The sequence below is a fragment of the Eulemur rufifrons genome, chromosome 11, assembly GCF_041146395.1.
Source record: "Eulemur rufifrons isolate Redbay chromosome 11, OSU_ERuf_1, whole genome shotgun sequence".
Classification (NCBI taxonomy): Eukaryota; Metazoa; Chordata; class Mammalia; order Primates; family Lemuridae; genus Eulemur; species Eulemur rufifrons.
The window spans coordinates 13,697,054-13,823,839 of NC_090993.1; the positions used below are offsets into that span (position 1 = coordinate 13,697,054).

Here is a 126,786-nt window from a genome sequence, read left to right on the forward strand (position 1 = left end):
GCTCACTAACAGCCTCAAACTCCTGGGCTCAAGTGATCCTCCTGCCTCAGCCTCCCAAGTAGCTAGGACTACAGGTACACACCACCACACCCAGCTAATTTTTAAAATTTTTTGTAGAGATTGGGTCTCACTATGTTGCCCAGGCTGGTCTCAAACTCCTGGCCTCAAGCAATCTCTCCATCTCTGTCTCCCAAAGTGCTGGGATTACAGGTACAAGCCATTACACTTGATCTGCCTGTATATATTTGGAATAGAGTTCCAAAATAGGGATTGATGGATTAAAGAGGAAATATATACGTAATTTTTGCTAGGTGTTGCCGAATTCTCCCCTATAAGGGTTGTATGCTTTTACAATCCCACCAGCAATATAGGACAGTGCCTATTTCCAACGTACCATGTTGCCAACCTTTTAGGTTTGTTCCAATATGGCAGGTAAAAAATAACACTAAACACTAATCCTAAGTGGAGTGTTGGTTTATTTCTGTCTCACTATGACTATTTCTCCTTTTTTTCTTCTGTATTTTTTTAAGTTTTCATTTGAGCTAATTTCAGACTTACCAAAAAGTTACAAAAAATACTGCAGAAAATTTTCATATACCTTTTCCCCAGTTCCCCAAATGTTAACATCTTACATACCCACGCTACAGTGATCCAAATCAAGGCATTGATATTTACACAACGCTACTTTCTAACACGTTTCGCCAATTGTCCCACTCACGTTCTTTTCCTCGTCTGGTGTCCGATCCAGGATCCCATGTTGTACGCAGTCACTATGCCTTCCAGTCGCCTCTAATCGGGAATATTTCTTCCATCTCTTTCTTTCACTTTGGGGTTAAGATATTGAGTATCTTCTTATTCTAACGACTGCTTTGTATTTAATTATTAGAACATTGAATAAATTACCTCTGTGATTTTATATTGATGGACACCTAGATTCTTTTCTTCTCTCTCTCTTCTTTTTTTGTTTGCTATTACAAACTGATAAAATGAACAAATATTTACATGAATCTTTAGGTACTTAGAGAAACTAATCTGGAGGGTAAATTCTTAGAAGTGGAATTACCGGGTGAAAATGCTCTTACTTAGATAAATATTGCCAACACAGTCATCTTTTTATTTTAATTTTTTAAACTTACACAGAGCAAAATTTAGGTTTTTGAAGTTTGGAGTTTTACACATGCATAGATTCCTTTTTATTTTTTATTTTTAGTTATTATGGGTATATAACAGTTGTATATCTTTATAGGGTACATGTGCTGTTTTGATACAGGCATACAATGTATATTAATCAAATCAGGGTAACTGGAGTATCTACCACCTCAGGCATTTATCATTTCCTCACATTAGGAACATTCTAATTTAACTATTTTAGTTAAAGTTTTTCCTAACTTATTGTTGATTATAGTGATTTTGTTGTGCTATCAAATATTGCTCATTCTATCCAACTATCTTAACTCTTATTTTGGCACCCGTTATCCATCCTCCTTTTAGCCCCCCTTTCCCGCCACCCTTCCCAGCCTCTGGTAACCATCACGCCACTCTGTCTCCATGAGATCAATTGTTGTAATATTTAGCTCCCACGTATGAGCAAGAACACGTGAGATTTGACTTTCTGTGTTTGGCCTTATGTCACTTAACATAACGTTCTCCCGTTCCATCCATGTTGTCACAAATGGTAGGATTTCATTTTTTATGGCTGTATAATATTCCATTACACATGCATATATTCTTGCAGCTGCCACTACAGGCAAGATACAGAACAATTTCAACACCCTCAAGAATTCCCTTGTGCTTTCCCTGTGTATTTGAAAGGATGGCTTTGCTAATGAAATAACAGAAAAAAATTACCTAACCCACAGTTTTCTCAGTAAGGGCTAAGATCAAACATATGAGCTCTCTCGCTAATAGGCACCCTGTGGGATTCTGTTTTCACAACATCTGAAAAGAGCTGAGCAGACAGAAAGGAAACATAAATCTTTCTCTTTTGTATTCTACAGATTATAAATTAAAAGGCCTTTGAGAATTTGCTTTAGCAGCCTTGAAGAGTTCCTGAGCGAACAACAGGGCTACGAAATTCAGGCCCCGGCTCCTGCCCAGAACTGTATCTCCAGGGCACGATCACAGACAAGATCACACCTCCAGTGATGAGCCTGTCTCCACAGGAAAGGCAGCCACTTCTGTTATCAGCCTGGCACTAAGAAAAAGAGAAACAGCGTGTGTAGCAGTTCCCAGCTGTGTCCTGCTAATCACTCCACAGCTGCTTCTGTTATCAACTGACGACAATCGCTATTTTTCCTTCTCTTTGTCCCCATAAAAACAGCAAGCTGCTTGGCCCCTGTGTGGAGCCTCCTTCTCTTTTTTGGATGCCACACCAAGGCATCTCCCCTCTCTCTTTTTTTCCTCCATCGCTTTCCCTTCTCTTTCTCTCACTCTTTCACTATCTCCCTCTCCTTCTAAGAAAATAAACTTTTTTTAACTTTTATGTATCCTAATCTCTGTGTGACGAATCTTTCTCCACCATGGCATGAGCGCCTTGTGAGCTTTCCACCCTAACACCTACCTGGTCAGACCCTCTCTCCACCTCCCTGGAAATCACTACTCTGTTCTCTGTTCCTGTATTTTTGCCTTTTCCAGAATGTTATATAAGTGGAGTCATACCATATGCAACTTTTTGGACTGGATTTTTTCACCTAGCGTAATACATTTGAGATTCATCCATGTTGTATGTATCAATAGTTTGTTCTCTTTTATTGATTAGTAGTATTGTGCAGATGTATAGCAGCTTGTTTACCCATCCACCCACCGAATGACATTTGGATTGTTCCAAGTTCATGGCAATTATAAGCAAAGCTACTAAAAACATTTATTTATAAGTCTTTGTGTAAGTTTTCACTTTTGTAGCAAAAATAATATCCTCACTACCCTGATTTGATCATGACACATCATAGGCATGTATCCAAATATCACATGTACCCTATAAACATATGCAAATTATGTATCAAATTTTAAAAAGTATTTTGAAGGAGATTTGCTGGGTGATACAGTAATGTGTATCTACGCCACCAAACTGTTTCCAGAGTGGTGATACCGTTTTGCTTTCTCACCAGCAATGTCCAAGAGTTATTATTGCTCTGCATGTTTTACCACACTTGGTATTATCAATATTTTTTTATTTTAGCCATCTTAATAGGTGTGTAATGGTATCTCACTGTGATAGTCAATCTTTGATGACATTCTGATCAACTGTTAATGAACCCAAGCCTTCTGTTGTTGGTGGTATTTACGAACAGTTCTCAAGAGTGCTTCAGAGCCCGCTGGCTCTGCAGGCCACCATTAGGTATGATTTGAAAAAGGGATTCCATTTTCAATTAATTTTAGGACACAAGAAGTTATTCTTTTTAAAGTTAAGTAAGTTTCTATACTATGAGCCTTCTTAGTATCTTTAACATACCTATGTGCAGAACGGCTGTTCACAAGAAAGATATACGGTAGGTAGTGCTCCCCTAAAATTTGACCATAAAACTCTTTTCCTGTGGAACATTCCAGAGGGGGAATACTGGGCAAAACTCATATGAGAAACAATGCTGACGATTCAGAGAGAAAAAATAATCAATGGATGCTCAGTAACTGAAAACAGCTTTTCTTCTCTACAAAGTGAACTGCCTCTTTGTTTTTTATTTAACAAAGTCTCCTCCTTAACTTGCCACCCCTCTTTAAGAATAAGGTTTCTGTGACTCTTCTGAGAATATCCCACCGCGGAACAGTGACTGACTTAGAAGGTCCTGCGACATTGAGGTTCCGTGGCTCCCGGCACAGCAGGTTGGTTGGCCACTGAAATGATACTTTCTTTCCTCATTGCCTGTCCCCGCTGAACAGTGTCACTTCCTGGTACTGTGTCCTCAATCAGCAAAGACCACAAAGTAAGCCAGGAAGACATTTCCCCGCTGTTTCACTTCTGCTCTAGTCCTCCTTAGTGACATTAATTAACATCAAAGTCCCATGTCCTCTGCTTTCTTACAGATCCGAGTGCACATCCTGCTCTGAAGAGGTGAAGCAGGGGGACTCTCCAAGGACCCTCTGGTGAGGTCCCCATGTCTGTAGTTGAAAGGCTTCTCTCGGGCTCCCGGCACTAGTGGAGGTTAGTGGCTTGGACAGAGACAGGAAGATTTCATTCCTCACTGACGCTACATCAAGAGAAAATTATTAAAGCATTCTGAGCAGTACTCGGTCGACCTGAATCTTGAATTCTTGCTGAGATCAGGCTTTTAGGAACCCCGATGAAGAGATAAACCAGCTCTCTCTGTTTCCACTGAGCTCGTGCGCTAAGGCAGTTTGGCCAACGTAACAACCCACCACGAATGACTACAAAGCCGAAATCGCGTCCCCAGAGAGCTCACCGAGATGGAGAGGAGTGTTTCATGAAAAAGGCCAGATTGCTGCAGAGGCAAAGGGTTCGCCTAAATCAGTGTTTGCAGGTGCTGGTGTGTCAGCCGGCGAAGTGAGGCTTTCGCGCTGCTGTGACTCCAACTGCTTCCCTGGGGGCTGCCCTTGTCACATGCTTGAGCTCTCCCTGCAGGAGGCTGTCAGCCAGGTGACCTTGAGCTGCACCTTCCATAGGTAGCATATGCAGCTGGCCAAGGGAAAGGAATTCTTGTGCCCAGCATTTTATCACCTCCTGCTCATAGCCTCCTTGCCCCCGAACTTCCACCTGACCCTGAAGGCCAGCTGCCTCCCCTGTGACATCTCCCTTGTCAGCCCATTCTTATTGCCCTTCTAGTCTTTTGCCCCCGTGGAGGGTCCTGCCCGTGTGCCGGAGATACAATTGTACAGGTTCACATCAAAATTCCCTAGCTAGGATCCTTAGCTGGTGTTTCTCCAAGAATAGCCCACAGACCACCTGCATCAGCATCACCCTAGGGTGCTATTAAAAACACAAAGTACGAGGTCCCCCCCTAGATCTGCTAAATCAGGACCTCTTGTAGGAGGCATAGAATCCGCCCTTTTAACAAGAACCCAGATGCTTCTCTTTGCATTAGGCTTTTAGAACAACTGACCCAGGCCCTCCTCCCCATAGATCTGGCTGCTGGGCATCAGCTCAGCTCATTTCTGCTTCTCTTTCTAAGAAAGCCTTTTATATATTTGCAGACTAGCCCCACCTGCCTCAAGCCTGCACGCTCATAGCATTGAACACATTGTTGTAATTTTCTTTACCCCACCCCCTAATAAAGTCCAATGAATAGAGTATATATCTACAGTCTCATCTAGTTCTCATCAAAAGGAATGGCTGCTTACAGGCATGAGAAAAATAAAAGAGTACAAAGCTACCTAGAAAACTAGAAAAGTGAACAAAATATGTGAAACAGCTGCTTTCAGACCATGGGCCCAGGCAGTACAGGACTGACCCCTGAGAGGGGGGCAGCGGGTAAAGTGAGTCATACAATCCTCCAGCTTTCTGTCCGGAGGCAATTTCTGAACTGCAGTTCAGGGAAGGGAATTGCAACAGGTTCTGGAAGTCTCACCAAATTGAGTTAACAGATATCAGAGTTCACGGAGGTCCAGGCAGCTAGAGTTTAGAGTGGGGCACAGATAGGAGGGGACTACACAGAGAAAGAAGTCCAGAAATCTCAACAGGGTCCCTTGCGTCTTGGATTGAGAGAACAACGCGCACATGCTTAGGATAAAACTCCGCAAGGCAGGGCAACGAACAACTTCCAAAAAAAGAACAATTACCAGAAAGCTTAAAACCAAAAAGTTTCTAGAGCTTACACAGAAGAGGAAATCATTTGCGTGCTCACCAGCCATAGGTGGAAAGACCTCACTGAATTAGGTGGGGTGTCTGGCATAGACCCCAGAAGGGTCACGCTTTAGGAATGGGAATAAATTAGCCCCGGAGTAAAGGCTACTGGACCAACTTTATAAGAGCTTAAAAACAAGCTTTGAGAGGCCCAAATCGATCTGCAAGAAATTTAATTACCTATCAGAACAAACCCCAATACGCTTCAATGGAATGGAATAATATCTAGCATTCAACAATGAAAGGCATGCCCTACCTCCATTAAAAAATTACTAGACTTACAGGGAACAGAAAAATGTGACACATAACCAGCAGAAAAATCAGTCAATAGAAAAAGACCTCAAAATAATAAAGAATATGGAATTATCAGAAAAAAACATTAAAACAGATATTATAAATGTGCTTGATATGCTCAAAATTTAAAGGAAAACATGAGTATAATTAGGAGGAAAATGGAAACTATAAAAAAGAAGCAAATGGGAAGTACAACATCTGAAAATTAGATTTCACTGAGTGAAATTAACAGATCAAATACCCTAGAAGAAAAGAGCAGTGAGCTTGAGAGAGAGAGAGAGAGAAAGCACAGGAAAAAATACTTGAAATTTTTCCAAAATTCGTGAAAACTATCAACCCAGAGATCCAGGAAGCCTAACAAAGCCCAATTAGCAGAATAAACATAATGAAAAATATACCAAGGCACATTTTAATCAAATTACTGAAAACCTGTGATAAAGAAAAAAAATCTTAAAAGTAAGTTTAAAAAAAAGGTACATTACATTACAAAGAAATAAAGATAAGAGTTACTACAAACTTCTTGTCAGAAATTATGCAAACTTTAAGACAATGAAGCAATATCTTTTAAATGCTGAAATGAAACAAAAGCTCAACCTAGAATTCTATACCAAGTGCAAAAATAAAGGTGAAACAAAGACTTTCAGATGAGCAAAAGCTGAAAGAATTGCTCAACAGTAGACCTTCAGTATGAGAAATGTAATTCATCAAGTTTAGGAAACCAGATGTAAATTAGATCTATACAAAGATATCAAAAATGCCATATATGGTAAGTATGTAGGTAAATGAGATGTTTTTTTATTATTTTTAATCTCCTTAAACATGCATCACTTAACAATGGGGATACAATCTGCGAAGTGCATCATTACATGCTTCTGTGATTGCACGAACATCAAAGAGTGCACTTTCACAAACCTCGATGGTACAGCCTAGGCTATACGCTATAGCCCATTGCTCCTCGGCTACAAACGTGTACAGTATTTTAACTGTACTAAAACCTGTAGGCAATTGTAACACAGCGTTAAATGTTTATGTACCTAAACATACAAAAGATACAGTAAAAATATGGTACTTAATATTGCACTTCCACGAATGGAGCTTGCAGGACTGGGAGTTGCTCTGGGTGAGTCAGTGAGTGGGTGGTGAGTGAGTGTGAAGGTCTAGGACATTACTATACACTGTAGACTTTAGAAACACTGTACACTTAGGCTACACTAAGTTTATAAAAAAAAATTTTTTTCTTCAATAATAAATTAACCTTAGCTTACTGTAACGTTTTTACTTTATAAACTTTTACGTTTGTTTTAACTTTTTGACTCTTTTGTATTAACACTTAGCTTAAAATACAAACACGTTGTAGAGTTGTACAAAAGTATTAATACTTTCTTGATATCCTTATTCTATAAGCTTTTTTCTTTAAAATTTTTTTTATTTTATCTCCTGAAGGACCTGGCTGAGGAAGTTTTACAACTAACCTCTTTTTAGATAAGTAGAAAGGAAAATAATGATAAAATAATTTTATTACTTTGTAAAATAATAATAAAAAGTATAGTATAGTAAAAACATAAACCAAAAATAGTTATTTATTGTCATTATTAAAGACTGTGTACTGTACAGAATTGTATGTGCGAGACTTTTATACAGCTGGACACGTGCGTGATGTGCCGTGCGGTGACGCTACGGTGGCTATGAAATCACTAGGTGATAGGGATGTGTCAGCCCCATTATAATCTTATGGGACCACTGTCATATATGTGGCTCATTGTAATCAAAATGTCGTTATGTGCCACATGATTGTAATAACAATGTATTATGGGATTTACAACATATGTAAAGATAAAAATCTTTTAAAACAATAGCATGAAGCTAGAAAGGCGGAAATGGAAGAATCGCGTTGTAAGTTTCTTAACCATACCTGAATTAGTATAACATCATTCAAAAGTAAACTGTGATAAGTTAAAAATTCCTATCTTTTTAGAGATGGGGGTCTCGTTTGTTGCCCAGGCCAGAGTGCAGTGTCTATTCATAGGCACAAACATAGCACACTGCAGCCTCGAACTCCTGGGCTCAAGCAACACTCCAGCCTCAGCTCCCAGCTAACTGGGGGTAGACGTGAGCCACCACATCCAGCTAAAAATCCATAATTTAAGTCTTAAAACAACAATTGAAAATAAAACAGAGAAATAACTAAGAAGCCAATAATGAAGATAAAATGGAATCCTAAAAATATAACCAATTAATCCAAAGAAGGCAGGAAAAGTGGGATAGCAACAGAGAAATAGGAGGATAAGAAAAAACAAATAGCAACATTGCAGACTTAATTCCATTCATATTAATAATGAAAGAATCTAAACATCACTATCAAAAGTCAGATATTGCCAGACTAGATATAAAAATCAAAACCAAGTTATACCCAGTTAAAAATGGCTCTTACCAAAAAGGCAATAACGAATACTGGCGAAAGGAAAGGGGAGCTCTTGTACACCGTGGGTGGGAATGTAAATTAGCGTGACCACCATGGAGAACAGCACGGAGGTTCCTCAGAAAACTGAAAGCAGAACTGGCATGTGACCCAGCCATCCTGCTGCTGGGTACACATCCAACGGATGAGAATTCAGTGTATCAGAAACGTATATGCACTCCCATGTTTATTGCAGCGCCATTTATAGTAGCCAAGATATGGAATCAACCAAAGTGCCCATAACAAAAAATACCCCACAAATTATATGGAGTCTACCTTATATTCACATTCAATATAAAAAACAGAGGTAGAATTAAAAGAATGAGGAAAATATACCATTTAAGCACTACCCATAAAAAAAGATAAAAAGCTAAAGTGGCTATATTCATATCAGAAAAATAGATCTTAGAACAAGAAATGTTACCGGGAATAAAGAGGGACATTTTATATTGACAAAGGGATCAATGCATCAGGAGAATGTAAAGATTCTAAATATGTAAGCACCTGAAAACAAAGCTCCAAAAAATATAAACCAACCCTGAAAGAACTGAAAAGAGAAATAGACAGATGTGCAATTAGATGTGGAGATTCTGTCACTCTTCTCTCAGTACTTGACAGAACACGTAGACAGAAAATCAGTAGAAATATATGAGGCTTGAACAGTACATGAGATCGGATGTTTAGTAGGACTGTTTTGCTGGAATGGGCACTGGGGGATACAGCTAAGAACAACAGGCTCTAAGTCCTCCATATTCTAAAAAAAAAGCTACCAAAAATGAGGCCATCAACCCCTTAGTAAAAGAGAGACAATTTACAGGAGTGGATTAATGGCATGTGGTATATGTACACCATGGAGTTCTACTCAGCCACAAAAAACTATGGTGATCTAGCACCTCTTGCATCATCCTGGATAGGGCTGGGGCCCATTCTACGAAGTGAAATATCACTAGGATGGAAAAAGAAGCACCACATGGACTCACCGTCAAATTGGTATTAAGTGATCCACACTTATGCCCACACATAGTAGTAACATTCATCGGGTGTCGGGCTGGTGGGAGGGGGGAGGGGGATGGGTACACACACATCCAATGGCTGCCACGCGCACCATCTGGGGGAGGGACACGCTTCAAGCTCTGACTCTGGTAAGGCAAAGACAATATATGTAACCTAAACATTTTACCCCCAAAATATGCTGAAATTTAAAAAAAAAAAAAAAGACAGACAGACCCTCCCTGCTGTCATTCCCATAACCGCTGGCCTCGCCACCCACCCACACAGGGAACAACGGGGAGAAAGGAAGTTGGAGTCTTTGACCTCAGGATGCATCCCAGGTGCCCAGTAAACAAGCTCATCCGAGCACGAAGCCCCATGTGGAAGGGGCCGGAGAAACTCCCTGCGGAGCCCGAGGGTACCTGCCTGAAGGGAGAGGCGCTGTCTGGAGATTCAAATGACCAGAATCAGAAATAAAAGGCACATTATTATTGCCTTTAGAGAAAATTAAATATTATAAGAGAATACTATGAATGGTTATACACCAATACGTTGAATAATTTAGACGAAATAAACAAATTCCTAGAAACACACAATCTACCAAAACTGACCCAGGCAGAAATAGAAAATCTGAATAGATCTATAGTTGGTAAGGACATTGAATCAGTAACAAAAAACCTGCAAACAAAGCAATCCCTGGACCCAATGTCTTCACTGGTGAATTCTATCAAACACTTAAAAGAACAACTTACACCAATCTTTCTCAAATTCTTCCAATAAAATGAAGACAAGGAAACACTTTCTGACTCATTCTGAGGCCAGCATTGCCCTGATATCAAAGCCAGACAAAGATACTACAGGAAAATAAGAGACTGATATCTCTTATGAATACTGATACTAAAATTCTCAACAAAATACTAGCAAACTGAATTCAGCTGCAAATAGTAAAAGGAGTAGACACCATGATCAAGGTGGACTTATTCCTGGAATACAAGTATGGTTCAACATATGAAAATCAATCAATGTAGTATACCACATCAACAAAATGAAGAAAAAAAACACATGATCTTCCCAATGCAGAAAAGGCATTTGACAAAATGCAACACCTCTTCATGATAAAAATACTCAATCAACTAGGAATAGAAGGAAACTTCCACAATATAATAAAAGCCATATATGAAAAACCACAGCTAACAGGACATCAATGGGGAAAGACTAAAAGTCTTTCCCCCAAGGTCAGAAATACTTTCCCCACCTCTACTCAGCATCATAGCAGAAGTTCTAGCCAGAGCAAGAAGGCCAGAAAAAGAAATCAAAGGTCTCCAAATTAGAAAGGAAGAAGTAAAATTATCTTTGTTCGCAGATAACTTGACCTTATATGTAAAAAAACCTGAAGAATCCTCAAAAAAAAAAAAAAAAAAAAACCAGTCAGAGTTAACTAATGAAGTCTGCAAAATTGCAGGATACCAAATCAACACTCAAAAAAATCAGTTGCATTTCTATAAACATCAGTGAAAAATCTGACAAGAAAATTTCATGAATGGGATTAGTGCCCTTATAGAAGAGGTTTAAGGGAGCTCATTTGGCCTTTCCACTGTGTAAGGACATAGCAAGAAAACACCATCTATGAGGAAACAGGCCTTCACCAGACACTAAATCTGCCTTGATCTTGTTAGCCTCCAGAGCTGTGAGACATAAATTCCTGTTGTTTATAAGCTACCCAGTTTATGGCATTTTGTCATAGCAGCCCAAATGAACTAGGACAACATCCTATATTCATGGATTGGATAACTTTATATTGTTAATATGACAATACTAACCAAAGTGATCTACAGATTCAATGAAATCCCTAGCAAAGTTCCATGGCATTCTTTGCAGAAATAGAAAAAGCCATCCTAAAATTCATGTAGAATCTCAAAGAACCCCCAATAGCCAAAACAATCTTGAGAAAGAACAAAGTTTCAGGTCTCATGTTTTCTGAGTTTAAAACTTGCTACAAACCTACGGTGATCAAAACAGTATGTACTGGCATAAAGACACATACAGACATGCAGAATAGAATAGGGAGACCAGGAATAAACTCTCACATTTATGGTCAATTGATTTTTGACAAGTTTTTCAAAACCATTCAATGGAGAAAAGTCATTTTTTCAACAAATGATGCTGGAAAAGACTAGATATCCACATGCAAAAGAATGAGTTGGGGCCAGGTGCAGTGGCTCATGCCTTTAATCCTGACACTTTCCAGGGCTGAGTCAGGGGGATCATTTGAAGCCAGGAGTTCAAGATCAGCCTGAGCAACATAGTGAGACCCTGTTTCTACAAAAAAATTTAAAAAATGTAGCTGGGCATGGTAACGAGCACCCGTAGTCCCAGCTACTCAGAAACTGAGGCAGGAGGATCACTGGAGCCCAGGAGTTTGAGGTTGCTGTGAGCCATGATGATGCCACTGCACTCTAGCTGGAGCAACAGAGTGAGACTCTATCTCAAAAAAAAAAAAAAAAAGCAGAGGGGAATGAGTTGAACCCATACCTTACATCATATAAAAAAATTAACTCAAAATGGATCAAAAGTCTAAATTCAATAGCTAAGACTATAAAACTCAGAAGCAAATATAAGGGGGAAGCCTCATGACATTGTGTTTGGCAATGATTTCTTGAATATAACAACAAAAGAAAAAATAGATAAATTGTACTTCATCAAAATTAAAAACTTCTGTGCATCAAAGAATACTATCAAGAGAGTGTAAAGACAACACACAGAATGGGATAAAATGTTTACAAATCCAATATCTGAAAAGGGAATAATATTCAGAATATATAAAGAACATCTAAAACTTAACAAAAAAACAAACACCCCAATTCAAAAATGGACACCAACGTTTATAGTAGCGTTATTCACAATAGCCAAAGGTGCAAATACCCAAGTGACTGTCAACAGATGGATAAACTATGGTATCCATACAATGGAATATTATTTAGCCATATAAAAGGAATAAAATTCTCATACACATGGATGAACCTTGAGGACATTATACTACGTGGTTTATTACCAGTGACAAAAGAACAAATACTGTGTGATTCCACTTACACGAAGTACCTAGAGACACAAAGCAGAAGGGCAGTTGCCTGGGGCAGAGGGGAGGAGGGAATGGGAATTATTGTTTAATGGGTACAGAGTTTTTATTCATTCTGATGGAAATATCTAGAAATGGATTGTGGTGATGGTTATATAACATTGCGAACGTACTGTTTCACTTAAAAGTAGTTAAAATGGTAAATTTTATGTTATGCATATTTTTTCACAATGTAAATAAAACTAAAGGGATCGGCCAGGCGTGGTGGCTCATGCCTGTAATCCTAGCACTCTGGGAGGCTGAGGCGGGAGGATTGCTTGAGCTCAGGAATTTGAGACCAGCCTGAGCAAGAGCGAGACCCTGTCTCTACTAAAAATAGAAAGAAATTAGCTGGACAACTAAAAATACATAGAAAAAATTAGCCAGGCAGGGTGGCGCATGCCTGTAGTCCCAGCCACTCGGGAGGCTGAGGCAGGAGGATTGCTTGAGCCCAGGAGTTTGAGGTTGTTGTGCGCTAGACTGACGCCACGGCACTCACTCTGTCTCAGAAAAAAATTAAAAAAATAAAGGGATCCACCCAAGCAAAGGAATGGAAGCTGATGCTGCTTACCAGGATTGGCCAGGGCACAGCTTGTCCGGGTGCCCCCACGAGCAGGAGGTGCAGTGCCCTGCTAGGCGATGCAGGAAGAGCTCTGGGGCTGTGGAAGGGGCTACAGGCTGGGCCTGCCTGGAGCATCAGGACCTGGGCCATGGCAGAGAACCGGGCACATCACAGAATTTAAGCTCCGGGGGTGCGTGTCCCCTCTGCATTCGTCACCAGCCCCCGACACGTAGCAGGCTCTCTGTAGGTGTTTGTCAAATGAACGAATGAGTCCTACAGAGCACTGGTTCCCAAACTATACGATAACACGTAACATCAGACTGTGTCTCCATGTATCAGAATTTCTGGAGGACCTGTGCAGACACAGCTTGCTGGGCCCAGAGCTTCCGATGCAATACATAGGGGGAGGGGCCTGAGAATTCGCCTTTCTAGTGAGTTCCCAGGTGCTGCTGCTGTTCTGGGGAGCACACACTGGGGGGCACAGATTTAGTGCAAGGAACAATCACCACAGTTGAAAGAAGAGGCTTCTGCTCAAATTTTCAAGTAAATATGTAAACCCCTATATTATTTCAAAATGTTAGGCTGGGGAGCCCTAAATCGTAACTGAGATTGAATTTCTCACCACCCTGAGGAGGGGATGCTCAAGACTGGATTTGATGTGATTTTAAAAAAAAAAGAAAACAATATGGTTTTTCTTATATGTGATTGTCAACATTTTACTCAAAGACACAGAGGAAGAAATCACTCCCTAAAATAAAGTCAGTCCTCAGTGAGCCCGGATATGGGCAAAAATAGAACTGGATTAAAATTCCAAATTGGGCAGCTCACAGGCTGTGTGACTTTGGGTGAAATATGCAACCTCTCTGGACTTCAAATACTATACCTGTGACAGAGATGACAGTAGCAAACTCACAGGGTTGCGGTAGGGATTCAATGAGGCAGCGTAAGTAACATAGGGAGAAGCTACCTTACTGTTAGGCGGGGACCAAGTCTGCTAGTGGCAGGCGCAGGCCAGGAGGGCAGTTCCTGGGGGTGGAGAGCGGGGGTTGGGGGGGTACAGCGACTGCAGGAAGGCGCAGTTCACAACCACAAAGAACAGGAACGTGAGGTTTTGAGGTGCACACACCTGTGGCCTTGCAACTTTGTCAGTCCTGTACATCGATCATCTGGTGACACCCACAGCGTCCGTTGGCCCTGCCGGGACCAGGCCAATCAAAGGAAACCACCTGGGAGGCCTCAGCGTCTTTCCCCACTGGTGGAGACTGGCCCGTTCCTCTCTGGAACGTACTCTCACTTGTAGAGCTCCCTTGTTGTCTGCGAGAAAAGCTGTTTGTGTGGAATTGCTTCCTGTCTGTGGTCACTCCGTCACACCGGCCCTGCTTGTGAATTTTCCAAGCAAGGAGCCAAAGAACCGGGACAACAGTCCGCCAAGAGGCCGGGCCTGACATTACCCAATTTCTACCCACCTGACCAGCTTCCCCATCTGCTTCCTGCCCGAGGCCAGCTGCGGCCTGCGGTCTGCACACCCTCCTTCAATCCAGCTCTCACCTGCTAAGACAGATGTGCTCCAAAACCAGCTGAATCTGTTGTCAAACCTGTTTTGCTAATTGTAATTATGATATGTAATTCAATGAATATTACTTAAATCCATGAAATATGAGTGCAAAAAGGAAATAGCATTGTTGTTTCTATGAAAAATAACTTGAATGCTTCAGAAAGTCTCCGTAAAGGCAGGTCGTTAAAATAAATCGCCATCGGTTTACGCAAACGTGAGACAACAGTAACACAGCGGAGGAAATAGTGAAAACCCAGCACGGCTTTCCATGCCGGCTGCTCGCACTTTCCTGCACGTTCCTGCTGCACTTAAAAAAACCCCACACTGGGAATCCCCCATGATGGATTACAGATGTGGCTTATGCAAGAATAATGATCTGGAACCCTGGTCAGGGACTGTCCTCAAAAAGGGGTCTTGGCCTTGAACGGATTGGCAAGGAAATGCACGGATCCATGTTTCCAGTTAAAGCAAAATGCTCGTGGTATGACCATATTGCTTCGTGTGATTCCCCACTGCCACGGACTTCTTCACAGACCAAAATGCCAGTTCTGTTCACACTGGGTAAGAACTTTTCACAGTGCTTGGCACTCCCTAAATGCTAGCTCCTTCCCCCATCAACCGCCCCGCCGCCACCTTCAAAGTTTGATTTCATACCCAAATGCCGTTTCTGTTCTTTAGCATTTCGCCAGTGAATACATACTGCTGAAGTGTCTTCACGGCGTCCCAAAACGGTGCTATTTGCAGCGAACATTTGCTTAACCTTTGAGTGTTGCAGCCCAGGACATTTCCATTTCGCACGTTCTGGAGGCGGCCTCGCCCCTACGCGCTGTGAGTCCAGAGGGGACCTGGCGAGGTGGCGATGCAGGGACAGCCCAGGAAGAGTCTCCGGCTATTCACAGGAACAACGACATCCAGCCCTTGCACGGCGCTCTGGTGACGATGAGCCCTTTGAAGATACAGGTTAACCTCCTGACACCCTGAGCTGGGTCTGCGCTGCTCTTCTCCCCGGAAGGCTGGGCAGGGACTGGGAGGAAGAAAGGTTAATCGACCGGCCGAGGGCGGCGCTACAATTAATAGAAAAGATGAGCGACACTCCGGGGTTGCAGGGGTTGCAGGGGTTGCCGGCTGTGGGCCCTGATCTTGGGTCTTCGGATTTGGCTCCTTTCCCAAGAACCCACGTGTGTCTTCTGACCACAGTACTACTCTTATGCACAATGGGCACGTCGTGTGTGTGTGTGTGTGTGTGTGTGTATGTGCACGCGTGCAACCTGGCAAAGAGACAGGGTGGCTCGTGTTCCACCGCACTGCATTTCCCCCAGTGCCTCGACTGGCTGAAGAAGGCTCGGCCTTCCCCGGCCTTGCTGCACTCACTGAGATCTTGGTTCGCAAAGAAAGCAGCAGACGCCGGGACCACCTGCACACGCCTTCTGTGTCCGTCCCCAGCAGCGGGAAGAGCCAGGAACGGCCCAGTCTAGGTGAAGGGTGAAGGCCTGACCTTCCCGGAGGCTCTGGCCGCTCTTGCCCTCGGGAAGTCGCTGAGCGTAGGCCAGGCAGCCTCCCTGTACTTGGAGCATCCCGTTGTGTTAAAATGAGACATTCCTTGGTCCTCAGACCCTTCCCACCCACCCTTTTCCCATTGTTGGGCAGTGGCCACGCCACAGTCAGGATACCTACGCTGGCTGGTTATAAATCATTACTGTGGCGTGTAAGTCATTTCCGCTGTACAGGGGCTGTCTTACTTGTGGAGGAAAAATTATGCAAACATCAGCTCAGTCTGAGAGCAAATGCAGGTTGGCCACAGACAGAATATAAACGGGGTAGATTTATAAGACCCTGTTGTGTCTTCTGGGGCCAACCTGGAGAGCCTCTGGGACCACGATGCCTTCATCTACCTGTGCCCATCCAGCGGTTACTGTGCCCAGAGCCTGCTGGAGCTCTCGACAGTGGCACTCAGAAAGAAAGCCCAGCTGACAGAGGTAGGAGGGGAAAGAGGGTGGGAGCAGAGGTGTCAACAGGACACACTGTGTAACAAAGGGGAGATTGAAGGTAACACACAGACCTTGTCCGCGAAGTGTCCGACTCTGCCTGCGGTCTCTGCGGTCGCTGCGGGCTGTCACTGTCTGCTGGACCAGAAACTGCACCAAAGTCCCAGCGCCACTTCTCCCAGCCCCTGTGTGTCTGGCTTCCCTCTGCAAACCACAGGAGTCCACCAAGGGGGTCTGCCTTGCCCCCCGAGGATGGCAGGGGTCTGTGTCATACAAAACCAGCAGGAGCATCGTAAAATTGCTCATCCTGGTCCTGGCAGGGCAGGAGATTGGGAATGAACTTCAGCTCCTTTGTTTCTCAATTCACTTGCACTTTCTAGGCTGCGTGTGGGCCTAGAAACCGCGCAGGTGGTATTCTCTACTGGTAGCTTGAGATGGATTTAAAGTAGCCAGGAAAGCTGACCCTGGAAAACGTGCCCTTCCTCGTCCTTTAAAAAATGACATATTTTGAAGGCAGCACCAAGAAGTCGAGGCAATGCTGACTGTTCTGAGGGTTAAGACCTGCGGTGGGGGTCCAGCCCCGGCACGGTCAGGCTGGGCCAGTTGCCTCATGACACTCACATGTTCCTTGTACCCACAAGCTTAGGGTGTACAATCGGAAGGCGTGTGGGGCCCACTGGCTTCTGCACCCCGATTCTCAGGAGCACCGTGAGGAGTTCCTTCCCCACCTCTGTAGATGAAGCAGCCATTAGAGTCTCTCTATGCACTTCATGATGTCATCGGACCCTCCTAAACTCTGGTCTGGACAGAAGCTGGCAGTTGGTGCGGGCTAAAGTCATTGCCCACTTTCGCTTGGTCTTGCTCAGTTAAAGGGCCAACAGCCCTAGGCGGAGGCTGCGGTGTGGCCACCCCAGTCCCGCCTGCCGGCCAGGGGCGTCAGGAGTTGGCTGCAGAGAATCTGCATCTGACCCCTCTCAGAGAAGTGCCTTTGGTTGAAGGAAATGCCATGGTACCCAGGTCACACCCTTCCCCAGGGACAGCCGCATCCCATGGCTGGCCCATGTGGGGCACAGAGGCCTGGCCCTCGCCTTATTCTAGGACAACCCAGTGGGCTGTCCCAGTTGCAGAGTCCCCGTGAGGTCGACGGAGGCATCTGGAGCAACTGCATCGCTGTTCAATCTCCCTTGCTGTTCCCTCTCCCCTTCCACGTGCTGTCCCCAGGGCATGCCACCCGCGTGCGACCGCCATCTCACAGGCTGCGTCTTGGCGAGAAACCCAAGGTAGCTGTCCCCGCACTCCCTCATGCAGGCCTGCCTTACGCAAGGCTCGGCTCAGACGCCTTGTGTGACGACACGCGCTTCCTCACGCACCCTTCCACGGAAGGGTGACTACCCAATTTCCCGTGTCCAGGGTCGCCGTGTGTGTGTTTCAATCCACTCCAGAAGAACCAGAAACAAGCTGGGTGAGGTCCTACATGCAGCTGACTGTGAGATTAGGTCGGGCTGGCTGATTAAGACTCCTTCACTGCCATCTCCTGCGATGAAAGCCACCGCAGGGCTGGCACAGAAGCCATTAACCCTACCCGGGTTCAAAAGCTTATGAGAGCTGGGAGAGCCCATCTCCCCTTCTGGAGCCATTAATTAGATTCTAGTGTTTTCCCCCATCCTTCACTGCTCTCTTAACTTCCTTCACTGGTGGCATCAACTGTCATTCCGCGCGATTCCCTGGCTGAGAGCACAAATGCACATTCGGAAAGTGCATCACGGAGAGAGGACAACTGTGCCTGGGGTGGGAACAGCTGTGTCTACAGCGACGCTGCTTTTGCTTGGAGGCGCGTCACAGCCTCGCTGATGTGAGCTGCAGTCTCGAGAGACACCAGCGGGAAACCCAGGGGCACCGAATCCTCACCGATGTAAATGAGTGTGGCTCACATTTGGCAGGGGGAGGTGATGAGTTTTTAAACGAGAAAATCTGCAGCGCCGCAGGGAAGGTGAGGGCCTGCCCCGCAGAGGTGGCGCGAGAGGTGGCAGAGGCCCGCGATTACCCACATCAGCCGCCCTTTTGAACTGACCTGGCTATTTGCAGACAAGGTTACTGATGTTTTTTATTTGTACTGTTTCCAAAATAGCTGCCCTTCTTTCTCATAACACCTTTTTTCTTTATGTCTGTGGTTGTGATCTTAGATTTCTCCGATGTTGTCACTGAGAGCAAAGAAAAGTTGGCAGGCTGGTCCCAAGACTCGCCTCTAGGGGGCGTGAGTAACGCCAGCCACGGCGGCTGGAGACTGGCCAGTGACCCAGACGTCTGACTGCACCAGGGAGTGAGCGGGGGAGGTGGGAGAAGGGGGTGGGCATTTATCTAGACAGAGATATTCTAACGCACCGTGCGGCACGCTTCCTCCCTCGCCAGTTCTCTGAACGAGCAATTGGGAGATTAAACAGAGAGTCATCAGCCTAGGGAAGACCATGGAGAATGATCTTGGTGCCACCATAGATTTTACTGTGGAAGCAACTATAATTGCGAATGCTGTTGAATCCAGAGTCTTGTTTTCTCCCCATTGCACAGTGCTAGATAAACACGGACAGCCCTTTGCTTCTAGACTCCCCTGTTCTCGGTTCCATGTAAACTGTCACCCACAGTTGGCAGCTCCATAAAAATGTTGCAATTACTGAGAACACTTCATCTTATAATAGTTGATAAATTAACTCTGAATGGTGACATTATCTGTCCTTGTTCTCCAATTTCAGGGGTGCACTTGTGTGGTGTTTCTCCATGTACCCACTTCACCCAGATTCTTTTCTGCCACTGTAACACTAGGACCCATATGGTGGCCTTTAGAATTAAAAAGTACTAGTAGGACTAGAGTTGATGATCTAAGAAACAGAAAGGGACAATATGGTTAACAATAAGAGGCCAGGTGCAGTGGCTCACGCCTGTAATCCTAGCACTCTGGGAGGCCGAGGGGGGCGGATTGTTTGAGCTCAGAAGTTCGAGACCAGCCTGAGCAAGAGCGAGACCCTGTCTCTACTAAAAATAGAAAGAAATTAGCTGGACAACTAAAAATATATATAGAAAAAATTAGCCGGGCATGGTGGCACATGCCTGTAGTCCCAGCTACTCGGAGGCTGAGGCAGGAGGATTGCTTGAGCCCAGGAGTTTGAGGTTGCTGTGAGCTAGGCTGACGCCATGGCACTCACTCTAGCCTAGGCAACAAAGCGAGACTCTATCTCCAAAAAAAAAAAAAAAAAAACAATAAGAAAGGATGGATGGAGGAAGGGCGAATGGACAGATCGGTGGATACATTGTTAGGAAAGTGAGCCAGGATTTACACTCGCATGTGAAAGGAATTTGAAAGACAGAATGTCCCAAGAGTGAAGAAATCCTTGGTGTAGGCAAAGGCATCCACCTGCTAGTTGTGATTAGGAAGCCAGGGTCCCAAACCCCAGATCGCCACCTGCTACCTCCATAAATTCCTAAGGGTTTCTTTAGAGGACAGTTCAGGCCTATAGACCATTTAACCCCAAGTCCCTATCTTGTTTCCTATCTTAGAGAACTGGGCTGTGAGAACATCTTTAGCCCCCCTAGATTAAGAGCTAAATTTCTGGTTTTAGGTCTTTCTCTTGTTTCCGCGTGGCTTTCTAAAAATGAGGAGGAAAGAGGGGACACATCTGAGGGCAGAGTAAGGACCTCCAAAATCCTGCCTCTCCATACAACTAACTAGAACACTGGAAACATTTACTAAAATTAATGTTTCAGAACTCTGGAAATTAAAAGCTTGCAGAAATCCAAGGAATATTTATTCAAGAAAAACAGCTGAATATCAATAAGACCAATGAGTTTTACAACGTGGCGTATTGTCCTAATTTTGTTCCCCTCCCTCTAGCTCCACAATAGCCTTGAAAACCAAAAGCCTCATAACTACAGTAGCAGCCTAACAGCCACTGGAGCGAGCAGAATGGGTTTGGCGCTCTCTAAAAGCCTCATCCCCAGAAAACTGTCATGTTTAACTAGTCTGGATGCTACTGAGAAGCTCCATTCTCAAAACTTGTCTTTTTTTTTTTTTTAAGACAAGGTCTTGCTACGTTGCCCAGGCTGGATCCAAACCCGTGGGCTCAAAGGATCCTCCCGCCTCAGCCTTCCAAGTAGCTGGGGCTACAGGTGCACCCCGCTGTGCCCTCTCAGGATTTGTCTTTATTTGAACCAGTAAGAGCTCGTTAAGTGCAAGCAACTCTATCCCCAGGACGTTTGCCAAAAACAATCAGCAGCAATTGTTTGACATCTCAGCTGCCTGACGTGGCATTACCAGCTGGGGCTAACATGAGGATTACCATAAAACTTAGAAGGAAAAACTTGGGAATGAGATATCTCTAGGTACCTTGAAAACCTCCAACATAATCCTGTAAATCTACAAGTCCATGCACATGTGCAAGGCCATGTGCATTCCTAGGGAAGAACCTGAGAAGGCCCTAATTTCTCCCCTTTTGCTGGACTTCTGGCTCTGCCTAAGAAGTAAGTAAAGACTGAGGGAGGGTTAAAAACAGCCTACCAGTGCCATTAATAGCATGCCTCCACGTACACTCAGAGCCACCTGGCAAAGATGGGAGATGTATTGGTTCAAGGCATTTAAAGAAATCTGTGTCTAACCATTAGGCGACCACTAAGTTAATCAAGCAGAGACTTCAATGACAGCTTACAGTATAGAGCACCGATTTTATAGGTTTAGTCCAGGTGGATCAAACAGCAACAACAACAAAGACAAAAAACAAACCTTGGGGAGTGGGGGGAATCTGATTTCCACAGATTTCTTCCACAAAGAATTGCCATATGATATTATTTAAAATGCTTACTTTTCAACAAAAAAATTATAATACATGCAAAGAAACAGGGAAGTATGGCTATATATAAGAAAAACAAGCAGTCAATATAAACTATCCCTGAGGAAGCCCAAATATTTGACTTACCAGAAAAAAAATGCTCTTAAATGAGCTATTATAAATATGTTCAAAGAACTAACTGATATTGCATGTAAGAATTAAAGGAATTCATGAGAATAATGTCTCCCCAAATAGAGAATATCTATCAAGAGACATTTTTTTTAAAGAATCAAATAGAAATTCTTGAATTGACAATTACAAAAGTTGACATGAAAAACTCACTAGAGGAGCTCAATAGGAGATTGAACTGCTGGAACAATCAGCAAACTCAAAAACAGGCCAATTGAGATCAGCCAGTCTGAGGAACAGAAAGAAAAAAGAATGAAGAAAAATGAATAGAGCCTATGAGACATCATCAAACATACTAATGTATACATGATAAGAGAGAAAAGATAGAAAGAATATTTGAAGAAATTGTCTATGGCCATACCACCCTGAATGTTCCTGATCTCGTCTGATCTCAGAAGCTAAGCAGGGTCGGGCCTGGTTAGTACTTGGATGGGAAAAATAATGGCCAAAAGCTTCTCAAATTTGGTGAAAGAAATTAATCTGTATATCTAAGAAGCTCAGTGAACTCCAAGTAGAAAAACTCAAGAGATTCATGTCTAGACACCTCATAGTCAAACTGTTGAAAGACAAGGCAGAGAATCTTGACCACAGCTAGAGAGAAATAACTTATCACATACAAGGGATCCTAAATAAGATTAACAGCTGAATTCTCACCAGAAAACATGAAGGCCAGACAGTAGTAGGATGACATATTCAAAGTGCTAAAAGAAAAAGACTATCAACCAAGAATTCTATATCCAGCAAAACCATATTTCAAAAAACAAAAAAGAAATTATGACATTTCCAATTAAACAAAAATTGAGAGAATTCATCATCAGCAAACTGGCCCTACAAGAAATACTAAAGGGAGTCCTTGAGGCTGAAATGAAAGGACACTAGACAATAACTGGAATCCACATGAAGAAATAAAGAAATAATAGTAACTACATAGGTAAATATGACAATATGAATGTATTTTATTTGTAATTCTTTTCTTCTATCTGATTTAAAAGACAACTCCATAAAGCAATAATTATAAAACTGTGCTGATGGGCTTATAATGTATAAGGATATAATGTGTATTATAATAGTAGTACAAAGGAGAGGGGAACAAAGCTATCTTGGATCAAAGTTTTTGTATGTTATTAAAATTAAGCTAGTTTTAATATTAATTATGTCATTTTGAGTTATATTAGAATATATTAGATATATTAGATATTAGATATAGATTAGATGTTAGATATGTTACATATATTATATTAGGATATATTAGAAAATATCTAACTCAAAATTAGGCAATAATGGAGAAATAGAACAAAAAGGATGTAAGACATACCAAAACAAATAGCAAAATAGCAGATATAAATTCTTCCTTATTGGTAGAGGTTGAGTATCCTTTATTTAAAAAGCTTGGGATCAGAAGTGTTTCTGATGGGGGACTTTTTTTTTCAGATTTTGGAATGTTTTCATTATATTTACCAGTTGAGCATCCCAAATATGAAAATCTGAAATCCAGAATGCTCCAGTGAGCATTCCCTTTGAGCATGATATTGGCACCATGTTTCAGATTTTGGATTTTTAGGCTTGGGATGGTCAACCTGTAATTACATTAAATGTAAATGGATTAAACACTCCAAGCAAAAGACAGAGATTGGCAATATAGATTAAAAAAAAAAAACATGATCCCAACTATAAGCTTTCTATAAGAAATACACTTTAGATTCAAAGCCACAAATAGATTGAAAGTAAAAGGATGGAAAAAGATATACCATAAAACAACAATCAGAAGAGGGGTAGAGTGGCTATACGAATATCAGACAAATAGACTAGAACAAAAATTGTTACTAGAGGCAAAGAAGGACATGATAAGTGGATGAATCCATCAAGAAGACATAATAATTATAAACATGTATGCACCTAATAAGAGTGCCTTGAAATACATGAAGAAAAACTGACCAAATTGAAAGGAGAAATAGACAATTTGACAATCATCGTTGGAGACTTCAGCATCCTACTTTCAATAATGGATAAAACAACTAGACAGAAGATCAATAAAAAAATAAATAGGAAGTGAAGAGATACTTGTGCCCTGGTAGGAAGACATTCTGGGCCCACGTTATCACCCATGTCCCATAAGAAGGAGGAGAAAGAAGGGGTCCAAAGCGGAACAGGCATCCAGGATCACTGAAAGAGCAGTGTTCCCAATTAGTGTGTCCACTCCCAGAAATGCAGCCAGTGCTGGCCCTTGATCCCCACTGGCAGTTCTCAGCAGGAGGAGAGGTGAGCTTGAGTGAATGTGGGTCCTTGAGCTTCACTTAGAAATTAGAGTACATTCCTGTCCTCACCTTTCTGAGCAAGGTTGACTGCCTGTTCTTTGGGAGAGATGGGGGCACAAAAGAGTGACATCATAAGCCTTCTGGCATTGCTGAAAACATCAGGGCAGGATTATTCGCTCACCTGGCGATGAGGGGGAATACCAGAAAGGGGCCATTAGGCCACTTTTAGTTTAGAACTCTTGGTATGATATTCATGTTGAAAAAAAATGTATGAGAAAAAAGAGTATACAAAATTTAACTGGACACCAATAGAAGAAAAACATTAAAGAATTTTTGTCTCGCTTGAAGAGGTCTGTATTTTTTCCACACGTGATTCCCCGAGGACAGTCTGGTGCTTTTTCTCCCCTCACAGATTGCCAGATATTCTGTTTCGTCACTGGGCAAGTGAGGATGGATTGATTCAGGTTCAAAACTCCGCTGGGGAATGCACCGCTGCGTAGGTTGAAGCTGAGTCTCTGCTACCTTGTAATTTATTGACTAATTTCTTTAATCGAGCCCATTTAAGAGCTTTAATAGGTTTCCAGTATAATGACTTTTTGCTCAGCCCCCCCTAGAATAGTACTTGTTAGCATTCCTTAAACAACTTTATAATCTTTAATTAATCTTCAAAATACTCCAGTGAGGTTAGATGAGAATTAATTCTATTTTTATGGAAGGCTTGGTGGAGTGATTCTCATACATAAGTGCACATCAAAATCATCAAGATTTCTTTTTAAAAGTAAAGATTCTTGGCTCCTTTCTCCAGAAAACTTGGATTCAGTAGGTATGACTGGGCCCAAAACCCTGTGCTGTGAATACAGGGACACTAACATAGAGAGCAGAGAACCAGGTTTTGGAAAACACTGTCTTAATCCACAGATCCACAGACGCAGAAATCTTTTGCTTTTAAAATACGGCAAACTATCTACCTTGACTTCAACTCAAAAAGATTATCTTTATGTTACATTGTAAAATAGTTTCACTGCTGGATAAAACACAACTTTTAAATGTACAATCAATCTGGGGAAAAGCTAAGAAATACCTAATAAAGAAAGTGAGAATAAAGAGGTAGATTAGGCACTACAGCTTTCATCTTGAAAGCACTCACTACCGGAGTGAAGTTGGGTCTCGGTTTTTCACCCTCAAGGGATATAAGACACAAGAGACAAAGACCAGGTGCTGCCTAAGGTGGGGACTTTACGAAGAGACACCTTATTGTGCCAGGATCCCGAAGGCTGTACCATCAACTCAGGAGTAACTCAGAACTAAACCTGTCCTCGCCCACAGTCGACTGGGAGGGAAATTGCTGGCTCCTACATTGTCACTGCACAGATGGGGAAAACTCCCCTAAGAGTCATAACCTCACGCTGGTTCTCAGATAGGTTTATAGACCAAATTTTTATGCTACCTGTATGGTTAGAAGAACCTCGAACTGAGTCTTTTTAAAAACCAGGTCCTGAGTTAATAGTGCCCCCTAGCAGATGCAAACCCTTCCTGGAGAAAACCAGGGGGCTTTCAACAGGGGACTCAAAGAATTCCAACAGATCAAATTGCACAAATATGAATTCACAAAAAATATATGTGTCATTTAATACCAAGAAAACAAATCTCCATGAGCTAGATCCAGGAAAAACAACAAACATCAGAATATGATCCGCAAAGACTTCTGAAATTTCAATTAGACACAGAATTTAAAAGAATATAGGTAATATGTTTAAAGAATAAAAATTTTATATAACCAAGGTTTGGAAAATAAAAAATGTAATAATTGAAATTAAAAATTCAATGTTAGTTTAGAAGCAGATGAGACATAGATGAAGAAAGAATTAGTGGAACGAAAAATAAATCTGAAGAAATTATGTAGAATGAGGCATAAGGAGCAAGAGATAGAACTTTTGAAAGATCTGTGCACAGTGGCCCACGCCTGCAGTTCCAGCTATTTGGGAGGCTGAGGCAGGAGGATCCCTTGAGCTCAGGAGTTTGAGACCAGCCTGGGCACCATAGAGAGACCTCGTCTCTTAAAAAATTAAATTAAATTCTAAGAATAAAATTTTAAAAATGAAATTAAAATTTTTTAATTTAAAAAATAAAAGAAATTTTGAAAGACTTTCAAATACAATGTGGAGGGTGCTGCTCGTAGGTGTGAATACCAGAGGTGGGAACCACCGAGGCCACCTTGGAGTCCGCTCCACAGCTGTGTCGTCCAGATTCTCTACATCCTTACTGGTTCCTGTTGTCTACTTGTTCCACCAATTACTGACAGAGGAGTGCTGGAATTTCCAACTGTAATTATGAATATGTCTTTTTCTTCTTTTTCATCATTTTTTGCTTTACGTAGTTTGGAGCTTCACTTCAGTTAACTGTTCTCATCCATTTACTTTTATCCTACCTATGTCTTTATATTTCAAGTGGGGTCACCCACATTCCTTGGCTCGTGGCCTTTCTTCACCATCTTCAAAGCCAGTAACAGTAGGTGGAGTCTTGTGTAGCAGCCAAGAAATATTCTCCATGCTTAAGGACTCATCTGATTATATTGGCCCCTCTGGATAATCCAGGATAATCTTCCCATCTCAAGACCCTTAACCTTGAAGCCCTTTAATCTCTTCAAAGAGCTTTATGCATGAGTGACCTTTGCTCTTTCTGGAGTATCAGTGAAATATTCTACAGTCACATCCTTAGGTTAACACATCTGGAATTCAGTTCCCTGGTTTCCTTCACAACCTCAGCTCTATGAAGGCCTTGAAAAAGTTATAATTTTATAAATTATCTGGATTTTTCTTGTTGTCAGGGTAGGAATGACATGTTCTTGCAGCTTTCTGCATCCTACTCAACAGTAGAAACTATTAATATTTCATAAAAGTGTTTTTAAAGAAATAAGAATGAAAAGAAAAGAAAGAATATTGTTCTTGTGAGGTAAGCCAGGGTAACTGTTAGTCATTTAACTGAGAAGTTGGTTTCAAGACATCCAAATATGTAGAGGAAAAAAAAATAAGATTTGGGATGGAATTTGCTTTTTAATTCTTGACTAAAAACAAAAAAAGGTAATATCCCAAACTATGATTCCTGGTAAAAGCATCCCCACGTTCTCACAAAAATTGGCCCATCTCGTCACTGTAATAGGTTCATTGCCAACGCGCACAGCAAGTCAATACACCAAGACACCTGGTTGCAGCAGGGAGGAGGTTTAGCCACAGGGCCAAATGAGGAGACAGCAGGAAACCTCAAATCCACCTCCCCAAAGAGTTTGGGGCTACGGATTTTAAATGGCATGGAGTGGGCTGAAGAGTGGAGATCTTTGATTGGTCACAGTGCAGGGTGAAGTCATGGCATGGGAGAGGAAGAAATTACATTTTCGTGCTGATTCGGTTCCTCTTTGGGGAGGTCTTCGAACTGGTTGGGGTCAACTATTCTACTGGAATTCAGGATCTGAAAACCATCTTAAGCAATGCTCAAACAAAGCCTTCTGTTTCTGATGTCAGAGATCCTATCTATAGGAACGGTGGGGATGCAAATCAATTCTTAAACAAAAGGCTTATGACTCTGAGTCGGAAATCCTAGCTCCTAGGAACAGTCAGGATGCAAATGGTCAGGATTTAGCGCAACCCGAGACTTTCGGTTACCAGGTAGGGGCCAAAGTGCAGCATGATGAATGCTTAATTATAACTCTTTTTCTGTCCAGAATCCTTGTTAACCCTGTGAGGGCAGTTTCAATCTGGTAAGCAAGATAAGTGTTCTCTGGATTACCCTTAATTCAGCTAACCGTAGTCACCAGTGATTAGCACAGTACGACCATAGATCAACACATGGCACATTACCCGCTCCTGCCAGCATGAACCCCAGCACCATCCCCCGCCTGGACACCACAAATCCAGCACTTGCAGTAAAAGGCGACATGTGTTGGGAGCTCGCAGATTCTGTCCTAAGCTGTGGGGGGAAAGAAGATATCTTCCTTGGATTCTGATTCTTGCCCTAAAAGGAAATAAAACATAAGTTCCTAGCCCAGTACTTTAAAGGGCAGGGATTTGTCTCTGTCACAGAACCGGAGACTTGGAAGAAATCCCACACTTAGCTCCTCACCCCAGGAACCGCGGCATATGGTGGTTTGTGGGGCGTCTCTCAATACCCGGAACAGTTTATATACAGCAAATTTGTTCCTCCTTTGAGTCTGGGCTGAGTCTATGGGAGAGAAGAACTTTTTGTTATTTGTATTGTAACTGGCGGCATGAATAAATTTCAAGGACCCCTATGTGTTTATTCTAATCCTCTCCCTTAACTAACTTGACCTTTGAGTTGTTTCCCAGAAATGATGGATTTTCTGCAAGACCCAGGAGCTGAGATTCTCAAGTCCCCAGGGCAGACTTCTTGCCACCAGGACTCACCATCCCCCTTGACCTGCCCCGAGCCACATGGCCCCTCCTTAAAAAGCCCAGACCTGCATTAGTCGGAGAGATGGATTTAAGGCAGCTTCTCCTCTTCTCCAAGTCTGTGGTTCAAAAATTCCTTTCTTCCTTGGCAAGCCTTGTTGTCTCAATAATTGGATCTTTGTGCAACAAACAACTGGACCTAGACCGAAACCTTCTTGCAGTTTCAACAGTAGTATGATATCTTTTTCTTATTTTTTCTACATATTTAATGGAAATAACTAAAACTTATATAAAGGACTTTGCTTATTACACAACCTCGAGTCATTTCTACATGGTGGGGACTTTTTTTTGTAGAACTTCTGAGACACTGTTGAGTGAAGCCAAAAAACAAAGAAACAGCATTAAAAATAAAAGAGCAAGTTTGATCTCTGCCCAGCACACTCTTTCCACCTCACAATCTGGGCCTGGCTAGCTTGAAACCAGTAAGTACTTCTGTCTCATCAGTGTGGACATTTTCTTGTTTCCTCAGCATTTATTCACCTGGGAAAAGCACCTGGCCCTGGGGAGACTGTCGTCTTCTCACAGAAGTCCCGAGGGATACGTGGTCTTGCGCACCGTGCATTTGCAAAATTGAGGCCAGCCAAGGATGAGGGTATCCGAGGTCACTTGGGACTGTGCACAGCAATAATTTGGAGGATGTGTCTTTGGTTCCACGGCTGTGCCTGTTTAAGTCTGGCCTTGCATGGGAATCCCAGAGGAGCAGGAATAGCAGGAAGAAGATACAAAGAAGAGTATTGCACCCTCGTGACATCATGAAGGGTGTACCAGCCGCTGCCCAGACTGTATTGGTTTAGCCGCTCAACTGCGCGTAACAGGCATGTGTGGTCCCGTCCCTGTGACAAGGACGCACCCCCTGTAGCTGAGTAAGGGAGCCTGCTCTCTCTACGGTCCAGAATCTGCGTGCATATGAACTCAAAGCCTAGCACTGCCCAAGAAGACCCATAGCGCGTCCCCCTGGACCAATGCCAAAACCAGCTTAGAGAGGTTAAGTAACTTGTCCAAAGTCACACGGCAAGTAGGTAGGAAAGCGAGGATTCACCCCCACTAAAGCCCTGCCTCCTTGCAAGGCACCACGCTGCCTCTCTCGGCATAAGCACGTGTCCGCCCTCACCCTGGGAAGCGGCTCTCCCTGGGGTGGAAAAGCAGAGCACAGTCGACCCTTGAACAACGCGGGTTTGAACTGCTCAGTCCACTCGTGTGGGTTTTCTTCCATAAAAGTTACACTAATGCGCCTGCCTCCCCTGCCTCCCCTTTCCCCGCCTCCTCCCCCTCCTCCTCCCCCTCCTCCTCCTCCTCCCCCTCCCCCTCAGCCCACTCAAGGTGAAGGCGATGAGGATGAAGACCTTTAGAATAATCCACTTCCACTTAATGAATAATAAATATATTTTCTCTTCCTTGGGATTTCTGTAGTCACATTTTCTGTTCTCCAGCTTACTTTATTGTGAGCATACAGTACGTAATACGCATGGCATATTTCCAAAGCCGGTGTCCATTGTTTGTGTCGTCGGTGGGCATCTGGCCGCAGCAGGCTATTAGTAGCCAAGTTTGGGGGGAATGGAAAGTTACACATGGGTTTTCAGCTGTGCAGGGGGTTGGCGCCCCGACTCCGCCATGTTCCAAGGTCAACTGCACAGTCAGCCCCCTACAAAGCCGCAGGTGTCCTTAGTGCCTCCGACTGTGCTGTCTTCGTCTGTCCAGTCCCAGGACCGTCAAGCGGTCATTGTTTCCTCAGAAGATGTAAAACGCCAGCTGTGTCCAAACCTCCATTAACAAACGAAGAAACCGAAGTAGAGAACGTTTAAACAGCTCACCCCGGGTCGCCCTGCTTTTACTGACGGCGCCTGCGCTGGCCCCGGGCTCCCGCGCTCTCGGCGGCTCTTGCCAGGTGACAACAGAGCCCCGGGCGTGGGCTGCTCCCGCCGGGTGTCCCGTGTCTACACCGGGCTGAGCTAGAAAACACGTCCCCTCAAAGTCAAGGCACTGCCTGGTCTCACTGGAAGTTCTCCGGCGCCGCAGACCCGCCCGCGAGCCGCGCAGGGGCCGGTGCGGGCTGGAGCAGGGTCCCGGCCCCGCACTGGGACGTGGGTGTGTGGCCCGCGCCCAGCAATCTAGCGTCGCCATGAGGAATGCCACTCCCGCTTCTCCGACTCCCGAATCCCACCCATTCCTCGAGGCCCAGGTCAAGTCCGGCCCCTCCGCGTGCTTTCCTTGACCACTCAGGCGTTTTCCGTGACTCCTCCGTCCTCTGGCGTGGACGAGCCCTGACAGTGCATTTGGCGATAAATCAGGCCCGGCCGTTGCAGCGGCGGCTCTTGTCGCACGAAGCCGTCTTTTGGCCAAAAGCGGGACACTCCGAGCAAGGGTCGCGCCTGCGCAGATCTGGCCCCCGCGGGTCCTGACGCGCGGCCCCGGGTCGGAGCCCCGCAAACACTCTTTTGTTAGATCCGCACCCTGTCCCTGGGCACTGAACCCAACTCAGCAGCTCCCGAAAGGCAGGTGTAGGAAGAGGGGCGACCGGTTGGGGGAGGCCTTGCGTGGCTCCCATCACCGCAGTGCGTGTTTTGTCCGCAGAGCTGGTGGCCGAGCCTGGCTTCTGCAGCGGGGAGAGGCTCGCAGGGCGCCACCAGCCGGACGGCGTCCCCGCCGGCTCCGCCTGCCTGCCGTGCGCCCCTGTGTGGGCTCCAGATACCAACAGCTCTCACCAGCGGCCTTTGGGGTGTTGGGTGGAGTTGGGGGGTTGGGGAGCTTAAGGAGATAACATATAGAACTGGCCTGCACGCAGCAGTACACGATAAATGTTTGCTATTTTCGCTTTTCTTCCCTGCGCTTACCATTGCTTGCTAGTGCATGTTCATCCGTGTGACTACTGGACTAATAACTGCCTTTTCCGCTAAAAGACGCGCTTGGTGACGCCAAGGACTGTTCTGTTCTGCTCCCCTCTGTATCCTCAGGGACTCCTGAGCACAGCCCGGCACACAGAGTACTGGTAAACATGTAGCAGAGAGGCGAACCTATGAGGAAACAGAAGGCACTTAATAAATGTTTGCTGGATTATAAAAGAACAAAATGCTGGTTATGTTGCTTTTTGATCTGGGTGCTGGTTGCATCCCTAAGGCAATACACACATGCTTTAAAATGTAAGTTTGATGAATGAAGTATCACAAGAATGGAAAAGCAAACACCACACGGACTCACCACTAAACTGGAGCTAACCAGTCAACACCTATGTGCACACAGGGAAATAACATTCATCGGAAGTCGAGCAGGAGGAAGGCGGAGGAGGGGATGGGTAAATTCACACCTGACAGGTACAACGCACGCTATCTGGGGGATGGGCGCACTTACAACTTTGACTCAAATGGTACAAAAGCAATCTATGTAACCAAAATGCTTGTATCCCTGTACTATTCTGAAATAAAAAATAAAATAAAATAAAATGTAGGTTTTATTATTATTCAGGTGTGATGAGGCCGACAGATCAGAAGGCTGCTGTTGAACAGATAGTGGGTAAGAGCCCTGACCGTGGTTTCCGTGGGAAGGCCCGGGCGAGGCAGGGCAAGCGGATTTAGGGCTGGCTAGTTTGAATAATTACAGCGGTCTCTGGGGTATAGGGACTGTCCCTAGCTGTTCCATGCAGGTGGGTGGAGGGACAGTGGCCCAGAGTGTGAGGCCAGTTGAGGAAGTGTAAGAGGGTGTGGGCTCTGGTTGGTTGCTTTGCATATGAAAGGGCGCACTCCAGCAAGGCCTTCACTTTCTCTAGAAATTAGCCCCAGGAAGGAAAGTCCCTCCAGGGTTAGCAAGGCCCTGAAATGTGAAAGCCTAAGAATACAGAAAGAGGGGGCCGGGCTCGGTGGCGCAGGCCTGTAATCCCAGCACTCTGGGAGGCCAAGGTGGGAGGATCATTTGAGCTCAGGAGTTCGAGACCAGCCTGAGCAAGAGCGAGACCCCATCTCTACTAAAAGTAGAAAGAAATTATCTGGCCAACTAAAAATATATATAGAAAAAATTAGCCAGGCATGGTGGCGCATGCCTGTAGTCCCAGCTACTCGGGAGGCTGAGGCAGGAGGATCGCTTGAGCCCAGGAGTTTGAGGTTGCTGAGAGCTAGGCTGACGCCACGGCACTCCAGCCTGGGCAACAGAGCAGGACTCTGTCTCAAAAAAAAAAAAAAAAGATACAGAAAGAAAAAAAGTCACGGTTAATATAACATATGATCTGAGCACCTCCCAGTGTGTATGTTATATGCCAATAAAAAAGTGTGCACAGCAACAATAAGTACACAAAACAGCATTTCTGAAGCCATGCTGGCATCCTAAGAGGGCGTGCTTTATTTCTCAAGATCCCAAATGGGCAGACTGGGGCCAGCAGGGGCTGCAATTTTAAGAGATGAGGCTGAGCTCTGCAAGGGCTGGGGGCTGCAGCTGAGGGAGGGTCCCGTGGGGGCGGGGGAGCGGGGGAACCTCTGTGCCTTATGATGGGGAGGGGACTAAGCTCCGTTCTCCGCGTCCAGCCCTACCCACCTCCAAACACACACACACACACACACACACACACATACAGCCCTGTTCCTTGTCACTGTGATCTTCCTAAGTTTCCTGTTTTGAAGAGCTTCATCTGAGAATGTCGGCTGGGGGTCTTGCCCTGAGCTGTGCTGCCTTCTCTGAAGGACGGTTTGCCACCCAAGGCCAAAGCCCACCCATCTCTGGCCTCCAGGGCTCTGAGCTATGGGAGGGCCTTCTTCACTTAAAGTTACTTCTTTTTCTTTCTCCCAGGGAAGGATAAGTATTAGGTTATTTCTTAAAAAACTTAAGGTTACTTCTTCAATCCTAAGTTTCCTATGAGTATGAAATGAGTTACTCCACCTTGGACATGCAGGCACATTGAAAGTATTATGTAAAATGTTTCGTTTGCATATTTTATAGTACTGCCTAACAACTAGGCAGAAAAGACAATCAGCTCAGAAAATGATTATAATTACTGATCATTTTTCAAAAGCATATCAGATTCTTAGTTTTTCCTCCTCCTCCCCCCAGCGTTCTTCATCAGACCCTTGCTGAGCCCACTCTAAGTGCCAGGGCCTGAGCCAGTCCCCGGGGGCCGACGTCTGAACCCATCATCCCAGCAGAACAGCAGCAGTCAAAGCGCTTTCATATACCTTGTCTCACCTGATCCCGCCAGGGAGGGAAGAAAGTTACTGAAACCCATGTTAGGCCTCGAATCACGCAGCTGATTAGAGGCCGTGTGGGAGGCGCCAGCTTGTCTCCCTGGCTCCTGCTCTGATACCGTTCCTGGCTCATAGATTCTGTGAGTGTGGCCATGCTTCCCGTCATTTAATATTCCTGTGTTGCAATTCAGCGGCTAATCCACCACTTCCGTGGAGCTGCCCGTAGGTGGGCATCAGCGACCCCACCGCCGAGTCTCCTCCGCCTCTACGGGAGAAACCACCGGGTCGTTACCTCCAAGCCCTGTGGACGTAACGTGCTTCGCAACAGCTGGGAGAGAAAATCACCGATGCTCACAGCACCTCCCTCACTCTCGCAGACTAGGTAACAAACGGGGAAGAAATAATGTCAGCCGAAGGGCCAGGGAGACACTGATTTGGGAGTGCTAGAATCAGGGGTGGCTTTGGTTGAAGGGTCACAAACCCACACAGGCTGTTACAACTCAAGCAAAAGGTTTATCGTTCAAGACCCAGAGCAATCCAGCACAACCCAACTGCAGGGCGTGCAGCCGGGCTCGCGGGAGCAGGAGAGCGAATGGCACCGTTTCCGCAGCCAGGCGGTCTCTCATCGCGGCTTCTCCCTGTGCACCTGCCCCCACAGCCTCCCTGCCTACTGGCTTCCCGGCTGGCTTAGGCTCCTGCTGCCTGATAACGTCAGCTTGCACGTTGCTTTGCCTTCGCAGGCCTGACCACGAAACGGGACTCTATAAACTATACCTGGAAGCTATAGCCAACCAAGTCAGCCCCTGCAATTCTAGATTCTGGGAGAGCAGGGCCCACCGCCCCCCCTCCTCTGATTCCAGCCGGGACTGGGCCATGTGGGAAGCTGCCCAGATTGACCCCCTCAGTGGGATGACAGCAAAGAGACCAGTTGCTTAGAACTGAGCCTAGACAAGCACTCAGATGAGTCTGTCCCGGGGGAAAAAAAAAGGCAAGGCCTCACTCTGGAAGCCACTAAACAAGTAAGTTGTCAAAGTATGTTGGAACGTGAGCTAGAATGATGGGTAACATGTGAAAGACCAAGACACAGAATCCGTTGGATCACGTTCTCACTGAGGAAGTGGTTGTCTAAAGCAGTGACTATGTAATCACTTTTGCAGAACAAAATACCTCGTTTCCCAACAAACCAGATTCAATAAGAAGATGAGTCTTTTTTGGATGAGACCCTGAAAACCTAGATAAGCAAGAAAAACGCTGGCCTGGGACTCAGGAGACATGGGTTTTAACTCAGGCTTTGCTATGAATTTATCACCTGGTGATCTGTCCTTCTCCAACTAGCTAACTCCTCACCAGCTCTCAAGGCTCGGCTCCAGGACGTCCCTGCTCCGTCCTCCCAGGGGACCATCTACAGGCCCCCATCGTGGCAATTGCCCACTGTCCCAAAACTGTTTGCCTACCCTCTGTCTCGCTCACTAGGAATATGTTCTTCTAGCATGGAAGCTCTAGTTGATGCCCAGTTTTATCCCAGGGCCTTTTGCAGTACTTGACATACATCAGGTGGTCAATAAATATTTTTCAACCAAACGGATCTTTACAGCCTGTGCTGCAAATAAAGGCACAAACATTGCTGTCTGGCTGAAAACATTGAGACTTCTTATGATAGAAGATTGGGCACCATTGGTGGCCATCAGAGAGACCACAGGGACAGCCAGTACTCCAGACATGGCATGGGACACTGATGTCTCGGTCTGTAACATCAGGAAGAAAACGTGCACATTCTCCAACTGAAGATGAATACAGCCAGACCATCGCAGAGGCTTTTCACGGCGTGTTTTGTTACAAAGGGAAAGTTTGGATGTGAAAACAAATAGCAGAGTGACATTAGCAAAGTGGTAGAGTAGGAAGCCCCAAGCTCTCATCATCCCTCCACAGAAAGGAAAAAAAAAAAAAAAAGCAGAAACTGTCAGGAAAAAAATTTGTAAGAATTTTAAAAATGAGTCAAATGTTTACACAACCAAGAGCTGAATCAAGAAAAAGACACTTCAGAACTGTAGACTTTGTATATTTTAGATGCCTTGGCCCCACCCCTTCCTAGGTGGCATCAGTCTTAAGCAGCCGTGACCTTAAAGAGACAGCAGCCCAAGGTCCCGGTGCAGGACCATGTCCCAGGTCTGGAGGGACAAGAGCAGATCTTATTTGCAAATCACCGTGTGTGTCACACGTGTCTGAGCCACGTTTCTGTATACCCTATCTGGAGCCTACTTGAAGGACTGACGCCAGTTGCTTTTCTCTGTTTTTCCTAACTCAGAGCTGAGGCCATAAAAGCTCAAAAACACTGCAAGCCAAATTAACAAGGCTACACTGCCTGGGGAAAAAAGATTACAGGTCAAAATACAACAGACTACCTAAGGCAAAATCTGTGGAGAGTTTCTCTGGGAAATTGGGCCATTCAAAAGCAACGGGAGGAATTTAGACAGACATGTGCATGCCCAGCGCAAGGTGTGTGGTCATAAAAGACCTGAGAAGACCTAAGCTTTCCCCTTCGACTGGTCCCTAGATACAGTGCAAGCCTGGCATAGAGTTGAAGAAGATTCCAGGCACAGAGCCAGTTTGCAAAGAGTGGGAGGGAGAGCTCTTGGCATTCAAGGAATTCTCTTTCAAAACACTAGCTGAGCACAAGCTAAGGAACAGGGACTTTAGTGACCATGTCAACAAAAATACAGTCGTTGAAATAACAGTTTGAGAAGGTTACTAACCAAACAGAAGTCTACAGCCTCCTCCAACAACAACCTCCCCTCCAGAAAAGCCAGAAAATTTTGGGGAAGGGGGATAGGGGAATCTGATTTTCAGAGTTACCACCTATAATAGTCAAATGTTCAGTTTTCAATGAAAAATGACAAGGCATACAAATAAATATGAAATTACAACTAATTAAAGGGACCAGAATAAACTGACAGAAACCATCCTTGAGGAAGGACAGAAATTGGACTTACTAGACAAAGATTTTTTTTTTCTTTGAGACACAGTCTCACTCTGTCACCCCAGGTAGGGTGCGGTGGCATCATTCTAGGTCACTACAACCTCAAACTCCTGGGCTCAAGCATCCTCCTGCCTCAGCCTCCCAAGTAGCTGGGACTACAGGCACATGCCATGACACCGGCTAATTTTTCTATTTTTGGTAGAGACGGGGTCTCACTCTTGCTCAGGCTGGTCTTGAACTCCTTGAACTCAAGCAATCCTCCCACCTTGGCCTTCCAGAGTGCTAGGATTATAGGCAGGAGCCACTGCACCTGGCCTAAACAAAGATTTTTAAAAACTGTCTAAAATATGATTAAATAATTAAAAGAAAATGTGAACAAAGACCTAAAGGAAATCAGGAAAACAATGTATAAACAGAATGAAGATTTCAATAAAGAGAAATTATTTAAAAAAACAAATTCTGGAGCTAAAAAGAAATAAAATTACTGAAATGAAAAGTTCATTAGAGGGCTCAACAGCAGATTTTAGCAGGCAGAAGAATCAGCAAACTTGAAGATACGATAATTGAAATTATCAAGTGTGAGAAGCAGAAAGAAAAAAGAAAGAAGAAAAGTATAGAGTCTAAGGTACTCTACCCCTTAGATAGAACACTGGAACTGTTCTGGAACACCATCAAGTGACCAACATACACATTATGAGAGTTTCAGAAGGAGAAGAGAAAGGGAAAGGAGAAGAAAGGATATTTGAAGAAATAATGGCCAAAAACTCCCCAAATTTCATGAAAGACATGAATCTACAAATCCAAGAACCTCAATGACCATCAGTAGGATAAACACCAAAAGATCCACAGCTAGACACATTATAAGAAAATTGTCAAAAGCCAAAGACAAAAAGAGAATCTTAAAAGTGTTAATTAAAAGATCAAGAGATTTCCAGAGGAAGAAAGGAGAGCTTTATTTTTTATAAAGGATCATAACTGGTAGGTTGAGAAACGGAGTCTCTGACCAAAACTGAAAGCATATGCTTTGAAGATGAAGGGAAGGGGTTGCAATTTATGCCTGATGGGGTTAAGCTATTTATGCATATTTAGTAAACTATGGGAGAATTTATGAATATTTATGAGGGAGACCAAATACATGTGCAGTGAACAAATATACATGTTACATATGTCCCGTGTTTATTTTGGGGAGGAGACTTAACATGAAAATGAGGTGAAACATGGCTCTTTACATCAGAAGATGACACACAGGGCACAGAGGCATCTTATGTGCAGTCTCTGTGGACCAGCCATGACCAGTCTCTGGTCACTGGTCTTTCATCAGGAAGGAAGGCTTTGTAAAGTCCAGCCAGCTGTTATGTGGAAACTGCAATAGGGAGGGGCAGCTCAGCCACGATGTTAGGTGGTCTGCAGAGAAATCCTCTAGACATTGTTGTTCAGGAACCGGTTTTGTTTAATTGTAGAAAGAAAGTCTTCAGGCAGTTAGTGAGGCAGGGAAGTGTTGAGGCATGATTGACCTCTTGCCACGCCAGAGCCATAGAATCTGGTTTTTAAACTTAGGCTGGGTGCAGTGGCTCATGCTTGTAATCCCAGCATTTTAGGAGGCCAGCGTGGGAGGATTGCTTGAGACCAGCAGTCTGAGACTACCCTGGGCAACGCAGTGAGATCCTGTCTCTACAAAAAAAAAAAAAAAAAAAAAATTAAATTAGCCAGGTGTGGTGGCACACACCTGTAGTCCTAGCTACTCAGGAGGCTGAGGCAGGAGAATTGGTTGAGTTCAGGAGTTGGAGGTTGCAGTGAGCTATGATTGTGCCACTGCACTCTAGCCCAGGCAACAGGGTGAGACCTTGTCTGAAAATAAATAAATAAAGTTTTCTGGGGGGTCTCTTTTGCCATGAGGAGTCTGCTCCACTTTGCCTGGAGGCTTAGGATTTTACTTTTATTTTACAAAAGCAACGAAAGAGAAGTGACTGGTCACATACAAGGGATGCTCACTAAGAGCAACAGTCGACTTCTCATGAGAAACCATGAACAACAGAAAAAAGTGGGATGACATATTTAAAGCATTGAAAGAGAAAACAATGAAAAAAATTCTATATACTCCTCCAAAAATCGTAGAGAAATTAAGACTTTTCCAGATAAACAAAATCTGAGGGTGTTCATTATCAGTAGACAGGACGGCAAGAAATGTAAAGGAACACCTTTGAGCTAAAATGAAAGAACATGTCATGACCAAAACACTTGATAAACTAGAGTAGAAGAAAAATTCCTCAACATAACAAAAGCCATATATAAAAAACCCACAGCTAACATCGTACTCAATGGTGAAAGACTGAGAGTTTCTTCTCTCAGATCAGGAACAAGGCAAGGATGTCCATTTTCATTACTGCTATTGAACATAGCAGTGGAAATGAGGGAAAGACAGAAAGGGGGAAGGCGGGAAAGAAGAAATGAAGGGAAGGAAGGAAGATGGAAAGAGAAAAGTTACGCATTAAATGGACAGGAAGAATAAAATTATCTCTGTTCACAGATAACATGAACATGTAGAGAACCCTAAAGATTTTACTCAAAAGAAAAACTGTTAGATATAATATTTAATAAACGAATTCAGGAAAGTTGCAGGATACAAAATCAACACTCAAAAATCAGTTGTATTTCCATACATTCAAAATGAACAGCCCAAAAAGGAAATTAAGAAAACAATTTAATTTACAACATCATCAAAAGAATGAAATACTTGGGAATAAACTTAATTAAGGAGATAAAGACTTGTACACTGAAAACTGCAAAATATTGTGAAGAAAATTTTTAAAAATAATAATAAATAATAACAAATAGAAAGGCATCCTATGTTCATGGATTGGAAGACACCATGTTGTTTTAGATTACAATAATACTCAAAGCCATTTAGAGATTCAGTGGCTATAAAATCTTGATAGTTTTTTTTTCAGAAATAGAAAAACTATAGGGAATCTCAAAAGACCCTAAATAGTCAAAACAACCTTGAGGAAGAAAAACAAAGCTGGGAGTCTCATACTTCCTGATTTCAATATATATTACAAGGTACAGCAACCAAAATAGTATGATACTGGCATAAAGACAGACTTGTACATCAATGGAACAGAATAGGGAGCCCAGAAATAAACTCTATGGTCAAATGGTCTTTGACAAGGGTGCAAAGGATACACAGTAAGGAAAGAATAGTACCTTTAACGAATGATGCTGAGAACACTGGATATCTACATGCAAAAGAATGAGCTGGACCTACATCTTATACCATATAAAAATAGTAACTCAGAATGGATCAAAGACCTAAACTCAAAAGCTGAAACTATAAAACTCTTAGAAGAAAACATAGGGGAAAAGCTCATGACATTGGATTTGCCAATAATTTCTTGAACTTGATACCAAAAGCAGGTAACAAAATAATAATAACAATGGAACTTCATCAAAATTTAAAACTTTTGTGCATCCAAAAATACCATCAAAAGAGTGAGAAGACAACACACAGAATGAGAGAAAATACTTTCAAATCATACATCTGATAAGAGGTTAATATCCAGGATATATAAAGAACTCCTACAACTCAACAACCAAAACCAAACAAATTCTAAAACAAGCAAAGGGCTTGAACAGACATTTGGATTTCTCCAAAGATATCCAAATGCCCAACAAGCACATGAAAAGATGCTCGGTGTCACTAATCATTAAGGAAATGCAAATCAAAACCACACTCACATTAGGATGGCTATAATAAAAAATGTGGAAAATAACAAGTGCTGGTGAGAACGTGGAGGAACGGACCCCGGGCACAGGTGGTGGGAGTGTGAAGTGGCGCAGCCGCTGCGGGAAACACCTGCTCCCTTCGTCCGTGCATCGGCAGGTTGGCTCCCACTGCTCTTCCCATCTGTACGGTGGGAAACACGGCCAGTGACATTACCCACATTTGCATATAGCTGGTCTAGACACTGCTCTCTCTCTCTGTCCTAATTCCAAATTCCTAAGACAGAACATTTTAGAACAGGTATCCACCCTTTTCTTTTTGTGTTGTTTTTTTTTTTTCTTTTAAAAAAATTTTTTTAGAGATGGGATCTTGTTCTGTCACCTACGCTGGAGTACAGTGGTGCAATCATAGCCCACTGTAGCTTTGAACTCCTGGGCTCAAGCGATCTTCCTGCCTCAGCCTCCTGAGTATCTGGGACTACAGGCATGTGCCACCAAAACTAATTTTTTTTTTTTAATTTTTTGTAGAGATAGGGTCTGGCTATGTTGCCCAGGCTGGTCTCAAACTCTTGGCCGCAAGTGATCCTCCTGCCTCAGGCTCCCAAAGTGCTGGGACTATAGGCGTGAGCCACCATGCTCAGCCCACCTTTAAATTCTTCAACTATGGCCTAAGGGACAAAAATTGGCCCATATTATCTGCCTTTTCCTGGTCCAATTACCTGTGACCAGGAGACAGGGTCACATAGCACAGATAGCTACAAAGAGTTCGCCATGGCTGTCATGAGAATCTGAGAGGAGAAATCACAAAAAACCCACAAGGTTGTCCATGACGGTGGGTGGCAAACATCAGAATATAATCAGTGGCACAGTGTCCCTAAAGGTTAGTGGGGCACACAGTGCTGCAGGACTCGGAGGAGGGGCCCTAGAATCTGCACAGCAGGGACAGAGATAGAGAGACATCATACCACCTAGAGCAGCTACACACAGGTGGAGATTTTTTGTTGGTTTGCTTTTATTCATTAAAGTCCCAAGAAAGGGAGTTCTGGTGAGGCAGGAAGCAGAGGCCCTGGGATGGGTCAGCAGAGCCGGGAGATGCACAGCTCCAATCCCACAGCTGGTAACTTGCAGACCAAGATCGCCGCCAGCTCTCTCCACGTCCAAAGCCCAAGCTCTTTCTCCCACTCATCACTGACGCTCTTCGGGCAGAAAAGTATTTTGCCGGTCTGAGCAAATGCGAGAAAGAAAAGGTCATAAAGTTCTTTGTGTGTTTGTTTGCTGACATGATGCCTTGTTTTGATAAAGTTTCTGAGAGGTACCTAAAAATACGCAATGTTCAAAGATTACCTGTTTGTTACACACTTACCATGTGGTGGGCACATGTTAGAGTGTTCACCTGCATCACTGCATTTAACCTTCGACAACCCTTTCAGTAGGTAATACTACAATTTCCATTTTCCAGAGGAAAAAGCTAGAATCTAGAGAGGCTTTCAGAAACTCGCACGAAGCGACAGAGCTAGTAAGTAGCAAAACCAGGAAGGCCGGGTCTGACTGCAGAGCCCGACGTTCTTGGCTGCCGGGCCAGGTAGTCGAGAAGTGACGGCAAAGAAACAACAGGGCCAAGAGATCACAGCCCGATTATCCCCAGAGTCACATCCCACATCGTCTTGGCTGGAAGCCAGGAACCAACCAAAGAAATGAAAGATTCCTAGTGGCCAAGGCAAAAAAGGAAGAAAACTAGTTATAAGAGTTGTGATATCCTTAAGATAAAAATAAATTAAAGACAGCCCCAAATTTTTGATCCCTCTCGGCACGCCGTGAGTCCTTGCAAAGAGAACACTGTGTGGTGTCATGAGTAACGTCCTTGAAACGTCCTTGCGACAAACACCGTGATGGCTGTTAGGCGGCCACACTCGCAGTTCACCCACTTACCGTAAGCAAGTTCTGTGTGAAGCCGCGTCAACGCAGCGCGGATCGCAGCGCTGGGAGGGCTGGTCTGAGCCACGATGTGCGTGCGCGCGCGTGCGTGCGTGTACGGGCCCGTGCGTGTGTGCGTGCCCGTGCGTGCGCGTGGGCGTGTGTGCCCTGCGTGGGCGTGCCCTGCGTGGGTATGCGTGCACGTGCATGTCCGTGCATGGTGTGCCGTGCGCGTGCGAGGGCGTGCATGCCCCTGTGTGTGCGTGCCTGTGCGTGTACGTGGGCGTGTGTGCCCTGCATGGGTGTGCGTGCGTGTGCATGCCCGTGCATGGTGTGCCGTGGGCGTGCGTGCTCTGCGCGGGCGTGCTGTGCGCTCGCGCACACACGTGGGTGAGAGAGAGAATTCTTTAGGGACTCCACCGTACATATTTTAATAAGGACGGTCTGGGCGCGGTGGCTCACGCCTGTAATCCCAGCACTTTGGGAGGCTGAAGTGGGAGCATCGCTTGAGGCCAGCCTGGGCAACCTACCAAGGCCCCGTGTCTACAAAAAAGTTAAAAATTAGCCAGATGTGGAGGCGTGGACCTGTGGTCCCAGCTACTCAGGAGGATCAAACAGGAGGATCACTTGAGCCCAGGAATACGCTTGGGCCGTTGAGCTCCAGTCTGGGTGACAGAATGAAATCCTGTCTCTAAAAAAAAAAAAAAGAAAAAAAGAATTATGCAGAGACCCTGGTTGTGATTTCTGAGCTAAACATGGAGTGCAGACAGTCTACACTGCTGATTAGAAACAGAGCCTCAGAGAGAGAAGGAGGTTAAAATTAAGGAACTAATAAAGATTTACTTGGATGGGGTCACCCTACCTAAATGCAATAATTTGATTTTGATAAATATGAATCCATATTACCTCATAAATATTTTTAAATGTCAATATTAAAAATTATCGCCTATAAGAACCTATTTTAAGAATGATATATAAAATACAAATTTATATACTACTGCTATTTTGTGTTCCTTACATCATTTTGAAAATAAAAAAGTGACTCTGACTGTTTAATTGTAAATAGAAGAACATTTTATCCTTGTAAACAATGACCAAGGCTTGCGATCAGATTGTGGCTAAAAGTAAATGAGGTGGATCCTTTGAAAGTCACCTTTGACCATGCAGTGCAGCGTTATGGCCTGAAAGATGTTCTTCTCTCCTTTATCATGGAAATAAAGTACCTTATAAATGAAGATTTTTTTATTAGGTATTGAAAGAAAGCGATGAGAATAAAAAGAACTTGAAATGTGGTGGGGTTGGTGAGGAAGAAGTGTTAGTAGAACATACATCAAAATATCTGAAGATGTCAAATAAAACATTATTTGGAATGGCAGCCAGATAATATTCATCATGCAGCTTAAAACAGAGCAAGATATTCAGATTTTTCTCTTTGTCAGAAATGAAATGAAAAACTAATACGCCTCCTGCCAGAAAGTAAAGGATTCACAACTTGGCTCGGCAAAAAGTATTCATGGGTTTCAACATAAAAGCAAAACGATTAAATCCATTTGAGAATCATCTATGATAATTTTTGCTCATGAAATGGTTTTCATAATGCAGATTAAAATTAATGGTGGCTAAGATCCAAGGGCTTGGCGACAGTGGGAGGTGAGTGCAAATCGTAATGAGAAAGAAGAGGGGTGATGATTAGTGAGAATGGGCTGACTTCTTTATAAGACTAATTACAGAAACCAGGAAAAATTCACTGAAAAAAAATGTGGACCTGTGTCAACGTTTTAAGCAAAATTTTTACTCCTGTGGCATATGGTAAAGAAATTATATATTAATATTTAAATTTTAGTGCTGATTTTAGGAAAATTCCTCAATTTCAGTTTTAACTAGCGTTAAAATAATTTGGTCAGAATTCTCTTTCCTTTTCTTATAGCTTCATTCACATAATACCTTTGCAATTATAGCTGAATGGCACGGGCATCCCCACTGCATCTCTAGAAGGTGAGCTCCACGAGGGCAGCCTGGTCTGTCTGTTTCACCGTACTCCCTGCACCTACAAGTATGGTACATACATGCTACTCGAGAAGTACTTGCTGGCTGGGCGAGGTGGCTCATGCCTGTGATCCTAGCACTGCGGGAGGCTGAGGTGGGAGGATCATTTGAGCTCAGGAGTTCGAGACCAGCCTGAGCAAGAGCGAGACCCTGTCTCTACTAAAAATAGAAAAAATTAACCAGGCATGGTGGCGCCGCCTGTAGTCCCAGCTACTCAGGAGGCTGAGGATTCCTTGAGCCCAGGAGTCTGAGGTTGCTGTGAGTGAGGCTGACGCCCCGGCACTCTAGCCTGGGCAACAGAGCAAGACTCTGTCTCAAAAAGAAAAAAATAAGTATTTGTTAAAAGGATGAGTATTGGCCGGGCGTGGTGGCTCACGCCTGTAATCCTAGCACTCTGGGAGGCCGAGGTGGGCGGATCGTTTGAACTCAGGAGTTCGAGACCAGCCTGAGCAAGAGCGAGACCCCATCTCTACTAAAAATAGAAAGAAATTATATAGACAGCTAAAAATATATATAGAAAAAATTAGCCGGGCATGGTGGCACATGCCTGTAGTCCCAGCTACTCGGGAGGCTGAGACAGGAGGATCGCTTGAGCTCAGGAGTTTGAGGTTGCTGTGAGCTAGGCTGACGCCACGGCACTCACTCTAGCCTGGGCAACAGAGTGAGACTCTGTCTCAAAAAATAAAATAAAATAAAATAAAATAAAATAAAATAAAAGGATGAGTGACTTTTCTATAGAAGATGTCATTTAGGTACAGGAGTAAAATGCCCCCAAAACTTGGAAATAAGGTTACTCTCTGGGAATGGAACTAACAGTGAATAAGACATAGTAAAAGACCATAGCTAACTGTAAAAATAACACAAAAGATTCCCATACATGTGAAAATGAGGAGATTTAGGACTCTTAAGTATAATCAAGATATAGGGTATAGTATCAGGAAGTCAGGATGTAAGTATGATAGCAACCAAGGAAACAGAAGCCTAATTTTTTTTTTTTATATGTTGCTACGAAAAAAAACATGTAATGGAATAGGGACCTGGGAAATAGGAAATAAATAATCTTTTTTTAATTCTCTGGCTCTTTTACTAGTGAAAAAGTGAGCTCCATGAGGGCAGAGGGTTTTTTTTTTATTTTTTCTATTTTTTTTTTTTTTTTTCCTGTTTGGATGGATGGGTGGATAGAAGGCAGGAGTGAGGAATGGACACGAGATTCGTGCATCCATCTACTCGTGTACGGAAGGATTTCCCCACGCTAATCCAGCACGACTCGGAAGAGAATACTCGAATCTGGCGGACAGAGGGCTTCTGGCCACCAGAATGATGGACTCCACTTTGGGACAAAGGTGTTTCACGCAACTTGACTGTGTCTCAGTTCAGTTAACAAACATGTGTTGGGCCCTTACTATTGAATAGTTCTGAAATGAGATGCAAGACTCGTGGGTGTTTGTTACGACACAGGATCAGTTGGTTGTGATAAAATGACATTAAAGAATCGCAGTGGGCTAAACAGGATAAGGCATTGCCCTCCCGCACGTGTGTCTAGACTAACGTGGTGACCCAGCTTGGCACGATTGCCCGGCGACAGTCCGTGCGTCCTCAGGTCAGGTCAGGCTATGCTGCAGGGAAACAGCCCTGACCTCGCAGGGGCTTAACAGGTAAACAGATTCTGGTTCTTTCCCCTGTTCGTGTCACGGGTCTCGCTACTCTCCGAGGAAGCTCGTCATCGGTGGACAAGGATCCAGCTCAATCCACCTTTTTGTCTTGCAAGCACAAGGCGAGGCGAGGCGCAGGCCCTGGAAAATTCCTCCAGGGAAGCCACAAGGAGCCCCTTTCTGATGCGGGCAGTTTACTGGTTCCACTGACAGCGACAGGAAGCAGCGCCAGAGGTGCCCGATGCAGAGATCCTTGCCCCACACGCTGGACGGATGTGACGGCAGCGTGAGTTGTGGGACAGCGGGCTGCAAACTCCAAACCCCAGCCACGTGGTTTTCCAGTCTTCTGCCGTGTTCCGAGGGGGCTGGCAGGAAGTGCCACACCTCCTCAGAACACAAGAAGCCATGGAACACCGTGTAACCAGCCAAGCAGGGGACAGGCAGGCGGCCGGTGAGCCCAGAGCAGCTCCACACCAGCCTGTCAACCTCTGGTGTTCCGGGAGCGCCGCAGGGTGTTTTCTGGCAAGACGCCGACTCGCTGCAGTGCGACTCTTTGCCTCGGTGGTCGCTGGTGGTCGCTGTAGACGGTGTCAGGTGCAGGGTGCTCTGTGGAGCTGTTGCCTCCGCCACCTCCACCCACCCCAGAGGAGGAGAACAGGCTGGAAAGCTATGTGTGCCCCAGCCCAGAAGTGATCATGTGTCGCAGCCAAACGCAGCTCTGCCTGACTGCTGGAGACGGAGGCGGGGCAGGGGGCAGCTCGAGGGTGCTCAGTGAACCGTGATCAATGTCTCTGCCCTGGCAGGTGTGGGACCCGGGCTCCTTCTCCCTGGTCATCGACTGTCCCCAGAATGATTTTCAACCAGAAGCTGAATCGTGATGGCAGAGCATGTTCACACAGCTATCCCTTTGGGATAGGACGTGCTACTGAAGTCACCAAGAATCACAGAAACTCTTAGGGCAGGTAAGCACAGGAAATCCCAAATGCCTTTTCCCGAGCACTAAAATATAGGACCATTTCAGTATTTCTGACTTAACATCTCTGATTTGAGATTCATTTACCAGGGGAGGAAAAAAGGGACTGATCTCATGCCAACATGATACCTTGGAAATAAAATAATGACACCCAAACCAGAAATACATTGCAAATCTAATAAAAGGTGCAGAGCACCCTGCCTATCAATTTTCTTAAATGATCATTTCATGTTCTATGGAAATTATAAACCTAGCTATTCTCAATAAATGTGTAATTTGGATAGAGAAAAGCCCAGAGCTGGCATAAAACTCATCTCTATCAGGTGGTTTTCAGATGTTTCTAAAATGAAATAGAGCAGAAACAATTTCCAGGCTTTGAGATGTGAGCTGTTTCGAAGAGGCAGCAAATAAAAATGAAACACCTGCAAGTCCTGCAGAGACGTGTACGGCATCAGCAGCCTCCGGCTTCCAGGCACTGGCAGATATTTTGATTCCAGAAGCATCATGCCCACATTAGGAACCCAGAAAGGCTTTCTTTTTTGGGGCTGAAACATTCGTTACTGCCGAGGGCTACGGACAGCAACTCGAGTTTAACGACCCAGGGGCAAAGACCACAGAGGTTAACAGTAAAGGAGGTCAAGGTTTTTCTGAAATTTCATTATGTATTTTATTATCATCGATTCTGTTATAAACCTGACAATTTCTGACTTTGGAGAGCAATTTCAGTGTCCACAGAGACAACCCACCAATCCCCATCTCCAATCTCTGTGACCTCTCAACATAAATTTCTCCTGAGTTTATGGGCAACCTGGGCATCATAGCAAGACCCTCATCTCTTAAAAAAAAAACATGTACTTCTCCTGAGCCACTCTGTCCTGAGGGCACCTGGAATCACTCCAAGCTTGACATCTTAAACATCAGCATCCCACTTTCCAACCCAAACCTCCGTGACAGCCGTATCTGACAACAACCCCTCTTAAACTACCTGGATTGTCCTCGTCAAAGCGTACAACATGCCCTTCGCCATCAAAAGTTCTTGCTTATCTTTGCAATAACAGCTTCTGAGAATGTTTCGTATGTCTTTCGATTTAGTGACGGTGGGGAGAAAGGGGGTTGATTGATTTTGTTTTAGGATCCAATCCAGGTTCAAATATTGCTGGTTTTATCTCTATAGTTTCTTAATCTAGAGTAATCCCTTACATTCTTCCTTCTTTCTTTCTTTCTTTCTTTCTTTTTCTTTAAGACAGAGTCTTGCTCTGTCACCTGGGCTAGAGTGCCGTGGCATCAGCCTAGCTCACAGCAACCTCAAAGTCCTGGGCTCAAGTGATTCTCCTGCCTCAGCCTCCCAAGTAGCTGGGACTACAGGCATGCGCCACCATGCCCGGCTAATTTTTTCTATTTTTAGTAGAGACAGGGTCTCGCTCTTGCTCAGGCTGGTCTCGAACTCCTGAGCTCAAGCGATCCTCCTGCCTCAGCCTCCCGCAGTGCTAGGATCACAGGCGTGAGCCACCACACCTCGCCTTTCTTTCTTTCATGACACTGGTTTTTTGAAGAGTTTTACAAAATGTCCCAAATTCTAGTTTTAGCTGATTGTTTCCTTGTGATATTACCTGCCTTGTTTCCCTGACTTTCTGGAAGTTAGGTCCAGAGCAGCGCTGTCCCGTAGAAATACAGTGTGAGACGCATATATTGTTTACAATTTTCTACGAGCCACATTTAAAAAATATTAAGATTGGCGAAGCTCATTTTAATAATGTTAACATTCTATTGAACTCCCTAACTACTATAATTTCAAAACTATCTAAAATACTATGATTTCAATACTTAACCAATATTTTTAAATTATCAATGAGATATTTTATGTTATTTCTTCATACTGAGTCTTCAAAACTTTGTACATAAGTCATAGTAGCGGTACATCCCAGTGCGGACTAGCCACATTCCAGGGGTCCACGGCCACTCGTGGCTGGCAGCTACCGTACGCAGCAGTGCAGGTCTGGAGGCCTGGCGAGGTCCCAGGGGAGAGTTTGGGCAGCAACACTTCTCAGGCGCCAGGGTGTGTTTCCTAGTGCGCTGCAGCTGCCCGCTGCTTAATGGTCTGATGTTTATTGTTAGCATGGCCAGATCTTTCTGTGCCAAAGTTTTACCTTCCTCCCTCTTTGCACTCAGTAAGTAATCCTTGGGGTGATTCTTTGGCACTATGCAAATATTCTTCTAGAGACAACTGAAAAAATTTGAATAGACAGTGGACATTAGAGGGTTTTATGAAATTACTTTGATTCTTCTTAGCTGTGAGAAGGGCATCATGGCCATGTAGCAATGTCCTTATTGTAGCAATAAGGAGAATGTCCTTATGACTAGGAGCAGGACGATGTTTTTAGGAGTCAAACATAATGTCAGCAACTTTTCACACTGCACTAGCAAGGCTTTTACATTGTGTGAGTGTGTATATATATTTATTTATGTATATATATTTTTTGAGAGAAAGAGAGAGAGAGAGAGAAATAAAGCAAATATGTTAAATAGTAACAATTTTTGAATCTAGGTCCGAGTATATGGGTGTTTATTGCACCATTTTTTCCAACCTTTATAATTTTGAAATTTTTCACCATTAAAAAGTTAGATACATTTTTAAAATAATAATAACAGCACTTATTCTTTCCCTAGGACTATACTAAAAGATTTGTATGCATTTCACATTTAATCCTTGAAACAATGGCACAAGGTAGTTACAATTATTTTTTATTTTTTTATTTTTTTTGAGACAGAGTCTCGCTCTGTTCCCCGGGCTAGAGTGAGTGCCATGGCATCAGCCTAGCTCACAGCAACCTCAAACTCCTGGGCTCAAGCGATCCTCCTGCCTCAGCCTCCCAAGTAGCTGGGACTACAGTCATGCACCACTATGCCCGGCTAATTTTTCTATATATATATATTTTAGCTGTCCATATAATTTCTTTCTATTTTTAGTAGACACGGGGGTCTCGCTCTTGCTCAGGCTGGTCTCGAACTCCTGACCTCAAGCAATCTTCCCGCCTCGGGGTAGTTACAATTATTATCCCATTTTTCCTGACAACAAAACCAAAGCACAGAGAGGTTAGGTGATTTGCACAAAGTCACACAGTTTTATCAGTGTCAGGTGAGATTAAAATTGAGTATATCTGACTTGGAATCCATGTTCTGAATCACAAAATGATAGTGTCTCCTCAGCATTCAAGGGAAAGATGTATAGTCCAGAAAAGTCAGGTTTCTCGATCTCGTAAGAGATGGACTAGAAAAAAAATAAATAAATAAAAGAAAAGTCTGGGTTTCTAGGTGTTCACAAGCTCAATCTTTATTCTAAAGACCCAGCAGCAGTGGGGTGTAAACCCAGAGAGACTAGAACCCTAATTTAGGACCCTGAACTCTTACTATGAGCCACACACTGTTCTAAGTTCTCTTCATACGCTACCTAACTTAATTCTTCCAGCAATTATGTGAGGTATGTTCTAGAAGGAAAATGAGGCACAGAAGCTGTAAACAGTAAGTAGAGCTGGGATAGCACAAGTCGAGTGCACACTTCTCACCACTGCACGGCAGGGTGGGAGGGAGTCCCATAGAGCCCGTGCATGCTGGGGTTGGGCGGAGAAGGCCACGAGCTCGTTGGTGGCAGCCACTTCGCCATATTCCCCTTTGGGAAAGGGACAGGAGGACCGTCAGGAGGAACATTCAAACCTACTGAACACAGTGGACAAGGCCCTTTAAAATTCATGATCCTGTTTGAAGTGCAAGACCGTCCTGGGGTAAACCATTATCACCGCCATGTCACAGCCCAGAAAACGAAACTCAGGAAACTAAGCAACTCGCCTGGAGTCTCACAGTCAGGAAGTGGTTTCTGCTACCTAGAAAAGTTAGTGAGTCTCGGTGAAATGAAAGCACGAACGCACACACACAGCTACTAGAGAGATGGAATTTCTCAAGCTAAACAGTAAAACCACACAGGCTGTCGTCCATCTCATGCACAATTTCTATTTCTTCGCCGAAGGAAAACCATGCCCCAGCGCCAAGGACCCCATGTCCACAGGGGCGGCCCCGGCGCTGGCAGCACCTGGCAGAGAGGAGCCGACAGGAAAGAAAGGGCGAGAACCCAGGGCCGCATCCACATGTCTGAGCAGGCACGAGAAATCCAACTGCCTCCAAGAAACAAGGGTCTAGAATAAAACGTGGGGCGGGTGGGAAGAGGAGGGGCCCCAGGAGCAGATATTCTGCTCATGAAAGTGCCTGGTCGGGGTCACAGGGCATGGTGGCCTGGGCAGAGCCTCGAACGGGAAGGGGGCTAAGGGAGAGGGGGCTGGAGGGGGCCTGCCCCTGACCGGGCACTTTGGAAAAGCAGGTGAAGAGAGCTCCCTCTGAGCTAATTAGAAAAAGGTGCTACTCTGGGTGGCCACAGGCACAAGGCTCTATAAACAGAGCTCAGGTCAGATTCCAGTCCCCCGGCTCAGCCAGGAAGCTTTGGGGAGTGCACGAACTGTACAACTGTACAAAGCAGCCCTGAAGTTAGGCAGGGAGTTGGAGAATCTGTGTCAGACACCTCTTTGTCCCATGGCAGAGCCTCTGGAGTTCCTCGCCTGTCCTTGTTCCAGCTCTGTGTGGATTCTGACTTCATGCAGACACAACCAGACCGCACCAGTCTCCGGCCCCAGTGATCCCACTGATGAGTCCTCCTCCCCAGTTCCCCAACCCAGTGCCCAGACAGCGAAGTGCAGTCACAGGGCAGGGGCGGGACGCCCCTCCTGCGAGCTCTCTCTGCTGCACGCCCGCGCCCCTCACTCCTGCTCTGGGACCGGACTCCGCAGTAAAATAGTATCACGTACGTGCTGCCTCGGGCTCCGCTTTCTGGAAGCCCAGGTGAGGTAGACCAAACGGGAGCCGCAGGCCACGCCTGAAAAATGCACACACAAAAAGTGGGGTCTCAGCGGGTTTGTGGCTCCCCTGAGGCCAGTTTTAAAATCTCAGCCTTAAGGAGAAAGGTAGAAGTTGCAGTTTCTAAGTAGAAGCATGTTTTCTTTTTCTTATTCTTGGACACACCCAGGATTTCTGATTCTGGAGCTGCTCAAGAATTGGGCGTGGAGAAGGCAGCTCAACATGGCACAGAACCATCCAAACACTCCCTAGAAGCTAAAACCGAACCGGACCGCTGCAGCTGGCGGAGACGACTGGATGGGGTTTAAAATGGACTCACAGTCTTTTCCCGAAAAGTCCTTTGCATCTTAGCAAGAAGCATCAAAATTGCTCAATAAGACAAACAAAAGGTTAATTACAAAACCTTGCATACTCCGGAAACCCGCAGGCGAGAACAGCTATTTCCCCAGCCTGCAACTCCAGCTGCCCTGCCGCAGGTGTCTGGCCCGTGCACGCAGCCGTGTGAGTCACCGCACCTGCTCCCGCCACACAGAGAAGGAAAATGCCACCTGGGACTTGGGCACATTTCCTTAAGGCACTCCAAACTGGGTGTCCCAGAGAGAGAAACGTTTGCCCTTTTGGAGACCTTGGAAGGAAACTCTACAGTTCTCCCTCCGGTCTTCTAAGGAAGGAAGGAGGAGGAGCCTGAGGCTGGTGCCGCATCTGCAAAGAATATGCATTCAAGCAGCCGGGAGGAATCATTAGCAATCGCTGGGTGCACATGTAAGGCGCCAGCCTTGGACAGTCATGCTATCATTTTGACAACCTGTCAATCAAAAGTGGCATCCAAATGCCACCCAGGGAATCCCAGAAGAAAGTAGGCATTTAAGTGCCTGGTGCCCTGCTCCACCCAGAGGCACGGCAGACAGACAGACAGACCAGCGGGCCGGCTGCTTGTCTCCAGCCAGCTGCTCTGAAACGTCCTTGACTCCTCATAGCTCCCACTGCAAAGGGAGCCGCATTTCCAGAACCTCAAGCCAGCGCCGGCAGCAGGGCATGTCACAGCAGCCTCATCGGAACGTCAAATCTGGCAGAGCTGCCTTCTGCCTGCGTCTCCAATCCCAGCGACGCTCAGAGCTGGGCGCCTGGCAAACAGCTGCTGGAAACCTCGGCCTCCCGGCGTAAAGCAGCCCCCCACCACTTGCTGGATTAGGGATGACACATCTGGAAATTGTGACAATCAGGAAGCTAAAAAAAATACACTGTTAATGTCACATTTCCAGATTTTATGAAAATGTAAGCTGTGGGTGTTAAGGGGACAATGACACGTTGCAACGCTGAGTGGTAGCGACACTCGCTACGGTAAAGAGCAGCCTCTGCAGATGGAGGCCACGCGGCCGCACGCAGAGGGTGGAAACCCAGCGTGACCGTTAACCTGTTCTTCAAGTATCTGTTCTATCTGCAAAGACCCATTTGTTGGCATTTACGGAGGCAGGAGGGGGGAGCACAGTTTTCAAACTGCTCTGTTGGAGGCCCAGTGTTCCCGGGGGGGGGGGGGGGTGTCTTCATTCAACAGGTATTCATTGAGCACCTACTGTGTGCCAGGCAGTGTTCCACGTGCTGAGCTACAGCCGTCGGTTGCATAAGCAGAATCCTTGCGCATGTGGGATTTAACTTCTCCTGGGAGAGAGGACACATGGTAAACCGGACGGTGATACATACTGGGGGGGAAGTAATAGAGCAGAGAAAGGGGATAGGAGACAGTTGAGGCAGGGAGGGTGGGATTTTAGACGGGTTTCCAGGGAAGCTATCACAGAGAAAGGCTTTCACAGCCCTGGAGGGTCCTGCAGAGGCAGGAAGGGATGGGGGTGGGTGGGAAGGGAAGAGGAGGGGAAGGGAGGGAGGGGTGGAGCTGGGGAGAGGGAGGGAGTGGGAGGAGGAAGAGCTGAGAGGAAGGGGCGGGGTGGGGATAGGGGACAGAGCAGGCTGGCCAGGTGACAGGGTTCCCAGGCTCCAGCCTGCTTTAACTATGATCACCCTGTTTTATCCGCTCACAAATACTGGTGTTCCAGATCAGATTTTTCTTTATAAAAATTTCTCGTTGCCAAAAAGGGAAAAAAGAGAAAGGTTTGAAAACAACCCGTGTGGCAGGAAGAGCAAGGCTTTGCAGACAGACAGTGCTGGGCCCAATTCACAGCTAGGCCCTCTGTGGCCGGAGTCACCTGGAGCCGCCGCTTAGCTTTCTGAGCTGTGCTCTCCTGGTGCCCAGCATGAGGGGTTTCTGGGTTCCCTGTCCCTGTCCCTGTCCCTGTCATGTTTAGGCTGTGCTTGAGGGAGGCACAGACCAGGCACCTGCCTTCGAGGAGCTCACAAGCCAGGAGGCAGGTGAGACGGGCACACACAGAAACGGTGAAAGGCGGCGTCAGGCTGTGGCCGTTACGGAGAAGGGGGCCCGTTGGGTGAGCAGGGAGGGGGCAGTCAGATCTGAGGGCCTCCAGGGCCACGGAACGTGGTTTGTTTTTAGACGGGAGAGTCCTTGGAGGTGCTGAAGGTGGAGGTGCCGTCACTGAAAAGGAGTCTGGGGCAGAAGCCCAGCGGCAGCAGGGACAAGAGGGAAGATGGAAGTCGGAGCCGGGACCAAGGAGAGGGCCAGGCGTGAGGAACGGGTTTGTCCTCCAGGGTTTCAACTTGGGACAAGACGGGCGATTCAGGGAGCAGAAATCGGCAAGTTTGCAAGGGACTCGCCCAGAGGCAGCTGATGACTTGGTGGGCGGAAGAGGTGGAGGGAGGGTCTAGAGAGAACTGTCGAGGACTAGTCCTCAGGGACACCAGCATTTTAGGGGCAGGGAGAGAAAAAGGAGCTGGTGAAGGTGAGAAAGAGCATCGGAGATACTGGGAACCCTGGTGGGGGGAGCCAGTGGTGGGACCGACGAGCCAAAGGTGCCCAGGCATGAAGGTCAAGGCTACCAGGCAGCCAGGAGGTCAGCAGGTTCAAGCTGATCCATGCCCTTTCGGAAGGCGGCGTCAACAGGGAGGGTGGCCAGGGAAAACGGTGGCAACGCGTGAGCAGCACAGGTAGGCCACTGCTCACGTGTGGCCGGCAGTCAAGAGAAGAGGCTGGTGGGAATTCGGGAGGGTAAGTGGGAGGAAAGCCGGGCGGTCAACACTCAGCTGTTTTAGATTAAGGGCGTTATTCCGAGTGTGTCTGTCGACAGCAGGGGGAGCGACAGCAGAGAGACGCAAGAGGCAGGAGGGATAAGGTGAGCTTGAAGAGAGATCATTTGTCTGGTTTGATCCGCGACAGAGCTCAAAGGGGGCTGAGATAAAGTGCGGCGCAGGCTGCGTGCCGAGGACGGCAATGCCAGGCGTTGGCCGTCACTGGTACCCACATTTGTCCCTACGAGGACAACCATTCTGTCTTTGAAACGGCACAGCGGGTAAAACTGTCCTCCAGCACGACGCTGGGGACAAGGAGGCGCACGCCTGCCCGTCCGTCTGTGCTCGCTCTGCGCTTGTGTGTCGCCACCTGCCACCTGGCCGGCACTCACTGCTGGCGTCTGCCACGGCCTCACTTCTCTGCACGTGCCTCGCCCCGGACCCAGCACGTCTGGCCCCTGTCGAGCCAGCCCCGCTGCGCCAGCGTGGCCCACGCCTGTTTCTGCCGAGTCCTGTCCCCTCAGTCCTCCTCCGTGGGGAAAACCCAGCCCCAGCCTCCCCCGCTGTGCCACTACGGGGCATTTTACAAATCTCTTCCTTTTTCTCATCCATAACGTTTATGTCCTACAATCAACCCGAACATCATACTAAAACCGCCAGCTCCTAACACCCCAGAGCTGTGCTGCCTTCTTCCTGAAATCAAAAGTGAGATTTTCCTCCCAGCGGACGGAGCCAGGGAGGAGAGTGGACAGGACTTCCTGGGGGCGCCATGACCGCGACGTCATTCCTTTCCCCAGCAACAGAGCGGGCCGGGGGTCAGGGAGGTGGGACAGGCGGGCACAGCAGGGCTTGCCAGAGCACCAGCCAAAGGAAGAAGGTGCCGGATGTGGGGATGTCAGTGAGGTCCCAGACCCAGTCACAGGTGGCAGCGGGGAACAAGCTGTGGATGGACAATGGGACAATGGGGCTGGCCAGAGAATGGCCATTAAGAAGAGGCTCCTTGGAGAGAGGGAGCCCAGAGGAGTCCAACAGGGAGGCTCAGGGCGGGTCGCACGTCAGAGGCTGGTGGCAGGTGAGCAGGGGTGGCGATCCTGGGAACGTGGGGACAGGGTGTGAGAGGGTCCTGGGTGTGGACCCTGAGGCTACAGAGGATGCCAGCAGGAAACAGGGACACAGGGACAAGGGGACACTGGGAAAGGAGGGAGTCTCCAGCAGGCAGGAGCGATTAGGAGCCGGGGCCCAGATGCGGCCAGTGAGGGCAGAAGCTGGGGAGTGAGGATGGCAGAACAGAGTAGGACACAGGGACACGAGGGTTAGGGCGACAGAAGTCACATCCAGTGGAGAGACTTAAGCGACATTCAGGCTAAGCAGGAAAGAGCGAGCAGGGAAAGGAAAATGACAGAAAGTGAAATGGAAAACATAAGCGTGCGCGTTCAGAAGTGGCACAAGGGAACGAGGAATCAAAGCTGACGCCGCGGCTGCCTCTGCAGTGGGTCTCACGAGACATAAAGCAGAAATGTGCGGGCTCATTACACGAAAGACAGCGGGCTGTAGCCTGGCACGTGGGCAATAAATCAAAGTAATCTCTGTGAATTATTTTAAAGATCAAAATAAGAAACCAAGGGAAAAACCGAAAGCTCCACCCGAATCCCTTCCCAGTGCACACGCCCACCGCTCCCTTCCACCCGCAACTTCACGGAGCGTCGCTCGTTAGCGGTCTCATTGTTAGCGTCGAGGGACAATCATTCTGTAGGCGGCTGCCGTGGGCCTGGGTCTGGGAAGCGGCAGGGGACAGGCCGTGAAGGAGACCTACCCCCAGTGGGCCACGGGGAGAATGGGGCCGGGGGCTCTATCCTCGTGGGGCCGCCTGATGTACCACTGTCCAGGACCGGCCCGGTGGCCCCTACAAAGGAACACCCCAGGGTAGAGCTCCTTACCCTGAGCCTTCTCTCCTCCCAACCCCCCTCACACCTGCCCCCGCTGGGCGTCACTCCCCGCCCCAGCCAGGCTGACAGGAGTGTGGCACAGGCATCAGGGACCGGCACCCATGGCCCCCCCGGCGGCCAGCTCCTCACCATGCAGGCAGTTGTCAGCGCCGATGTCACCACTGGCTCCCAGCCGCTGCGCTTGTTCGCTTTGCTTCCCACCCTGTGACCACCCCCAGGAATGACCACACCTATGTGTTCACCAGCTCGTTGTCAAAGTCCCCTTATAGAAAGCAAGCTCCCCGAGGACCAGGACTGTGTCCCAGAGCCTGGCACAGTGCAGACAGGTGATTAATGCACATCTGTCGGGGACAGGGGGTCTGGAGCCACGGCAGGGTTGGTGGGGACAGTCTCTCTGGAGACCAGCCTTTCACTGCCCCTGCCAGGCCCCCACTCTCCCATGTGGAGAGCTGGGCTGGCCCAGGAGGTCTAATCCAACACAAGAGTTTCCATTACTACCACCAAGAAAATGCTCCCTCTTCCCTATGAATCTGCAAACTGGAGTGGGAAACAAATTCTTTCCAGAGGAAGGTTTGGAGTTCAAGTGGAAATGACTGTGAGGAATGACGACCGTTTCCCGGGAGTGTGAGCACTGTGGACAGTGAGCACTTCAGAGCTGCCGGGAGCGGGGCCAGCCTTCTCCTCCTCATTCCCTTCCTCCAGGGCCGAGTTCCTCCCAGACACACGGCCCAGAACTCCCGTGAAAGGCCCTGCAGTGCCACTGCCCGGACGCCCGGGGAACTGCTCCCTGTGTCAGCTCCCCGACAGGCCCAAGGCAGGGAAGAGGATCGCTGCTAACCTCAGGCCTTTGTGAACTCCCAGCAGAGAAAAAACCAGGCACAACTCCATGAGGGCCTCCGCGACGGTGCCTCTCCCATCCGGGCACTTGACCCCAAGGGCAGACGCTAGACTGTGGTTTTAGTGCCACTTGTTCACAGCCATGTCCTTGAAAGGTCACCCACTCGCTCAACACACCATCTCCAGCTGTGAACAAGAAATGATGTCGCCAGCCTCTCTCTCGGGGGCTCCTGTGGGGAATTCGGTACAGAAACAGGATTCTGTCTACACAGAGCATGAAGTGAAAGGATCCAGACCGCTGAACCCGTTTCTGGTGGCCAGGGTTTCGAAAGCCACCAGACAGAGGGGAGGGGACGGTGGAGCACGCCGCGCGGCTTGCAAAGCAGGGCTGCGAATGCGGGAAGTGAGATCCAATCTGGGCCGTGAAACATGGGCCAGTATCTCAGGCGTCCAAAAGTCCATCTTACTATATCGTCTGCTCCAATCACACGTGCTGAAAACAGCAACATAAAAAGGAAAAGCTTTGCTTAAGAAGGACCCTTCAATAATCACAGGAGTCCACATTCTGACTTAGAAAGGGGTATCAGAAGAATTCCAACATGAATTCTACAAAGATAGTGAATAAGAAAAATAACAAATATCTCAACTGAGAACCAGGCTAATTATTACAGAATAAAGATAATTACATAAACATAATTTGCATAAAAATAAAAGTGATACATATGAAAAATGTATACTCTCTTAAAATTAAAGAAATTCAAAACAAAATACTACCTCCCTCCCATCAAGGAAGCATTAGAAAACAAATAAAAATCAATAATATTAAAATAAATATTACAGTTGATTCACTAGAGGGAAAATAAGTTAGTATAATCTCTAGAGGGCCATTTGGCAGTATTTATATAAAATCCTTTAAAACTGATATGGTTTGTGGACAAGCAACACAACTCGTGGGAATTCATCTTGTGGAAAGAATCCGCTTCAACGCCATCTATAAAAGGAAATTTGCAAAGACCCCAATATCTAACTGTGGGGGACTTGTTAAAGCAAATGACCGTTTACTCAATGGACTACCACGCAGCCATTAAAAAATGTCTTTATTGACCCAAAAGTGTTACTGAAATATTACCCAGGGGAAAAGGCAGGTAACTTTAAAAAATGCATTTATGATCCAACTTGGCCACCGCGTATTTATGTACACACACATCTACACATGTGTGCACGGCAAAGGGAGTAAACCAAGACACTCCAAGGCGACAACAGAGATGTCATCTGGGTAGCTGAGACTAGGACTGAATTTCTAAATTTTTTTTTACCTTTTATTTTCTGAGATTGCTATAATAAAATATATTGCTTAGGTAATAAGAAAAAACAAGTAAGATGATTTCTTAAACTGAATAGAAAAGAAAATATCAAAGCGAATTTCGCAGAGCTGACGCGGCGGCGCAGGCGGGAGCCGGGCGGCGTTGCTGGATGAGCACCCACTGCCCGGCAGGTGCTCGCGGCCCGGCCCAGAGCAGCAGCTCCGGCCACCGCGCTAACTCCTCCCAGCTTGAGCAGGGGAAGTAGAAAAAATGATATTTTGGGAATACTTCCCATGTTACTTGAAGAATTTAAAAGCAAGGATGCTTAAATAGGACTTAATTATATGCTCACATACTTTAAGTATAAAAAACAAGTTCTACATAGTTCCTAGTGGGGACGGGGGACACCAAACAAGTGTCTTGAACCAAGACAAGAACCGCATAAATAACAGAAAGGTCACAAGACAGCAATTTTTCCACTGAATTAATCTCATCCCAGGGTGCAATTTCAGGATTCCATTGCAATATTTACTGCATAAAAAGATAAAGTAAAAACTACTCAGTAAGAAAAACATGATGTAAATCACATCAAAACATATTACATAAACCCCGAAGGATTTTCTATGTGTATCGCCCTGGGAATTAGATTATCTGAAGTCTTTCATCCTCCCATTCTTTCAGACCACGAGGCCAGCGACATTGTGACACGTCACTGATGGCACTTGCGCAGCGTGGCCTCAGACGGTGTATCTTTTCTCTCCCTCGTGTTTAGCCTTGTGGTACTTGAGGTAATCGTTGTACAGCTCCTTAAACACGTCCCGCACTCCCGGCTGCAGCGAGGCCCGCAGGAACCTGACGTCCGGCTCGATGCAGAGGTCCAGGACCAGGTAGACGCCCTCCTGCAGCAGGCTCCGCACAGCCGGGTACAAGGTCACCTGGAAGAGAGGGACAGCTCCGTGAGGGCCAAGCGAGGGCAGAGGTCCAGCCGCATCTCCTGCCAGCACATCCGGGAAGAACTGACAAGCAATTTCCACTTCCATCTCCGAGTTGAGAAAAAACAGACGTTTACTTTTAAAATATAATTTTGTACCGAACTCAGATAACTGAATATATATTTTTTTAAGTTTATATTTTGAAATAGAAACTAACTCAAGCAAACACAACCTGGAATACAACTCCACAAAATCACAGGGGTGGCTTTGCTATTTGGTAAATGATGCCCACGTGTTTGCCAGAGGCATTAAAAAACTGGGCTCTTTAAATTCAAAACTCTTATGGTAGCAGTCACCTGCCCATGTGTCAAATTCCTCCACACTGTCGGTCACCTGGGAGCTACGCTAACTGTGGGACAATGATGAGACTGCGACCCCATCTCACCCCAGAACAAGCAGGCGGGCTCTGACACTACCCAAACAGCTCATCCACCGGCCCTATTAGTAATTGGGTCATATCATGTCACCCACGAGCAGAAATGATTAATGACTGTCACTGATAGATAATTTTCTCATTTCTGTCAACAGCAGTACAATATGCCCTCACTTCCTAACTGCCCGGGAATGGCTGAATTGGTCCTTGTGCCTAAGGCTGCACTTCTTCCCGGAAGTCCAGGGCGAGCGGAGATCTGACACCGGCGGCAGGAGCGGCAGGCCAGCTCCCACCTGCCCACACCTGACGCTCGGCCCAACCTTCCAGAGCAGAGATTCAGACGAGCATCTAACCGAAAAGGTCAGAAGAGCAGGCTCCCCTGGCATTTACTCAAGTTGCAGCTGAACTTGGGCTGAACAGAGTTCGAAGACCCCAGGAGTTGAAAGCAAAAAGCAGTGGCAATGAAGAATGCTGGGGACGGGTAGGGCGATGGTCGCACAACATTACGAATGTATTTAACACCACTGAGGCGCACACTTAAGCGCGGCCATGGTAAGGTTCCAGCTGCCGGGCCTAGGTTCGCTGATGCCTTGTCACCTCCCTGATGCCCTGAAAGAGCTAACACCTCTCTGCAAATACAGTTTCTAATGAGGACACACTTTATTAACCAGGAGAACTCTGGCTCACAAAGGCATCCACTGGGAAGTGAGTTCCTAAATAGGCCATTCGTTTCTGTCACTAAGAAGATGACGCTATTCTTCAGAGTTATGGTCCTTTTCATGTGACAGTTCAAAAATGTTTGACAGGTGATCATCTTAAATTTTACCGTCTTATAGATTGATGGGCACACTCAAGGACTGAATAAAATGCCTTGCCTGTAACTTCTCAGTAAGGCAATGGGGAGGGAAAGGAAAGACAACACAAAATGAACAAATAAAACCACAAAGTCATCCTGGATCTTACTGGTAGGGTGAGGGCTTTATATATGAGATACCGCGGTCTCTCAGCAGTGAAAATGCAGCCAAACAGCCTCTAGCGAAGAGCTCCAGGGGGCAGTAAGGAAGGCCAGGAGCATTAAGACGGCACAACCACTTCCCATCGGATATTTTATTTATAAAACGAGGAAAAAAGTCGATTTCTACAACACTAAGATCACTGGCCAATGAATGAAAATATCCCCAAGGAGCTTAAAAGGACCTTCGACAGGATGAGCAGTACAAACTATTTACTCCGAACTATCAACATACGAATGGTCCCCAACTTAAGATGGTTCAACTTAAGATTGTGGACTTTGAAATGGACATATCAACGGCGTAAGCTGAGGAGCACCTGGACTTAACGATGGCTTGATTCGCAATTTTTTGACTTTTATGATAGATTTATCAAGGTATAAAAGGCATTTTTGACTTATTATTTTCAACTCACTGTGGGTTTGTTAGGACATAGCCCCTAAATCAAGGAGCATCTGTAAAGGGACAGTTGTAAATTTAGTCTGGGGGTAAAAGAGATGAAAGTCACCATAATTTCCCTGTGTGTTTCCACTGGGACTCGTTGCTGCCGGGAGGAAGTAGGGTGGGCCTGTGGAATCGCCCCTTATCCTGACACTGTCCTACCAGGTCATCTGCCCTGACTACCAGCAGGTCCTACCACCAACACCCCACGTGGCAGAAATAAGAGGGAAATGCAAAGGAGATCATTTAGCTGCACTGGTTATCTATATCTAGCATTTAATTAAACGTAAGCCTGCTGGTCTAGAAAGATTTATGGCTCTCTCAGAAGCCTCTAATGCATATGGAATATTTTCTTCATTACTGAATTTAAAAACAAATGAAAGATAAAACCATAGACTGCATTGCCAGTGGATTCTGGGATGCCATGGCCTTAGATAACTCCCAAGGCCTTTGGCTTTCAAGATTAAAAATAAAACTATAACTGATATGCATAAATTAGACACAAATAATGAGGCCAGGAAACCAGAGACTTTTCATAATGTAAATCTCAGAATAATTATTAGTAACTTAAGGGTTCAAATTACTGCTTCCCTTCTTGGCCCTTAGCAAAGTGGTAGTACTGTGTTTCATTTTATTCTTCACTAAAACAGAAAATAATGCCAGCTTTTCTTTCATCAAAAGCTTACATATTAATGACTCGAGTGCCTGGGAAACAACAATGATTCTATAGAAATGCTAAATAATTGCAGGGAAGCCACATTACAAACCTACATCGTGTGCAAAGGATGATTTGAAGGATCTTCTCATGCTGTGAGGCTCTCACCAGGCGAGGACCCGGGCCCTGGGCGGATGTGGCCAGGCTGCCCCAACTTCCTCACTCGCCGCGGTGAGCAAGGCCAGTGAGGTAGAAAATTATTTAGTAGTTATAGACTTACCTGAAACAGGAGTAGGGAGGGACGCCGATATAGCTCCAGGAAGCCCATTCAGCCTAACCTCCCTTGAGAAATGCTGACATCTTTACCAACAAGTTTACCAGTGATTTTACTATTGTTCTTATAAGATCTACAAAGCGGGGGGGGGGGGGAATATTTTATAGAGGTACAGAAAACAATATAAATGTATATCTATACATACACAAGTAGACAGATACACAAACACACTGCACTTTTCTTAAGCCTATTACAGTCAATCTAAACAAAGTAAGATTTATACAACCTAGATTTATAAAGTAGTCCTGGAGTGAACTTACCATGGGCCACATAGGGTCTTATGGAATTTTAAAATTAGCACATCAACACTCCAAAGTAAGATAACTATTGAATAATGTATTATCCAGAACACTGAGTCAAAAAAATCAGACTAATTTGGACAAAAGTATGTTTCCTTAATCTATCTGAACAAATCTACCTGTGTCTCCACCTTGCCAGCTACTGTGAGTGTCTGAGAGCAGCTGAGTCACATGACTGACAGAACCAAGAGTATAGATCCGTGAACTCCTGCTGCTGAGGGGACCCCAGAGTCCCAAGGTCCAGAACCCCTCTTTCTAGCCTCCATTAAGCCTGGTCCTATGAGAGCTCCTGTTCCTGGATCTGGGTAACGTTTCATCTCCCTGTTCTATTACGCACAAGACTAATGAAAACAGGTCCCAAGGTTTGTGCTAGAGCAAGAGAGAACAATTATCGAGCACCTCCCGTGTACGAGGCACTGCCGAGCCCGCTGCGTATCGCTTCATTCAGTCCTCACGATAACCTTGTAGGGATGCGGCGAAACACCTTAACATGCGCAGCCACCACAGCAGGGAACTCAGACCCAAATCGCTGCTTGCCATTGTGGTTGAGGAACTCTGCTTAGGGACCATAAACAAAAGCACTCGGTGAGAGACACATAACCTGATTTTACCTTCTGTACCTCCGACACGTACTGGGCCACCATAAATGGGGAAACCACAGTGAACTCTTCGGCCCGGGTGGCGATGTGGCTGTACATCCTTTCAACCAGGCGCGCACACTCGAGGACCACGGGCAGGTCATCCGCGCTTCCTACAGGGAGCAAAGCATGTCCCAGCCCATTAGTTAAAAAATAGTGCCTTCTCATTTTTATAATTTTAATATAGATGGAAATGATCTCAAATGTTACATTTTTTTCCAGACTCTTTAATTGGCTTATTTTGCAGATAAAATAAGGAAGAACAGATATATCCAAATATTTATCTATATAACAAAGGAAAGAACACTTAAAATTCTCAAGAGTCCTTGGTTTTTTAAAGGGTCTAACTAGAAGAGAAATCAAGATTTTTAGGATGAAATTTAGGGTCACTATTGTATTTTAAAAGGAGATGGATTTCTGCAAGACATAAAACAAAAAAAATTTGGAAAATTATCTTAAAGGAAAAATGGCTTATTGACATCATATGATTTAAAAGATGCCCTAATTATGTCTTTGCCTCCTTAAGCTTCAGAAATTGTGTACCTTTTATAGGCATATAGATATGACTCAATTGGCATTATTAGATCTCCTCCTGTCTTCCTAGCTTTATTTCTGACTCCTAATTCTTCCTACCATATGGTGCCAGGGCCATCCAGGCCCTCTTGACAGACTCCTCCCAGGAATTCTAATTGCCTGTGGTCCCCACAGCTTGAGTACGAGCCAATGGGGAAGTTCCACACACGCCAGAGTGCCTTCCCTGTTTTCCTACAGCACAATGGCAAGCCCATTTTTATAAACTTGTACATTAGAAAATGCACACGAATCCACAGTGACAAAAAGCAGATCTCTGGATGCGCAGGGCGAGGGCCAGAGTGGGGAACGGACTGCAAAAGAGCAAGAGGAAGCTTTGGGGATGTTGGAAATGTTCTTCTATATTTTGATTGTGGTGTTGGCTCCACACCCACACTTAACTGTCAAAACTCATTAAGTTGTATACTTTAAACAGATGCAGTTTGTTATACATACATTATATACACACAAATAAAGCAGATTTTTGGAATGCACAATACCGTTTCTTAAGACCCTGAATAAGCGTACAAAGATCTTTTATGGATGCTATTTTGCTAGATCAGTATAATTTCATGACATTATGTACACTGTTAACATTCATGGGGCATTTCAACGGGCAATATACTTTGGTGATATGCTTTAATATCTAACAGACTATTTCTTCTCTTTTTAGACTGCTCAACATGCACATGCTGTTTACAACACAAATACCTGGCACTTGTTATTTCAGCCACAGATTTAACGTATGCTCATTAAAAATGGCACATTAGATACCAATAAAAAGAGAATAAGCCAGGTACGGTGGCTCAGGCCTATAATCCTAGCACACTGGGAGGCTGAGGCAAAGCAGGAGGACTGCTTGAGGTCAGGAGTTCTAGATCGGCCTGAGCAAGAGTGAGACCCTGTTTCTACTAAAAATAGAAAAAATTAGCCGGGCATGGTGGTGCATGCCTGTAGTCCCAGCTACTCAGGAGGCGGAGGCAGGAGGATTGCTTGAGCTCAGGAGTTCAAGGTTGCAGTGAGCTATGATGACGCCACTGCCCTCTAGCCCGGGGTGACAGAGAGAGACTCTGTCTCAAAAAAAAAAAAAAAAAAAAGAGAGAAAGAGAGAAAGAATGAAATAGTTAAAATTCTACTTGGTTAAGCCATGATATATCTGAGAACAGGCCTTGGCAGATCAGGTGATCGAGCCATGCTAACATGGACAGGCAGAGAGCTGCAGGCATGGCACACACTCCCTGCTTCCTCAGAATGCATGACAAAGGACATGACTGTGGCAGTGTGGCCGGGCTGTGCTCCACCACTGCTCAGCAAGGCCCAGGCTGGGGCCTTCCGTTCAGGCAGAAATCTCTGCCGAGTGCGGTTTCTTCCTCGCTGAGCTCAGCCATGATCTGAGAGGCGACACAGAGCTGCAGGCAGCCGCCACCGACCAGCTGGGGCTAGCACGGGAGATGCAACTTGTTCGCCGATGCTGCTCCCAAATAGAGCCACAATGTCAAGGAGACATGTGCTCTGCACCAGGCAAGGGAGGAAATGGAATACCTAACTATGCCACTGACTGATCCCAACAACAGGCAGAGCCATCTGAGAACTACAGCCCAGTGTTAACTCTGTCCTTTCTCTTTTCTCAAAAGCTGACTGCTTAAGGGGCTACTGCTAAAACCTACCAGTCTGAACCACACTGGCAGAAGAGAAGGTGAGCACCACTCAGATACTTCTGGTCAGTCCACAACTACTGTACATGGTCTTCTCCGATACCCTCACAGTTGAGTTTTAAACCCCTCCTTTGTGGTCCAGGGCAACTGATCAGACAACCCATCCTTATGCTTAGCATATTACATGGTATGGGGCTGGTATGTGGTATGCAATTTCAAATTAGTGCAATGTAAAATAGAAAGTCACATTTTATGTGCGAATTTTTTTTTAGACAGAGTCTCGCTCTGTTGCTTCGAATAGAGAGTGGCATCATCAAAGCTCACTGCAACCTCAAACTCCTAGGCTCAAGTGATTCTCCTGCCTCAGCCTCCCAAGTAATTGGGACTACACGTGCATGCCACCACACCTGGCTAATTTTTCTATTTTTAGTAGAGATGGGGTCTTGCTCTTGCTCAGGCTGGTCTTGAACTCCTGAGCTCAAACGATCCTCCTGCCTCCGCCTCCCAGAGTGTAAAGGTGTGAGCCACTACGCCTGGCTGTAATTTTTTAAATAGTGAGAAAATTTCCCCCAAATTAGTTCAGCAAGAATCAACAAACTTCAAAGATGAAAAATGAATTGTACACATATATGCACTACTGCCATATGGCAGTTTGCTTCACCGATCAACACAGCGTTGCTGAGATGAGGCTGGAAAGGCAAAGTGCAGGAGGTCGTCCCTTTATAAAATGAGACCGCTCTATCCTGCCAGCTCAGTTTTGTCTCTCACTGAGCTATACACTCCTTAAGGGCAGGAATGAGGCTGCAGTCATTTTTATATCCCCTTTATATAATATATACGCTCCGTAAACATTTCTTAAATGTAGACATTTTTTTCCCCAGAAAAAGAACTATTTCAATTAGGAGATGCTAGATGCATCTACTATCTTGGATATGGCAAAATGTGACAGTTTGAAATTTTTTTTAAATTATTTTGAGTATTCATTTGATGACTTGAACATTTCTCTTATTTAAACATAACTGAGTAGTTTCTAGCAACATATGTAGCCAGTGACACCACGTGATAAATACACTTGAAACTATGTACCCGCATTGTTACTCTGAATTACCTTTGTCTTTCTGTCGCCCTTCATGCATAACTGAAAACACCAATCTATTAAAAGAGTTCAAGAAAGAAGGGATGGCTTTCAGCATTACCTGTAATAATGGATAAAAGAACATAAAAGTATGTAAGTGATTATTTATTTTCAGTTTTTCTACTTTAAAGGAGCTCATACCTGCTTCCTTCTTAGCCTTGTCTACCAGGACACTCAAAACGGTGGTGGCACCCAGCTGTAGCCACCTCCTTTTCCCTGGACATGCTGCTGTCACGGCTCACCCACCTGGTGTTTGACTTTTTAACCCTTGGTTTAACCATTTGGGATAGGGATTCCACACCCTGTAAATTTCGGAATCTATGGGGCAATCCTGGTTTAGAATTTGCTGAATCTGTACCTTTTACTCTAACCTGGTGCTAATCCATTCTGGAAATGGGCAGAAATAAATTATAAAAGGAATAATACTAACCAACTTACTCAAGTAAAATTGGTACAAAAAAAAAAGAGTACATAAAGCAAATTCACTTAAAATGGAGACCAAAACAACTCAAGTAGTAGTGGTGAAAAGGTCTGCTTTGGGACTTTATCTTGAAAAATGAGTTTAAAATGACAAACATGTCTTTTTCTTTTTTTTTGAGATAGAGTCTCACTCTGTCGCCCAGGCTAGAGTGCCGTGGCGTCAGCCTAGCTCACAGCAACCTCAAACTCCTGGGCTCAAGTGATCCTCCTGCCTCAGCCTCCCAAGTAGCTGGGACTACAGGCATGCACTACCACGCCGGCATTTTTTTTTTTTTTTTTTTAGTTGTCCAGATAATTAATTTCTTTTCTTTTCTTTTTTTTTTTAGTAGAGACGGGGTCTTGCTCTTGCTCAGGTTGGTCTCGAATCCCTGAGCTCAAACGATTTGCCCACCTTGGCCTCCCAGAGTGCTGGGATTACAGGCGTGAGCCACCGCGCCCGGCCAAAACATGCTTCTTTTATACTCAACTGTCCTTAGGTGGCGATCACAACCAGACACTGCCCAATAGAGCTGCCATCAGCCCACGAGACTGATATTTAAATTAATTAGAATTAAATAAAATCAAGTATTCAGTTCCCAGTCACACTGGCCATACTTCAGGCAGTCACGACACCTGTAGCCAGGGGTTGTGGGGCTGGACCGCCCATCACTGCTAAACATCCTACTGGACTGTGCTGCGCTAATTCTTGGAATGAATAAACAGCAAACCAAGTGTTGTGATTTTTCTCTCTGGTATAGTCTGTCCAACAGAATTCTTGATAGCATAATAAATACTCTATCCTTCATGTCAAATTATCTGCAGCATGTTCAGAAATAGGACATTTTTGCAGAAGTATTCCAGAGCTTCATCCAATTCCCCAAGGACCCTCCCTTAATCCTTTGCTGTCATAGTGATGAAAAGCACACGGATCTGGGGCCAGACTCCCTGGGTTCACACACTCTGGCTCCCATGAGATCTTGAACAAATGATCCAGCCTTTTTCTGGTGTATGTGTGCCTCAGTTTCCTCATCTGCAAAATGAGGACAATAATAAGCTGTCAAAAGGATTAAACAAGTTACAACATGTAAAGAGCTTAGAACAGCAACAGCTGCAGATGGTTCTGCTGGGTTTTCTGGCTGTGCTGACTTTTTGCTGTGCACACGCAGACCTACTACGCACGGGGTCAACACGGTGACTGCACATCAGAGTCCCCATTCGAGCCCACAAGCAGTACCTGAGAGTGAGCTGCCAGGACGAGTCACACCATCCTTCACCACAGTAACATGTCATATCCTTGTCAATTCTACTCATTAAATGATCTAATTCCACTAAATGGTCATTTGTTCGCGGTTTTGCAGGAGATTCCAGCAGCTTGCTTGCTTTTTCTTTCTCCTTCCTTCCTCTTTCCCTTCCTTCCTTTTTTACAGGCATGGAACTGCACACGTCCAGCAGCTTTCTAACATGACTTTCGTCAACTTCATGAAACCCGGCATCTTTTGCAAGAGCTGTAATTTTAGTTTGTATTTATATTGTACAGTCACATAAAAATCTAACATCAGCAGAGAGATTTAATAACAGAGATGCTAACAATGTAAGCAGGACCAAAGGCAATTGTTAACTGGGGAAGGCTTTAGAGCGAGGCCCAATTTCATTAATGTTTAGTTTGGCAGAGAATATTTTTCTTAAAAACTACATTGCCGGAGAGTCTCTATCCTTATAACATCAAAACACTTAAATAAAAAAAAATCTGAATGTGCATGTGTATGTGATACACAGTCATGTGTTACAAAACGCCATTTTGGTCAATGACTGCATGTATGACAATGGTCCCATGAGATTATAACACTGTATTTTTACTGTACCTTTTCTACGTGTAGATATACAAATACTTGCCATTCATTGTGTTACAGCTGCCTGTGGTATTCAGGACAGTAACCGGCTGCACAGGTTAGCAGCCAAGGCTACGCCCGACAGCCCAGGTGCATAGTCGGCTGTACCATCCAGGTTGGTGTTAGTACACTCCGATGTTTGCACAATGACAAAATTGCCTAATGGTGCGTTTCCCAGAACATATTCCTGTCATTAAGCAACACATGACTGTGTGTCATGAGTTCCTACTTGTCAGCCACATGTGCAGTGGTGGCACCATGAAAACAGTGCTGGTCAAAGATATCAACAGTCTTAAGTCTAAGATTTAGACTCAGCTAAGGAGACATTGGTCAAATCGTTTAGCAGCGCCGAGCCTGTTTATTCATCAGTAACTGGGATTACTGCCCCCTTCACAGGCTTGCTCTGGGGGCGAGACATAGCAAATGTTCAGTAATGTTAGCTGAAGTGCAATCTTTTCCATGGAACATTTATTCGCAGTCTCAGTTTAACATAAAAGGCAGCATATTTAAGAGGCTTCGCTCCCTACACCCATCTGAATTGTAAACCCAACAAGAGATATAAGTGAGTGACTTATTTAAATATGTGGCCAGCAAACAGAATAATTTCCAGGGAGCTTCCTTAAATAGTTTAGTGGCCCTTTCCAAAAGGGTTGGGACCAGAAGTTTTTAGATTTCAGATTTTGGAATATTTGCATATACATAATGAGATATCTTGGAGAGGGGACCCAAGTCTAAACATAAAATTCATTTATGTTTCATATACACCTTATACACACAGCAGAAATGTAGTTTTATACAATATTTTTAATAATTTTGTGCATGAAACAAAGCTTTGACTGTGCTTTGACTGCAACCTGTCACATGCGGTTGGGTGTGGAGTTTTCCACCTGTGGCATGTCAGTGCTCAAAAAATTTTGGATTTTCTTGCCTCTGGTTGGGGTAGAGTTGAAAAAAAAAAAAAAGTTTTGGATATTAGAGCATTTTGGATTTCAGATTAGAAACACTCAACCTGTAGTACACAAATACTATTCAAAGTGTCAGATCCAACAAAGATGAACTCACTCAAACAGCCCAGTGTGAAGGTCAAGTATTTTTGTGCTTGAGAAACCACGTGGCCCTGAAAATTACTGGAACTAAAAAGTTTGCCTGGCACATCATTATTCGTATGATCCTGTGAGAGGAAAGTTTTACTGCTGCTCTTCTAAAGGCTCCAATTTCGCCACTCACAAAGCAGCAGCTGGACGACGCTCTTTCCTCCTCCTCACCTTCGGGTGACACTGCAGGATCGAGAAGAGCACGTTGTGCATCCTGGGGAAGATGCTTCCGTACTCCGCTGGCTTCAGGTGGTCCAGGGGGACCGTGAGCAGGATGCTGAAGGCCAGGCTGACGTGGTGGGGGTTGCCGATGGCCTCCTCCCCCTGCCGCAGCAGCGCAGCCAGGACGTCCAGGATAGACTCGACCACGGGGAGCGGCACAGGCTGCTCCCGACAGGCCGCTCGGTTTTGCAGCTGCAGCGGAAGACGGGAGAAAGGAGAAAGGAAAAGCAAAGGTGACTGCCCGAAATAACACAAAAATACAGTAACACAAAAAAGCTTTGAGTGACTGAGAGAAGAATGTCCATGCTCCAAAATGAAGTGACGCGGTCAATGGGCAGTTGGACGTTATTTGTTAAATTTCTTACCAGCCACCTCTATTGTTGTTCCAGAAAATAACGGGAACAGACTCACATGAGGGATGGCTCGAGTCTCACCTACGTAACCTGGGACAGTCCGCCTGTGACCCTCCCCTCCTCAGACACTGGGCGCCGAGGCCTTTGGCTGTGGTCTCTCACGCGCACCTTCCGGCCAGGTCTCCGGCCGTGCGGGCTCCTTGCTACGCTCTTCAGATGGACCTAACTGGACTCTAGCCTGGTGATCCTAGGAGTGCAGGTCCATGTGGTGTCACCGGCACAGGTGACCGCCCCACTCAGCCCACACGCCTGTCCCGGTGCTCACCACACACACTCGGTGATGGCGACACCGGCACCCACTCCCGCGGACGGTTCAGGAGTGTCCAGACAGGACACACGAACTCGGCGTCTTGCACGCAGCCACCCGCGGGGAGGGGACTCTCACACGCAGCACACAACCCGCGGAGGCAGAGCCCGCAGGGCCACCTTCTGCCTTCACAAGAACAGAGAGGGGATGGGGCGGAGCGCGCATCTCCGGAGGGTACTCACCGTCAGCGCCGTGACTATCTGGGGACACGCAAGCCACAGCAGACTGGCTTTCTCTCCGCTGAGTGGGCAGTTCAGCAGCAGCTTGAGCAACGTAACAGCTGACAAAACGGCCTGAGCCAAAAGGGAAAACTTTAGCAGCAGAGACAGCCAACTCCCTGACAGGGACAATCCCCCTGGGGAGGACGCCTGCTCCCCGGGGCTGCGGTGACAGAGCGGGGCCTTGAGAGCGATCCGGGAACGCGGGCAAGGCACGCTTGGGGTTAAGGAAGTGAAGAATGGGGCAGAGCTGGGTCCTTTAGCAGCTTCTCACTAAACCAAGCACATGAATGGGCCAGGACAGTCACCTGAACAAGGGACATGCTGTGACTGAAGACACTGGCTCTAACTTCACTGAGCGAGAACTATATATACATACGTATAAAGGAGGGGCTGGAAGGAAGCATGGAAAAAGTGAAACAATTGGATTAGGTGCTGTGGTCACCGGTGATGGTTTTAAACCGTAAGAACACGAGAGCAGGGACCGACCTTTACCGAGTGGCCACATAAGCAGACACCTGGCCCAAGCCAGGCATGTCACATCGTCCTCCGTTAACGCTGCGCAGCCTCACAGCCCTGGCCCAAATCCTGGCTTCTGCCCTTCGCTCTCTTCCCTCCTCTCCTCACTGCGCACCCTGCGCCGCGTCTCGGGCCCCGCCCTCCTGCTCTCCCTGCAGGACGTGTTCGTTCACCCACCGAGGGCCGCACCTGGCACCTGCCTTGGCCCCGTCTCCTCACACTCACGTGTCCTCTGCTCCTGGCAACCAACACGCTGCCTGCCCTGTGCACACGCTGCCTGCCCTGTGCACACGCTGCCTGCCCTGTGCACACACCCCCGCCCCGCCCCATCTCAACCCTCCCCACTCCTCAGTGCTTGACTCAGGCCTCACCTCCTCCATGAAGTCCCCTCTGACTGACCAGTCTAAATAGAAATTTAGGGTGTGCTCTTCCTTGGCTTTCTGAAGGGAACCCCACAGGCCCAGAGCCTTTCTCAGAGCCACGGCCCAGTCGTGCTGCAGGGGTATGACAGAGAGCTTCCGAGAGACATGAGTAAGTGTGGCAGGCAACAGGGGGGGTTGGGGGGGGTGGGCAGCCACGGAGCCCGGGGCCCTCACGCTCAGGGAGGAGACCAGGTTCTCCCTGCTGACCTGCTCTCCCCACCGCCAGAAGCTCCCAAATTAGCCTCTCTAGTTCTCACACCCAAACCAACACCCAATGCCAGCGTGCTGCTTGTGACCGGAGTCAACAAGCCACTCACGAGGCAGGAAAAGCCTGGACCAGAGACCTTGGCTGCAGTCCTGGCCCCGCCGACGACTGGCTCTGTGGCCTCCTCCCTTGTGAGAGATGGGGACATGTGACCAGTCCAGCGCCCTGGGCGACTCAGAAGAGCAACTCCCAGCACGTGCGCCCCATGCGGAGGGAGCCCGGCACACGTGGAGGGAGCCCGGCACACGCGGAGGGAGCCCGGCACACGCCGAGGGAGCCCGGCACACGCGGAGGGAGCCCGGCACACGCGGAGGGAGCCCGGCACACGCCGAGGGAGCCCGGCACACGCGGAGGGAGCCCGGCACACGCGGAGGGAGCCCGGCACACGCAGTCGCACAGGGCTTTATCGGTACCCACTCAGCACACCGAAGGGGCATGTTGATCTGTGCTTCTCACGTGCTGGCATTCGGGCTGTGTGACCAAATCAAGTAAGATTTTTCAAAAAGTATGGTGAGAGAGGTCTTAAGCGAAGGATGAGCATAATTTAACTTTTTTATGTTGTCAATTTCGTGAATATGTAATACACAGTATTTTTTGTAATAGGATCACACACGTGGGCCGGGCATGGTGGCTCACGCCTGTAATTCCAGCACTCTGGGAGGCCGAGGCGGGTGGATTGTTTGAGCTCAGGAGTTCGAGACCAGCCTGAGCAAGAGCAAGACCCTGTCTCTACCAAAAAATAGAAAGAAATTATCTGGACAACTAAAAATATATATAGAAAAAATTAGCCGGGCATGGTGGCGCATGCCTGTAGTCCCAGCTACTCGGGAGGCTGAGGCAGGAGGATCTCTTGAGCCCAGGAGTTTGAGGTTGCTGTGAGCTAGGCTGACGCCACGGCACTTACTCTAGGCTGGGCTACAGAGCGAGACTCTGTCTCAAAAAAAAAAAACGATCATGCATGTGTAATTTGAAAAAGTCGCCTTTGGGCCGGGCGCGGTGGCTCACGCCTGTAATCCTAGCTCTCTGGGAGGCCGAGGTGGGCGGATTGTTTGAGCTCAGGAGTTCGAGACCAGCCTGAGCAAGAGCGAGACCCCATCTCTACTAAAAATAGAAAGAAATTATATGGACAGCTAAAAAATATATATAGAAAAAAAAAAATTAGCCGGGCATGGTGGTGCATGCCTGTAGTCCCAGCTACTCGGGAGGCTGAGACAGGAGGATCGCTTGAGCCCAGGAGTTTGAGGTTGCTGTGAGCTAGGCTGACGCCACGGCACTCACTCTAGCCTGGGCAACAGAGTGAGACTCTGTCTCAAAAAAAAAAAAAAAAAAAAGAAAAAGTCGCCTTTGAAGAATACAGCCTCTTTACACTGCAGCCCAGGCCGCCCTAGGCCATGCTCCCCGAGTCAGGGTCCCCTTTGCCTACGGTCTCCATCAGTCTGAATTTCTGTTGCCTTGGTGGGTTTCAGGGGTGACACTGCATCTCACATAAGTTTTCTCATCTGAGCCAACACCATTTCTGCGCCTGCCATGCAAGGGAGGAAGAAAGCTGCCCACCTGCAGATCTGCTTTCCACACGTTACTGATGTCTAGGCCTTGGAGAATACACCGCATCACCAGCCGGAAGTCCTCCGTCGTCCCGACCTCTACCATCTGGGTGAACAAGTCTCCCAGATGAGGCTCAACATCCTGCATTACCTGAATGGGAATTTCAGGATCTGTGTGAAAAACAATCCAAGACTGTTATAATGTGACAAACAACAGACAGGTGAAATAAACGACACAGTAGCCACATGGTGAAACTGTGCACAGCCATCCAACTAGCAAACACCATGACGCTAGCGGCACGGTGATACCAGCAGGGCACACATTTAGAGTGTGACTCCCTCTCTCAGACACACAGCTGCACCTGTGCGCGGTGTGTGCACACACAAACACAGATGATGACCATGCTGAGGAGCAGTTAAATCTGTACCACAGAAGACAGGTGACTATGACTTTGTATAGTTGACTCTTGAACAACAGGTTGGAACGGCGAGGGTGACCTTATACGTGGATTTCCTTCCACCTCTGTCCCCCCCCCCCCCCCCCGCCCCAGACAGCAGGACGACCCCTCCCCCTTCTTCCTCCTCCTCAGCCTGCTCAACATGAAGACAATGAGGATGAAGACCTTTTATGATGATCCACTCCCACTTAATGAATACTACACTTATTTCCTCAATAACATTTTCTTTTCTCTAGCTTAGTTTATTACAAAAAATACAGGCCGGGCGAGGTGGCTCACGCCTGTAATCCTAGCACTCTGGGAGGCCGAGGCGGGTGGATCACTCGAGGTTAGGAGTTCAAGACCAGCCTGAGCAAGAGCGAGACCTCCATCTCTACTAAAAATAGAAAGAAATTATCTGGCCAACTAAAATATATATAGAAAAAATTAGCCGGGCATGGTGGTGCATGCCCATAGTCCCAGCTACTGGGCAGGCTGAGGCAGGAGGATTGCTTGAGCCCAGGAGTTTGAGGTTGCTGTGAGCTAGGCTGACACCACGGCACTCACTCTAGCCTGTGCAACAAAGCGAGACTCTGTCCAAAAAAAAAAAAAAAACTATATAATACATATAACACACAAAATACATGTCAACTGACTACGTTATCAGTAAGGTTTTCAATCAACAGTAGGCTATTAGAAATTTTGGGAGAGTCAAAAGTTACATGTGGGTTTTTGACTATGCAGGAGTGTTGACACCCTGACCCCATGTTCAAGGGTCAAGTGTATTATTTTTTTCTATTTTCCTTACATTTCTTTTATTAAATCAGTAGGAGTGCAGGAGTGCGGTGGTATTTTTAAACAGATGGGAATGTCAAAAAGATCAAGAAAACCCCAAACTTCTTGGGACTCTCTGCTGAAGTCATCCAGCTGCTTCCCAGCATCCTCAGTGTCCTCTGGCCCCTGGTTTCCTGATAAAGCCCAATGTGAGGGCATTCAGGCCCTTTCACATCTGACCCCAGCTCACCTTCCCAGCAGGAGCTCAGCCCCATCAGATTGTCCCACATTGCCAGGGTATCTTCCTACTTCCCGTCTTGGCTTACCACTTACAGCCCTGGGGGGAGGGGGACCAAAAGCTTTGAGATAAAGATCTAAGTCCGAGTCTCCCACAAGCTCTAAGACCCTGGACTCATGACCTCTCTGGGCCTCAGTTCCCTCATCAGTGAAATGGGCATAACAGCACCAACTCTTGTGGCTGGCAAATAAAAAAGGACACAGCTCATGGCAGAGTGCACCAGATGGAAGGTTCCGCCACCTCCACCTGCCCTAGCTACCTTTTGAAGGCCACTCAAGCTTAGCCTGCACGCAGCCTCTCAACCCAGTCCTGCAGTTCTGGTTCACTTTCTAGCACCTCACCGCCTGTGCTCTGTGATTCGTGTGAATGTCTCTTTAGTTAACTAGATAAGCCAAACCAGCACCCCACTCAGCTCCAGAGAGGGATGCTATTCCACAGCCACAGGAAGCACTTTTAAAAGTGTTGGTTTCTGTATCTGAATTGAGGTTATCTGTTCTGGCAGAAATCATTCGTTGTAAAAGCTCACTTTTACCTCTTAGCCACCCCTGAAGACACAGGGAACTCCTGTGTGGCCGCCCTTCACACTCCTTGTCCCTGCCCAAAGCCTTGGGCCATTCCTCACTTGGCATTTCTTCCAGAACAGTCACCACTCTGGCACTTCTCTGGACAGAGCCCAACAGCTCAGGTGTATCAGGCCTGGACACAGCAAGCTCCAAGCCCATGGGCTGCGGGCACGGTGTGGCAAGCTGACCTTGCCCCACCCTGAACTCACTGTGACCAAGGCGCTCTGTCCCTGGGGCTAGAGGTAGCAGAAGTCCAGGGACATACAGTTAGGGCTTCGAGACTGCCTCAACTCACCGGGGCAGGAGGGGAAACGGGGGACGTGGTACTCTGTTTAGCAACGGGGCAGAGGGGCCCGGGCTTCAGACCACCAGCCGCCCTTTCTTAGGAGGTTCCTTTAGAACACGGTGACTAGTCTTAACAAAAGACTCAATTTTAGCCCCCAGTAAGAAGGTGAACACCATATCCTAAAAGAGTCGCTGACAGAATGAGACAGAACAACATAATACCAAAGCCTTTTTAGTTAATCCACAATCAAGCCAGAGACAGAGAGGTTATTGAGAGGGAGACAACAAGCAGCATTCTTTGGGCCATGACACTTCAGTTCTGGCACTGGCCCAGGCAGACCAGGTGGCCGTACTTCCTAGAACCCATTTAACCCTCGCGTGTCTGAGGCGTGCCTGTGGCCCCACCCTATCCCAGCCATTCCACCAGGAATCACAGAACTCAGTGTGTGTGCCAAGGGTCAGGTGTGGCTCACCGACCCCTGACCTCACCTCAAAAGTGTCCTAAACCCAACCCCAACGTCTTCATAACCACCAAAATGAAAAAGAAAAGACCCACACCACTCTGGTGTGTGCTATCTTGAAGCAGGGAAGAAACCTCATCTGTTAACCCCTTTGTGTCCTTTCAGGGGAATAAAAGTGTATTTCATTTTTATACACTAAGAAGGGTAACAATCTAAATGATCTTTCACTATATTATTTAAATTTAGTCATTTTTAAAGGGTAATCTTACCTAGCTCTAAATAGATACCCAAAAATATTATAATCTATCCCTTGCTTATGGCAAGTTTAATTAAATCATAGAAAAGTATTTTATTATGATTACTAAAATATAATATTAAAGTGGCATAAAATAAGAAAGTAGCAATAATTACAACACTTCAATATAATGATTACTTTAATTTTTGTGTGTGTTTCTAGCCCTTGTCTACTTGTATATACATTTTATATCACTGGCTTTTTTTAAATAATTTTTTATTTTTTTACCCAGAGTCATGCCCAAAAAGCCTTGAGCAAGTGGACTTCTATGTAGTTGTAATCATGGCATATTTAACATTTTATATAGTACATTTTTTGCTTAACATAAATATTTTGTAGATATTTCAAAACAGTTTTCATAATTATTTTAACGGCTGCATGGTAACCCATTAACCTTTGACCTAGGGACTGCAGAGATCAACTTTTCATGCAAAAAGACACGCGCTCTCTCAGCTCTACGCTGTGTCTGGGGTCCTGGTTAGCTGCCTGCGAGGTGACATCTGACAATACTTTGATGGCATCGCAGGTGAGCCGCTGTCCAATTAACACCCCCTGCACCTGGCACTGCCCTGAGACCAGGGCGCTGAACTAAGGTGGGCACAGTCCTGCCCTCAAGGAATTATATGCAGCTCCTCAGAAATTAAGTCATTTATACTTTTTAAAGTTGGCAGACTTTACATCTTTTTAAGGTCAATTTATGGCACTGAAAACCTGACACAGAAGAGCCTACTAAGGATGCAGTCATCTGTGTGACTCAGCCCAGTCAGGACAAGTGAAAGGCTAAAAAATAGGGGAGGAGATTTCAAAACTATAAACTTATATAAAACAATCTCCAAGATAAGTGAGCAGCTGAGGTGCCCAGAGACACACCTAGGAGGCTGCCGTTTGCATAAAAAGTGGGGACACGGTTGCAAGGGCGATCGCCTACGCGTGCCTCGAATGTAGCAGTGGCCGTGACGTCGGGTGCCGGGCCAGGGAGGGGGCCCCTCTCCCTGCTCCTGGGCGGCGGCTTTTGAATACACCATGTGTTCACTTACTGTTCCAGAAAGGGCGGAGGGGGGTGGCAACCTCCATGGTGCAGCATTAGTGCAAGAGAAATACCTTACCTGCAAGAACTCTTCTCACAGAATGAAACATGGAGGTAAACACGGAATCCTTCTTGGGATGGAGTTCTGGGGCCAAAAAGAACAGGGTTAAAAACCGCAAGGCTGCCTGAAAAGACTGATCGTGTCCAGCCAGCGCCGGCAGCTCCGACAGCGCCTGAGAGTAGACGCCCTGGTAGAGGGCAGCGCGGGAGAGCAGCGCGTCCTCCGTCACTTGGGAAATCTGGGCCCCGCCATCCCGGCAGCGCGGGCTCAGGTCGGCTTCCAAGAGCGTGCTGACAGACGAGAGGAGCGCTGGGGGAAGGCGCTGGACCCGGGCGCCCGGCGGGAAGCACAGCCGCAGCACGGTCCCCGTCTGCCGCACGGCCTGCTGCAGCAGCTCAGCCAGCGCTGCTGGGGCCTCCTGGCCCGGCTTCTCCTCCTTGACGTAAGGCCCCAGCACTTGGCACAACTTGGTCAAAGACACCAGAAGGAGCTGCCTGCTCAGAGCTTTCTGACTGTCCAGCTGTTTGCCGGAGGCTGTCTTAGTGCACAGTTTACAACCCGAGAGGAATGTGGTGATTTTTCCAAAATTGAGCACCAAGCTCAGCTTCATTTGGATGAGCATCTGCATTAGCTCCTCTAAGAAGGTCCCTACCACTTGGAGGAATTCCAACCAAGATGGGTCGTCCATGTCAATCAGGAATCTACCACTGGCTTTGAACAATGAGGTCAGTACGATCTCAAAAATGTCACTAGCATACATGATCCTGAACACCAAGCGGGCACTTCTTCCCCTTTGCAGGTAACCAAGAAGCTGGTAGCAAGTCATCAAGAACTTGAGGGCCAGTGAGGAGGAGCAAGAATGCCCCAGTCTGATGACAGCCAAGGACAGTAACAGAAGAAAATAATGTACATGATGGGGTGGCAAAAAGCTGTCCAGCTGTAGAGTAGAAATAACTTCCAGTAGCCCCAAGATGCTTTCTAACTGTTCTCCCTCCAGCTGGAAAGGGAAGTCACTCTTGACCAGGGATAGTAAGTTCTGAGCAATTTCTTCTCTGGGTTCTACACCTTCGGGTCCAGGTTTTACAAATCTGTTTTCCCAATGAGCCACAGCTGTGTGGTCCTTTTCAAAAAGCCAGGGAAGCTGCTGACTGAGAAGACCCTGGTCACTCTGAGCACCAGAACACAGAATGCGAGAACATCTCACAGCTACGCACATTAAGAAAGCGGAGTGAAGGGACTGCATCTCTGGAAAGAGGGGGCTGTGAAGGATCGCCTTGGATGTATTTTCAAGTGTGATGCATGGCTCTTCATCTACTGAGCCTTCTTGGGCTTTGCTCATTGGTAAAGTTCTCAGCAGGACACTGGCCAGGTATCTCACATCATCTGGACAAAGATAGGATACTAAGATTGTGAGATTTGACACAATTAAGTGCCAGTGTGCTACCGGGTATGTGGATGCACTCACTGTCCCTGCCTGGCCATCCCAGGAAGCTGTCGTTCTTTGATTCAGGCTTTCTCGGCCAGAATCAATAATATAGGCAGCATCACACCTCAAAGTTTGGAGGGCTTCTTCAGATAGAAAACTGGTTTGCATTAAAGTCCTTTTCATTTTCTGCAGGTAGAGCTGTTCTAAGCAATACCTGCCAAGAGAGTTGAACTGAGCTGTAAACGTCTCTATCTTCTTCCAAAGTTGTGTTTCTACACCTGGGAGCAACGAAGGGAGGTTCGAGATCTCCAGAGCAACCCCCGTCAGGGCCCCAGACACAGAGCGGTACTGGCAGCAGTTCATACTGCACAGGGTATCCACGTGGGCCCAGGTGTAGGACAGCAGGAGTACAGAGTCACTGACCTTCTGCAGCCACAGCTCGACCTCTGGGCCCGGGGGGCCGAGGAGAAGGGCCAGCAGGGGCTGTACGATCTCTCCCAGCATTCTCTCCATCATGCATTGTGTCCGTCTGATGATGGGCAGGGGCGTGCTACTGTCCAGGCTCCTCATGTTGAACATGACGCAGTGCAGCAGTGAGCTAAGGGACAGTGACTTCATGGCCATGTCGACATCACTCCGCAAATAGGGCAAGACTAAAGCCTGGAACTTTTCCAGCACAAGGGACCACGTGTCCAAGATCTGGCTGGGGGGCAGCTCCAGGAGGCATGCACAGAGCACTGTGGAGGGGCCTGAGGCCAGCACAGGCTGCCGCAGCGCCTCCGCAGCTGGAAGACAGATCACCCCTAAAACCTCCTCAAACAACCGTGGCACTTGTCGGAGTTTGGCATACGTCTGGAAGAGAGTGTGAATAAGTGCCTCCTGGGCTTTTTTGGTTCGAAAATCTGTTACTTCTGCATCGATCCAAGCTGAAGCCAGCAGGTCGTCCAGGTCTGGCTCCAAAATCAAATGATTCAGAGACATCAAAGTCTTGAGGCAGCGGAACCAGGCCGGCACAGATGCTTGTGGGTGGTTCATCAGCAGCTCAGCCACACGGCGGTAAAAGTGGAATTGAGCCTCTCCGTGCCGGATCCTGTCTGCAGCGATGTTGTAGATATTGTTGCTGGCCACTGAGTTGAGCAGCTGCTCCACGACCAAAAGTTCTGTGGTCCAATCTGCCGTGGACAGGGCTTTTACCTGCTCCTCCTGCAGCTGTGAAATCCTCAAGCAGCGAAACAGCCTGGGGAGAACCTGGAAGCAGAGAAGCTGGTTTCCTTCCTTGAAGTAAGAATCTAGAAAGAGCTTATAGAGCAAGGCCACTGAGTTCGCCACCACAGTGGCATGGAGGGATGGTGCACAATAGCCAGCGCTGACCAGCTTGCTGATCACAGTGTCCATGGGAGCTAGAAGGTTCTTCATGGCTCCCATCTTCACGTCCTCTTGCTGCTGGTCCAAGAGCTCCTCTTTGTAGGATGACAGCAGTTCGGGCTGAAAAACTCCGCCCCGGAGCATGGCCTCAATCTGACTCCTAACATCCCGGCTCAGCGCCTGCCGCAGCTGGCCCTGGCTGGCCTGTGTCCATGTGCCCCCGGAGAGTAAATGCCTCAAGACCAAGCAAGGCTGGAGCAGGTACCCAGTCACATCCCCAAAGGCACGTCTTGGGTTGACCTGCTGCTGCTGGATCAAGAGGTAATGGCCAAGAGCCAGGCGAATGACCTCAAACAACTGGGCCACCACGGCTTCTTCTGGCTGCCTACAGGCTGAAGAGCAAAGCTGGCTCAGCAAGGCCACCAGCAGCTCCTGTTTGGCCGTGTAGATGACAGCAAGGGCAGGCGTTGAGAGGATGCCCTGGCAGCAGCTCAAGACAGCACAGATGTTCCTTTGGGATCCCGAATGAGAGAACTCGGTCACTCTCTCATTTATGACCTGAACATTAGGAAAGACAGGAAACTCTTTACTGACCCTAAACCCACACATACACACACCAAAAAAAACGTTCAAAGGAATCAATATCCTCAACCCTCCCCTTATCTTGGTGAGAAACAAAGATCCAGAGTATCATACTTCAATGAACTTGACATTTGCTTAAGCAGTGGTCCCCAGCCTTTTTGGCACCAGGGACCAGTTTCATGGAAGACAATTTTTCCGTGGACAGTGGGTCGGGGGGCGACAGGAGGCGGAGGGCTCAGGCAGCACCGTCCAGCAGCCCACTTCCCAACAGGCCGAGGACTGGTACCCGGTTGCAGCCTGGAGGCTGGGGACCACAGACTTACTATGTTAAAATAAGGTAAAGCACCTGCTTTAATTCCTTCACACGTCCATCTCCTACAAATACAAATCTGGAAAGAATCAGTACCTTTGCTGACCCTTTCTAAAAAGCTGGGTTTTGTAAAGCTTAATGCCAAAGATTACTTCCTCTTAGATCTTAAACCTACAATTCAGCTTAGACGTTACCAGGTAGGTGGACAGTGGTCCTTGAGTTATGATCCTGTGGTTCAAAATACACGTTTACAGTCAACTGTACTTTTTCGATTAAAAAAGTCAAAGCAAATGGCACTCTTAAAAAAGGAAAGCCACTGTTGCCAGTTAATACTTATAGAGCAGATCCATTGTCTACTGCTCTCAAAATTCTAAAATTCACAAATACTAGAAATTATGAGAGCCAGACAGATTCCTAAGTTCACTCACTGGCTAAGTCATTTGCTCCCAGACTTATGGAATCTGAGAATCGAATTTATCCTGGGTGCTAAGTTATCCGTGGTTGAGTGAGATAGCTACTGTTCTTTCCATTCACATAACTGCCAGCCTTGGACCTTTAGAGTCATTATGGAAAAGCTGTAACAAAAATATCAAATCCTTAAATGCCACTGCATTCCAAATTTTTGATTACACTACTCATCAATAAATTTTTTTTCCACATTTACACCCAATCAGTGCAATTTATTTCTAAATTGTATACATATTGCAGTACTATTTTATATAATTATAAAGCATACATAAAAATTAAGTATGGCTTTTTCAAAACATAGAGACATTCTAACATTTGTTTCCCACAATGACCACCAGTCTATTATTTTAAAAAGTGACACAGTCCAGAACACAATTTCAAGAACCATTAAAGCCTATAAACCATCAGGCAGCTCAACTATAATATTTCATTCTTCTCTGATTCTTCTGCTGCTTTTCTCTGCCTGTACACTCACGTGGGTGAGGTGTCAGCGTCGTGGTGGTTTCACAGCACAGGCTTTGCATTAGGGTAGATACAGGTTCAAATCCCAGCTCTGCCACTTGCTAGCCATGTGACTTTAGGAAAGGTACTTAACCTCTTTTGAGAACTAACACACTAAGTGCCCGTTAGTAGTTCTTATTAGAACTAGCTATTCTCACGGTATTTCAACATACTCAGTTTTGACAATGAAGTTCATACTAAATTTGAGACTTCAAAAGCACTTTCAGTCAAAAACCTTTGAGGAAATTTCTATCCAGATTTTGGCCTTTGATCTCCCTCCAGGTAAAAGAAAGGTGAAGGGAAAAAAAGCTCAGGGTACATAATTTGCTGGCTACCTTTTCCAATTAGAAAGGTAATCAACAACCTGTTCATGAAACAGTTCTCAACTTTTCTTGAATATTAAGTATCATCAAAGTGCTTACTTAGCACAGTATAGAGCATACAACGTACATTCAATAAACATCAGTTATTATTATAATTCTAATAATATTACTTCCTTCTCCTCTTCTACCTTGACATTTTCTACATCTTCATATAATTAACCCTCAAACAAATAAGCCTCCAGCATTAACAGGAAATCAACAGAGATGCATGTAACACATATAGCACAACTGAAGAGACAGGCAATTACCTTGATGAGGGAAATCTGAAGGTTAATCGTCTTTCCATTCTTGAGGAGATTTTGCAATTTCCTGCTATGTAAAATGTTATCTATATAGATCCAAAGCCTTTCAACAATATCTTCTTTCAGTTCAAGTTTTTTCTTATAAAATGCAACCAATGACTGTCTTGCCCAATCAAGCAACACCTGAATTTGGAGGAAACAAATACTGAAAATAAATAAATTTCTTTGCCAAGAGAGAAAGATGCTAGACTTTTGGACATTAAAGGCATAACCAAATCCAATTGCCAGGAGAAGAAAAACAAAAAACAACTCTCCTTTAAAACTTACCTTTGGGGGCCGGGCACGGTGGCTCATGCCTGTAATCCTAGCACTCTGGGAGGCCAAGGCGGGTGGATCGCTCGAGGTCAGGAGTTCGAGACCAGCCTGAGCAAGAGCGAGACCCTGTCTCTACTACAAATACAAAGAAATTATCTGGCCAACTAAAAATATATATAGAAAAATTAGCCGGGCATGGTGGCACATGCCTGTAGTCCCAGCTACTTGGGAGGCTGAGGCAGGAGGATCGCTTGAGCCCAGGAGTTTGAGGTTGGTAACCCAGGCAACAGAGTGAGACTCTGTCTCCAGAAAAAAAAACAAAAAAACAAACACCTTACCTTTGATAATATTGTATAACATAAATGTTTTGGTATCTTAAAATGTTTATTATAAAGAATAAAAAAAGGAAAACAATTACTTTTATCTTCATCTAGGGCACATAAAAAGTTTCAGGTGAAACTCAAACATGTCTTATCCCCTTTTCTGAAGTTCTATAGACATACCTCATTTTATTGTGCTTCGTAAATAATTGCGTTTTTCACAAATTGATGGTTTGCGGCAACCCTGCATTGAGCAAATCTATCGGCACCATTTTTCTAACAGCACGTGCTTCCTTTGTGTTTCTGTATCACATTTTGATAATTCCAACACATTTCCAACTTTTTCATCATTATTATATCTGCTATGGTGGTTTGTGATCAGTGATCTTTGATGTTGTTATCATTGTTTCTGGGTGCCACAGACTCTGTCCTCACGAGACAGCAAACGTAACTGATAAATGTTATGTGTGTTCTGACTGCTGCACCATTGGGTTATAGTCAACTGGCCCCATCTCTCTCCCCATCTTCTGGCCTCCCTGTTCCCTGAGATACAATAATATTGAAATTAGGCCAATTAGTAACCCTACAAGTGGCCTCTAAGTATACAAGTCAAAGAAAGAGTCACATATCTCTCACTTTAAATTAAAAGCCAGAGATAATTAAGCTTACTAAGACATGTTAAAAAGTGAGACAGGCATTCTGAGATAGCTGAGAGCTAGGCCTCTTGAACCAAACAGACAAGTTCTGATGCGAAGGAAAAGCTCTTGAAGGAAATTAAAAGTGCTATTCCAGTGAACATATGAATGATAAGAAAGAGAAACAGCCTTATTGCTGAAATGGAGAAAGTTTTAGCGGTCCAGACAGATGATCAAACCAGCCACAACATTCTGTAAAGTCAAAGCCTAATCCAGAGCAAGGCCCTAATTCTCTTCAATTCTCTGAAGGCTGAGAGGGTAACAAAGCTACAGAAAAATATTGGAAGCTAGCAGATGTTGGTGCATGAGGTTTAAGGTATAACATCAAAGTGCAAGGTGAAGCAGAAAGTGCTGATGTACAAGCTACAGCAAGTTATCCAGAAGATCTAGTAAGATCATTAACGAAGGTAGCAACACTCAACAATAGATTTTCAACATAGATGAAACAGACTTACACTCCAAGGAGATGCCATCTAGGACTTTCATAGCTAGAGAGGAGAAGTCAATGCCCGGTTTCAAAGCTTCAAAGGACAGGCAGACCCTCTTGTAAGGGGTTAACAAAGCTGGTGACTTTAAATTGGAGCCAATGTTCATTTACCATTCTGAAAATTTTAGAGATTTTTAAAATGATGCTAAATCTATTCTGGCTGTTCTCCACAAATGGAACAAGAAAGCCTGCATGATAGCACATCTGTTTACAGTACGGTTTACTGAATATTTTAAGCCCACTGTTGAGACCTACTGCTCAGGAAAAAAAGATTCCTTTCGAAATCTTACTGTTCACTGACAATGCACCTAGTCACCCAAGAGCTCTGATGGAGATGTAAAAGGAGATGAAAGTTGTTTTCATGCCTGCTAACACAACATCCATTTTGCAGCCCATGGACCAAGAAGTAATTTTGACTTTCAAGTCTTATTGCTTAAGAAATACATTTGTAAGGCTATAGCTGCCCTAGATAGTGATTCCTGTGATGGATCTGGGCAAAGGTCAATTGAAAATCTTCTGGAAAGAATTCACCATTGTAGATGCCATTAGGAACATTTGTGATGAAGCACAGGAAGTCAAAATATCAACACTAACAGAAGCTTGGAAGCATTAGACTCCAAAGCTCATGCATGAATTTGAGGGGGTCAAGACTTCGGCAGAGGAAGTAACTGCAGGTGAGGTGGAACTAGCAAGAGAACTATAACTAGAAGTGAAGCCTGAAGATGGCACTGAATTGCTGCAATCTCATGATAAAACTGGAATGGATGAGGAGTTGCTTAGGGATGAGCAAAGAAAGTGGTTTCTTGAGATTGAACGTACTCCAGGTGAAGATGCTGCGAAAACTGCTGAAATGGCAACAAATGATTTAGAATATTACATAAAGACAGCTGATAAAGTGGTGGCAGGTTTTGAGAAGACTAACTCCAGTTTTGAAGGAAATTCTACTGTGGGTAAAATGCTATCAATCACCATCACAAGCCACAGAGATATTTTTCGTGAAAGGAAGAGTCAAAAGATGGGGGAAACTCCATCGCTGTCTTATTTTAAGAAACTGCCACACCCACCTCAGTCTGCAGCAACCACCACCCTGAGCAGTCAGCAGCCATCAACATGGAGGCAAGATCCCCCACAGGCTGATTTCTTACAATCAGCTGATAAAAAAAAAAAAAAAAAAAAAAAGACCCTCCACCAGCAAAAAATAAATAAATAAATAAAAATAAAAATGAAATCACTGAAGGCTCAGGTAATCATTAGGGCTTTTTAGCAATAAAATATCTTTTAGGCCAGGCGTGGTGGCTCACACCTGTAATCCCAGCACTCAGGAACGTCGAGGCGGGAGGAGCACTTGAGGTCAGGAGTTGGAGACCAGCCTCAGCAAGAGTGAGACCCGTCTCTTACTAAAAATAGAAAGAAATTAGCTGGGCAACTAAAAAAAAATAGAAAAACTTAGTCGGGCATGGTGGCTCATGCCTGTAGTCCCAGCTATTCGGGAGGCTGAGGCAAGAGGATCCCGTGAGCCCAGGAGTTTGAGGTTGCTGTGAGCGAGGCTGATGCCACAGCACTCTAGCCTAGGCAACAGAGCAAGATTCTGTCTCAAAAAAAAAAAAAAAAAAAAAAAGGTATTTTTTAATTAAAGTACTTTTTTAGACATAATGCTATTGTACACTTACTAGACTACATAACTTTTATATGCACGGGGACCAAAAAATTTATGTGACTTGCTTTATTGCAATATTCACTTCGTTGCAGTAATCTAGAACCAAACCTGCAATACCTCTGAGGTATGCCTGTATTAAGTTTTAAAATTTTTTTTTTTTTTTTGAGACAGGGCTTTGTTGCCCGGACTAGAGTAAGTGCCGTGGCGTCAGCCTAGCTCACAGCAACCTCAAACTCCTGGGCTCAAGCGATCCTACTGCCTCAGCCTCCTGAGTAGCTGGGACTACAGGCATGTGCCACCATGCCTGGCTAATTTTTTCCATATATATTTTTAGTTGGCCAGATAATTTCTTTCTATTTTTAGTAGAGATGGGGTCTCACTCTTGCTCAGGCTGGTCTCGAACTCCTGACCTCAAGCAATCTACCCGCCTCGGCCTCCCAGAGTGCTAGGATTACAGGTGTGAGCCACCGTAAGTTTTAAATTTTAATAAAAGCACAACAACTGCTTAGAATGATCATAGAATGAATCACACAAAGTAAAAAAACAAAAAAGAGTCAAAAGACTAGGATTTGTGTCCTGGCTTCCCCAAGTTACCTGCAGCTTAACATCTAAAACTATTTATACCTTAGCAGGGAGACAGAGACATTCAATATGAAATAGTGCACAAGTGCTTTACAAAAACGAGGATTGTACCCGTATAGTTTCCATTACTGTGTCATGTTTTCTCATTCACAAAACATTGAGGAAAGGTGGTGAGACCTTAGCCCACAATATCAGAGCTGTCAACAACAGTATGAATAGTGACAGATGCCAGAAGGAAAAAACCTCTCAGGAAAATGACAGCGGAAACACTGATCAAATTGCCTGCCAGGGCCCTCTTTGTTTCACCCTGAGCAGCACTTGGCAGGTGACCATCAACCTGCCAAGATGATTCTCATGTGCAATCACGTGTAGAAATTACTACATATAAGACACTTGCTCTACATACTGTACTTCCTCATCACTTTAACTTGTGCAATCCATCTTTGACACATTCTGTGCCATATTCCTTAATACCAACAACTGGTTGTATGCAAATTCAATTTCATGAGCTTATCATCCTGGCATTTATCATATTAACTATTTTTTTAGCCAAAAAAGCTTGAGAAATATTAACAAAGAGCGCTATCTTTCTTGATATCTACCCTATTTCTAGAACGGCTTTATATAATACTAATACTTCTCTACTTCCCAACCTTCAATTTATCAAATTCTGAATATTTTGAAGAAAGCACCACCAAGCAATTGCTCGAAGAATGTCACTTTGGATTTGTAAACAAACAGAGCTACCAACATTTCCAGAACCTAACATGTGTAACTTAATTCCCAGTGTGTTCACTAATGCATATATTTAATGCATGATATAATGTTTCCAAACAAAAGAAATGTGATTTTGTAACAGAAAAACTTTGTTAATGAATTATGATCCATTACTTTTCTCACTTTTAACTTTCAAAGAAGTTTACTCCCCAATCTTATTTTTTTTATTTTTTTTTTTTTTTGAGACACAGTCTTGCTTTGTTGCCTAGGCTGGAGTGACATGACGTCACTTCAGACTGCTGGGCTCAAGCGATCCTTCTGCCTCAGCCTCCTGAGTAGCTGGGACTACAGGCGTGCACCACCACTCCCGGCTAATTTTTTCTATTTTTAGTTGCCCAGCTACTTTCTTTCTATTTTTAGTAGAGAGGGGATTTCGCTCTTTCTGAGGCTGGTCTGGAACTCCTGACCTCAAGTGATCCTCCCGCCTCAGCCTCCCACAGTGCTGAGATTAGAGGTATGAGCCACTGTGCCCAGCCAATCCCCAATCTTTTCTCTAACTAAATGTCAATATGCAATTTATACAAGAGATAATTATCTTGATAGACTGTAAAAATGTAAGTTTCACATTAAACTTACTTGTTCTTTATTTGGAAGAAAGCACTGGTGGGAAATCCATGCAAAGTGAGCTAGCTTTAGTTTATCTTCCCAGGAAGTTGTCTTGCTCTTAAGCTTTAAGGAAATGCCAGAATAAACAGCAGCCATTGCTACAGTTTACCTACAGTTAAAAACAACGAAAAAAAATTATAGTAACAGCAAACTGAATAGGCAACAGAAAATGAACAGTGTATGTATCTTATTGTCTACACAATAGTTTCAGACAAAAGTAGGCAGAAAATAGATTGCACACACAGAAGATGAATTACAAGTATTCCTGCTGTGATCAAATATTACACCCATAAAGGTGAATGTGCAGGAATTCAACAAGGTAAATATCAAGTGTTCAGATTACTTATGGAAACAGTTATTCATACACAGTTTTAGATCGAAAGAGGAAAATTTCTGCACCTATATTCTAAAATATAACAATTATTATGTAATGTAACAGGACCAGTTCTATTAAATAGTTCAAAAAGATAAATAAGCAATAATTGGAGAAAGTAATATTTCTCCAAGTGAAAAAGATATATGGTATTAACCTGACCCCAAAAGAAATACTGTTACTTCAGCTCAACAGTAACTTCTACTAGAACCTTATTGTATTCATTCATGTACATATTTACAAACACACCTTCCAAAAGACTCTACAAAAGATATTTGCACCATTAAAAGACTATAAAGGGGGTAAACATACCAGGTTAAGTCACTTTTGTTACAAAAACGTAGTTCCTCAAGAGAGAAAAATGTTCATGATACTTAATACAAAAATAAGATTATTGTAAATAAAAACAAATTAGAACCATGCAGATACTTAAAAGATCACAGTCCCATGATTCTAATCTATAATCTATTCTGTCAAAACAAAAGAATCTGGGGCCAGGCGCGATGGCTCACGCCTGTAATCCTAGCACTCTACTCTGAGAGGCTGAGGCGGGTGGATCACTGGAGGTCAGGAGTTCGAGACCAGCCTGAGCAAGAGTGAGGACCCCCTCCCCCGTCTCTACTAAAAATAGAAACAAATTATCTGGCCAACTAAAAATATATATAGAAAAAATTAGCTGGGCATGGTGGCGCATGCCTGTAGTCCCAGCTACTCGGGAGGCTGAGGCAGGAACATCGCTTAAGCCCAGGAGTTTGAGGTTGCTGTGAGCTAGGCTGACGCCACAGCACTCACTCTAGCCCAGGCAACAGACTGAGACTCTGTCTCACAAAAAAAAAAAAAAAAAAAAAAACCAAAAGAATCTGCTATACTGAGGGCTTGATCACCTGCATTTTTTTCTAAATCCTAAGGCCCTATCTTCAGAATTTATTCTTGGTAAATAACTACATAACCAAAGAGTGAAGTATCCTTCACTCTATTACAGAGAACAGGAACAGTCAAGTGCTATCAGTTTTCCTATTTTGTCAAAATGTCCAATACCAGTTGAACTTAACTTGTAAGTTCAACAAGACACCGCCATCGCGACGGCTACAAAGTGCATAACGCGTAACAAGCGTTGGCTGAACTCGCTACAAAGACGCTGGAGATACTCTCCCAGCTCCACCAGAGCTCTGCTCCGCAGCCTGCAAGCCGTCCGTCCCAGGCCTGCCAGCGCTCGTGCGACGGCCGCCAGAGCACGGCCACACCGAGGCCCCTGCCCAGCAGACAGACACTAAGTAACAGCAACCAGCAGAGAGCAACTAGGAGCCAGGTGAGCCGGCCCGACCGAGCGCGCCCCGACGGCTCTCTCCCAGAGCCTGCTGGCGGCAGGGAACTGGGCCGGGTTGGGGGCTCATGAAAGGGCTCGGCCTGGGGGGAGGGCTCACCTAGGGGCTCACCGCGGGTCCGGGGGCTCACCTCGGGACCCAGCCCGGGTCGGGGGTCTCACCTCGGGGACCACCGCGGGTCGGGGGCTCACCTCGGTGCACAGCTCCAGGTGCGGGACTCACCTCGGGACCCAGCCCAGGTCGGGGGTCTCACCTCGGGGCCCACTGCGGGTCGGGGGCTCACCTCGGTGCACAGCTCCAGGTGCGGGACTCACCTCGCGACCAGGCCCGGGTCGGGGGTCTCACCTCGGGGCCCACTGCGGGTCGGGGCTCACCTCGGTGCACAGCTCCAGGTGCGGGACTCACCTCGGGACCAGGCCCGGGTCGGGGGTCTCACCTCAGGGCCCACCGCGGGTGGGGGGCTCACCTCTGGGCGCAGCTCCAGGTGTGGGACTCACCTCCGGGACCCAGCCCGGGTCGGAGGTCTCACCTCGGGGCCCACCGCGGGTGGGGGGCTCACCTCGGTGCACAGCTCCAGGTGCGGGACTCACCTCGGGACCAGGCCCGGGTCGGGGGGGGTCTCACCTCGGGGCCCACTGCGGGTCGGGGCTCACCTCGGTGCACAGCTCCAGGTGCGGGACTCACCTCGGGACACAGCCCGGGTCGGGGGTCTCACCTCGGGGCCCACCGCGGGTCGGGGCTCACCTCCGGGCGCAGCTCCAGGTGCGGGCAGCGGAGGCACGGAGGACAGCTGCACCGGCCGCCGGGCCCGGCTCCCGCGACCCGCCGCGTGTGTCCGCCCCCGCGCTCCTTCCGCCCGACGCCGCCGGCGCAGCGGGGCGGGGCGGCGCGCACGCCAGGCATCGCCAGCCGAGCGCCGAGGCGCCTCGCCCATTGGCGGAGACGGTTGCGCCGCGGAGGCCGAGCGCGCAGCCCGCGGTCCGTTCGGTGTCAGTCAGTCATGGGGCTGCCGCCCAGAGCCGCCGCGGGGGCGGCGGGGCGCGGGGCGCGGGGGCCCGGCTGAGCCGGCCGTGGGAACGAGGCCCTACGGCAGCGACGGCGCAGGAGGAAGCGAGCGGGAGGCGGCGGGGGTGGCGGGGGCAGCCGGAGCCGCCTGGGATGTTCAGTGAGTGCGGCGCGGGGCCGGGCGGCGGCGGGCGGGGCGGGCGCGGGAGGCCCAGGCGGGGCGCGGCGGCTCCCGCCGGCGGCGGTGGGGGTGGGGCGCGGGGCGGGGCGGGGGCCGGCTCTGCTCGGGCGGCGGCCCCGGCGGCGTGGCCTGCGGGCGGCGGCCGCACCTGGGGGGCTCCGCGGTCCCGCCGCGGTGGGTCCCGCCGCTCGGCCTGGGGGCCGGGGAGGGGCCCCTCCGCAGTCCCTTTTCGTTTAAGCGAAAGGGAAACGTCTTCGGGGTGAACTCGGGATTGAACTTCGCACGTGGGGACCGTGCGTGGGTGGGTGTGGACGCGACCTCCGCGTGTGACGCGGGAGCCGGGGGTGCCGACCTGCGCGGCCGTGACAGCAGGGGAGAAGGGCGCGCCCGGGGTGCCGCGGCTCACAGCCCTGCTCGGGACGCCGGGCTCGCGGCGGCGCGTCCGGTGCGGCGTCGGTCCGAGTGAGGGGTGGGCAGAGAGCGCGGTGTCATTTAGACGGGGCGGAAGTGGAGCACGGGAACGCCGCATGCAGTTCTCCCACCAGTTGTGAAAGTCGTTACAACGTGGATCCCGCAGTCTGTGTGGTTCTGGGACCAAAAGGTAATGCCCATCCCGTGCGACGTCTGTCCTAAATCACTGTACCTAAACTCTGACCTTGTAGACCGAAATCTCGGAATGGCGACTCCCGCTAACAAGCAGTTGGGTGCTGTGATGGGAGGAACGGTAAGGGCGGAGTTTGCCTCCTGTTAGGCGATACAAGTGTATCACTGAGGTGTACAGGTGCTACTACGCCAGAGTTGGGAGCTGGGGAGGACACGGAGGCGGTCGCCCAGTCTTGGTCACAGCCCTACTGAGAAAGTGAGAGTAGGAAGGGAAGTTTGTGCTTAACACGTAAAATGCATCTGGCTACATCTTTAAGAGGAGATTAACTGGAGAATAGAGCGTGGTGACCAATACACCTGGCATTGAAACCATGTAGCTATCTGTGTAACCTCTTTGAGCCTTAGTTTCCTCAGCTGTAAAATGGGACGATTACTGATAACTTAAAAGTGGACCTTTTTAAAGGTACCCGAAAAAGAATGGTGCATATGAAAATACCAGACATGTAAATACCACCCTGTACATAGTAGCTATTATAATTTCCTTTTTGGCAAAATACCTGGTAGGTTCCTTGTAGGCCTATGTTTTTTGTGTTAAATGTAATATATGCAAACTTTGATTTTCTTTATCAGTTGTAAATGGCTCTTGTCTTAAAAATCAGTGTTAAACTAGAAAACCAGAAGGTGTTCTTGCCTTGAGTGTTTTTCTTTGTCATCAACAATGAATTAATGTATAACAATGAAATACAATAACATTGTTATTGTATAACAATGACTTAGATTGGAATAGTTTTGTTGTTCCTGCCTCTAAATGTGAAGTTTATATGTGCTTCTATTGCTGTGAAACTAGGTAAAGTCCTCACTTAACTGCTCAGTAACTCGTTTTTGTTTTCATAAACAGTATGTTAGCACCTATGAAGGACATCTCTAGGGAAAGGGGGGTTTGTTTTGGCTTTGTTTTAGCTGGAAGGGGGCCCTAGGGATCATCTGTTAAACCAGTGGACAGTACTAGAAGTCAGATTTCCAGCCCCCTTTCCATGTAACCAAAGGCTTCTCAGGTAGTAACTATTTCAATCATCCTCTCAGAAAGCATCTGGTGAGCATTCACTGTCCTGCTCCCCCCGGAAGGCCCTGGTCAAATGTAGAATTCTTTGAGCAGCAAGGTACTACAAAGGGTAAGTGCTCAGACCCTTCTGCCCGATGGTCTGAGTTCCATTCCTGGCATTACATTACTCTGGGCAGGTTATCTGACTTCTCTGAGCCTCAGCTTTCCCATCTGAAGACTGTTACCTACCTCATAGATTTGTTGTGAGCTTAAAGAAGATGATCTGTGTAAAGCACTTAAGAATAGCATCCTACAGCGCGGTGTATACGCACATGGTAAGTGTTAGAAGTGTAGTGTAGGAAGCAGACAATAGTAGGATGAGGACTGTGGTCGAGGTTTGTTCCTGGGTCTAGTGGGTGGAAGGAACTGTGATCAAGGGGAAGGGAGGAAGATTTATTAAATAAATATCCCAAACTAGCATTGGATAAGGTTATTTCAGCCTGTTATGTCCTTCCCAAATAGCACCTTGGGCACAGAAGCTCTGGGGAGGAAGAGGTGACTAAGCTGATCTGTGAGGCATGGGTGAGACTTAGCCAAGCCAGTCTGGAGTGCCAGCGTGGGGGTGCCTCCATCTAATGGGGGGCCTTGACCAAAGCCCCTCAAATGAAAAGGTGGAGTGGAACCCACCAGTAGAGTGAGGAGAACCCAGGATTGTTCCAGTTAGGTAAACAAAGGTGGGTCAGAGTAACCTGGAAATGACACGGTAGAGATTGAATTTTTTTTTTTTATTCTCCACACTGGTGGAGGCAGTATAAAGTTTTTATGCTTAGCACAGATAACATCAGATTAGATTTTTGGAAAGATTGTGCCTGCAGTCTTGTGGTATTAGGTTGAAAGTGGGGAATGTCCATCTACTCGTCTTGGCAGCTTCATGTCTGCCTGTGATTCCAAAGGAAAATGACAGCTTTAGCAGAATTAGGCATTTTAACCCAAATCTGGAAGCTTAGAGAATACTTACAGAAGGCATGAGGAAACCCTTAGATCATTCCAGGCAGCCTTCCTTCTTAAAAATTGTCTTCAAGTGTATATCATATGTGCCTGACCACATGGCAATGTTTCCCCCCAAAAGCCTGCCTATGAAAAGAAGGTGTTGCCTCACATCCTGGGCTCCCTTGTCACAGGGCACTCTCTGAACCACTCTATTTTGAACAAAGAGGTGCTATTTGGGAAGGACATAATGGGCTGAAATAACCTTATCCAATGCCAGTCTGGGATATTTTATTTAATCAATCTTACCAAATCAGTTAAAAAAAAAACAAGAAAGATTCAGTAATTATTCATGGGGTCGGGGGATGTCTCACAAAGTGCAAATGTTACACATGCTATTGGAAACAGAACTTTTACAGATCTCTGCCCTCCCCCCCCCCAAAAAAAATATAGCAAGTGACAAATGAAACAAAGTTCTCCCCACCTGAATGGGTATCGATGGCTTGGGTTGAGATTTCTAGCAAGAGTATGTATGGATTCAAAAAGTGCTTTATCATAACTGATTTAGTAGATATGAAGATAAAGTCATTTGGAAAATGGAATTTGATGGTTCATAGGAGCTTAATTGATCTAGACACTGGTGTTTAAGATATGAATGGTGAGAGTAAAATTGTTTCATGAAGTAATATATTGCCTTATATAATATATTTTAAATAAGTATGAATTAATAGAGATTATAGTTAGACATTTGACTTTCATCTACAACCCTAAATGGTGTTTTAATTAAAGTTGATCAAAAAGTTTTCTTTTTAATTTTTTCATTGCAAGGTAAGGTTGTCTTAGGTTTGAGCTTACCTTTTTAGTTGGACGTTTTACAGAAATTAACTGCTGCTCTGTTTCTCTGCTGAAGCAAATTCCCTTTTCCCTTCTCATTTTTTGATTTTAAGAAGATTTAAAAAGCATTGTATACTGGCAGGGTTTAGAAAACACCATAAACTTCTGTTCATAATGCTTTGTTTAGAAGTCAAACAAAGAAGATCTCCTTCCAGTAAGATATATTGAAGTGTATCTATATCTTAATAACTTTACAACAGTGGTCCCCAGTGTGTTTGGCACCAGGGACTCTTTTCATGGAAGACAGTTTTTTCATGGACCGGCTCAGTAGGGGAGGGTGGTTTCAGGATGATTTGACCATGTTACATTTATTGTGCACTTTATTCCTATTATTATTACATTGTAATACATAATGAAATAATTATACAACTCACCATAGGTTGGGGACCCCTGCTTTACAATGTTTGGCAAAAGGTAGGTCTGTTTTTACAAACAAATTACTAACTTTTGGAGATTTTGTAATTAGTAAGCGGAAGTGTTAGGCAGAACTTTGTGAATTAACATTTTTAAGCTAAGGTACTTATGTATTAGTTTCACAAGGTAATGTTATGCTGTAGAATTTTGTCATCCAATTCAATAACCATAGGTGACATAAGGCTACTTAAATGACAATTAATTAAAATAATTCAGTTCCTTAGTTTCACTAGCCACACTTTAGTGACTGATGGCTAGTGGCTACTGTTCTGAGCAGTGCAGATCTAGAACATTTCCATTGTTGCTGAAAGTCCTCTTGGACAGTACTGGTCTAGAATGAAAAATTGAAGATCATTTCACTCTACACACACACACACACACACACACACACACACATAAGCACTTTAATGTCATTAAGGCATTTCTAAAACCTCACTTACTGCATTTGAATACAGGAACAGTGCTCAAGGATAAGCATAGGAAAACATATCCCCCCTTATTCTGAAAATAGAACATCTTATTTCTTCTGTCTGTAGAGGGATTTGCAAATAGAGCATGCATGAAAGTTTTCTTTTTTCTTTTTCTTTTGATAACGTTGGCACCGAGGAGTTTCTCTCTATATAGTCAAACACAGTAAGTAGTGTAGATATCCATTCTGTCAATTGTGCCGCACTCTTCCATGTTAATAAGGTTTGGTATAGAAGTGACTTTTTGGTGCCATAAAAGAGTATTAATGTAGAAATCAAATATTTGTGGCTTTTTTGAATTTCTTTAAGAAATCCAAAAAAAGATCATGAGCCTAAACTAAACTATCAAGAATTCCAAGCAGAAGCTAGACAGCACTCACTTTATTTTTAACGTAAATTTCAAAGACAAGAAGTTCCCCAGGGAACTCTCTGTCTGTTTGGGGGAACTGAGGAATACTGATGACAAGAGCAAACAACCTGCATGGGGCAAGGGATGATTTTAGGCTTGGGAGTAACGTACTTATTATATACTCTGGCTGCATTCTTAAAGGGCGGTTAGAAGGTGGGAGAGCATTGGAATGGTCCAGTTGAGAAGTGATTTGTGATGACAAATAGCAGTGAGGGTGAGGTAGCAGAATTGGTTCAGTTGCACTAGCCATGCTTTTAAGTAAAGTTGGCAGGATTTCCATTTAGAATAGGCATTGGTGGCCCCTTAGAAGTAAGGGAGAGAGAGAAATGAATCTTAAGATGATTACTGGGTTTTTTGCTTTAAGGAAGGCATCTTTAAGCAGGCTGGGAAAACTCGGAGGAGAAGGCAGAGATTTTGAAGGAAAGATAAATTTCCATTATGAGCAATTTCAGGTAGAAGTTGCAACATCCAGGTGGAAATGTCTGTTGATCTACTGAGCTCAGGAAGGTGGTCTGACTAGACTGTGAGTAAGTACTGTTATGATTTAGGGCACGTGAAGAATGAGGAGCAGACAGGAATGGAAGGGGAGAGCCAGAAAACAGGCTTGCAAGGGAGAGAGAGTTTCAAGGCGGGAGGCACGTTCAGCAGCAGCAGATCCAGCCAGGATATCTGAAGGATAGTGTTGAAAAGTGACCAGATACATTGGACAAGAGTTGAGGAATCACAGGTCTCAGTCAGCAGGCTGCTGAGGTCGGAAGCAGAGTCACCTTGCCGGGTAAGGAGACTGTTGAATGTTTTGAATGGCTGCGGTGAGAGACTGTAGGGAAAGTAGTTGATGGAAAAAGACTTCTGGAACATCTTGGAGGTCCCAGCTGATGTTGGAGAAAATCAGTTTCTCGTGGCATCTGTCTGCGGGGTTTCATGATTTCTGCCCCTTTGCCGCTGCCACCACCACCAAAACCCCAGCTCTGCCTTGCACCCTGAGCCCCAGCCATGGCCTTATTCATGTGCCATTTCATTCCTTAAGAAACCAGGGGAAAGAACACAGCTTCCAGTTCAAGTATATCACTGTCGGTCTGAGCAAAGATTGAATATGAAAGGCCGTCATAATTTTAAAATTATATGAGGTATGACTGAAACTGAGAGTAGTATGGCTCATTTATTTTTTCAGCTGTGATTTATATTTTCGCAAAGTTAATTGAATACACTTTATCATGATGATTAATTCAAAAGCTAGATTTTTAGGTCCTATTTAGAATGACTTTTTGCTATTATAACCATTTAGATTACTGCAAATAAAAAGAACTAATATTCAAGAATCTAGTAGATACTTTACAAAAATAACTTTTTCATCTGTAAGCATAAATTTTTAATTGGAAAAAAATTATTCAAAAAAACCAAACAAAACTGACCAACTGTCAGAAGACTCAGTTGGGGGCTGATTGGAGGCCTGTGTGGTGAGTTTGCCAGGATTTACCTTGAACTCACCGCTTCTCAGAGCTGCCTGTGGCGCTTTACAGAACCATGTAACACTTGACCTGTGATGGGCCCCTCCAAACACTCCTGTGCAGACATAAGTGGGTGGGGTTAGAGCACAGTGTAACCACTGAAGAGATGAACCGGACTGGAGACTCACACTGTCATCATCTTACGTGTGCACCTGGGTGCCGTGTATCTCTGCTACCCCACATTTCCATAGTTAAAACGTTAAAAATGGGGCCGTGGTGTTTCCTGCACAGTTGATACATTGAAATGATCATGCTGGGGATTTTATGTAGCAACTTTGTTGCGATATCAGTGGAACTGTGGGCAACTGTTGTATATGAGAAATAGATACATATTGTGTCAGAATCTCATTTTAATTTCCAGAAATACTGTGATATGAAAAGAAGGGTATTTGATATCTATTTTTACCTTTAAAACTTAGATATTTTATGTAAGTTGGCAATTATGGGAAATTCTGAAATGTTAAAGAGTATGTAATTATATTCAAACCCAATTTAAATTTAAAAGATTTTATAATTATAGGAAAAGCTAGGCAAGTAACTTGAAATTCCAGAGTTAGTCTCGTGTCTGAGTCTCTCAAGAGACTTAGGTCTGTTTTAAGGGGGGGGTGTGTGTGTGTATCCACTTATGGATATTAGTACTATGGAAATTTGGGGGGGGGGCGCAATTTCTTTGAGGAACTCTTTTCATTAATTATTTCACTTGAAATATGTGTATATTGGAATAAAGTCCAGCTAAGTTGATTAGATCATGTCTCTGGTATTTGAGTTCAACATGGTTATAAAAGAAAGTTACTGCTCGAATTCCTGTTCCTAAGATCCATAGCCTTCCAGTTGGCTGACCACCCACCCTCAGGGAAGGTCCCTTGTCACAAATGGTGGTTTGGATTCAGGGAAACTGCCATTTGAGGCAGCTGATTTGGACACATTTGCTAGAATCAGTATTTACAAACTAACTTCTAACAATCCCAAATATGGCCAGTTTTTACTATTGTTTGTTCCTACTCCGTTGTGTTTACTCTTTCCTAACTTTCACATCTTTTGTCTTCCTCCTCAGACATGCATGTAAGTTGTCTCACCTTGAGGACACTGTGTCATCCATCATAGGATGTGCTCTCTCTGCAGTCATTCATGTGTCTTTCACATGCAGGGGTTTTTTTCCTGTCAGGCAATGGAAGAGATCCAGTTCCATTTGACTGGACACACACTGCTACATGCCTGCGTTCCCATGTCAACAAGAGATGGGCAGTAGGAGATCTGGAAAGGTTTTAGTCTCAGCTAAAGTATGGAATTGGGCTGGTGTGGGGGCATGTGGACACTAGGAGCTCGTGGAGTCAGATTAAAAGCAGCTTCAGCAAGCCATGTGGGGATGGGAGGTGGGAGCTGATTGGATGGACTAGTCTTCACTTTGAGCCACACTGGGAAAGGGCAGTTCTGTCACAGCCTCTGTATGCATTTAATTTGTTTCTCTAAATATAACACTGAATCAGAATCTCTGGGCTGAGATTATTTATACGCGTACACTCACAAGGGATGCTTATGTGTAGCCAGGTTAGAGAACCATAGAGAATCACTGATATAGTAATGCTGATTAGTGGCCACAAAGAAACGGTTATCTGGCTTCACTGATGGACAGACATATATTGAGAGCAGGGATCTCACCATCAAGAGTATCAGAACCCTTATATTAGTGATTAAAAAATTACTTAATTAAAAAGTAATCTGGCCCTGCGCCTCCCCAGGCCTGGATGCTGTGGCTCGGCCGCCGGCTGAGGCAGCTCGGGCCTCCGCTCAGCTTCCTTCTGGCTCTGAGATGCCTACGAAGGCTGGGGCGACAGACAGGGTAAAAGCCAGAGCAGGGAACCAGAGAGACCACCTCTTCCCTTAGCTCCTGTGGCAATTGACCTAAAGGCCACAGTGACACAACCATAGCCATCCATGCCAAACCTGGCTCCAAACCAAATGCTGTCACAGATTTGAAGCCGAGGCCATAAACGTAGCTATTGCAGCACCTCCATCGGAGAGAGAAGCCAATGCTGAGCTCTGTTGGTTTCTTTCCAAGGTCTGAGAACTCGGGAAGAGTGACATGGTTTTGGAGACGGGTGGTAAATCTCGTGAAAAGGTGGTGAAACTTTTGGTCTCCACAACACCAGAGGAGATCTTGGAGAAGTTAAAAAGGGAAGCCAAAAAGAAATAAAAGCAAGAAATGAAAAATGCATCGTTAGGAAGCTTTTTTATTGCTAATGACGAGTCTGTTAAATAGGAAAATATATTTAAATGCACAGAACATGGGAAAATATGTATATGTTTAAATAAGATTCAAAAAGTAGAAATTTTTAAAGTACTGTACAATATTATATAAGTTCTAAGGTCCCTGACCCCAAGCAGCCTGGAACGTGTTGCTCTGATTTCATGGCATTACACAGTACCAGAGCTGGAAAGGGTATTCAGGATGGCCTGATTTAACACCTCTCATTCTGTGATGGGCCTTCTGACATCCAGAAGTTGAGAGACTTATTCACGGTCGTACCGTGCAAGATGGCAGCTGGGACCCAGATCCCTTGGCTCCCTGTTGAATGCAGGTTGTCCTGATTGTAAATGCAAATGATAATACCTCCACAACAGCTCTGGAATTCTGAGCATTGCCTTCTAATCCAGTTTACAAATGACAGAGAAAAACCTGTCACACTGCTTTGTAGTTTTACCTTATATTTTAAGATGTTTATCTAAATGTAAAAATGTTTTTTACATCTCTTAAAGACTATATTGAACATTTTGTGGAAAAGTAATAATCAAGACTTATAATTTAATATGAATTATAATTTTTGAGACATCACTGAATTTTCTTCTTCCTCCATGATAACTTGCAGTCATCAAATCCAGTAGTTCTTTGCACCTCCAAAGGTCCTTAAAAGAAGAAAGAGAACCTGGAAGCTATTTTCAGTATTTGCAAAAGCCTCTCAGAAATCACATTCATATTAAGGTTTCAAAAGCTAAGAATAAATACATTTTTACATTTACAAAAAGTAATCTAAGTCCTCAATACAATGAGAGAACAACATACCATAACCAACTAAGGCAAATTCCGTAGTGAAAAGATAGTTCAGTATTGAGAAATTTATTATTGTGTTTCATTAAATCACTGAATTATAACCATATCAGACCCAGTGGCCCCCCCTTTAAACAAATATTTGTACCCTTTTTGGTAATCCAGAAATGAAATGCCTAATCTTTCTGTGCACATAGTTTAACATATATGTGTTGTCCTTATAACATATATATTAATATAATATACATGCTTGTTTGTGTGTGTGTGTGTCTCCAGCCTTCACTGTTGGCCCTGTCATGTGATTTTTAGGAAATTTAAAAAGCAGGTCTTCACAGTACATTTCAAAAGGGCTACCAAAAATCAGTTTGGAAGGAGCGAATTATTTACAAGTGATTTGGGGGCAGTGTGTTAGCTATAGCTTGGTTATTCACCACACATTACACACTAAAAGAAATTGCAGATGGATGAAAAGTAGATACAAAATAAACTTTTTTAAATGTTTAAGGAACAAAATAACAGATTTCTAGAAAAAGTAGAATTTTAAATCTTAAAAAAAGAATGGAAGAACTCTCAAAGGAAAACACTAATGCATGTAACTGAAACTGAAAACATAAACAGATCCAAATAAATGATCAAAACCAGATCTCCCTCACAGAAGAAACTGGGAACCCTGGGTTTTGAGAATGTGACTTTGGTGGGAATGATCGTGTGTGTCCGGGTATGCTGTGTGCTTCCCAGGACGGACACCGCGTTTTTGTCCCAGAGGGAAAGCGTCTCTACGTGACAGAAGAGAACCCAGAAACCGCGTCCAGCTGTCGCCGGGCGTCTGGACTACAGAGCTCCTTACTCTGGCAAAGCAGCGCTGGGCGCCGTGGCAGCTCTAGGGCTTCCTGGCATTCTTGATGATAAATTCAGCAGTCAAGGGAAATAGTCCCTTTTTTCTTTTTCCTTTTCTTTCTATGAACCCTCAAATTAGGTTGAATTATTTAAAAATAATTTACCCCCATTCAGCTCCCTTCCTACCACTCTCCTTTCTTACAGGAATTTATGAGACATACCCTAACATGTATATATAGCCTCTGACTGTTTTGTTGCTTTTCTGTGCTTGTGGTTTAGATAAAGAGCGAAAGAGGGAAATAATATGATTAAAATGAAAATACATTGTTCAAATCCTTGACTTAGTGCTGGCAGCCTTTTCCTTACTATTAAGAAAAAAATATTACAGTCCCTTTCCCCATTATTAACTCCACACTCTGTCAACATCTATTTATCCAGTTTCTGAATTTCTCAGGTCTTTGATTTTGTGCTGCCTCCTGCCTGCTTTTTCGGCTGGTTCACTGCTAATTAACACCTTTCTCACAAAGTGGGCAGGAGAAATAAAAGGCCCTGAAACCCACACTGGCCCTGTTTGCTCCTGGTTAGCGTCTAATGAAAACGTCCATGGGGCTGATTGAAATCACGGTATTAAGCAGAGTTTGGAAGTGATCTGCGGGGCTTATTGTCCCTGCTGTTCCTATTTTCCATAAGCAAAGTTGGCTGCACTGCCTGGAAAGACAGGCACAACGGCAGAGGGAGCACCAGGCTGGTAGCAGGCGCTCCGACCTGCACCTCGCCCAGGCCACTCGGCTAGCCGTGTTGCTGGGCTTCCTCCGCTCCGTGCTGTACCTGTCTGTGATGTTGTGGTTGGATTGGTTGCTCTCCCAGGCCCCTGACGCTTTGGCATCTTGGGGTTCCCTCCCCTAAAGGTCATGAAACGAGTGCGCACCGAGCAGATTCAGATGGCAGTGTCCTGCTACCTCAAACGCCGGCAATACATGGACTCAGACGGTCCCCTGAAGCAAGGACTGCGGCTGTCACAGACTGCTGAGGAGATGGCGGCCAATCTCACAGGTAATGACAGGGGCTCCCGCGGAGGAGCGAGCCTGGAGCAGGAGAACTCGTGTCTGTGTGTGTGTGGACTTACTCCTCTTCTCAAGGCAGCGCCAGAGAGTGAGACTGTCCAAAACCGCAGTGAGCTGCACCAAGTAAGGGTGCTGGCCTCAGAGACCCTAACTGTCCTTCAGAGCCATGCTCACGTGCCACGTCTGAAAACCTCTTGTCCTAGTTCCTTCCTCCGAACTTCTAAATTATTTCACCTGTACCTGATGGTATGTGCACCGGTTTCCTTCTGTAAACTATTGGCCTACAGGACCCTTAGGGACAGGGTCTCTGTCCCCTCCTTTTACAGGTCCCCTCTCATCTAGCAACGGCCTCGCACGTGGAAATCAGGTGTGCTGGGCGAATGAGTACTTCCGGCTCAGTGGCTGGAAATACTGGTATCATAGATACATTCCAAAGGTTTTTAAAATTTCTTTTTGTTTCTTATTTTTTTGAAATCAAATTCTCTCTTAGAAAAACTTGAGTTGAAGCCATCTGGAATACCAAGTACAGTTGACCCTTGGTGTCTGTGGGGAATTGGTTCCAGGACCCCTCTTAGACACCAGAATCCGTAGGTGCTCACGTCCCTGATGTAAAATAGCGTAGTATTTGCGTGTAACCTGCACGCAGCCGCCCGCGTGCTCCAAGTCGTTTCCAGGCTACTCACGGTGCCTGCACGCCACTGCGTTCACGTGGATTCAGTGCGGTACTTGGTGCAGCAAATCCAGGTTTTGCTTTTGGGAACTTTTTTTACTGCATGTTTTCAGTACACCCATGGGGATATGGAGAACCTCCTATAATTGTTACTTAGCCATTTTGTGAGTTCGGGGTTTTATGTGATATGGTTTTATATTGAGTTTATGTACTGAAGATTTTGAAAAAAAATTTGCCGTGTTACTTTAGGGTGATGATGAACTACTTTAGGCTGCGTGTGGAGCTGGAGTTAGCAACGGTTTCTGTAGCCCTGGTTTCCCTCATGTGCTCAGCCTGGATCCTTCTCTCTTCTTGGTTCCTGGACTTCCTCTGCTCTTTCAAGTATCTGTTACCACCTGCTCTATCCCTTAATAGTTTCATCCTCTATGCTGGTAACAGCAGTCACCTCAGCTACCTCTTGTCCCACTACCGTCAAAGTTGGAGACCCAGGGTTTATTGCATCGCCGTAGGAAGACAGTGATAGAATAGTAAACCCTGAGGATGCTCCCAGAGGAGTGGTTTCTGACTCCCTCGGAGACACTAGCAAAAGCTCATATGCTTTAGGGTCAGACCCATCCATTCTTCCTTTCCTTCACACTCCATGGGGACGCCCGTGATGAAATCATGGCTAGGTGGTGGCCTTAGTGTAGAAGAGTGAGTGCCTAGTAGGGTAGTCGCTGTACAAGGGCTCTGTCCACTCTGGAGTAATTCCTTCTGCACTCGCCATCACAGCCTTTAAAGTACAGGAAGAATCTCCTGAGGCCTTGCATTCTTTGGAGCCTGGGGGCAGTAATTCTTTGCTGTTACTGATAGAAAGTAGAAATGAGCACTGTTAAACAATATTCCAGAACTCTACTATTCTTAGTAGTCTCCATTTAGATGTAATAGCTTATTAGGAATGTCAGTGTTGTTCCTGGAAAACCACCAGGAAAAGTGAGAAATGTGAAATATGAATATCATAACATTTTGTCCTGGGTCTTTCTGCTGAGTTATCTGAATAATTATGTCTTCATTCCGCAGACATTTATTGAACATCTGCTGTAGGCCAAGTGCAGAAAAGTTCTAGAGATAGCTAAGATTTGATCCTAGCTCCTGAAGAGCTATTAATAAATGTTCTAGTTGGGAAGTAAGAGAGTGATTATGGAAGAGTACGATGTAGTAAGTTCTGTGAAGGGAGTGGGGGAGCACCTCAAGTTTAATAGGAGCAGAGAAGACGATCATATAAATTAGGCTGGTAGGTCAAGGAAGGCTCCCCAAAGGGCTCGAGATTCCTGGCGTATAATCGGGGGTCAGTAAATAGTAGAAGGAGTGAGCTGAGTTTCAAAGGAGCTATTAGGCATTTACCAAGGAGGGACAAGTTGGAAGAAGGTATGCAAGTTATCAAATGTGAACTTTAGAGAGATCACTCTGGTGGCAGCGTTGACTGGGGAGGGCCAGGTTAGAGTCAGGCACCCCAGTTAGAAGGTGCAGTCCAGTGAGCAGTGAGGACAGCCTGAGTGATGGCCACGGCAGTGGGAATGGACAGGTGAGGATGAATGTTAGGGATCTGTAGGACTTAGTGACTGATTAAAGGTGGGGGGGACGTGACAGAAAGGGAGGAGTCCTGCCCTTCCACGTCGGCCTTGCAGCGGATCCTGCTGCTTCTGTCTGGTTCTGTGTTCTCGTAGGGTACGCTGACTTTCTTCTTACCTGTATCCCCCATCTATATTTTATGTTGTGGCTTCCTCAGTCCCGCTGCATTAGTTACCATTCCTCCGTCCATGGAAACAGGGTAAGGGGATCTGGGTTTTCTTTTTAGAAAGCATAAACTCACAGAATGCCGATTAAGTGCATCTTTACATACTGAATATTGAGACTCCAGCCTTCTTCCGTGCATTTAGCTGCCCAGAATGCTGCAGCCAGGCACCCATCCTCCAGGAAGGCAAGTAAAAGATCCCTCCCTGGTGAGACTGACCTGCCCAAGAGAAAAGACCAAAAGACACTGACATTGTAAAATGCCCATCGAGGTCATCCTGGGTGATAAGCCACGCCCCCACAGAATTTCCACCACGGGTGGAGTGTCTCACTCTCAGCCAGCCAGGGGAAGAAACGTATCCCGTAAGAAAGACAAATGGAAAGAAACAGAGGAAAAATTCAAAAATGCCATCATAGCCTTGAAACAAGAAGATAATGCTATTTGGGGGGGGGGGTGAAAGAACAGAGAACAAAAAAAAAAATTGTCAACTAAATATATGATAGTAAAAATGAAAAATCATTAGGTATTATAGGTAACCTGGGGGAAAAAATCAGATTGAAAGGTGAGAAAGCCTCCCGGAAAGTAGAGCAAAAAGACAAAGAAATGGTATATGGGAGAAAAAAATTAGAGGATCAGTTCAGGAGATTCTGCCTTGACATTGTAATAGTCAGAAAATAGAAGGGAATTATCAAAATGACTCAAGACATGAGTCTTCAGAACTGGAAGACGTGAATTTCCAGACTGAAGGGTCCGCTGAGTGCCCTGCACAGTGGCTGACAGTGGATCCACACCAAGGCACATTGTTGTACAGTGTCAGAATATAGGGTCAGGAGTTTCCCGGTAAATCTCTTGTGAACTTATATAACTATCCTCTCTCATTCAACTTACGCTGTGCTTTAAACCTTTTCATTCCTCTGTTCTGGTTTTAGTGGGTGTCAGGCAGGAGGGGAGACAAACAGGTGTCATCAGTCTGTCTCATTTAACCGGGACCCCCAACATACTTTGAAAATCTGCTGAAATGTCAGTTGTTACCAATGTAGCTCAACACCCTCCTTCATCCTTCCTGCCCATATTGGGTTAATAATTGTCTTTCCTAATCCCGTCTCATGTATCTTTTCCTCTTTAGTTCAGTCAGAATCTGGTTGTGCCAACATAGTGTCTGCAGCCCCTTGCCAGGCAGAACCCCAGCAATATGAAGTACAGTTTGGACGACTGCGGAATTTTCTCACTGGTACGTATTAAGCACGAGGAGCCTTTTCATGTTAAGAAATGGAGTAATGCAAATTTCCCTCAGAACCTAGTCCATTCCAGGCATGGCCTTAGGTACTAGAAATTCAGAGGTACTTTGACAAGACCAGCCTGAGCAAGAGTGAGACCCCATCTCTACAAAAAATAGAAAAATTAGCCAGGTGTGGTGGCACGCACCTGTAGTCCCAGCTACTGGGAAGGGTGAGGCAGGAGAATGGCTCAAGCCCAGGAATTTGAGGTTGCAGTGAGCTGTGATGATGCCACTGCACTCTAGGCAGGGCGACAGAGTGAGTGAGACTGTCTCAAAAAAGGAGGAAAAAAAGGTACTTTAACACAGTTCTTACATTCAAACTTATGGTCTGTTGGAATTCCTGAGAGAGTTAAATCATGAGGTTAAAGTTGACAAGGGAAAGGGCTCTGGGTTTTTTATTTAGTTTTATTCATGGCCTTCAGTACAGTGACTTGTGACTTGTGTTGAGTAGTGAAAGCTAAGTCAGCCATGTGGAGAAGCATCCTTAAATGCAGCATGATTGAAATGCACATTATATCTCTACTAGTAATACAGTACATCTTAAAATGATCTTATTTCCAAACATGCAAGACAGTAGTCCTCATGAGTCAGAAAGCCAAAAAATTAAGAGTTGTAGTTTAGACCAGTTCATGGGTGGCAGAATGACCACTTGAGATAGGAATAGAAAAAAATGCTGTCCCACATATTAGGGGGAAAAACAGTTCCATCAAATACGAGAGCTGAGTAGTTATTCTACATTAAGAGCCCTGGCAAATATTTCAGAAAAACATAAAGAGCCCCAAAAGATAAATGGGAAAGGGATGTGAACATAAAAATTTGCACCGGGATAAATCACTTTAGCAATGAATTAAATGTGTTAATGCTTCACTGCAAAAGTCATCACGGTTCTGTAATAATAAAATTATTCCAGTGAGTCTATTTTGCATAGCTTTGCTTCAGTGATTAAAAAAATACAAGCAAGGCTAGGAGTGGTGGCTCACACCTGTAATCGTAGCACTTTGGGAGGCCAAGGCAAGAGGATCACTTGAGACCAGGAGTTTGAGACCAGCCTAGGCAACATATGGAGACCCAGTCTCTACATAAAAAGAAAAAAGAGAATTAGCCAGGCTTAGTGTGGTATGCACCTGTAGTCCCAGCTACTCAGGAGGCTGAGGCAGGAGGAGCCCTTAAACTCAGGAGTTCGAGGCTGCAGTGAGCTGTAATCATGCCACTGCATTTCAACTTGGAGAGCAGAGCAAAACCCTGTCTCTTAAAAAAAAAAAAAATACAAACAAATCTGTATGATGTCATTAGAGTCATCTGAGTGTCATTCCTAATGGAAATAGGTCATGTCCATGACAAGAGCTATCTCACTGGCATGAGAACACAGAGTACATCACCATTATACATTTGGTGCTTTACTTTGTATCTGTTTTTCTCATTAGAAAGTATGTTCCACGAGGGCAGGGACCATATCAATACATCTTATGACAGTATCTGGCCTAGCATCGAGTTAGCACCTAACACAAATAAATGCAGGCTGAATGAATGAAAGAAACAGGCTGAAAGAGGCCAGGCATTTCTTTCTAAACCAGCTTCCCCACCAGTAGTATGGTGAGATAAATCTATCATGGAGAGATAAATATAATCATTTTTAAAACTGGGTAAAATAACTTTTTTATAAAGACAGAGTTAAAATTTTTCCATGAGTATACACACAAAAAAAGGAAAAATTTTTAAATAAAAACAGTTAAAATTTTTAAAAAATTGCTTAAAGCCTCAAAAACCAATGCCAGGCCAGGCACGGTGGCTCACGCCTGTAATCCTAGCACTCTGGGAGGCCGAGGCGGGTGGATTGTTTGAGCTCAGGAGTTCAAGACCAGCCTGAGCAAGAGTGAGACCCCGTCTCTACTAAAAAAATAGAAAGAAATTATCTGGCCAACTAAAAATATATATAGAAAAAATTAGCTGGGCATGGTGGCGCATGCCTGTAGTCCCAACTACTCGGGATGCTGAGGCAGGAGGATTGCTTGAGCCCAGGAGTTTGAGGTTGCTGTGAGCTAGGGTGACACCACAGCACTCTGGCTGGGGGTGGGGGGGGGGAACCCAATACTAATGTTTAAAAATAACTCATTTTCTCCCAAGTTCTTGCTTACCTCTGAACGAAACTCTTATTATAAATTCACTTTTTCTTTTTTTATCCTTAGTGGAGATGGATCACTGCTCTGAGATATTTAACATTCATATGATACGAGGAACTTCATGGAGCTTCTTTCTTTTCAGTTTAAACATAATAGGCTCTTTTTATTAAACCTTTAAACTTCATGATTTTTTCATTTTTGTGACTATTTTAACAGCCTATTCTCTACTTACGAATTCCATCACTCAACAGCTGTCAAACTGATTAAGATAACCCCCTTGAGGGTTTTATTTTGTATTCTTTATTTCCTGTAACATTTTGGCCATTTTCCCCAACTACAGACTGTAGTAAATATAGATTCTTTCCTTTAAAATACCAACCATGATGGAGGTCAAGTAAAACTGGGATAACTGTAAGTGTGTATAAGGCTAGGTATATTATTTTGATTATATATTTATTGCCTTACATGCATCTTTACATTAAAAATTATTAGCACAAGGATTATTTGCCCAGAACTTTACATTTCAATAGATTATGATCTATCAACCATTTCTTTTGTGATTTCTTGTCTTGTTTCAAAACTGAGAAAGTTGTCTGTTACTTTGTTTGTAATTTGATTCTTTAATCCTTTGGTCACAGATTATTTGGGGTGGTTAATATATATTGTTCGCTGTGGACTGCCTTTCCTGGAGCATTTTTCTCTACCCTCAGTTCTCTGAAGAGCAGTCAACTAAATCAAATGAACAAGTATTTCCTGAGCACCATGATAAAGTGTAAAATATAGTCATTAATCTAATTTGGAAGCAGTACTAATGTAAAAAAGCTATAAGTAAAAGTTTTTCAATAAAGTTTGAATATAGTAGAAGCGCTTTCACAGACCAAGATAAGGTCAATTGCTGAATTATGTACATATCGGAATTGTATTTGGAATGAAAGGAGAAAGGCATTTAGTCTAGGGTAGTCAGAGAAGGCTTCACTAAGCAGGAGGTAGGATTTTTTTTTTTTGAGGGGGGGGTCCTTGTGGCAGAGTCTTGCTCTGTCACCTAGGCTGGAGTACAGTGGCATCCTTCTAGCTCACTGCAACTTCAAACTCCTCTGTGTTCAAGCAATCCTCCCTCCTCAGCCTCCCAAGTAGCTGGGACTACGAGCAAGTGCCACCATACCTGACTAGTTTCATTTTTTGTAGAGACAGGGGTCTCGCTACGTTGCTCAGGCTGGGAGGTAGTATTTAAGTCAGCACCTGGAGGGCGGATTGGATTTCAGTAGACTGTGGAAGAGGAGGAGGAGGAGGATTTGGGCAAGTGGAGGGACATGAACGAAAGGGCAGAGATGGCAACTCTTTGTGCAGGAACAACTAAGGAACCAGGTTTGCTGAGTATGGGGCTTTCAGACTGAAAATAAATGAGTACTAGTCTAAAAGCAGTTTATAAAATGATTTGGAAGAGGGGTAGCTGGGAGGCTGACCAATTAGTAAAAGTCCATGGCAGTACTTAAGAAATGAGGTGGGGAAGGACCAGAACTTGACAGTGTGGTGGAAATGGAAGGCAGGATCTTGATTTCATAGTTAAATTACCAAGGTAGAATCTCCAAGGTTCAGGAGTAAACAAGGAAGAAGGGGTGAGGATGACTCAGGTTTTGAGACTGGTGCAGGGAATAATACCTTATTGAACAGAAATCAGCAGAGGAGGTTATAAATTTTTAAGTTGTCATGACACTGACATCCTACTGTGTATCTTGCAGTAAGAAATTTGGGGCCGGAATTTAACAGAAAGATACAGACTTAGATAAAGGACTCAGCATCAGCTACATGGAGGCACAAGTTAAAGTCTTAGGAAATGATAAAATCTCAAAGGAAAATACTAGGGAAAGATATAAGAGTATCTAAGGTTGTAGCAGCCTGTAGTTTTAATAACATAAAAATGCCCGCTTGTAACTTGTTAATGCAAAAGAGAAGTTTTCCATTTAACCAACAAAATCTAAATGAGTACACTGACGGGACAATTATGGGTGAATGCTGCTGCCATCTCAGCGTCAGCACGTCCTGTCTTGTGTGGCCAGAGAAGGTAATGATTCCACTGAAATCAGTGCTTTGATTTGACTTGATGGATGGCAATAGTAATGCAAAACACGAACTAGAGCACTAAAGTTGCTTGTCAGCACTTACTTGCCAGGTGGCCGTCGATGCAGATAATTCTGAATATACTTGTGTTCATTGTTTTCTAAATTATTATCCAGTTAAAAAGTTTCTGTGGCCGGGCGCGGTGGCCCACGCCTGTAATCCCAGCACTCTGGGAGGCCGGGGCGGGTGGATCGCTCAAGGTCAGGAGTTCAAGACCAGCCTGAGCAAGAGCGAGACCGTGTCTCTACTAAAAAATAGAAAGAAATTATCTGACCAACTAAAAAAATATATATATATAGAAAAATTAGCCAGGCATGGTGGCACATGCCTATGGTCCCAGCGACTCCAGAGGCTGAGGCAGGAGGATCGCCTGAGCCCAGGAGTTTGAGGTTGCTGTGAGCTAGACTGACGCCACGGCACTCACTCTATCCCAGGCAACAGAGCGAGACTGTCTCAAAAAAAAAAAAAGTTTCTGTGGAGAACTCAAAGTCTCCCGAGAATACATATAAGAGCCCTCAGAGGTCTGAAGGCCCCAGTATGAGAAACACTAATGCATTGAGAAAAAATACTAAACCTTGAAGACCTGGGTACAAGCTATTGAATTATTGTGAGAACTTAGACAAGTCACTTAACCCCTCTGGGCATTAGTTTCTGATTTGTGGCTGACTTCAAGCCCAGGTTTGGTGGACTTCAGAGTTCATGCTCTTCCCTCTTCAATCAAAAGGACTTTGAAATCCCAGAATTCTGCATTAGGCATATATTTCAATCAATAGTCTCAAAAAATGGGGTCCTGGCAAGAAAGTGTTATGTGATGGTGGGTTCCCCAGGAGGGACCACAGTATTCTATGAAATTCCGTTGATTATAAAGCCTTTACTTTTTGTCATTACAGATTCTGATTCCCAGCATAGCCACGAAGTGATGCCTCTCCTCTATCCTCTCTTTGTCTACCTCCACCTCCACCTGGTCCAGAATAGTCCGAAGAGCACAGTGGAAAGTTTTTACAGCCGCTTCCATGGAATGTTTCTGCAGAACGCCAGCCAGAAGGACGTCATCGAGCAGCTGCAGACCACCCAGACCATCCAGGACGTCCTGTCTAACTTCAAGCTCCGAGCATTCCTAGATAACAAGTACGTGGTCCGCCTCCAAGAAGACAGCTACAACTACCTTATCCGCTACCTCCAAAGTGACAACAATACTGCCCTCTGCAAAGTCCTGACCTTACACATTCATCTTGATGTGCAGCCTGCCAAGAGAACAGACTACCAGCTCTACGCCAGTGGCAGCTCCTCTCGCAGTGAGAGCAACGGCTTGGAGCCCCCGGACATGCCCAGCCCGATTCTGCAGAACGAGGCTGCTCTGGAGGTCTTGCAGGAGAGCATTAAGCGTGTCAAGGACGGGCCTCCCTCCCTCACTACCATCTGCTTCTATGCCTTCTATAACACAGAGCAACTGTTGAACACTGCAGAAATCTCCCCTGATAGCAAGCTGCTTGCTGCTGGGTTTGACAACTCGTGTATAAAACTTTGGAGTTTACGATCCAAGAAGTTAAAATCAGAGCCCCATCAAGTAGACGTGTCCCGCATCCACTTGGCTTGTGATGTTCTGGAGGAAGAGGTATGAACCGTTTCTCCTTCCCTGCGCCTGCCTTCCTAATTTCCTCAGACTATTCCTGCTAAACATGGCAGACCTTACAGAGAATGGACTTGTCTATTTCCTTCATCATATAGCTAAAGCCAGACTAATGCCATGTAACCTGTAGCCGTTGAAGCCTAGACATGCCTAACCTAAGAGATAAAAACTAGTTTTAACAATATTAACTTAACTTCATTAGTGAAGGGTTAGTATTTATTGCTATCTGAAATGTAGACAACATCAGTAAGCCTAATTAAAGACCGTTAGCTAGTACTGACTTTAGTTGAGAGTTACAGTAAATATTCATTTGTGTGTATGTACATTTGCAAAAATATACTCAGAAGTAGGATTACTGGGTCAAAGGGTCTGCATTTTAAACTGTAATGAATGTTATCATTTCCACACAGAAAGTTGTGCCATTTCCCGGTTTCATCAGCAGCAGTGACAGTGCGACTTCCTTGCGCCCTCAGCAGGCTGGACGGTACTGGCCTTCTGAGGCCAGAGCATGTCCTCGGGCTTGTGCCGCGGGGTGTTCCCAGACCTCAGTTGGAAAAGTAACACAGGAAGTAGAGTTGCCAGTTCACCTGTCAGTCAGTGTAACAATCTTGTTGTCAGATCTTATTTGCTTTATTTGGGGATGGTCTTTAAGACGGGCAGGCCCTGCAATCTGAGTTTCAGGTCACCGAGAATCACAACCTTAGAAAAAATGTGGGCCAAGGGAGATAGAAATTAAATTTTGCGCCGCGTTAACTTCCTCTGAGCGTGGTCCCACAAAAGCTGTGGACTAAAATCTTTCTGTCATATCACCGCTGAAATTCAGGTAGCTCTGCCTCCCGTTACTTTAACTGTGAAAATTCTTTACACAGGGTTGACGTAGGAAAGAGTGAACATCACTCTAGCTACGTTACAATTAATGATAAGGGTATCAAGAATATTGGGTGCACTAAATTAAGCCCTTGTTTTCCTGCTCCTATGTTTTGTTTTGCCACCCTCCTCCTTTGCTGGCAGCCTGTTCCTGTTTTCCTAGTGAGGCCTTTGAATTTTTGATTGTTACAACTGAGACAATATAATTGGAGGATTTTGTTATGATGAATAGTGTAGATTCCCATGTACAAGCTCTGATTTCTAGAGTACCCTCCAAGGTATTTTTCATTGTACTTGTATCTGAATTTTCAAACTTCTCTTCTCCTTGGAGACAGTTCTGGCTGTTTCGGAGTTCTTCAGATGCGACTGAGGGATCCTGCCCTCATTTACTTTTGATTTTCTATAATTAACAAAAAGGCTGGGTGGGGTAGCTCATGCCTGTAATCCAAGCACTTTCGGAGGCCCAAGTGGGAGGATCGATTGAGGCCAGGAGTTCGAGACCAGCTCGGGCAACATAGCGAGACCCCCCCACCCCATCTCTACAAACAAAAATAAGAAAAATTAGCTGGGCATGGTGGCACAAGCCTGTAGTCCCACCTACTAGAGAGGCTAAATAAGGCAGGAGCATCACTTGGGCCCAAGAGTTTCAGGCTGCAGCCTGGGTGACAGAGCAAGACCCTCTTTCTTAAAAAATAAGAATAAAAAATTATTTCTGTTGACCTTATTGGCTTTGATGATACAGGGTTTGGGCATTAAAAGTGAATTTTAAGACTTTACTCTGGTCACCACTGTGACTGTGACTTGTCTTGGGTGGATTTCTGGGCATCAAAGAAGTATATTCGAAGACTCAGAAGTGAGGGGTGACAGGCGGGATTCCAGGAACTGAAAGAAATTCGGTGTGGCTGGAGGTGGGAGAGGAGGTGAGAAAGGAAGCGGAGTGGTGCTGGGCCTGGATGCTCCGTGTGGCAGCCACGCCAGGCGGCGAGCGAGGAGGAGGAGGAGGCAGCCGGTGGGCTGGGGAAGAGTCCGGTGGCTGGATTAACGTAGGCTGGGCGGGAGAGGAAGCCTCACGGTGACACCTGTGTCTCAGGCTGGACAGCTGGGTAAGGGGTGGTGCTGTCAGTCAGGCAGAGAGCAAAAGGTGTCATCAGAACCGTTGTTTTATTGAAGTGTCTTTCTGGTTTATTCGTCATTATTCATATGGAAAGTACTGTAGATTCTAGCCTTTGCTTTCTTTAAGAAGAATTTTTTTGTTTAACTTTAGAACTAAAATAGAGATCCTGCTATTCTGTTGCTGAAGGTCTTCTTCCTGCGTGGGATTTCTACATCCCCACCCGTTCTGTCGCAGCGGCTTGGAGAAGTTTTTTATTTGGATTCTGACAAAGAGCATTTTGGGGGGAAGCAAGGCATAACGGAAAGCCCTGACTTGACCGTTACATAATCTGTGCATGTAACAAAATTACTCTTGTACCCCTTAGATTTACATGAGTTTTTGAAAATGAGCAAAAAAAAAGTGAGTTAGGATAGTGGGGTTTTAATGCCTCTCCAATGAGAAGGTGGACTTTCTGTTTCACTTGTAGAATTCACGGTTAAAATGCAGCCCCATGGACTCACAGGCCTGTAGCAGCCAAGCAGGTCAAAGTCAGTGGTGAAGCCGCACGGATTAAAGAGACGGTGGGAGGTTGAGGCCCGTGCCAGCCACAGTGCAGTCAGTTTGCATCTGTTTTAGCCTTGCTGAAGAAATAGCTGTGTCTTAAAGTAGTGAACCCAACATTTTAACAGTGAGCATTTAAACACCGTTCAGATCCAGCAATTCCATTTCTAAATATGTATCCAAGAAAGTTGAAAATGTATGTTCACATAAGAACTTGTACATGGGCCAGCCGTGGTGGCTCACATCTGTCATCCCAGCACTCTGGGAAACCGAGGCAGGAGGATCACTTGAGATCAGGAGTTTAAGACCAGCCTCAGCAAAGAGTGATATCACAAAATAGAAAAAATTAGCCAGGCATGGTGGCGCATGCCTGTAGTCCCAGCTACTCAGGAGGCTGAGGCAGGAGGATCACTGGAGCCCAGGAGTTTGAGGTTGCTGTGAGCTAGGCTGACGCCACGGCACTCTAGCCCAGGCAACACAGTGAGACTCTGTCTGGAAAAAAAAAAAAAAAAAGGAACAACCAAGAGCCTCCAATGTAAGCATAAAATCTTCTCTATTAGTTATGCCAAATAAAACTGGATTCACGGCACTGTCCTATAGCTTCCATTCTCTCCCACCTGAAGATAATCTAGGTTAACCTTTGGAAGGTGTCCATTGACGTAGCAGTCCCTCGCCACGCATGGGTAGAAGCAGCCCGCCTCCTATTTCAGTCACTAGAGTGACAAATGAGCCCATCAGTCTCTACCCTTTGTTCCGTGCGAAATGGAGATAGAAATTATATCCAACTTTTGCCCTTGTTGATTGATAACTATGTATTTTTAATACTTGAGCAACATGGCAAAACCACAAATACCAAATCAAGGGTTCACACTTCTTTTCAGCTATATGTGTACAACCAGCCTCATCGCTACCGGCATCCTGTCCCCGTAGCCCAACAATAAAACTCCCATATTCGGTTCACTTAATGTCTGGTGATTCTTCCCCCTATCTGGTCTTTAAATTTGAAAAGTAAAGAAGCCAACGTTGTCAGCAATATTCAGCTCTATAATCTGTGTATAAAACTGTCATTTAGATCAGTGCTGTTCAAAGGGAATATTATGTGAGACATACCTGTAATTTAAATTTTTCCAATAGTCACATTTAAGGAGGTAAAAATTAATTTTATTAATCTATTTCATTGAATCCAAAATGGACAAATTATCATGTAAGCATGTAAATGATACAAAAGATTATTCGTGAGCTATGTTACATACCTTTCTTTTTTGGTCCCAAGTCTTAGAAACCTGCTGTGTATTTACAGGAACAGCCCGTGGTGACTCGCACTAGCCACCAGCCGCAGCCACCTTTTCTGTGGGGTTCAGGCCACTCTCATCGCTCACGTGGATAGCAGCGGCTCACTGGCTTCCCAGTCTTAACCCACTCACAAGCCCAGCCAAATCGGGTTTCTTTCAGTTCCATTAACAGCTTGTTAGAGAACAGTCAAGGGTAAATTCCAGACCCCAAAAAGGACCCCTGATCTGGGGAGGAGTAGAGAGAGCTTCGTCTGAGCTGAGGGGACTGGGAGCAGCCGTAACAAACGTGAGGTCTGTAGGGACAGCAGGGCCCAGAGCAGGGGTGGCAGACTGTAGCACAACGATGCATTAAATGATATTTGAAGATCTGTTCATACTTACTTTTCTTAATCTTTAAATTTCTATTTTATGCATGTTTTATATGTACATAATAAAACGTATTATTGGTTGGGTACAGTGGCTCACACCTATAATCCCAGCACTTTGGGAGGCTAAAGCTGGAGGATTGCTTGAAGCCAGGAGTTTGAGAGCAGCCAATGCAACAAAGCGAGACCCTGTCTCTACAAAAAAATTTAAAAAATAGCCGGGCATGGTGACACGTGCCTGTAGTCCCAGCTACTCAGGAGGCTGAGGCAGGAGGATCGCTTGAGCCTGGGAGTTCGAGGCTGCAGTGAGCTATGGTGACACCACCGCACTCTAGCCTGGGTAACAGAGCAAGACCCTGTCTCTAAAAGAAAAAAGACTCATTATTACATGAATATACTTTACAAATTAAACATTTCTCTTTGGGATGCACACCCATGAACCGTTCAGTCAGAATTGCGGGGAGCTCTGGGGTGCCACCCTGTCTGTGGGAGAGAGAGGAGCAAGAACCCGTGGGGCTGGGGCTGGGAATCAGCTGCCCGACTGTGCCGAGGCCAGTGGGGGACTGGGCTGAGCCACACAGAGAACGTGGCTGGGTTATTTTAAGCTGTGGTCCTGGCAAAGCGTGATAGCGACGGCCGGCAGGAGCATTCTGGTTTCTCCACTGCTTGGTCTACAGAGTCCACCAGGCACTCTTCCACCGGCCCAGGGCAGCCATTGAGACCCCAGGGAGTGCCAGCTACCCTCCTGGCACATGCGCCTCTCTCCGTCTCCAACCACGACACCGAGTCCCCTCTGAGGAGGCGCAGGCCGTGCCCCGTCCCTATTCCCGGTGAAGACCACTGCCGCCCCGCGGTTAGCTTTCAAAGGATCTTTGTTTAGTTCATCCGGTGTCATTTTAGCTTCCACATTCCTTATGTAAACTCTCTGGTGTAGAGCAGTGAGTCATTCTTGAAATTTTAAAGTGTTGTTGTAACCTCTTTGGAAAGGAAAATTACTAATATTCTTGGTAGCACTCAGTAGAATCTTAATGCCTATGTGTTTTTGATGTTGAGTATCTGGAACAGCCATTTTGAATATTCATGGACATCGGTGTTTATTTTCTCTTAACTTTTCCTCAAATATGTACACGTCGGAGGCATTCGTTTATTTTGAATGTAATGTTTTTCAAGTAGAAAAAAGGGTCCCTCCCAAAAGGGTACCCTTTTCCTACATAGGAGCCTGAGGCTCCCACAATGAGTCAGCAAAGTTGATTGGTTCACAAATATTCGTCTTACTCCTTTCTTCTAGTGTTTAATTAAAACCCTTTGTAAAAAATAAATAAAACCCTTTGTAACTTATGAACTCCAGAATAGAGAGCTGCAGCTGTGAGGAGCTGCGTGTGAGTGAAGGGACCGGCCTTTGAGAGCAGGCCGTGCCGCGTGGCGGGGCTGCCCCGGGTCCCGGGAGCGGCTCTTTCCTGCCTTCACCCACCGGAAACTGTTTCCAAGCATCCCATGAGTTGCCTGGCTTTGTTTAAAGCCATTCTGAATCCCTGCCTTGTTTTGTAACTTCGGGGAAAATGTTTGAGACCCTCCAGAAAGTCACTATTTTAAAGCTTTATTCTTCCTTCTTCTGGGACACTGGCAGTTTGTGGCTGATCACGGGCAGAGGGACGGGGTGATTTATGGACAGCCGCATCTTTCTCGCTTACTGTTGAGTCTTGTGCATTTAGGGTTATTTTGGCCAAACCCCTCCAGTAGTTCTGTGTTAATCTTGAAGTGGGACCACATCTGCCTCCCTGTGTTGCTGCCTCCATCATTAACCCCTGTCTCGGGATGATGAACGTGGCCGGAGTTTTTCAAGTGGAATAGAAACAGCATTGTGGCTTATAAAGCAGCTACAAGTGACAGATGAAGACAATGCCCATAAATAAAAGAATCTAAGAACTTTACATAAATTCAAAAGTAAATCTTTCCAAATGGCATACGTCAGAATTGACAATGAAAGTCACCGGCTACCTTTTTATCAGATTTTGAAATATGTGCTATCCTCAACCAAAGATAAGGTCCCAGTCATCATTCTGTAATAGTAGCCTTGCATTTCTGTATCTTTTGATCTGATTCAGTCTTGGCTGCAAGATGAATTAAAGGAAGGCAGCTCGTAAGTTGTACATGACTTTATATTCAACTATGCAGCTGTGCATTATTTTCCTGGAGTGACCTTTGAGGGCAAGACCGCTGTCATTTCTGGGGTACATGCTATTTCCCAGGCAGTTTCTGTTCTCCTTTTTTTGTTCCTGGTCTCATTTTCCTCATTTTCCTTGTCAGACCACTGACCTTTTTTTCTCTTGTGTGTGTTTCCTTTCCCACCCAACCCTGACGTTCCCAGGATGATGAGGAGGATAATGCAGGCGCAGAGATGAAGGTACTGCGGGGACACTGTGGGCCAGTGTACAGCACGAGGTTCCTTGCAGACAGCTCAGGGTTGCTCTCCTGTTCTGAAGACATGTCCATCCGGTACTGGGACCTGGGCAGTTTCACCAACACTGTGCTGTACCAAGGACATGCCTACCCTGTGTGGGACCTGGACATCAGCCCGTACAGTCTGTACTTCGCCAGCGGGTCCCACGACCGCACCGCCAGGCTGTGGTCCTTTGATCGGACGTACCCGCTGAGGATATATGCAGGCCACCTGGCAGATGTGGACTGTGTCAAATTCCACCCGAATTCAAACTACTTAGCTACAGGCTCAACCGACAAGACCGTCCGGCTGTGGAGCGCCCAGCAGGGGAACTCGGTGCGGCTCTTCACCGGCCACCGTGGCCCCGTGCTTTCTCTTGCCTTCTCCCCCAACGGTAAGTACTTGGCGTCTGCGGGCGAGGACCAGCGGCTGAAGCTGTGGGACTTGGCCTCTGGGACCCTTTATAAAGAACTGAGAGGCCACACAGACAATATCACCAGCCTGACCTTCAGTCCAGACAGTGGCTTGATCGCCTCTGCCTCCATGGACAACTCGGTGCGCGTCTGGGACATCAGGAACACCTACTGCAGCGCGCCTGCCGACGGCTCCTCCGGCGAGCTCGTGGGCGTGTACACCGGGCAGGTGAGCAACGTGCTCAGTGTGCAGTTCATGGCCTGTAACCTTCTTCTGGTGACTGGAATTACACAAGAAAATCAGGAACATTAATTGTTTTCTTTGTTGGAACGGACCGGGGAGCGGTGGGAGGCCTCCAGTTGCGGTCCTCCCGCGAGCTGAGATTGAATCACTGACTGACTGTGACAGAGCCCCTACTCCCCTCTCTCCTGGGCCCTCCTCCCCGACAGGCCCTCCGCACTCAGCCCCCCAGCACGGAAGGCCGGGGTTGGGTTGGGGCAGAGGGGAGGCAGTGACCGGTGGACACGAGGTCGAGAATGAGGATGCTCCAGAGGCCGGTCACAGGTGTCCACCAACACCCCACCGTGCACGTGCAGGCACCTCCCCGTCTCTGTCTCGTCCTGCCCGTCCGCCCCGCCCAGGGCTGGGTGTGGCCAGAGGGGGTTGCCAGCACTCTCAGGAGAAGCAGTGTGGCAGAGGTGTCACCTGGGCTGCAGCCCTCGGGCAGAAGGGAAGTGAGGGATGTGGGGGCAGGAACTAGGAAAGGGGAGGGGATGATCCTGGCAAAAATCTTTCCTTTTTCCGCAATTACAGAGAACCAGGATTTTTTTATTATTGTTATTATAATTATAATTATTATTATTATTGAGAAGAGGAAACCTAGCACTGGCAGAGGGGACCTTCTCTGCTCTATCTTTCAGGTTTGACTCCTGGCACTGGCTTCGATACTTGGAATTTTGAGCTTCAGGGAATTCAGAGAATTTGGTAGCACAGTGTATTGGGAGAAAGGGAAATTTTGGGTGACAGATTGATCACCCCAGTTGACGTGTTCCTGGAAGTGGGTGGGTGGGTTTGACTGAGAAAACCTGGGCTCTTGCAGTGATGGTGGGAAAGACAATTCTTCTCGTGGATGCACTTCCATTATTAATTCTCTACCCTCAGAAGAAAGATTATGCTAAAGAATAATCTGGCGTAAAAGTCCCAAGATAAAATTAGACAAATGTGGACTTTCCAAAGACCACTCAGAGGTGTAGCTTTTTCGTCGCCCGTCTGTCCTGCGGTGACTGCACCCACCTCCCGCACCGCAGCGCCAGTCTAACGAACACGTGGTGGAACCGTAAGTACGCACGCAAATCCAACGATGCTCTGACCACAAAGGAAGTTCTCGTTTGTGGGGAAAGGATTAAATATTTCTGTTTTCTGAAAAGAGTTATTTTGTATTTTGTTTTCTATTAAAATGTATTTAGTTTCAAAAAAAACCAGCGTTGGCATCTCATTTAAACTCTGAGGACAGGTGGGGGTGGTCTGTCCTGGGATGGTCCGCATCTCACCTCCAGTGCATTTGCATCTGTTCTGTGTCCTCTTCGTACAGGGAGGAGATGAGTGGACGGGGCCACAGTGGAAAGGGAGAGAACGGGCAGACCCGGTGAGCACGTTCGAGGCTGGGTTGGCTGGCCTTTGTGTTGGGCTGGATGGGGGAAAGGAACGGGGACTTGTGGATGGCCCACCTCTTTTTGTCACGAGCAGCTCGGTGGGTTGGGTTGCCATCCACCATGGTGTAAAGCTAGAGGAAGAGGAGGTTTGGGGGGAAGGACCAAGAGTTCAGTTTTGAACTCCTTAAGTTTGAGGTGTTTACGAGAGAGCCCAGTGAAGACACCAGGTAGGCACTTGGACAGACATAGCTGGAGCTGAGGAGAGGTCTGGGCTTATGCTAATTTGGGAGTAGCTATTGGAGTGCTTTTGGCTACAGGGGACAGAAATCTGACTGCACGTGGGTGTTTAGAGTAAGGCGTTTTATTGGTTCACATAATGGAAAGTCTGGAGGTCGGTGGGTCTCACGTGCACCTCGCTGAGGGCCCACCTGTGCTCTGTGTGTAGCTTTGCTCTCTCCTGTGGCTGGCTTCATCCCAGGCTGGCTTTCCCATGGTTGTGAGAGGGCGACCGCTGGCAGGCATTTGCTTGTGTGCCAAGAGTATACAGTTGGGTTTTGTCTGATTTTGAACTCAATGTAAATAGAATCATTCTGCAGGAATTAATTTGCTTTTGCTATTTTCACTCAACATTGTAGGGTACACTGACTATGCCTTTCTTCCACTTTGCTAGGTAATCTCACGTCTTTTTCCAAACTGGTTTCAAATTTACATTCTCACCAGAGTTCCTGAGGCTCCATGTCCCTATCAACACTTCACACTGTCAGATGTTTATATTTTTGTTAATTTGATGGGTGTATAATGGTATCTCATCACTTAAAATTTGCATTTCCTTGAGTAATGAACGGTTGGGTAATTTTTATTGGTTTATTGGGCATTTAGATTTCTTTGATGAAGTAAGTCTCTTTAAATTTTTGCCCCTTTCCCCCATTGTCTTCTTTTATTCTTGCTGATTTATAAACGTTCTCCCTATATTCTAGGATTCTGCACAGTTGAATATGGTAGCCACAAGCTGAATGTGGTTAATTTAAATTAAGAAAATCCGCTCCTCAGTTGTACGAGCCGTATTTCCAGCGCTCAGTAGCCACAAGTGGCTGGCAGCTCCGCGCTGGACAGGGTCCTGCAGGACACTCCCATCCCCGCGGCACTTTCTGCAGGACAGGGCGGAACCACAGAACATCGGCCACCACAGCACGTGCTGGAATTGCGCTCCCCAAACACTAGGTTGCTGTCACTTGTGTTTACAAGTGTCTTCTCCCATTCTGTAGCTTGTCCTTTCATTCTTCTTGTGGTGTCTTTTGATTACCAGACTTTTTCAAATTAATCAGTCTGTTCTTTTTCGGATAGTGCTTTTTGCTTTTTTAGACATTTCCTCCTTTCTCAAGGTCCCAAGGATATTCTTTTTTTTTTTAATACTTTATAGTTTTGCCTTTCACATTCAGATCTTTAATTTATCTGGAATTGATTTTTGCGCATAATGAGGTAGGAGTCCATTTTCATTTTTTTCCTTATAAATTGCTAATTATCTTGGCACATGTGGTAAAATGCCTGTTCTTTCTCCATTGCTGTGATGTGTCACCTGTCGTAAGGAAGGGTTCCTATTTGTGGTTCCATTAACTCTCCACTACTCAATCCATTTAATCCTGTTTCCATTTCCATCTCTCAGCCAAAACCGCTGGTGCTAAGATTGTCGGCCCTTCCTCACCAGCCCCAGTGGACACCCCAGTCCTCTGCTGTTTGAATTCTCAGAAGCATCAGTGCAGCTGACAATCCCTGTTGTAAAGTACTTTCTCCTCTTGGCATGGGGGACACTGCCCTTTCCTGGGTTTTGTCCATTGTTGCCTGTTCCTTTCTGACCTCTAAATTTTAGCAGATTTCAAGGCATAAGCCTAACTCTCATCTCCTCTGTGCTCTATGGCCATCACATTTATTTGCAAGACTTCAAATTCCAACTACTTGCCAACAACTCTTGTAGAAGACACTGTGCTTGGCTCCACTGCCCACTGTCCCCTACTGGGCAGCCGCAATGTCAGCTTTGGAGGACTGACCTCAACTTATAAGCCAATATGACTATCCCTTGTCAGGGACCACTTCAATGGTTGGTAGGCTTAATCCAAACTGGAGAGATTTGAGAGGGCTTCTAGAAACTTCTTTGCTCTTAGGAGTAAAGAATGGAAGCCAGATGCGGTGGCTCACGCCTGTAATCCTAGTGCTGTGGGAGGCCGAGGCAGGAGGATCGCTTGAGCCCAGGAGTTTGAGGTTGCAGGGAGCTAATGATGATGCCACGGCACTTCACCCAGGGCAACGGAGAGAGACTCTGTCTCAAAAAAAATTAAAAAATACCAAGATAAAGAGTAATTCTTAGATATTTATGTGAACTGATTGGCTTGACTGCTAAACTATAGTCCTGGTTGTGATCAGAGACCCAAAATAGATATCTCCTACTAATGAAGTATCAGGATAAGAAGTTTAAAGTTTAATAGTCAAGTGGTGTTATAATATAACTTGGAAATATTAAGTGAGCCAGGCATAGTAGTGTGTGCCTGGGAGGATCACTTGAGGACAAGAGTTCAAGTCCAGCCTGGACAACATGGTGAGACCCCATCTCTACAAAAAATTTTTAATAAATTTGGTTGAGCACAGATGCCTGTTGTTCCAGCTACTCAAGAAGCTGAGGCTGGAGGATCACCTGAGCCCAAGAGTTTGAGGCCAAAGTGAGCCACACTCGGGCCACTGCATTCCAGCCTGGGTGACAGAAGACCCCATCTCTAAAAAAATAAAGTAAAATAAAAATAAATAAATAAAAATATTAAACAAAAAGTCTAGCATATCTCTTACTAAAAGTATGGAAAAGCCAATAAGTCTGCCCAGAGAAAACAATTTTAAAATTAAAAGGTCATGAAAATTGGTTATGGTGATATTTGCACAACACTGTGAATATATTAAAAAGCATTGAGTTGTACATTTTAAATGGGGGGAATAATAAGCAGGCCATGAAGATCTTGATAAAGCTGTCACCAAAAGCACTGAAAAGGCAAGGTTCAGCCTCCAAGTGACGCGACTGGCCTGTGACAGGCACTCAGATGCCCACTGAACGAGCACTTGGACGTGTCGCAAGCAAGACTGCACGCTTGGGCGAAACGCAGTCGGCTCCTGACTGTGAGGGGACTTCCACTCAGCTTCCTGCGGGACATTTGGGGGTTGTCTGTTTACGATACACCATGACGTCCAATTGTTTTCTCCCATGCAGGATTTTTAAGGATGAATTTATTGGAGGATGGTCACAAATATTAACTTAATGCATCAAGTTTTGTATTTTGAATTGTTCTAGTTTCTTTCAATGTTTTTAAAAATTGACTTACGCTTCTTAAAAAGTTTCTTCAAAATTGTTTTGAAGCGCTATTTCTTGATGAAGCCAGTATTACTGGGTTTACCAATGTTTCTAAGTTTGCAACTATCTATAAAACAAAGTTCAAACCTGAATTAACCCACAGGTTTTTCTGATGGCTCATAAGTTCATGTTGGTAAAATACTTGGGCCTCTCAGAATAAAACACAGGGCAAGGTACTGCAATTCCTACTTTGAGCTAAGAAGAATAAAGCAAAGCGATTTGGGGAGATATCAAGCTATAAGTAAATGCTGCACACTTAATCTACCGCACAACCATCCTCTTCGTTGAGGGCTAGCTGTGCCAAGGCACAACAGAGAAGTCACAAAACCCACCTCTTAGAGAACAGGAAGCTGTCTCAATTTAGAAACCTTTCTCTTTCACTTTAAACTTTTTTTAACCCTCAAAAGAAGAATGAAGACCCTAGATTCTGGTACTACTGGGAAAGCGTCACACCGAAGTTCAGCCCACTCCTTGGAGAGCCTTCCTCATTTCTTACCTTCCTCCCTTTTCTCAGCCGCTTCCCAAATTGTTTTCAAGCTTTATGTCTTTGCTGTCGGTGCTCAGGGTTCCCAGATCGTGGTCATGGCTTCGTCTCTGACTTGGGACTCCGTTAAGGGTGGGGTGCAACCGCCTGAAGCACAGCGCCCGCGGTTAGGGTCTGGCGCGGTCCCCGGCGCGGCTCTGAGGACAGCAGCACGTCCCTGGCGTTCTGCCACAGCACGGAGCGCTCCACCGCCCTGTGAGGGCTGTCTTGTGAACGACGAGGACAGAAAGGAGCTGCTGCAGGCTTCCTTCCAGCTGCAGATGCCAAAGCGCGCACAGGGCTGCTCACTGCACCTGGGCAGTCCTGCAGTGGCCTCCGTGTGCGTGGCGTGCCCGGCGGAGCCACAGTCCAGAACGGTGCCATTATAAGGACACCTGAGATTCCCTCATTAACGGCAGCGCAGGCTCCTGCCAGCGTCTCTCATCCCGCTCTGCTGAGCTCTGAGCAGGATCTAAATGAACCGGAGCAGGCCGGGAGTTAAGTTCCCCTCCCCTTTTCTGTGTGTCCTGCCTTCTTCTCCCAGGGCTCTGTGTTCTTACGACACGGTCTTACAGCCGACTGTTAGCACATTGCTCCGTGAAGGTCCTGTAGTTGCCCCCTCGCTGCCCCATCCTTTCGCCTTCTGGAGAATGAATAAGAAGGTGAAATAGGAAAGGTGAACCCCTGGAGGAGGAGGAAGTACATTTCCCCCTCTCTGCCAGGTGTTTCTTTTCTGTGCAGTCCCGCAGTCTGGCAGCAGGACTGGCCCTTTGGTTAAAATCAATGTGAAACCAAAACCAAGCTATGGCAAGATGCTAATAGACTCTCGGGCTCTGGGTCATCTTCAGAGGTTTGAGGGAGTAGACAGAAGGAAGCAGTGAATGATAAAAGCCACCACTTACAGAATCTGTACTGTGTGCCACGCATTGTGCTAGATGCCAAAGATACAGTGATAAACGAGGTAGAGACAGAATTCACCTGATGCCTCCATTTTTCAGCTAACAGGTGCCCTGCTCAGAGTATGGACCCAATATC

General features: G+C 45.6%; 2 protein-coding genes across 3 annotated transcripts; one reads left to right on the top strand and one right to left on the bottom strand.

Annotated features, from left to right (window-relative positions):
• Positions 1–59,301: 59,301 nt before the first annotated feature.
• On the bottom strand, positions 59,302–91,897 carry URB2 (URB2 ribosome biogenesis homolog). The gene is made up of 10 exons (XM_069484580.1): positions 91,853–91,897; positions 89,381–89,519; positions 83,978–84,154; positions 78,713–82,043; positions 74,504–74,664; positions 71,708–71,818; positions 70,755–70,997; positions 67,115–67,202; positions 63,755–63,894; positions 59,302–59,974 (listed from the first exon to the last, which is right to left on the bottom strand). Exons 2-10 carry the CDS (start codon positions 89,504–89,506, stop codon positions 59,777–59,779), a joined length of 4,575 nt encoding a protein of 1,524 aa, XP_069340681.1. The 5' UTR covers positions 89,507–89,519; positions 91,853–91,897; the 3' UTR covers positions 59,302–59,776.
• Positions 91,898–92,040: 143 nt separating this feature from the next.
• TAF5L (TATA-box binding protein associated factor 5 like) lies at positions 92,041–121,645 on the top strand. Of its 2 annotated transcripts, none has more exons than XM_069484744.1 (5): positions 92,041–92,273; positions 103,410–103,554; positions 107,136–107,240; positions 112,417–113,141; positions 119,703–121,645. In XM_069484744.1, the coding sequence occupies exons 2-5, from the start codon at positions 103,413–103,415 to the stop codon at positions 120,498–120,500; spliced, it is 1,770 nt and encodes a 589-aa protein (XP_069340845.1). In that variant the 5' UTR covers positions 92,041–92,273; positions 103,410–103,412; the 3' UTR covers positions 120,501–121,645. The 2 variants fall into 2 exon arrangements, with proteins under 2 accessions (XP_069340845.1, XP_069340847.1); XM_069484746.1 differs by lacking the exon at positions 92,041–92,273 and adding an exon at positions 92,693–92,895 and having other exon boundaries at positions 119,703–121,011.
• The last annotated feature ends 5,141 nt before the right edge of the window (positions 121,646–126,786 follow it).

What these genes read in the sequence shown, in the direction of transcription:
- TAF5L (XM_069484744.1), top strand. Translation starts at nt 103,413, where the DNA reads ATGAAACGAGTGCGCACCGAGCAGATTCAGATGGCAGTGTCCTGCTAC. An exon ending in ACTGCGGAATTTTCTCACTG is followed by an intron (nt 107,241 to 112,416) that starts GTACGTATTAAG and finishes TTGTCATTACAG; the next exon opens with ATTCTGATTCCCAGCATAGC. An exon ending in GTGATGTTCTGGAGGAAGAG is followed by an intron (nt 113,142 to 119,702) that starts GTATGAACCGTT and finishes TGACGTTCCCAG; the next exon opens with GATGATGAGGAGGATAATGC.
- URB2 (XM_069484580.1), bottom strand. Translation starts at nt 89,506, where the DNA reads ATGGCTGCTGTTTATTCTGGCATTTCCTTAAAGCTTAAGAGCAAGACA. An exon ending in TGTGAGAAGAGTTCTTGCAG is followed by an intron (nt 74,665 to 78,712) that starts GTAAGGTATTTC and finishes TTTTTCACACAG; the next exon opens with ATCCTGAAATTCCCATTCAG. An exon ending in ACGTGTCGGAGGTACAGAAG is followed by an intron (nt 59,975 to 63,754) that starts GTAAAATCAGGT and finishes CCTCTCTTCCAG; the next exon opens with GTGACCTTGTACCCGGCTGT.